General features: G+C 33.4%; 20 protein-coding genes across 20 annotated transcripts; 12 read left to right on the plus strand and 8 right to left on the minus strand.

Moving 5' to 3' along the window:
• Positions 1–19192: 19192 nt before the first annotated feature.
• Positions 19193–23229, minus strand: HO173_013220 (uncharacterized protein; the record flags this gene model as incomplete). The annotated part of the gene is made up of 3 exons (XM_037315044.1): positions 19193–20253; positions 20315–22989; positions 23039–23229. 3 exons carry the CDS (start codon positions 23227–23229, stop codon positions 19193–19195), a joined length of 3927 nt encoding a protein of 1308 aa, XP_037158047.1.
• A 1060-nt stretch (positions 23230–24289) lies between these two features.
• HO173_013221 (uncharacterized protein) lies at positions 24290–24538 on the plus strand (the record flags this gene model as incomplete). Its single annotated transcript, XM_037315045.1, has 2 exons — positions 24290–24329; positions 24387–24538. 2 exons carry the CDS (start codon positions 24290–24292, stop codon positions 24536–24538), a joined length of 192 nt encoding a protein of 63 aa, XP_037158048.1.
• Positions 24539–24660: 122 nt separating this feature from the next.
• Positions 24661–25923, plus strand: HO173_013222 (uncharacterized protein; the record flags this gene model as incomplete). The annotated part of the gene is made up of 1 exon (XM_037315046.1): positions 24661–25923. One exon carries the CDS (start codon positions 24661–24663, stop codon positions 25921–25923), a length of 1263 nt encoding a protein of 420 aa, XP_037158049.1.
• Positions 25924–26084: 161 nt separating this feature from the next.
• Positions 26085–27979, minus strand: HO173_013223 (uncharacterized protein; the record flags this gene model as incomplete). The annotated part of the gene is made up of 3 exons (XM_037315047.1): positions 26085–27056; positions 27114–27641; positions 27695–27979. 3 exons carry the CDS (start codon positions 27977–27979, stop codon positions 26085–26087), a joined length of 1785 nt encoding a protein of 594 aa, XP_037158050.1.
• A 484-nt stretch (positions 27980–28463) lies between these two features.
• Positions 28464–28691, plus strand: HO173_013224 (uncharacterized protein; the record flags this gene model as incomplete). The annotated part of the gene is made up of 1 exon (XM_037315048.1): positions 28464–28691. The coding sequence occupies one exon, from the start codon at positions 28464–28466 to the stop codon at positions 28689–28691; it is 228 nt and encodes a 75-aa protein (XP_037158051.1).
• A 1695-nt stretch (positions 28692–30386) lies between these two features.
• On the plus strand, positions 30387–34137 carry HO173_013225 (uncharacterized protein; the record flags this gene model as incomplete). Its single annotated transcript, XM_037315049.1, has 4 exons — positions 30387–31008; positions 31074–33904; positions 33954–34054; positions 34104–34137. The coding sequence occupies 4 exons, from the start codon at positions 30387–30389 to the stop codon at positions 34135–34137; spliced, it is 3588 nt and encodes a 1195-aa protein (XP_037158052.1).
• Positions 34138–34735: 598 nt separating this feature from the next.
• HO173_013226 (uncharacterized protein) lies at positions 34736–35208 on the plus strand (the record flags this gene model as incomplete). Its single annotated transcript, XM_037315050.1, has 2 exons — positions 34736–35038; positions 35143–35208. 2 exons carry the CDS (start codon positions 34736–34738, stop codon positions 35206–35208), a joined length of 369 nt encoding a protein of 122 aa, XP_037158053.1.
• Positions 35209–35721: 513 nt separating this feature from the next.
• On the minus strand, positions 35722–40715 carry HO173_013227 (uncharacterized protein; the record flags this gene model as incomplete). The annotated part of the gene is made up of 3 exons (XM_037315051.1): positions 35722–35854; positions 35925–36805; positions 36858–40715. The coding sequence occupies 3 exons, from the start codon at positions 40713–40715 to the stop codon at positions 35722–35724; spliced, it is 4872 nt and encodes a 1623-aa protein (XP_037158054.1).
• A 1764-nt stretch (positions 40716–42479) lies between these two features.
• On the plus strand, positions 42480–43552 carry HO173_013228 (uncharacterized protein; the record flags this gene model as incomplete). Its single annotated transcript, XM_037315052.1, has 4 exons — positions 42480–42662; positions 42718–42841; positions 42905–43365; positions 43424–43552. The coding sequence occupies 4 exons, from the start codon at positions 42480–42482 to the stop codon at positions 43550–43552; spliced, it is 897 nt and encodes a 298-aa protein (XP_037158055.1).
• Positions 43553–43768: 216 nt separating this feature from the next.
• HO173_013229 (uncharacterized protein) lies at positions 43769–44441 on the minus strand (the record flags this gene model as incomplete). The annotated part of the gene is made up of 2 exons (XM_037315053.1): positions 43769–44379; positions 44435–44441. 2 exons carry the CDS (start codon positions 44439–44441, stop codon positions 43769–43771), a joined length of 618 nt encoding a protein of 205 aa, XP_037158056.1.
• A 1836-nt stretch (positions 44442–46277) lies between these two features.
• On the plus strand, positions 46278–47493 carry HO173_013230 (uncharacterized protein; the record flags this gene model as incomplete). The annotated part of the gene is made up of 4 exons (XM_037315054.1): positions 46278–46624; positions 46781–46964; positions 47057–47214; positions 47268–47493. The coding sequence occupies 4 exons, from the start codon at positions 46278–46280 to the stop codon at positions 47491–47493; spliced, it is 915 nt and encodes a 304-aa protein (XP_037158057.1).
• Positions 47494–47931: 438 nt separating this feature from the next.
• HO173_013231 (uncharacterized protein) lies at positions 47932–50279 on the minus strand (the record flags this gene model as incomplete). Its single annotated transcript, XM_037315055.1, has 3 exons — positions 47932–48284; positions 48339–49904; positions 49961–50279. 3 exons carry the CDS (start codon positions 50277–50279, stop codon positions 47932–47934), a joined length of 2238 nt encoding a protein of 745 aa, XP_037158058.1.
• A 1029-nt stretch (positions 50280–51308) lies between these two features.
• HO173_013232 (uncharacterized protein) lies at positions 51309–53735 on the minus strand (the record flags this gene model as incomplete). The annotated part of the gene is made up of 1 exon (XM_037315056.1): positions 51309–53735. The coding sequence occupies one exon, from the start codon at positions 53733–53735 to the stop codon at positions 51309–51311; it is 2427 nt and encodes an 808-aa protein (XP_037158059.1).
• Positions 53736–54074: 339 nt separating this feature from the next.
• On the plus strand, positions 54075–55588 carry HO173_013233 (uncharacterized protein; the record flags this gene model as incomplete). The annotated part of the gene is made up of 2 exons (XM_037315057.1): positions 54075–55199; positions 55259–55588. The coding sequence occupies 2 exons, from the start codon at positions 54075–54077 to the stop codon at positions 55586–55588; spliced, it is 1455 nt and encodes a 484-aa protein (XP_037158060.1).
• A 386-nt stretch (positions 55589–55974) lies between these two features.
• Positions 55975–56715, minus strand: HO173_013234 (uncharacterized protein; the record flags this gene model as incomplete). Its single annotated transcript, XM_037315058.1, has 1 exon — positions 55975–56715. One exon carries the CDS (start codon positions 56713–56715, stop codon positions 55975–55977), a length of 741 nt encoding a protein of 246 aa, XP_037158061.1.
• Positions 56716–71097: 14382 nt separating this feature from the next.
• Positions 71098–72419, plus strand: HO173_013235 (uncharacterized protein; the record flags this gene model as incomplete). Its single annotated transcript, XM_037315059.1, has 7 exons — positions 71098–71361; positions 71432–71482; positions 71529–71555; positions 71616–71989; positions 72053–72101; positions 72157–72318; positions 72369–72419. 7 exons carry the CDS (start codon positions 71098–71100, stop codon positions 72417–72419), a joined length of 978 nt encoding a protein of 325 aa, XP_037158062.1.
• Positions 72420–72615: 196 nt separating this feature from the next.
• On the minus strand, positions 72616–75259 carry HO173_013236 (uncharacterized protein; the record flags this gene model as incomplete). Its single annotated transcript, XM_037315060.1, has 6 exons — positions 72616–72702; positions 72750–73112; positions 73168–73632; positions 73696–73840; positions 73896–75096; positions 75229–75259. 6 exons carry the CDS (start codon positions 75257–75259, stop codon positions 72616–72618), a joined length of 2292 nt encoding a protein of 763 aa, XP_037158063.1.
• Positions 75260–75322: 63 nt separating this feature from the next.
• On the plus strand, positions 75323–76621 carry HO173_013237 (uncharacterized protein; the record flags this gene model as incomplete). The annotated part of the gene is made up of 6 exons (XM_037315061.1): positions 75323–75344; positions 75401–75701; positions 75753–76114; positions 76163–76295; positions 76349–76541; positions 76592–76621. The coding sequence occupies 6 exons, from the start codon at positions 75323–75325 to the stop codon at positions 76619–76621; spliced, it is 1041 nt and encodes a 346-aa protein (XP_037158064.1).
• A 994-nt stretch (positions 76622–77615) lies between these two features.
• Positions 77616–79404, plus strand: HO173_013238 (uncharacterized protein; the record flags this gene model as incomplete). Its single annotated transcript, XM_037315062.1, has 3 exons — positions 77616–77738; positions 77822–79264; positions 79315–79404. The coding sequence occupies 3 exons, from the start codon at positions 77616–77618 to the stop codon at positions 79402–79404; spliced, it is 1656 nt and encodes a 551-aa protein (XP_037158065.1).
• Positions 79405–101530: 22126 nt separating this feature from the next.
• Positions 101531–103524, plus strand: HO173_013239 (uncharacterized protein; the record flags this gene model as incomplete). The annotated part of the gene is made up of 3 exons (XM_037315063.1): positions 101531–101702; positions 101775–102063; positions 102123–103524. The coding sequence occupies 3 exons, from the start codon at positions 101531–101533 to the stop codon at positions 103522–103524; spliced, it is 1863 nt and encodes a 620-aa protein (XP_037158066.1).
• Positions 103525–104118: the final 594 nt, after the last annotated feature.

The following is a 104118-nucleotide window of genomic DNA, read 5'->3' on the forward strand; positions in this document are numbered from 1 at the left end:
TTTAAATAATCTTAATTCGAATCTATTATTATATTATTTAATATTATATATTTTTAATAATAAAAGATTAGAGCTAGCTTAATCCCTACGTAATTAAATATCTTTATATATTTATATAAAATTAAATAATTAATTCTAGAGCTTTATAATAAGCTCGAGTTAATTATATTTTATTAAAGAATTTTATAATATATTTAAGAATTTAGTATTAAAGATATTAATTAAATCTAGTTTATAAATTATTTTAATAATTACTATATATAATATAATAATTTAAAATAAATATAAGAAGTTAAGAAATAGAGAATAAATAGTAATAGAAAGTTAAAGTTAATAATTATCGACTATATTATTAAAGAAGATAATATATCTTTTAATAAATTAAAGATCTCTATAATAAATTATTTAAAATTTTGAAATTTATATTATATATTAAATATATCTAAACTACGTAAAGATAATACTTATTAATAAATAAGATAGTCTCTCGATAAGAGTATATCGTATTATAAGCGATATAAACTAATTAAATTATTTTAATATATCGATTATCTTATTTATCTTATTATTCGTTATATCTTTTTTATATAATAATATATATTATATAAAGATAAATCGATTATTTATATATTAAAGATAAATAAACTATTCCTTTATAAGATTAAGAGTTATTTTCTCGATTCTATTAATATTAATAAGAGTATTATAAAAGAAAATCTTAAGATTATTAAAAACATTTATATAGAGTAAATTAAAATTCTATAAGAAGATCTCTATTAAAGTATTAATCTACGTCTTATATATAGTAATTAGTTTATATTCGCTCGATTATAAAGTATTAAATAACGTTATATTAAATAAGAGGTTTTTAATTTTAATTAAATAATCTAATTAATATCTATATCGTCTTTATTCTATATTAAAATAGTTTATTTAATAATTATTTATAAAGTCTATTAAAAGAGTACTTTATTACTTAATCTCGAAAAGATAAATAAGATTAATTTAAAAATAGTTAATCGAGATAATCGTTTTTAGAAATCTAAGTAAACGAATTATAAATCTAATAATTTATTATATCTACGATATACTTAGAACTTTTAAAGTTAAAAGAATATTAGATTAATAGAAAAGAATAACTTCTAGATATTAGATAAGTTTCTTATTTACTTATTTTAGATTTGAATAATTATAATATTTTAGATATATATCTTATCTTTTAATAGCGAGTAGAGTTATACTATAATAAAGTATTAGCTTATTACTTATATAGTCGAAGAGATAAATAAGATTATAATCTTTATTCGAAAGAATTTATTTATTAGAAAATTAGCTAATAAAAAGAATACTACTTATTAAAATTATATAAAGTTCTTATAGAGTATAAAGCTATATTTTATTCTAAAGTATAATATTAAATAAGATAATATTAGCTTAATTTCTTATACTTTAAATTAAATATATTTCTTCTTCTATAGATCGAGGTTCTATTATTACGCGAAATTAAATTTTTTATATTAAAGGATCGATATAGATGTAATATTAATATAGGTGATATTTAATGAGATATATTAAGAATACGCTTATAATACTACTCCCTCCCTTCGTTAAATTATATTCTATAATTAATAAGTAAAAAGATAGAAAAATAGATATATATATACGCTTAACGTCTAAAAAATAATAAAAGTAGTAAAGAAATAATCGTATTCGAGAGTTCTAGTATTATATCTTTCTTCGTAAGAGATATTAAGAACGATAGTAGCTTTCTATATTTACGCTATAGCGATATCGCTAGCTAAGATATAGGCGTATATAGAGAGTCTAGTCGAGAGGAAATCGATATAGTATAGCGAAAATTATATTTATAGACGTAGATATAAATAATAATAATTTTCGAATTCGTATTTAAGCGAATAAGATATCGATAGAATAATACGACGTAATTAATTAAGGGCTCTCGAATCGAATCGAGCTATAGATATTAAAAACTCTAATTTAATATTAAATAACTTTAATATAGTCTTCTCTATAATATATTATTTAGCTAATATTAATTATATTTTATAATAGCGATAACGTAATTTATATATATACTAATATAGCTTTAAAAGATCTTTAGAGTTATATTAATAAGAGGGGCTTACGCGAAAGATTATATATAAGATAATTTCTAATTAATATAGATCTAAGAAATCGATTCTCGATTTTAAAAAAAATAAGACTATTATAAAGATATCGAACGATTTTAATTTAATTAAAAACGAGGTATTCGAGATAGTTTCCTAGAACGCTATCTCTATTAAAAGTTAAGTTTCTTTATAGATAAGACTCTTCGAAATATCGCTTATAAAAGTCGTCTATTAGATTCTAGCAATTTTCGAATTTATCGCCGTTCGTATTATATTAGATAAGATTATTATCGAGATCTTTTTATTTAACTTTATACTTAAAATAACTATAGATTAATTTAAAGTTAAGTATTTCTTTAATAATTTATTTAATTTAATTATTAATAGTAATATACTTTAACGAAGAGTTTATCTACTCTAATAAGAGGTTATTTATTATAAGACTTAAGAGATTAAGATAAAAGACGTCGTAAATTCTTATAATTAACGAAAGTTTTAGATAATATAAGATTTTTATAAGATCTATAATCTCAAATAAATTAAGTCTCTTATAATTTAATTTACGAAAAGAGCGATTAAAGATAATATTCTTACTATTTAGAAAGATCTTATCGTCTATTTAAAAAGTAATCTTTTATTAATACTTATTAACTTATATAATTATAGTCTTCTAAACGCGATTTATATTACTTTAAATATACTTAAGAACTTATTTTATATAATTTATAATATTCTTTATCTAAGTAATATTAAGACGCTTATATATAATCTCGTAGTCGATAATATTTAAGCTAAAAGTTATTCGAGAATAAAATCTCTTATTTATAAGAAAAGATAAGATATTAATAGTCAATAAGATAGTATTATTATCGACGAACTCGATAATAGATAGCTATCTTATCTAGTCGTTCTATATATAATTATAATATATTTAAAGATAACGCTTTATATTCTAATTCGCTTATTTAATCTATTTATCGATTTTAGAATAAAAGGCTATTAATAGCTTAACTATAATATCTAATCTCTTATAAAAAGACTTTTATATAATAGCTATAAATTAAGAGCCTCGATTTAATATTATTAAGATCGATAGATTATATAAATAAAATACTTTCTTAAGTAGTAAGTTAACTATCTTCTTAGCGATAATATCTTTATTAATATTAAAATAGACTATATAGTAATATTTCTTAATAAATTAATTAATCGCTATTTAAATAGCGTTATAGTTATTAAATATAAATAAGTCTATAACGAAGTCGATTAATATATCTTATTATCGTTTCTATAAAATTAATAAAGACTATAATAAATTATATTCTTAATTATAAAGCGCTTTAGCTCTTTAATAGATATAGTAATTCTTAATATAGATAGCTATAATAGTTCTTATATCTCGTTAATAATATTTTCTTTTAAGTAGTTTATAAATATATACTATCTCGAAATAGTCGTAGAATAATTAATCGTATATCTCTCGAATAATATCGATATATATATTATCGAATACTTATAAACGATTCTTATAATAAAGTATCTCGTCTTATACGAAGTATTTACTAAGAGTAATCTCTTAAAACTTATTCTTATTTTCGACGATAGTCTTACGAATTTTTATATAATATTTATCTTTCTTATTAGCCTCTACTACTTTATAATAAATAGAGTTATTAATTATATATATATCGATATATTCGCTATTTAATTTTAATCGATTAGAGATAAGAATTATTTAATACTATTAACGTAATTATTTATTTTCGAAATTAATTAATTTATATTTAGCTATTTATATAAATATATTTATCTTAATATTCTAAGATCTAGATCGATAAATAATCTTTATATTAAATTCTAATAATATATTTAAATATCGAGTCTAGCGTCAACTAAGATCTCTTTCTTTAATAAAATATATTAGTTCTTTATAATCGATAAAGATCTTAATAGAAATATTTATATATTTTAATTTAGAACGCTAGTATTCTAGATAGCGAATAATTACTAGTAATTTCTTATTATAGATCTAATAATTATACTCGATAGAAATTAGATTTTTACTATAGAAGACTATCGAGTAAAGTACTTTCTTATTATTATATTAGAAAAGAATATCTTTATTAATATAGTCGAAAGAGTTAGTCTCTAGAACGATCTTCTTTATTCTATCGAAATAATATAGAACTAAAGCTTTAATAACGACGACTTTTAGAAAGTAAAAAATCTTTTAATATACTAAGAATTAATTAAATATAGTCTTTTTTATAATAAGTTTTATTATAAATTTAACTATTTTAGAGAAGTCTCTAATAAATCGTTAGTAAAAATTATAAAATTCGATAAAGATCTATATCTCTTTAAGGTTAATAGATATAGTTTACTTAATAATAGTCTAAATTTTAATAGAGTTTATTTATAACTCGTCTATAGATATTAATAAATCTAGAAACTTAATTTTCTAGACGTAGAATTCGTATTTAAGAATATTTATCTAAAGATCGATATTTCTTAATTTCTAAAGAATTTATCTAACGTATTAAATATATTTCTTTTTTATCTTATTATAAATAAGTATATTATCGAGATAGATCTAATAGAAGTTATTTAGATACTCGAATAGAATATTATTTATATATTATTAATATATAATTAAATCGTTAATTAGTTTAAAGAGAAGAATTTAATACTTATATACTTTAAGAGAGATAATAAAAGTAGTAAAATTCTCGCTATCGAGATATATATATAGTTTATTAAACGCGGCTATAATATCTAATCGAGTAAGATATTTATATCTCTAAATTCTTATTAAAATCTTATCTATTAATAAAATTAGATATCGATTTCTTTTAATAATAGCGTTTAGCTTTCGATAGTCTATATAAAAACGTAATTCTTTATTCGACTTTTTCGCGAATAGAATAGATAAGGCGAATAGTATATAGCTTAATATTATAAATCCCTTCTTTAAATATTTATTTAGATACTTCTTTATCTATTTTAATTTATATTCTAATATTAAATAGATTCTACTTTTCGAAAGTTTCGTTTTATTAAAGCTATCGTTAAATTCGAGTTTATAATTATAAGAATAATATAGAAGAAGTATATTCATCTTAGTTCTATCGAAAATATTAAGATAGTCATAATACTTCGTAGATAGCTTATATTTTATCTTCTTAGAATTAATCTTATTAATACTATTAATCTAAATAGAATAATTAAAATTATAATATCTTTTATATTTCTTTTCTAAGTTATAGAAATAGAGTTTATTAATTAATATATAAGAATCGCGAGATATTTAGATAATAAGAGATATATATAATATTAACGAGTTATTATAGATCTTATTTATTATTAATATAAATAGTTTATTATCTTTTTTACGAGCTAGTTAATAGTAGATCGCTATATTAATCTTAGCGATATTAATAAACTTAGACTTCTTATTATTCTTATTCTTATTTAATAAAAAGATATTTAAATTAATCTTATTATCGTAAGTAAATAAGAGATAACTTTATTATTTTAATATAATAGATAAGAGAATAAGTAATATAAATAGTTAAAGCTTCGAAGTTAATAGAAAGAAGAGTTCGTTTATTATTAATATCTAATTATTATTATAATTATATCGATCGAGTAGAAAGAGTATCTTATTTTATAATATATTAAGAATTACTTTATATTTATTTATTTAAGATTTTTTAATTATTATATTATATTTTAATAATATAATTAATATTAAATATATTTCTTCTTAATAGTCTTTTACTATTATCGTTTAGAGTAAATAGTATATAATTAATTATTTTATAATCTAGCTATTATAATTTCTTAGTAATTTAAATTATAATAGTAAAAGTAATTTTAGATATAAGACTTTATATATCGCTAAAATTAAGAACTCGTTTATAACTATATAAGTATCGATATATTTATTATCTATAAGAGAGTTCTAAAATAAATATTTTCTCTCTTATAAAGATAGTGTAACTTATATATAAAAAGAACGACGTGTTAAGGCGTTATTAAAGATATCTATTAGATATACTTTATAAGTATCTCTTATTATAACTTTAAAAGAGACTATTTATTTCTCGAATTTGAAGAAGAATCGTCGCTACCCGTAATATCGACGTTATCAATTTCGAATTCTTTATTTATTTCTATCGCGTAAAGTTATACTTTCTTAAAGGCCTTTTTATTAATCTCGATTTAGATAGTTATTATATAGTTCTTTTAATAGTAATCTTTCTTATTATAGTTATAGTATATTAATTTTCTTAACTTTAAATTAATTATAATATTTAAAAACGTAGTAATTATACTTAAATTAAACTCGATAATAAATATAAGATATATATTAATCGCGGATATTATCGTCGATATTTATATTATAGTTAACTTAATAATAATCTTTATAAACTTAAAATTCTTATAATTAATACGTTATAAGTTATTTAGCTTTTAAAGATATTCTTTTATAGTCTTTAAGATAGTAAAATCTTTTATAATCTATTATATCTTCTTTAATTTCTTTCTTAATTTCTTAGAAAGATAATTCTTTAATATAAGAGTTTTATTATAATTAAGAATAATATCTAATTAAATAAAGTCTAAATAGAAGTTAATAAAGATTTAAGTCTCTTATTATAGAGTATATATATTATATAATATATTATTACGTCGATTTAAGTTCTTATAAATATTAATTAACTTATTTATAATCTTAATAAAAGATTAATATAAATTAATAAAGTTTCGAAGTCTTCTATATATTATATATTATATAGTCTTATTATCGAGTTATAAGACTATATAGATTATCTTAAAGTTCTTAATAAGATAATAATCGCTATTAATCTTAAATTTCTATTTTATTTTAAAGAATTAGTCGTTTTAGATAAGATCGCTATTATCGATAAATAGAGATAAATCTAAAATCTTAATTAATTTCTCTTTTAAATATCTAGATATACATTTCTCCTTAATTAAGAATAGTTATAAGTCTTTTATTAACTATATATTAAGATTATTAACTTTTCGCTATAGAAAAGTTATATTCTTCTAAAAGTCTTAAACTAGTTAATTTATCTTCTCGATTATTCTATAAATCTAATATAAATTATTTATAATTAGATTCTTTTTTATTATAACGATATAATATCGAGTAATAATCTTTCGAAAATTATCTTACTTCTAATAAATTTTATTTAATATAATTATAAATTCGTTAAATTAATACTTAATTTAATATTATAATTATAGACTATTAGCGATATTTTAAAACGTATTTATATTAAGTTTATCTCGTTAGACTATATTATCTAATAGAACTAATATTTATTAAAACTTAATTTACTCTAGTAGAGTCTTAATTTAATTTATTTTTTCGATATTAAACTTTATTATAAAAAAGAAGAAAGAAAGATTTAAAATAAAGTAAAGAGGAGTTTAAATACTTCGAAAGAATAGATATTAGAAATATTAGATATACTAGAGAGTAGTAAAGCCTCTCTAAAGACGTATCGAAATTATTCGATATTAAGAATAAAAATTTTTACTATAAAGCTTAAGATAAGATTATTTCTTTATAGGGGGTTTAATATACTTATTTCTTAATTATTTAAGACGTTAAGAAGACTATAAGTACTTTAAATAGTAGTCTTTCAAGTATACTTACTTCGCTTAGAGGATTTCTTATCTTATAGAGAAGTTATATATAAGAAAGTTTCGAAGAATAGTATCTTTAATTAACTATAACTCGGTCGTTTCTTATCTAATTAAGATCTTATTAAAATCTTAGATATTATAATATATAAAGTTATAAGTAATACTATTAGTATATATTTTAAATATAAAAATATAAGATAATATTAGCTATTTCTTTCGATTCGCTAGCTATACGAATAGTCTAATATCTTCTTTATCCCTCGACTACTATTTATCGAGACCGTTTCGCTATTTCTTTTAAGCTCTTTAAAATCGATTTACCTATCTAATAAGCTTATTTAGAGATATAATAACTTAACTTAATTTCTTATTAAAGCCTCTATTAGCGCGTTTCTTTAAATTTAATATAAATAAAATAATAATAATAAATAAAATAAGTAAATTAATCTTAGTTATAACTCTAATAATTATTATATATAATATATTTAATATTTTAACGCTTTAAAATCGATTTATAAGTATCTTAGCTATTTTCGCTAAACCTTTTAATTATAATTTAATTATTCTTTAAAACTTCTCTATTACTATTATTTTTATAATTTTTTTTATTTCTTAATCTTTTTTAATAATTATATCTTTAATTTTATCTTAAATATTAATTTATATAACTTCTTTACTTACTCGAAGTTCTTAATTATACCTTTAGCATTTTCGAGATACTTTATTAATTCTTATAAAGCTTTATAAGATAAAGAATCTTTTTAATTAATAAGATATTTAATCTTATTCTTATAAACTCTTTTATCTAATATCTTATTAATCTCTTACTCTTCTTCTTTATTAATTAAAATTATTTATAACTTTAAATTATTATTACGCGAATATTACGACTTTAATAGCGATATATAAAATATAAAATAGATTCTTCTATATCTAGTAGTAGAGATTTAATTTATAAATCTATATATTTATTTTCTCTAATACTTTAAAAGATCTAAACTATTTATAATTAAGTTTCTTCTTTAATTATAAAATATATATATTTAAGCTTTATAATAATACTTTATTTTCTTTTTTAAAGATTATAACTTTATAATTACTATTATAATACTTTATTTACTACTTTAACGCTCGCTTCTATAATTCTTTTAAATATAATCTTATCTCTTATAATTATTCTACTTACTCTATAATAATATTACGATATAATAAGATCTTCTTTAAAGTTATTACTTATTTAGATCTAGCGTAACTTAATATAATATATATCTACTCTATAGATATATAGAATAATTAATATTTTTATATTATATTATAAATTATAATATAGTTATATTATCTTCTAATAAATAAGTAATATTTTTTTCTTAAATTTCTAACCTTAAAATATATTTTTAAATCTACTATATATCTTATTAATAGATCTTATAAAATCTTATTAATACTTATATATATGTTATAAAAATAAATTATTTATATTAATATTATATATTTCGTAAATCTTACTTCGCTAATTAGCATTTTAAAAGATAAATAAATTATATTATTAGAATTTTAATAATTAACTATATAATATAAATTTAAGATTTTCTAATTTAGTCAAAATTATTCTTTTATATATATTAATATATATTTAAGCTTTTTAATAATACTTTATTTTTTTTAAAGATTATAATTCTTATAATTATATTATATCTATAATATATAACTATTAATTATCGCCTTTTATAATTCTTTTAGATATAATCTTATCTCTTATAATTATTCTACTCGCTCTATAATAAATAATACTTTTTCTCTTAAGATTTTACTCTTAAAAGTATTTTCTAAATCTACTATATATTCTATTAATAGATCTTATAGAGTCTTATTAATACTAAATTCGTAATAATATACGCTATTATTATATATAAATATAACTTATTAATAAAATTTTAAATTAATTATTTTATTTATAATTATAATATACTTATAAATAATATTTTAATATCTAATTTTATCTCTTAATCTAATTATTAATTTAAGAATAAAATATAATATTTAACTTACGCTTCATATTTAGATATTAATATAATATTATCTAAAACTTACTTATAAATAAAAAATCTTAATTTAAAATTAAGTTATATATTATATTATATAATAATATAAATTCTTATTATAAGATATTAATAAGATTATTAATCTTTAAATTCTTAATAATTATTATATATATTATATATTTAATTAACTTATTTATTAAGATTAAGATAATATTATAAATCTTATTAATATACGAATTTCTAATAAATAATAGATTTATAATAAAATCTAATATTATAATATAAAATAAATTTATATTATCTAAGAGAATCAACGTTAGCTCGCTATATAATTTATAATAATAAATTTATATTCTTTAATAATCGAGATAAATACGAATATACTCTATTATATCGCTTATTATATCTATTTAATAATATTTAAATCTAATACTCTCTTTAATACGTTTACGAGTAAAATATTTAATATTAAAGTTATTATAATTTATATAAAGAATCTCTTTCTTTATAGTAGAATCGTTAGAAATATAGATTACGAGGCTATAACGTAATAGTTTATTCTTATTAACTCTTTATTTTAAAAGCTTATTCTATTTAATAGCGTATTTTTAATACTACTTCTTATTTATAATAAAAGTATTTTTATATTATAATTTAAATAGCTATATTATTATTAATTCTTATAATTTTAAATAAAATCTCTTTAACTCTAAAATTTAATAAATTAGAAATTAAGATAATATTATAATATTTAAAATATATATTTATTTATTAAATACTCTCTTATTTAAATTAATAACTTAGATATCTATAATAATAATATTATTTAATTACTTTATTAACGCTATAAGTTTAATTATAATAAATATATTATTATATTTTTATAGATTAAATTAATATTTCTAATTATAAAGCTTATTTTATAAGATAGAGAGAAAATTATTATTATTATTCTCGCTATTATTTAATTTAATAATATTAAATCTTCTTAATAATATATTTATAGAATTAAGTTTTTTTTTATAATATTTAATTATAAAGTTAAATATAGCTAATTTCTTAATCTAGCGAATCTACTTTATATTAAACTCTTTTATTATTATAAAATAATATAAATTATTATAATCTAAGATTATATAAATAAAGTACTTACTATTTTATAAGTAATATCTTTAATTTTTAAAGTCTAATATAATCGTATAAAGCTTTTTATTATATATATTCTAATAAGACTTAACGTCTTTAAATTTATAGCTAAAAAAAGTAATAGAATATTATTATTTATTCTCGCTTAATTAATTAAATATATTATCTATATCTATATTAAAAGTATTAATCTTTATAATAAATAATACTTTTTAATTATAATATTTTAATATAAATACGATAATAAATACTCGCTTAAGTATCTTAAAAGTCTTATATACTTTTTTATTAAATATAAAGAGTAATTTAATCTTATCTTTCTTTATTTCTTAAATTAAATTTATTAAAAACGCAGTTATCTATAAAAAGCCTTATATAAATTACTAATAAAAATCTACGAACTCTAGAAAGATTAAGATATTTTTAATAGATTCTAATTCTAATTATTTAGTAATAGTCTTAATACGCGATAACTTTATTTAAATATTACGCTAATTTATTAAGAATCTTAAAAAGATAATCTTATTATAATTAAAAGTATATTTTGATAATTTTATATAGAGTCGATACTTTAATAATACGCGTAATATTTTATATATATACTTTTAATATAACTCTTTTATTTCGAAATAGATTAATATATTATTTAAATATATTATATAGAAGATATTAATATATAACTTAAATACTTTATTTATATAAGCTTAAAAGATTATAAAAATATTTATAAGATTAAAAGATATTACTTAATATTTAAATTAGTTATAGCGAGTTCGAAAGATAATTTTTTACTTATCTCTCTTTTATACTTATATTTTATAATATATATTATAAATATTAATCTTAATAAAGTACTTTATATATATAAATCTTTTTAAAATCTTTAAGAATAGCGGTAATAGATAATTATTCTTAATAATTATCTTATTAAGTTCTCGATAATTAATATATAATTATAGCGAGTTATTTAATTTCTTAATAAATAGTACTAGCGAGTTAATTTAATCTAATTAAAAGTTAAATCTATTTTCTCTTAAAGTATAATATTTAAATAATCTCTTAATCGCTAAAAATTTATTATATAATATATTATAAATTAAATTATTTCTAAATAGCTTTTCTAGATAATAAATTAATAGTAATACTTAATTTTATATTATTCTATATATTAAGATCTATTAAATAACTCTTTAAATAAAAGACTTCTAATAAATTCTTAAATTATTTAAATATATTAAAGTTATCTATTATAGATATTCTATATAGAAAGTTTTATTAATATACGCTATTATATTATTATTCTTAGTAAAATATTATTAATATAATAAATATTAATAAATAATATATATAGTAATATTTATAGGTAATATACTTAATATAATTAATATATATATATAATATATATTTATTAGATTATTATATTATATAATTTTACTAAATATATATTATAATATTATTATATATATTATTATATAGTCTTTAATAATATTATATTAATATTCTTTATAATATTCTTTAATGAGATACGAAATATTTATCGATTATAATTTCTATATTTTAATATATTAGTAATAATAGATTTAATTATAAGTAATAATCTTCGCTTATTACAATAATAATTTAATATAAACTAATATTAAAAAGTATATATTATATAAGATCTTAGAAATGAGTTAAATTTTATTTTTAAATTAAAATATATTATTATTCGGTTATTATTCTTTATAATAGTCTCTATATTCGCTTATTAATCGTATTAATTTCTCTTATATTAATTAAATAAATTAATAAAAAAAATTATAAAAGTATAAGTTTATATATACTATTATTACTAATTTAATTATCTTTTATTATACTTCTTTAGTTAATTTCTTTTATATTTATTTATTATAAATTCTTTATTAATATATTATTATAATTAATAATAAAAATATTAATAGAATTAATAAAATATAAAAGAATATTTAAACGTATTATATATATATTAAAAAAATTATTATTTAAAATCTCGAATACTATCTAATATAATTATTATACTTTTAAAGTTTATTCTTAAATAATATTTAAGATCTAAAATATATTAAGAGAATTTATAATAAAATAATAAAAGATTATATAAAGAAGAAAGACGCGTTTTAAGAGATATATTATTAGATTAATAGATATTATACTAGCTTAAGAGATATAATAAAAAAAAATTAAGTTTTAAAAATCTTTTAATATATTTATAAGTAGTAGTAGATAGTTATTAAACTCTTTAAGCTTAATATAGTTTATAAATAATAATAAATTTCTTAAGAAATAATTTAAAAGTATTAATATAAGACTTTAAGAGATAAGTAAAATAAATATCGAAAATTTAAATATATTAAGTAATATTTAAATAAGAAATATCTATTATAATATATATTTATATTAATAAAATTAATAAAATTATAGAAGAAGATAGTTATAATAATATATAAAATATATTATTATCTTTTTAAATATATCTAATATAATTACTATAACTATTATATTTAAATATTTATTTAATTTTTTAATAATAAATTATTATATAAAATTTATTTTAAAGTTAAAAATATTATATATAGAATTAAAGCTTATATTAAATAAAGATATATATTATAATATATATTATAAATTAATTTCTTTAAATTAATTTATTACGAATAATTACATAGATATTTTATATATACTTCTACTATTTAGATTTAGAAATTTAAAAATTATATATATTATATAATTATATACTTTAATTTAAGTTAATATTTATATCTTAAATTTTTAATAAAAGAATCTTATAAGATTTATAATCTTAACTTAGTCGATTTAATTAAATAAAATCTAAATTTATAATTAAACTATATATATAAATTTAAGATTTATAAAGCTTAACTCAATCTTTTTTTTTTATATATATTAATTCTAAAATTTTTAAAATCTTTAAAAGTAGTAATAACGATTAATTATTCTTAATAGTTATTTTTTTAGATTTTCGATAGTTAATATATAATTATAGCGAGCTATATAAGTTTTTTAATAAATAGTATTAATCGAAGTTAATTTATCTAAATTAAATATTAAATTCATTTTCTTTTAAATATAATATTTAAATAATCTCTAATATCTATAAACTTATTATATAATATATTATAAATCGAATTATTTATAGATAGCTTATTAGATAATAAATCGATAAAGTACTTAATTTAATTATATCTATTAAAACTATTAAATAGCTCTTCTAAAAAACTTTTAATAAATCTTTAAATTATTTAAATATATTAGAGTTATCTAGCTATATAATATTATATTATATAATTTTATTATAATTATCTTTATTATTTTTAAATAAAATCTAATATAAAAATATAATAAACGCTTATTTTAAATTATATATAATTATTATATTAGCTAATAATATAAATTACTTCTATATCTATTATTACGATATTTACTTACTTTTTATTACTTATAGAAAAATCGCGATAAATTTAAAACTACTTACGCTAATAAATATTTAAATTAATATTATAGATTTAAAAAAAATTAAGAATAAGATTATATTCTTATATATTTATAGTATACGCCTTTAAGATTTACTCTTACTTTTTTTCTTAACTATTCGCGAGATTAAAGATTAGATTATATTTTTTATATAAAAATATTTAATAATTATTAATAGTATATATTATTATTAACGCGTATTTAGATTTAAAAATCTATATCTTTTTAATAAAAGATTATAATATAAAGATTTTCTCGCTATCGATATCTATTAAGATAATTATTTTATACTTTTTATTTAATATAATAATTTTATCTCTTAATAATAGAGAGCGAGATTATCGCTTAATTAATAGCGTATTTAATACTATAGCGATAAATATTAAACTTTATTTTTTCTCTTATTTAATTTATAATTATATACTTTATTATTTATAATATAATTTAAATATTTAAAAGAATTCTTATAATATCTTAGCTACTTATAATTATAATATTATATTTTAATAAGAAACGTCTTAGACTTAATATAAGAGTTATTATCTTTAAATTTAATTCGTTTAAACTTTTAATCTTATAATATTAATAAAAATAAACTCTTCTTTTAATCTTATTAACTTTTTATATATTATTTCTTAGACTTAGTATACTATTAATTATTACTTCTTTAATTACTTATCTTATTATTAAAGCGAGTCTTATCTAAAATAAAGAGCTCTTTTATTTTTTATAGTCTTTACTTTATATTTTAATATTATTATAATAATATAATATAGATAATAAATTAAATAGCCTCCTTTATAGCTTTTAAAGAAATTTTCTCTATTACTCTATCTTATAAATCTTTTATATATTTTAGATCGATTATATAGCGATCTTACTATAACTAGAGTATAATAAAATAGTTATTAAAGCTAACTATTAATTATATATCTCTTATTATTATTTTAATTAACTAGTATTCTATATTATAAAACTTTTATTATAAACTTAATTTAAATACTATCTCTTATATTTCTTCTAGATAAATTCTTTAATTAGTATATATAAAAGAATAAGGTAGGGCTGAGCTTGAAAACCTTGAATTTATATGTGTAGCCAATCATCAATTCGACAGGTCTACGCTTTTTGGTTAGACACCACGGGTAAATAAATTAGCGTCCGCAACCATCAAAATCTCGCCTTCCCGCGCCTCCCTTATCAAAAAAATAGGTGTACATTATTAACACATAGAATAACTTTTTTGTTTTCTATTAAAATTTTGAGATTTTTTTTTTAAATTTTGAAGCGCTGTTTGTGCTTTCCGAATTTTTAAGAATTTTGAAATTTAGTCTTATAATTATTAAAGCGCAAGGAATTCAAATATCGCTCACCAAAGTTCGCTCACCAAAGATCGCGGACAGCCGGACAGCCCTGATCAAAAAACAGGTACACATTATTTGATTTTAGAATAACTTTTTTGTTTTCTATTAAAATTTTGAGATTTTTTTTCTAAAATTATAGAACGAAATGTGGGCTTTTAGATAAAAAAAGAATTACTAAATTTAGTCTTATGGATGTTTAAAGGTAACGAATTTTTAAAGTGTTGTCGCTTATAAAGTTCGCTCATCAATATTTACTCGACAGCCCTGATTAAAAAAAAATTAATGAATTTAATTCATAGCCTTTACTCGTATCGTATAATATTATATTTCTAATATTTCTCTAGATTTATTTCTTAGTATTTACTAAGAGAATAGAAGATTAGCGAGTCTTTTCTTTATTTATATAAAAATCGATATAAAATATTAAGGCGATAAAATTATCGTAATTTTATAGAAATATAATTATTAAATTATAGTTATTAAGATACTACGTATTAGATATCTTAATAATACTTATCTTCTTATAGCTCGAATTATAATAATAATTATCGCTATACTTATAACGATATTCTTATATATTCTATATTTTAATTAGCTTAAATTTTTTGATAATTAATTACTTCTTAATATTAAGTTTTAGAAGTTAATAGCGTTAAACTTAAATTAAATCTATAAGATAAGAGTTTTTATTTATAAATAAAGAGTTATTAGATATAACGCTTTAATAATTATTATTTTTATTAATAATATTATTAGAATTTCTATTAATATTAGAATTAATATTATAATTACTTAATTATATAATAGATATATTTTAATAAAAATTATTTATTAAATTAAAAATATCGCTAATAGATTATAATAAAACGTTTTTATTTTATAAATTAATAGAATTAACTCGCGAGTTATATATTATAATTAAATTAAATAACTTTATATAAATAAAGTTATTAAAACTATAAGATAATAAGATCTCTTTTAATAAAATTATATAGTAGCTATATAATTATAAGATCTAAATATATAATTAATAGAATAAATAGATTAATTACTAGATAAACTAATAATTAAAAAAAAAAGAAGAAAAAAGAGAACTCGTAAATATTTAAGACTTTATTAAGTATATTAAATACTCGCTTTAGCTACGTAGTTTATAGTCTAATAAGCGATATAAGCGAGTCTATTAATTCGCTTCGAGTACTTTTACTCTTATAATTAAATAAGTTATCGAGAATAAAATAAATTAATATTTATATTTATTAAAAAGTAGATATACGTTATTAATATATAAAATAACTTTTTTAATTTCTATTAAAATTTTAATTTTTTTCTTAAATTATAGAACGAAATATAAGCTTTTAAATAAAAAAAGAATTTTTAGATTTAGTCTTATAATTAATTATTAAAGCGTAAGAAATTTAAATATCGCTTATTAAAGTTCGCTCGATAGTCGAATAGCCTTAATTAAAAAATAGATATATATTATTTAATTTTAGAATAACTTTTTTATTTTCTATTAAAAATTTTTAACTTTTTTTTTAAATTATAAAACGAAATATAAGCTTTTGAAGAGAAAAAAATTCTTAAATTTAGTCTTATAATTATTAAAGCGTAAGAAATTTAAATATCGCTTATTAAAGTTCGCTTATTAAAGATCGCTTACTCTAATTAAAAAAAAAATTATAAATTTAATTTATAAATCTTTACTCGTAAAATTATAAATAGATAGAATTAATTTAGATATAAATTAATCTTATATAATTATATAGTGAAATTATTCGTTATAGTTGAAATTACTTATGAAATATCTCGTTTAGATGCGAAACGCGAAATTCGTTATTTATTTTAATCGATTCTAGTACGATAACCTAGATTAATAGAGAGATTAATTACCTATTAGAAAGGAGGCTTATAAGTTCTAAGCGAGAGAATCTTAAATTACTTAGTTTACGTACGCTTAACGTACGCTTAACGAAGTCTTAGTAAATAAGCTCAAGCAAGCGATCCCCCCGAGTTTTCTTTACTTTCTTTAGAATTAGTTTTACTATTAAATCTATATACGAATATATATATCTTTCTAATTTCATATTATTATATAACTCTAAGACTTCGATCTAATATCGAGTTTAATAATATCGAAATTTCATTTTTCATTTTTTCATTTTTCAATTTTTTAAATTTTAATTTTCGCTTCTTTCTTATAATTATATTAATTTCTAAAGAGTATAAATTATAATACGTATTCTATAATATAATTTAGAAATAAATAATATAAACTATTTTATTATTAATAAAGAAATATTTAGTTAAAGATTTTTATTAGTATATATAAAAGAATAAGATAGAATTAAGCTTAAAAATCTTAAATTTATATATATAGTTAATTATAAATTCGAGATTATTACGTCTTTTAACTAGACTATCTAAGTTAGCTCGCTAGCCCTTTCGAGCTCTCTTTATTCGAGTATACTTTTAATATACTTTTAGTTCTATAACTAACGAGCTTACGAAGATATCTTCTATTTTATATTTATATCTTCTTTTTATTATAATTCGATAGTCTTATTATTCTAATTTTATCTTACTTATACTGTATCGCATTTACTAGTTCTCCTCTTATTAAAAATTTAGATATATATTATTTAAATTTAAGATAACTTTTTTATTTTCTACTAAAATTTTAGATTTTTTTTTAAATTATAAGACGTAGTTTACGCGTCTTAAAAATTTAAGAATTTAAAAATTTAATCTTTTAACTATTATAAGACAAGGACCTTAATTATCGCTTATTAAAGTTCGCTTATTAAAGATCGCTTATTAAATTTACTCGATAGTCTTAATTAAAAAAAATAGTTATAAATTTAATTTATAGACCTTTACTCGTAATATTTATAAAAAGTTAGCGAAAATATTAACTCTAACTCTACTCTTAAAAATACTTTTAAGTATATCGTCTAGATAATTCTTTACTCGTAGTATCCAGAAGTGAGTAACCTCGCTTAATAGCGCCGGGAGAGTTGACCAATCAAACTACTTAGTTCACCGCGAAAATCGTCCGGCTTACAGCTTGGCTTGGCACGTGGTCCCCTGACCCGTATTCTCCGACATCGTACATTACTTGCTTATATAGGACTAAAAGTACACCTAAAGGTACTGACTGCTATTGATCAAGACTGCCTCCAGAAAACAATAATGGGTATTGCACAATGTCACTCACTCGCTAATCACGCTCAGAACGTAGCAATACAATCCACTCCCTTCTGCATCCTGCCTAATGCGTCACAAAACCATATCAGTCTTCTGCCGAGCCATCATCTCAGAGCTCGATCAAGTCCACCTCTGAGAAGTCAGGCGGACTCTTTCTGTATACGACCCTCGCACTGCTGTCCAAGCCCGTAAACTTGTTGCTAATCCAGATGTACTTCGACAACTTCTGCGTCCGATAAATTTCATCATCACTCACTCCTAGATCGTCTCTAGGGATCCAAATCACAGGCCTTCTGGCTCTTAACGCCTCATGCTGGAAGGCTCGCTGCACGAGCTTGTCTCGCTCGTCCGGCGTCAGATCCTCGATTTCATCATTGATCCCCGCGAACAGAGCTTCTCCGATCGCGTTCGTTCCACTGCGTTGAGCCTCAAGATCTGGTGATTTACGCGCAGGATGGTGCTGGCGATGATATTGCCGGGGCGAGGCAACCTGTCCGTTCTGTCCGGGAGAATAGGGCGTCTGCTTCCGGGAACGGTCCGCCCAGGACGATGCCTTGAGAGGAATGAGATTTCCCACCGCTTCCGGTACTAGCAGCCCCAGAGTTCTTGGATCCAGTCTACCACGCTCGTTGGGGGCTTCGATGTTCTGCATTTCAATACTCTCACACGCCCTATTATCGTCTGCAGAAAGACGTTCGCGATCATTGAGGACATCGTTGATGTCGTCACCCTCTTGCTCGTTCTCATCCAGCTTCCAACGCTTTTCTTGTGCTCGTGCGAATTCCTCGTCGCGCATCACAGCCTCGTCTTCCAGAGTGATGGGCAAGTACCTCAGCAATGGTCCAAATGCACCGTTGAGGAGCCATTGATAGAGAATGGTAAGAATAAGAACAACAATCATGATGATACCTTGGACCTTGCAGGGTGTGCCAATTGCTTTGCCATCGGGTGCTGCATCCCTAACGAGGAAGAATAGGCCGATTAGACAAAGCTCCATTAGATACAACCCTGTGAAGAGCTGATTGATGGCCGTGGGATAGAGCAAGCCACCTGTGTCGAAGCGGAACTTTGTCACATAGAGCGTGTTGTACCTATAGACTAGCCAAAATAAAGCGAAGGTGATGATGTTGAAAACCATGATCAGTGGAGATATAATGGAGTACACCAAACCTGAAAAATATCAGCTGATTCAATGATTGCGAGTATGATAGCGTTCTCCTTATTGACTCACCAATGCATGCCAAATTGGTGTAAACTGGGAAGAAAGTTCCCCACTGCATGTTGGGCAGATTTGTTTGTCTGTGCCATTTCTGCCTGGCGGTATTGTCGAGTAGCGGCGCGAGGAGAAACCACTCAATCAAGCCCACGATTTGGACGAGATCTCCGGCGCTAACCGATAATGCTTGCAACAGCAAGTATGAGAAGAAGTAATTCGAAGCTTTGGGCAGGTTCTGCGCCAAGAGTTCTGGTACGCTTTGAGGGTGTCGTGTGATTTCTGATATAATCGAGGTGATCCCAGACGATATTGAAATCACGAGGAATACCTGCACGAATAGAAACGCAAAGTAAAATTTCTGCACGCTCAACTCTACTGCCATGCCAGTATAATCGCCCTGAACCTTAGCAAGAAATCGTAGAATGATCGGGAGTAGAACCAAGAGGAGTGCCAGGATGACCTGAGGTAAGACACCTTGGATGATGGAAAATACCTCTCTCGGCGCAGGGGCAAGCCAATGCAACCATTTCACTGTGCCCGTGAGCGCCTTGATTTGCGACAAGATAGCAGTGAATGAGACCGGGAAGGCCCACCCGATTACCAGTCCGACAATTGTGACAAGGACAACGGCGGGGCGAACATAGGACTCCCACCATCTCATTGACATGTTGTCCCAAATGACATCGTCTGGCGAAATTTCCACAACTCTTGGAGCCATTTGGCTTGGTGTATGATGGCTGACAGCTTGACAGGCCATGTGTGCAGCTACTTGATGGTTAAATTGTACGAATGCAGAGTTCATAAGTGGGAACTTCTCGGGGTTTTTTTGATCTTGTTCGATCTCGGCATTGAGTCGAGCGACCTCCTTACGGCAGTAATCGATCGTGTCAACTTTTTGTCCTAATAGAGGCAAGGAGATCATCCATTGCGAACCAAAGATGGGAAGTCTCATAGATTCACGATCTTTCTCCTTCAGATATCGCTTCCACACAGGTTCACCTTCATTGGTATTATAGCCTTCCTGGTAGGCGATGGGATAGTCGACGGCTTTTTTCTCACTCGCTTTGTCATTTGGCGACTCCTTACGGGACTTCTTTGAGTGGTCTTTCGCCCCTTTTAAGCCTGGGTTCGATCCTGGACCATTGACAGTGGGTTGGGCATTGCACCCCGGGGTCATTGGACTTGGGCGGCTCAACGGGAATTCGTCTTCCTCCCGACCGTGAGGAGTAGGACTTGGAATACCGTACGGTACATTCTTCTTGCGATTCCAGAGATAGAACTTTGACTGGTACTGTTCTTCGGCCTCTCCAAGTCGCTCAGGATTGCGCAATATATCTGTATAGCCCGAGTCCCGCTTGGTCCTGTGATCAATTGGTGCGCCTTCGATGCCCAGGCCTTCACCATAACGACTCGACCTCGACCGTGAATATGCGGGCCCATCTCGTGATACGCTCTCCCTAATTGTACTATCATTTGATGGCTCGCTAGAGCTCTGCTGGTGGTCTCTTCCTAGGCTGGCGTCACGGTTCTTGTATGGATAGTCAGAATCTGGTGAGATCGACCGTGACCGAGTACCGTCTAAGCCGGAGCTGGCTTTTTCCACATGAGATTTGCTCCGTGGAGCTGCTGGCTCAGGAGTCGCCGGAATGGATCCTCCTATTGTGTTTAACCGCTCATCAATACCCTTGCCAACTGTCTTAAAGCCTCCGAAAACAGTCTTCCCCAGGTTGCCAATACCATGCCCAACAGCTTCCATTCCTTGACTCAGAGCAGGGATTGGCACTAGAGGTTTCTTTCGGTCTCGAGATTGCTCCCTTGACGGCTCATTGGAAGACTCCGCCAGCGCTTCGTCTATCGTATGCCGGACTTGATGTGGATCTCCAGAACTGATGCCGTCTGTTTGAGCCAGGTCTACGCTTTGCACTTCTGACGCCTTTAGGTGTTCTGATGCGGCTACCTTAGATTCCTTTCCGCCCGCGTTCTTCGCTTCCGTTTCAAGCTTGTCAAGATGTGACTTCTTCGCATTCTTTATAAGTGACGTCTCTGCGGATTCTAAGGAACCAGCAAGCTTGTTGCGACGCTTGACCTTGTTATGGAGCTCGTCGAAATCACGGTTGATCCAGATGTTGCGGATCCCACCAGGGAAAACATCGTAAAGTCCTTCAAGGGCTTCGAACGTGCACCATTTAGGTGGTATTGCTGTAACTAGAACAGTTGTTGCAGAAGCTCGCAGTCGATGTTGGGGTGAAGTCAGATAGGCTTGGCGTAGACGGATGTAACCCCTAATCTCATCGAAGAACACAAAGCATGTGTAGATAACTACGCCAACAGCCAAGACAAGATGAGCCCAGTATCTATTGTTCTTGTCGGGCGGTACATCGCCCCAGCCGAACCGGTCGAGTCCTGTGACGTTTGTATAAGTGCTTGATTTGAAGTTCCCTGTAGCAAAGTGTGGGCCCCTTCCGTGGACAAAGTTCAAGGGAAGAAGTATGGGGAGGATGACAAGTGCCATCGGGATAAAGATTTTCAGTAGTGTTCGTAAGTATCGTAGGAAAAAATAGGCATCCAGCCCACATTTCTGTATGAAGTCCGAATTTGACGTCTTGAAAACGGGTAGAATCCATTGCCAAAGACCTTTGGGAGGTGGTGCAGTTCGTTCACGTTCAGGGAGAAGAAATGTACGTGGTCTGCTAATTAGGGGTTAGCAGTTTCTTCAAAAATATATGTGCGCAGGCTTACTAGATTCTGCTAAACCTGCCATGAAGCAGTAGAAAAAGGCTGAACTCTATCCCAAAGACAGCGAGACCAGAAATCAAGGAGGCAAGGAATGAGTCGAGTGAAATGCCTGCTGACTGACTCGCTGTGCCACCTTGATCCAAAGCCTGGCTGAACGACGTAGGCCCCGCGATTGCTGAAGTGGAGGAAGACATGCCAGTAGCAGTTATTCCTAGGCTGGAACGGTATGTTCACGTGGACTTGCCCTGTGAGTGAGTGCGTGAGTAGCAGAGCAATCTCTAGCGACTACCTGAGTCGCCCACGCATTGATCTCATGGTAGAAAGGAGAGGAAGTGAGTGACGGCGATGGCATGAATGATGGCAAACGTAGAGGGAACTCTAAGACGCCCGCATGACATGTCGGAGGCGACAGCATGTAGCGCTCAGTGGCATGTTGTGTATCATGGGAAATCTGGTCAGAGCGCCCCTTTGTTACCACTTGGTGACTGGCAGGGATCACTTCTTGATTAACAGCGAGCCACGAGACTGGGAAGACGCGAGTTTGAACGCTAAGCTTTTCTATAGATTCACTGTCAAATTCCTAGCGGCGGTTAATCTCTCGTCCAATGAACGAAGCTTTTGAATTGGTATTCTTCGCTCACGACAGATCTTACTTTGCTCAAATCTCAGGCCATGGAGCAGATTTTTTGTGCAAGTTGTGCAAGAACACTACACGAGATCTTTGTGCTAGCAATTCTGGAAGCTGCTTATTCGTAGAGACGGTTCCTACAGCCAAGCCCTGATAAAGTGGGGCTGCGTGGGGCAGATTTTGGCGCCTATAATTGTATGGAGGTGCAATTGACTGCTTCTGCTTCTGCTTCTGTTTCTGCTTCATGCTCAAAACCGCCAGCATCCAAGGGTCCATTCTATTCACCACGTCTCTGACTGCCGAGGAAGATCAATTGAGCGCGGATTGTATGTGGCCAAGCGGCCTCCTGCGGCAATCCTCCCACCATCTTCGGATTGGTAAACCCCTGCAACTCATGAATCAGCCCTTACTACACACTTCTCGCTCCCAGCTCCTCGCATTCATGACTTCGTGTCGCGCAACAAATGCTGATCTGCTGTCATGTAGTGTGAAGCTCCTCCCGGAGTATAGATACTCAATTTTGGAACTACGTTGGGAGTCCTGCATTGCAATTGCCAGAATCGCCGAACTCATCAGTTTACGAGTACTCAATCAAAACTTCAAGGGTTCCTGAACCGCAAGACAAGATGGTTGGGTTAGGACCTAGGCGCCAGCCATCCCGAAAGGGTCCGTTGTCTCTCTGGGTGAAGCGTGAAGCTGGAGACTGATGGGGCATGCGTGTAGGGTCGATGGCAGATGTCCCTGATGATCTTCTCGAACAGATCAAGTACTTGGAGAACGTATTCACGGTGGATCAGGCTAAGTTGAAAGAGGTGACCAACCACTTCGTCAAGGAGCTGGAGAAAGGAAAGTCACCTGTCCTATTGCGCCGGTGAGGACATCTCTAACACCGACCAGGCCTCAGCGTCGAAGGTGGCAGCATTGTCAGTAGAGCGAAGCATCGAAGGTCACCCTCGAAATACTGACTTTACCACAGCCGATGAATCCGACCTGGGTCATGGGATTTCCTGATGGCCATGAGACTGGAACGTTCCTCGCCCTCGACATGGGCGGAACCAATTTGCGTGTCTGCGAGATCATCTTACTTGAAGAAAAGGGTGAGTTCGACATAATCCAGTCAAAATATCGGATGCCGGAAGAATTGAAAACGGGAGAATCCGAAGAGCTGTGGGAATACATTGCGGATTGTATCCAACAGTTCATTGAGTATCACCATGAAGTTGAAGATCTGGAAAAGCTGGACAAAATCCCTCTTGGTTTCACCTTCTCATTTCCAGCCACCCAGAATTACATAGACAATGGCATCCTCCAGCGCTGGACAAAAGGGTTTGATATCTCTGGCGTCGAGGGAAAGGATGTCGCCCCCCTCTTTGAAGCCGCCCTTGCCAAACGAAAACTCCCCATCAGACTCAGCGCCTTAATCAATGACACCACTGGTACCCTGATTGCCTCAGCGTATACCGACGACACCATGAGAATTGGCTGCATCTTCGGCACCGGATGCAATGCTGCCTATATGGAAAATTGCGGCTCCGTACCCAAAATAGCCAGCTACAACCTGCCCCCGGATATGCCTATCGCGATCAATTGCGAATATGGTGCATTCGACAACGAGCACATAGTCCTCCCTCGCACACCTTACGACGTCGTTGTCGACAACGACTCGCCTCGCCCCGGCCAGCAAGCTTTCGAGAAGATGATAGCAGGCCTGTATCTTGGCGAATTATTCCGTCTTGTGCTCGTAGATCTGCACGACAACAAGAGCTGCAAAGTCTTTCAAGGGCAGAACATCAGCAAGCTGCGGAAAGCATACACGCTTGATTCTTCCTTCCTCTCCATGATCGAAGAAGACCCTTTCGAGAATTTGTCAGAAACTGGTGATCTGTTTCATAGAGAATTGGGCATCAAAACAAACAAACCCGAACTGGAACTCTGTCGCCGCCTTGCCGAACTAATTGGCACTCGCGCTGCCCGCCTCTCAGCCTGCGGTGTTGCAGCTATCTGCAAAAAGAAGAATATGGAGACTTGTCATGTTGGCGCCGATGGCAGTGTGTTCAACAAATATCCTCACTTCAAAGCTAGAGGAGCGGTAGCACTGAGAGAGATATTAGACTGGAAGGTGGGTGAGAAGGATCCCATCAGTATTTTGGCTGCAGAGGACGGGAGCGGTGTGGGGGCGGCGTTGATTGCCGCCTTGACGATCAAGCGGGTGAAGGCTGGCAACCTTGCAGGCATTAGAAATGTCGAGGGGATGGTGTAGATACTCAACGACATAGAACATAGAACGGAAACAGGCCTGGTCTTTCGAACTGGGGCAATCTCAGCTACTAATGTAGGAAAAATCAATGCTCTGCTCCTCTCAGAGCAATGATGGGACAACCCATAATCTGACTTTCAATGCAATCAGAGGCTTCTTGCTAGCTAACTGCGTATCTCCCACAGCCTTATCTTGCCTTGTTCATTTGCCACGGCCAGCATATCTGCAGTAGGCGACCAAGCAACAGCGGTGATCCTCCCAAGCGGTGTCGAGCTTGTAGGCCAATTTCGATACACAGTACAGCTTGGCAGGTGAATCAATCTCAGTGCATCTCTCTTCCACCTGCTAGCCATGCACAAAACTTGTCCATCTTGCGAGAATTCTAAATGTGAAGTTGGCGTTGTCAGTTGGTCGAATGCCCTCACTGGATTTGGCCGCGCAGGCACGCTTTCTGCACTCCATTTTCGTCGATCGTAGATATTGACGATACCACTGGAACTGCCGACTGCCACCCATCTGTCATTTCCCAGCGCCTTAGACCCCCCTCCATGTCCCCCCAATGCCACGACCGTAGTTCCTATAGCACCTTCGTCTATCCACCTTGCAACAGCTCGTCTTTCTCGTCCGTCCCACTCGACGACTTCGCCTCCTTTACCAACGACCACCAAGCCTTCTCCGTCGCCCCACCAATCAAAATCTGCAACACCTCCTTTGCCTTCAACCCTCACCTCTGCAACCCATTGGCAGCTACTTGCATCGAGAACGTTTATCGTGCCACCACGTTTTCGGCCAGAGCCCACAAAACCTATCCAACGGCCACACGGGCTCAGCTTGAAGCGCTCCATACTGCGCTGTACCTCGCCATGCCCAATCACTCGAGATACCTTCTCTACCTTTCCAGTGTCCAGATCCCAGGTATGAAAATAACGGCGACGGCCAGAGAAAAATATTTTGTTGCCAGCTGGGGGGTGGAAAAGTGAAGTTGTGAGAGGAGTGGAGCTTAGGTGTAGAGTTGTAAGCACCGGATTTGGATTTGGAAGGTGCGGAGAGACATGGTGGAGGAAGAGCATAGAAGAGGGTCCGGAAGAGAGGAGAAGAGAGTGGACGGGGTGAAAGTCGAGATTTGTTATGGCGGACTAGGGGGGAGAGAGATTAGCAATGCCAGAAGAGAGAAGAAGAGGAAAAAGACTTACAGGTTGGACAGTGCCGACATCCCTGGTACGATGGATGTCGATGACTTCTGGACGGAGCTTCTTGCGAATATTAGAGCTTGTAGGTATAAGTTGAATGAGACCATCGGTGTCCTGTAGAAGCTTGGCAAGTGGATGGGTGGATAGGTCGTCAGATCCGACGGACATGTCATCCGCGGAAGCATTGGCTTCGGAGCTTTCTGAAGCAATTGACAATTTATTTCGTTTTCTTGATGCTACTTGTTCTGCGACAGTGGGATTTGCCCAGTCCGGGACTGGGTATAGTCGCTCGAATTGACGGCGTAGTCGTTTACTGTACTCCTTCCCATTGACCAGGTCCTCAAATTCAGTAGTCCTGAGTTTCCGCAGTCTAGGGTTGGAGGCCAGGGAGACGACAATACGTTCGTCGTCGCTATCAACCCATGCCGCGGCGTTGCCGCCGTCTGACGACGTCGTGTCTTGGTCTGAATTCGATTGGGGTAAAAGGTCTGGGACATGCATAACGGACGGAGTGGAGTCGAGGAAAAACAGCTGGAAGGACGTTGAGCGAAAGCAAGTCCGATGGGCAGTTGAACTTTACAAACATCGGTATCATCAAGGCCTTCCAGATTTCCTTCTCCCAAGCCATCTTGAGCTTGTTGACGGTCACCGTCCACCAGGTCTCGAAGATCAGTACTAGCATCTCTGTGTGATTTCAGTCCTTCATGAAAGCCTGCCTTGTCACCAAATACCATCTTCTCAAGCTTCATTTCGACCTCATCCTTCTCCATAGGTTCATCACTGTCGAGTCCTTCGAAGTCATCGATCATCTCGTCGAGCACTGGGGTAATTGGCCGCTGGACTGGCTTATGGGAATTCGAGAGAGGCATTGTAGAATGTCTAAGGGATTCAGGAATGTAAACGTATTAGTTTCCACTTGCTTTAACTCGAATGAAAATCAAAATCTTAGCAGCGATGGTGGGGGTCCGGCTTGTAAGGATTTCGTTTATAGGAATGCCAAGAATTCCAGAGGATTGGAGTTGCCTGGCTCCGCTCGGATCTGGTCAACGTGATGGCTACTATTGCTCTATTCAACTACTGTATTGAACAGACTACTCCAAAAAGTTATTTGGTCCTGCAGTCGAGGGAATGCAGTGAATCGTGAATCTCAAGTCTCGATATTTCAAGTGCTATGTACCGGTTTACGAGACCAGAAGTGCTTTTGAGACTAGGAGTCCGAATCTGACATTGGACTGTCAATTTGAGATTGCTGGCTTCCAGCGCCTGACAGGAGCCTACGGCATTGTAGGTTCGCTTGAAACCTTCGAGTACGAGCCAAAGACTTGCTACCGTTGTAGCTTTTCGAATCTGAAAATGATCTCATGTGGAGCAGTAGTCTACCGTCAGAATCACCAGCAGAACGCAGTGTGCACTGCGCCTACTCCTCGAGGTGCGAAATTATACCCCAGAGATCAGGACTGTACCGTCTCCGTGATCATCGTCTCCACGCCGGACGGTGGTCAAATTCCAGCGCCAACTACCTGTGGCAAGCTGCGGGAGACCGGGAATAAAGTGGCCAAAGCGAATGCTGTTGCTGATTAGCATCTGCAAGCTGGTCTATGCGCCTTGTTTCAGCCTCTTTACAGCAGCCAGCCCGGGTTCTGGATGTCTAGATCGTCGCGCGTTGCGGGATTTTGCATTGGAGTGGAGATGCCTTATCATTGGCATCCATGTGCGGTTGGCCATGGCTTCGCAGTTTAATGATAAACGGGATTACTCGTCCCAAACTGATCACACATACGCTTGCTCCCAGTCAAATAGACATTATTGCCGATAAGACAGAGGGACAGATGCCTTTTATCCAGATGTCACTGCGTAATCGAAAAGTGCTCGTTATCTCAACTCGAAGCCGACCTGGGCTGTAGGTTCATAATCAGAGCAAATAACAAACGAACAACAACCCATCCATCTTCTTTCACGTCTTTTGCCGAGAACGCTAGAGCGACCATTCCACAAAGAGAATGGTTCGAATTGATCAGGGCAGCGCTTCCATTCGCCACCTGCTGGTCGCTAACAAATAGCTACCTATCATTGGGGTTCCTGTAAAAGGGTGGTGAAAATGATAGCATTGAATATTTTTCAAACATACTTCAAATGCGTGTATGTCAAACACGTTTCAATTACGATTAGTACCTTTCGCCACGTGTGTCGGCTGGGTATGAGCATCGACCATACGCAGAAAGGGTGCTCAGTCGCTACAGTTTCCGTCCTTGGATGCGTGCTGACCAACTCGCGATGCGCATGTTGGCAATGAACGATGTAGATGTCAGGAATTATTGGACAAGTGCCTATCGAATCAGACAAGCTCGGGAGTTGGCAAAGCTGATAGGATGCGGAGTAAGATCCGGGTAAGCTGGTGATCCAAAGACCTAAAAGGAATAATTTCCTACCCCAAGCTCCCATCTGAGCGTGCAGAACGCACCATCTATTAGCCGCCTGCGCTTCGCTAAGTTCCGGGGTAGCGGCGTTCCACTTGTATACCTGTTAGGCCCGGCGATTGCTAGACCTTATCAACGCATTGCGGAGATTTATTGAGATCGCTCCAGGCCAAGCGACGGGCGTCACGCCAACCCTGGTTGCCATCCAGTTCAGGGGTGCTATGTTGTTCCATCGGAAAGCCTTTCACCGGACACCCGTCTTCCAAAGTATGAGACTGATGAGGTCAATGCATGAGAAGCTAACGTCGGCTACCATGATACGCGCAGTACCTCAGCTTAGCTTCCCAACCCCATGATTCGGATGGACTTGGGATAGCGGGTAAGTAACAGGCACAAACAGTCCATGGCAGATCAAAGGCTGCTCTTCTAGGCATGACAGAGATTTTCAGACGCAATACTGCAACAGGGTCGGTTCGGCGGACAGTAGCATTCTTAGAGCGCAGAGCCAGGGAGAATGCAATCAGAGTTGAAGGCAAAACTATTGGAGGCATATTCTTGCGACTGATAGCATAAGTATAAATTTGTCCCGACTTCCAGCCACAAAGTCGCACACGGAAGCCCTTTGATTGCTCAAGAACCTATTAAGGACGGCAAAAGTTTATTGTGTATATCTGTCCTGCTGTGTATCAGCCGTGGTCTCTCTATTTGGTGCTTACTTCTTTCTGTTTGATACTTCTTCTACTTGAAGCCGGCGTTGGTGTTGGTGTTGGTGGTGAACGCGAGGAAAGGGTTGGTCTTCTTGCCCTTATCTTTTTAGCGGCAACGGTTTCCTTATCAGATCGGGCTAAGGCACGTAAAAATGCCTTGTCCAGCGGATAGGAGTGGGGAGGATGTCGTTCAAATTCAAGTCCAAAGATTTCAGTTGGTCGACAACAATGATGCCAATCACGTCAATTGCGCCTCCACCACCACCAACAGAAATTTCTTGACCGCCTCCAAGCTCACACCCCACCACCTACCAATTCGAAGCCTTGATCTCAACGCTGCAGCGAACCCATTGACCTCCAACGGCGCTTTCTGGTCTCCTCTCAAAGCGATCCCTCTCGCGTCCTATTACAAGCTTCATCGCGTGCCCTCGCTATCAACCATGACCGAGTCCGACTTAGACGATATGGACACCGTTCAATTGCCTCAGAGCGAATCGACTGCAGAGCCGACGGAGCAAATATCTGAGAATGGAGTTCAAAACGCAGTCAAATTGCCTCGCAGAGAATCTACATCAGAGCCTCCAGAGAGACTGCCAGAGAACGGGGTGCACAACAGGATTCTGGAGCAAGTTGTTCGCACTCCGGGCCGTCAGCCTTCTCCGCAACCCACACATCTCAGCATTCCAGGTCCAAGTCAGCACAAGGTGCTGCATGAGGAAGGTTCCGGCTACGTCGCTCCCAAGTTCGAGGGCAAGGAGTTGCAGATGGATCAGGGTATGCCATTCCCGAGCATAAATTTTGAGGAGTTAATGGACAGTGCTGACATGCCATTACTACAGTAATGGATCAGATTGAAGAGAAAGGCTTCATACCGCCAGAATTCGTCGAATCTGAGACCAATTGGTTCTACAACGAATTGGGTATCGATGACATGTACTTTCAAACAGAGACTGTCCCAGCTATCGTAAACCACATACTCTCACTCTACGCAGGGAAGGTAGCAGCATTTGCTCGAGACGATGGTCGCTTGGAGATTCGGCTTGACAAAGAGGCTGCCGATCACGCCGTATACATAGACACCAGCATGCCCGGTGTCAGCGTAGTAGATGGCCCAAGGTACGAGCAGCGAATCGACGAAAAGTACGTCAACGGCTCTACAAGCGACAACAGCTACCGAGTAGAGACCTTCCGCTCCGGGAGTCATCTTCCTGGAGAGAAAGATCAACAGCTGCGTTGCTATTTCGTATACAAATGCAACTTCGCCAACCCTAGCCCTGGCTCGGAAGAGACCAGATTGGATATCATAGGGGAAAAGCGTTTCCTGCAGAAGGCTACACAGAACACCAAGGACATTTATCAAGAAGTCATGAACAACGCTGTGGGGCGAACTGGACCTGTCATTGAGATGTTCGAGATGGAAGCCAGTAGAGAGAAAAGACTTGTCATAGCATATCGACAAGGTTCTGCGATGGGCATGTTTAGTGCTCTCTCTGACCTATACCATTACTATGGCTGCACGAGCTCGAGAAAGTACGTGGAGCAATTCTCGAACGGGATTACGATCATGTCCATCTACCTACGACCCCTTCCACAAACGGCCTCCAACTCGAAGCATCCGCCAATCGAAGCCTCGATCCACCAGATAATGAAGGAAGTCTCTCTGCTGTACTGCATACCCCAGAACAAATTCCAAGGACACTTCGCAAGCGGCCGACTGAGCTTACAGGAGACTATTTACGCACACTGTGTATGGGTGTTTGTCGGCCATTTCTTGAACCGTCTGGGATCGGAATATGCTTCGCTTGCCTCTTTGCTAGATCCAAACAATAGCGTCCATGCGGAAATGCTGTCCAAGATCAAACGTCGTCTTAGGACAGAGACATTTACCTCGGACTACATCCTTGAGATAATCAACAAATACCCCGATCTGGTACGATCACTGTATTTGGCCTTTGCTAACACCCACTATGTTCAGACGAGAGGCGAGCAAGACGACTTCATTCCTACGCTCAGCTACCTGCGCCTCAAGGTTGACGTTGTCCTTGACGATACTCAGCTCAAGTCACTGATCTCAAAGACCGCCATGAATGAGCATGATCAGATGGTTATGACCGCCTTCAGAGTCTTCAACGCTGGCGTTCTCAAGACCAACTTCTATACTCCAACAAAAGTTGCGTTGAGTTTCCGGCTCAATCCCAATTTTCTCCCTGAAGTTGAATATCCTCAGCCATTGTATGGCATGTTTCTCGTCATCAGCTCGGAGTTCCGAGGCTTTCACCTTCGCTTTCGCGACATCGCCCGCGGCGGCATTCGCATTGTTAAGTCCAGAAATCGTGAAGCATATTCTATCAACGCCAGATCCCTTTTCGACGAGAACTACAATCTCGCAAACACTCAGCAACGCAAGAACAAAGACATTCCCGAAGGAGGGTCCAAGGGTGTCATTCTACTAGATGTGCACCACCAAGATAAGGTCAAAGTGGCTTTCGAGAAGTACATTGATAGCATCATGGATCTTCTACTACCTCCAACAAGCCCGGGAATCAAAGACCCAATCGTCGATCTCCATGGCCAGCAAGAAATCTTATTCATGGGCCCAGACGAAAATACCGCAGATCTGGTCAATTGGGCAACAGAACACGCCAGGGCAAGAGGAGCGCCGTGGTGGAAATCATTCTTCACCGGAAAGTCTCCTAAGCTGGGAGGAATTCCTCACGACGTTTATGGAATGACAACATTGTCGGTGCGAGAGTATGTTCAGGGCATATACCGGAAACTTAGTCTACAACCCAACGCAGTTCGGAAATTACAGACTGGTGGACCGGACGGCGACCTTGGGTCCAACGAGATCTTACTTGGCAACGAGAAATACACAGCAATTGTCGATGGTGCAGGCGTGCTTGTCGATCCAACTGGCCTGGACAATGTGGAGCTCGTCCGGCTGGCAAGGAAGCGTGCCATGATATCCGAGTTCGATGTCACAAAGCTTTCTGCTGACGGATACCGAGTCTTGGTAGACGAGACGAGCATCACACTACCGTCCGGAGAGACTGTTAACAATGGCATGATCTTCCGCAATACGTTTCATTTGCGCGGTGAAAAGCAATTCGACGTCTTCGTGCCTTGCGGTGGCAGGCCAGAGTCCATCGACTTGAGTACCGTCAACAAACTCATTGTCGATGGCAAAAGCACCATTCCGTACATCGTTGAAGGTGCCAACCTATTCATCACGCAGGACGCCAAGCTGCGGCTCGAGAAGGCTGGTTGCATATTGTACAAGGATGCCTCGGCGAACAAAGGGGGGGTCACATCTTCATCCCTTGAGGTCCTTGCATCATTGTCCTTCGATGAGCAGGGTTTCGTGGAGAACATGTGCATACGTGATGATGGTACGGCGCCACCATTCTATGACGCCTACGTCAAAGAGGTACAGGAAACGATCAAGCGTAATGCGGCACTAGAATTCGAAGCTATTTGGCGAGAACATCAGCAGACTGCCATCGCACGAAGCACTCTGAGCGATACTTTGAGTGTCGCCATTACTAAGCTTGACGAAGAGTTGCAGAAGCAAGACCTCTGGAAAAACATCGAGCTCCGAGACGCAGTACTCGAGGACGCGCTACCAAAATTGCTCCTCGAGAAGATTGGGTTGAGTACCATCATCGAACGTGTAAGTCCATTACCCGGGAGTCGATGAGGCTCTGTGCTGATCATTCTAGGTTCCCGACAACTATCTTCGCGCGATATTTGGCAGTTATTTGGCCAGTCGATTTGTGTACGAGCATGGCAGTAGCCCCAGTCAATTCGCGTTTTTTGACTTGTGAGTAAACGTGTCCCCAGCGATAGCATGGCCGTTAACATGTGCGCAGTATGTCCAAGAGAATGGCAAGGTTGAAGCAATAGCGCGAGCTTGCATCAAAAGAGAATGGCGGCTCATGGGATGCGAGTATACTTGTAGGCTACAGTACAATAAACACGTGGTGTGATTGGGGAGGCTTGCTGCTTGCGACAGCATTAGTCTAGTACGAAGATGAAGGCATGCAATTACTATTATAGATACCTTACCAATTAAAGAGTGGATTCGACAGCGGCATTGTCATTGGAATGTACGAGTAGCCGCGCAATACGCATACCCCCGACTGTTTTTGTTTTGATATTATTGATCAACCATGCGCCTCGAGCCCCTTGTACTCGTCTCTTGAAACCTGCACCTTCCAACATCAACAAACATTTCCCCCTCACCATACAATCTTCCCAACGCTTCTCAGTCGCACAACTCCGACATACCACCAAGATAGTGTTCCGAAATTCTTTGGACTCTTCATCTGTCGGCTTTCCCCCAACCTCTGTTTCTGTGAAAGTAAGTCCCGTGATACCTACCGAATGTAAACAAGTCCGGCAACGCGCCTCCGACCCCACCAATACCATCCACTACAAACCCTTTACTAACTCACCTCTCAGACTCCGCATCTTCTTCACCTGTCCGCCCCAACATCCGGCAATGGCAAAGACAAAGGAAGTTCGCGAAGGTAACCGCCCGGGACTTCGGAAAAACAGAACACCCCGCGTGCTTTTCGCCATCGAGGACGTAGCGCCTAAGCCTAAGTCAACCTCCAAGAAATCCAGTGTCCCCAAGACGAAAGCGAACACATCCAAGCCACGCGCCAAGGCTGCGACCGCGGGACGCGTTGAGAAGAAGAAAGCTCCGGCGACCAAGAGTAAAAGAACCCCCACTGTGACCGATAAGGTGAAAGGAGTTGTCGAGAAGGCTGTGGGCACGATTGAAGGCAAGCCGGCGAAGAAGGTATGCTGTTTCCATTCATCCTTGCCGTCCAAGAGCTGGAAGGCTATGCTTATGTCAACTTCTTTGGCGCGGTTGACCACAAATAGGCTAACGGTTACATCCAGGCTGCCGGCACGAAGAAGACCAAGGGCACTGATGGAAAGGGATCTGTCCGCGCGAAGAAAGCTTAGACGCACGTTCGCGACTTACGGGTCATCGTTTCATCGTGCGGAAATGGTAGAAACAACCTTGGCTCTATCTGCGCATTTCGTCCTCCCTTGCGCTGCATGCACGCCTCTATGTGTCTTTCTGCAAGGGAAGCTAGGCGCAGGATGTGATGACGGTCTTGGTCAATGGCGGGTGTGCTACAATACGTCGCTTGTTTACATTTCTGGCGAGGGCAGGGACGAGTCAGGAGTGGCGGCGTGTCCTTTCACGTTGGAAATGTACGATACCCTTTGGTTATGTTCACAGGAGTATTTGATGGCTTCTCCTTTTCCTTTGCTCATGTATTCATGATTTGAGGTCATCTTCGGTCTTGTTTCTTTCTGTGGAGACCTTGTTTGTTAAGGTAGCGCAGGGACTATTCCTCGTTTCATTGCTTCATCGGTGTGTTCATTAGGTAACAAGACTATAATGTTTCAAAACGTGGTAGAGGCAATCCCAATACTCTAGTCATAAGTATGATAATGTTAACTTCAATATCAGGCCTTCCGATCAGGCTGTGGAGTATCACCACCTACTAACTCCACGTGACCAAAACATATAGTCGGACCCAGGACGCCTTTCAAACCGCCATAAGCACTTGGAGTATCATCATGCTCATCCCCAAATTCCCTGAAACCGCGGATCAATCACACACGCCAGAATACCACATTACGGCCTTCCCCTTCTCCGGAGCCCATACTCTTCGGCCTGGAGCTCCTTGATTAATCTCATACTCTCTTCGTCGGCCATATTTTCCGAACCTATCCTTGCTTTAGGCTTCTGATCTGAAAATGGATCTGCCATTACTGGCGACGCCGCCTTATCACGTGCATTTTCGCCGTACGAGCTACTGCTAGCTCTTCTCATTGATCCCGACTCTGGGGTATATCGCTGCGTCTGCTTGGGTTGACTCGAGGAATGTCTCGATGAAACTGTCGAGGATTTCCATCCGACATGTGCGTTGATTGGACTGATACCAGCATCATCGTGTGACGAGGCTGGGGGGGAGACTAACGACGAAGCGGGTGGTTCGAAATTTTCTCTAGACTCTAACGTCGCCGCGCTGACCTCAATTTCAGGTGCAGGACAAGAATCGCTGATCTGCCATTGGTCTGCAACTTTGTCCGAGATTTCTTTCATATATCTGTGAGGCGATCCCGCGCTCAGGCCAACAGACTGTTCGAGGGAAACTGGGACCGTCGTCTGCTCTTCATGCTGAATGCTGTTCGCACTATCCTCAAAAAGTGCTGGATCAAGCGGAAATGGCTCCCCAGACGACGCTTGTGGGACAACGTCTGGCAAGCTCGGAATTCTAGGTTCCTGAACCACTGGACTTGTGGGTCGTGCTATCATGTTCGCGATGGGCGCTGGTCGCCTCATTTGCTCCTCGAATGCTAGTACAGTCGGCACTCGTTGTTGCTGTTTGACATTACGTTTACGGACAGCCCCTTGCACATGCTTCTTGGGGGTAGAAGCTTCATTGATTTGAGTGTTCAACTTCCGCGCATGAGGCCTTGGGATCGCAGACTCGCGCACCTTGACGGGATCTTCATTGCCATGTTCATCGTGTATACAACGACGCTATATATGCGTAAGTGACACGCGAATAAAAGATGGTGGATACGGTACTGACCTTGCTTTTACGGCATTCATTGCATGCTTTATGTCTTGGTCGAGCTAGTAAAGCGTTGCCTGAAAAGGAGTCAAGACCTTTATCAATTGTCGCGGACATCGATTCCTCAACCTTAGAGAATATTGAGATGGCTCCCTCGGCCGAGAGATTCGATCGAGAGGCCAGATCATCAGCCTGATACGAGTATCCGTCGTTGAAATGCGCTGTTGAAGTTGTTTCGGGAACGAGGTCTAAAATTGCATCATTAGATTCTGGGGTTCTGCTGTTGGAAGTAGGCGAAAGTGTTGAGTCTTGCCGGTCATCTGGACCTGGCCTGAGCGACGAGGTGGGGTACTGCAACGATGTGCCCAGATCTGTTGAGACACTTCCCAAAACATCGATTTGAGTAGAAGGCATTGACAATGAAACCTGGTCCTTATGCTTGCAGGCTCGCCTTCTTTTACGGCAAGACTCACAAGCAGTCTTTCTATGGGACGTTCCATTCGTACCTCCTGACGACGTCCTAGGTTTCTTCGGATTGTTGTGGCGTATTGGATCGTTTTGGCCATGCGCGATCGATAGTGCTGCACCTCCTGGCGAGTCTAGTAGCACTTCTGAGGCTGCTTGTTGAGACTGCATGCGTGCTGATTGTCGTCTGGGTGCTTGAAGTGCAGCCTCCCGGTCGAGCTTTTTCATCGCAGCTGCACTCAATCTGTCAGGCGCAAGCGTCTCTGGTTCAGCATCAGGATAGGCCCAATGTGGAATTGGCTCATTGCCACGCTTCCAAGCACACCACGCAGCAAACCTTTTCAGAACGTCGAGTGGCTCGCCGTGGCCTCTAGGAATTGACTTCTTCACTGCATTGCGTGTCTCTGCAGATATGCCATCCGTGATACTACCGATATCGATCAACGCCGTCCTTAGCAGGTAACGCGTCAGGTCGGGCAATCCATCAAGTTCCGATTGAGAGTAGTATCTTTTATGATAGTTTTCTCCACCCGGCCGAGAGTTCTCACCCCACGAGTCAAACTCATTATGAGCTGGCTGCTGGCGGACGAAAGTGTCACCAGCGTGAAGCAACTCCTTGACTTTCCTAGGTAAGGGGTCGTCCTCGAGGTAACGTAGAGCAGTGTACCAATGAAGCTTCTGGAAGTGAGGGTATCTAAACTTCCTAGCAACTCCGGTAGCCTTCTCAACCTGAGCAACTCGTAGCTGCATTCCAAAGTTCAGACGCGTGAGGAAATTGCCTCCGATGACCAAGCTATCTTCAGGAGTCCATACAGCATGAATCCATCCTGCTGGAATCAACATCGTGTCCCCTTCTGAAAGGTCGACACGATAGCACTCCTTGGTTTGATCGCCTAGAAAAGTCCAATTCTGCGCAGGTGACATACACCATTCCTCGTATTTCTTCAAATGTTTCTCTTTAGGTGGGATGAAGATGAACGTTTTCTTGCCCTTCAGTATGTGATAGAAGACCGATGAGCCACCAAAATCGATGTGAAAATCCGTAAAGCAATCCGCAACGGACATCAAACAGTAAAATTGTACCCTGGGATATTCCCCCTTGGCCAGCAACTCCTCTGGCCAGACTGAGTCTTGCAGATCGAGGTCCCGCACAATCTGTGGTCGTCTGATTAGGCGTCCCAGCTTGCTTTGAGAGACTTCTAAACTGATGACGTTCCGTACAACCTTGTTGTTCGGGTTTTCATAATAGTCTACCCATCGTCTCATATTCCATTTCTTATTCTCGCCATTCTGGGACTTGACATCGATTACCTCTACCTTCTCATCTTGGCCGTAGAGCTCTGCAACTTGTCTAACTGTCAGTCCTTGGGGGATGACCATGTCGAGAGCATCTTGTCCCTGGTCTAATACGGCTTCAGGCTCTGTATGGCGAGAGAACCAGTCTTCGGCAACGTCATTGTTGTCTAAGGGATTGGGCGAAGACGCATCGTTGGGCTGCCTTGTCGCTGCAGCATTTGAGTTTTCACTTGTCTTTGGGCGAGGATTGAAGCAAGCTGGTACTACGATAGGTTCCCTCATGCCTGTGCCTTTCTCAAAGTACTCGGCCGTCACCAGGTCCGGACGCATTCTGGCAAAATTATCGGGTAAAAAGTTGATGGTGCCATCCTTAATTGGCTTAATGTAATGGTGTTCTGGCCGCTCATCAGAAGTCTTGATGACTCCTTGGTGCAGACCAGCATAGTCAATGGCACTGTGGGCACGAGACGATTTTCGGACATATGTTGTAGATCCGTACAGAGGCTTGCATTTTCGACATCTGTATTTGTCCACACTCCGCACTTCTCGGTCATTCTTGAAGCCCGCACAAGCAAAATGAAACCAAGATTTGCAACCATCACAGCTGATCCAGGACGTGGCATTATTATCGTTCTCAATGGCTGGGGAGTTGCGGCCAAAGTTGCAGGACGCACAAACAGCAGCTATGGTAACTGCTAGGCAAGGTTGACCTTTCGAAATGCTGACGTCGCTGGCGCTGATTGAAGATGCGTTGACTTCTTGCGCGGATTGTTTCGTGTTTTCTGCTTCTGCAGCCAAGGTTCCGTCCATGGTTCTCACTTGGTTTCCCAAAGCACCATGCATTGTACGTGACTCGTGATCCACCACTTCCTCTTGAGGCTCCTCTGGAGCGCCAAGAACTTCCGAATCTTTGAGTATTGCGCTGTTGACACCTTTCTGCCCTTCTGATGCTTGGACAGCATGTTCCAGTGCCTGTAAAACATCTTCCATTGGTTGCGTCGCGTCTACTTGCACCGGATCAGTTGGCATGTACCGCTTGTCAGATGAGACATCGTCGTGTGACTCATCGTTGAGACCGGCGCCAGAGCCGGTGATATGTTCCTTGACCTCTACATCGTTCTGCGGTTCAGAGTTCATGGCGGCGCCCGAGCTTCCGGTATGTTCTTCAACCTCGGACCTTTCGAATGTCTCTGTCCTCTTATTGCCGGCACCTTTCTCAGAGGCCTCTGGCGGCATGTCCAGGTTACTCTGCTGTGCAATTGCCGCAGGTGACAAGTGCTTCGTTTCGATCTCGGGCTGATCAACGGTCGTGTGGGAATTCTCGTTGGCGGGATCGTTAGACATCCGGTGGTCCAGATCTGTCTCTTGCCAAGGGTCTGCTTCGGATGCGGGTCGCTTTTCATCGATCGCTCGTTCTCCATGCGAAGGCGTCTGCACTTCTACCTTTTTAACATTATCTGCAAAGTTCCAAGCCTTGCCTTCTGTGAAGCATCTCACAGCATCCTCAGGACTTTGTACGGTAGGCCCAGGTGAAACGTTCGATGATGGTCGAAAGGCATTGAGTGATAGCTCTATATTGGCTTGAGGAGATTCTTGGGGAGAACATACGAGCTTGGCTGCTTCATGGGCGAAGTTGAGCAGAAGCTCCGCCTCAAGTCTCCTGCTTTCTGGTGATTGCTCGTAGCTCGTGGCAGGTCTGTTGTTTGCCCCCGCCGTTGTCCGTGACCAGTCCGGCAGCGGTAACTTTTCCGATTTCGCGCGCTTAGAGGGGCGATCTGTATCGTGATACCCATCATCGATGGATTGCGGCCCAGTGGAAGTGCTTGGCCGGTGATGCCTACTTGATTTGGTAGCCAGCGCTATCGAGGCAAAAGCGTCCATTGGACCCCCGGGCAGATGATCTTGCTCGCGCACATCGATATCGCTATAATCGTATAGAAAATATGATCTCTTGAGGCCCCCGTTGCGATGCCCTGTGGTGTCTGAACGGCGTACTTCGTCCGCCGTGATCCCAGTGAGGATTGGGGAGATGGGCTCGAAAGCGTGGCTAGGAGGCGATGGAGTGCGGTATCGAATAGGAGCAAAATCCGCGCTCCTCTTGAACGAGGAAGGCATGGCAAAGTTGATGGTAGATGATTGAAGTACGCGCTGTTGGGCGGCCTCGAAATTGGAGACAGCCCTGAGGTTGCAGCTCAGAGCAATGCAGCTGGGCTTCGCTTATCGAAGGGAAACATTGGTTTTTCATTCGCATGAAGCCAATATCAAGCTGCTCTGTGAAGTGAACGTGTTGTGAAGAAGTTGGTGGAGTTGCGGAGTAGATGGGGGGGTTAGACTCGGTACGAGTAGTGAGTCGTCCCATTGAAGGCTCACTAGCGTGTTGTAGGTTTTAGCCCTCGTAGTCCGCTCATCAACAACTTCATCCTCTTCCTATCATCTAATGTATACAGGCTTCTATCCTACTTATTATACTGTGGGCCCCCAAATTTCGTCCGGTGCTTCACAACAAATTCGCAACAAAGGGTCCACTTGCCTCGCCCTGAGGTTCGCTTGCCTGGTGCTCTTGCACATCTCCATAGAAATGACCATGCGGAAATCAACTCTTTCCTTGGCTCTCTCTCCATCTACTGGGTACTGATTCAGAATGAAAAGTCAATGAAGATGTGACAGGCCGTGCATGTTGTAAAAGAAGGATTGGATAAAAGCTGGTGCTTGTCTACAATGCCCATGGTTTTCAAGCAGGTTGAACAGAACGTGCCCTTTCTTCCCTACATCATGGCCCATCCTGAGTGGGATCATTATTGGCTGTCTCGATCCCATCGGTTCCTCGGTTTCGCCTTCCGGGTTTCCGCTCCTTAGAACATCGAAAACTCGTAGGCATAGTCAGCTCGACGAATGGCTGTCTGGTATCAGAACCATATCTGGTCTTTCAAATGTCAAGGGTGTTCACCCGTGGAACCAATGATGTATCTTCATAGGGACACGCAGACAAGCATGCTGGGTCATGATTTCATGGATTTGCGGCTCTGGGCGCTCATGAGGCTGCTCCTACAAGCAGAGTTACCTCTTCGTTTTGACAACGTATGAACGGGCATGCGTTCTGCATTGCTGAGTCTATACAAATAAAACTTCGGGGATGAACTGCTTCTTTAGCATGTGTCCACCGTGTCAAGGGTTTGTTCCTTCATCTCCTTCATCAAGCTATAAGTCTAAGATGACATGACGCAGGTTGGGAGATACCATTTCATGAGTTTGTCACCATATGTTTTGAGCGATTGTGTCAGTATGAGGAGACTGCCCCCCACACCAAGCTGTCTTCCTAAGTGGACCATTCACAAATGAGCCCAGATTCTAGAAGACGAGGCCCTACATGCTTGTTGCTTCAGCGACCCTAATGAGATACAGTTGTAGTGAAGTACAGATATGAAACGGTTTGCAAGAGAGATACCAGTCACCATTGCATCTAGCCCTGACATACGTGATTGAGCTCAAACTGTCGACACGAAGACTCTGGGATCTCAGTAAAGTCTTCAAGGTCCATTGATAAGTTTGGCCAATGAGGCGGAGGTTCGGAATTTTACATGAAGAGGCGAGTAGATTAGAAGGCCGTGGTAGAGATTCTGGGACATGAAAGTACAAGCTTTCAAGGTATTAAAAAGGGTCTCAAGGCTGGGAGACAAATGGTCCGCGAGTACTTTGCGAATTTGAGGTCGCCTCAGTGCTGCAATCGGTTTAGGCCGGGAAATTGGTGTACCCCTGAGGTGGTACATGCAGGACATTCGCGCATTCGCATGATTTGCGCCGGTAGTATTGGTCAAAATTTCCAGAAACTTACCTCTATCATTTGTTACTGTCTTTCGCGCCCTCGAAACGTAACACGTTATGGTTCCGATCGCGTGCCATGGAGATGGCGATTGTGTATCATGCTATGTCAATGAGATTCTTGATTGCTACTACGAGCTGTCTCGGTCTCCTGATCTAAAACCCTCACCGAGTATCAACTGTCTATTTGAAAGGCTTGTTGGATTATGTAGTAGGATACCCGATGAGGCTACCACAGCACAGGTCTGTCACACTGGGTACACCGCCAACAACAGTACCTTACATGAATCAAAAACAGATTCTGTCAGACCCCAAAGTCGTTGACATAGCTCCTCATTTGCGAAAGCTTTGCTCGGATGGCGAATATCAACTCGAAGCTCATTGGGCGCGAAAGGTGTGTTGCTGCAAAACACACGAAGAAGGTGGGTATCTTGCCTTTCACGTCTTTTCCTTCCGTGCAACGCTAGCTGACCTGAAGGTTGTAGCGAATGAGATGTTGCTCACATTTCCCTATCATGGAAACTACGTCGACCTCGTCCGTATGGAAATGAACGCCATTGCATCCGTGAAGCCGGATTTCGCCACGCGAACTTTTGCTTTCCTTGGCTCAGGTCCACTTCCTTTGACCTCTCTTTGCATCAGTCATCATCTTCAAAGCGAGTGCGTATCCTGCCATAACGTCGATCAAGATGCGACGGCCATTACGACGGCCGTTACATTGTGCCGCGCCTTGGGTCACTCTCCGGAAACTATGTGCTTCCAGTGTGCAAGCGCCGGTAGTCCAGATATCGACTTGGGATGCTTTGATATTGTCTATTTGGCCGCTCTAGTGGGCGGTTGCAGCACGCATAAACACGAGATTATGGCCGACGTCGTCAAGCGGATGAAGCCAGGAGCACTGGTTGTGATGCGCAGCGCGCACTCGTTGAGACGCCTGTTATACCCGGTCTGACGACCTCGCACGCCTCCGATTACCAGGCAAAATCTACTGACACTACTCATAGGTAATCGAAGTCACGGAGGATATGGCATCAATCGGGCTAAGACCCTTATTGGTCGTACATCCTTACAATCATATTGTCAACTCGTGTGTCATAGCTGTCGTCGAGTCCCCATGTGGCTGCGGTCCGTGAGATCTGCCACTTTTTGAAGCAGATGTTGCAGATTCGTTATGCAGAGATGGCACAGGTGACGAAGGCTCATTTGCTTGACACTCATGCCGTCTGATACGCGGTTCCAAGAGATGATGGCGGGCGAATACTTCTGGATTGGTAGGGCGCTTTAGGAGAGATTGTGCCTAACATTGAAGAAGCAATCCACTGTGCAAGCCACTCGTGTCACAGATAGGTTCATATCGCTCTTGCAGCCACGACCTCCCAGTCCCTCAGCTCTTTCCAGGTCTCGACCAGTGCAATGCGGCCCCCAGTCCATCCACTGTAGTCGCCTTTCCCGTCCTCGAGCAACACGTTTTGTTTCTCTATTCGTATTCCCGCCTCCGCGACCACCTGCAGGATCTCCTGACGTTTCTGGGCGGTGACTTCGATATCGGCGTACATCAAGCTGACATGCGGTGCCCAGGTCTCCTTCACCCAGCTTGTCGCCGCAGTCATACCCCCATTCTCCACGGCAGTAGAACGCACGTGTGCCGCGAAAGTCTCTAGGGGTCCCTTGCTCACACTTAATATAAGTTTCTTGAAGTATTGAGCCCCCACATCGAGTGACTCAAGGCAAACGTCGACATTGACTTTCTTCGGCAGCGGTAGATCGTCGAGCCATCTTTGGGCTCGCTTGTTGCCGCTAATGTCCGGAGGAAGCGTTATCTCGGAGGTCAGTGTCATATGTGGCTCGAACACAACATTGTGGAGTTCGGGAAAAAGGGAGGGGATCTTCGTAGTTACGAGGTCAGAGAGTATGAGTTGGATTGGTGAGTCGCTGGGTGGCAGGAGCCATAAAGAGCACCCTAAGGAGTGTATATCAGTGGGCTAACTCGCTTCGACGGTTGCTGAAGTACATACCTGGCATAGTTGCATCCGCAGCGTCTCGCGATGTACTATACGACTATTATTCGTTTTGGGTCATATGTAATAAACCGTTCTGGACGTGCTTTCAATGGTCTCTGCAGGCTAGGACAGGAAATAGAGTGAAGCAAAAGTCGTGAATTGAGGAAACCATGGGATGAACATCAGACGACCTCAGCCTTGGAAATTCTAAAGTAAATTCGCCGGTCGAACAGAGGGACGAGGATATCCTCGACGTTCTCCTCCGAGGGACTTCGGGTCTCTAAGGATTCCACCCAGCAAATTTTCCTCCTTTTCACGACTATTGCTACGTCTTTATGCGTGCGTTGCTCAAAGTAACAATGAAACGCGTTAGCGCGCGGCTGTTCCCCGGATCATCGGCCACGATCCTTCGGCTTATGTTTATGAGAGCAGAAGGTACTACTCCTAGGAGAGCCAGTACTAGACTTGTTCCGGCACCGAGGGTTTCACAAGGACATGGCGAGGCTAGGCGGTTGGAAAGAGTAGCAACCTCTTCGTCTTACTGATCAACTTGATGTTACCACCTTTCTTGGAACCTCTGCTGACTATACAAAATGGAAAGGGGAGTATTACGCGCGTGTTGTTGCTTCTGGTGCCTCTTTGAATACGATACATTGAGTTTGAGGTTCTGTCTTTTACGCTGCTCACGTCTCTCTTACAAACCTCCGTCTTACACCAGAACTCTACTTAGCAGCTCGTATCTGAGCATTCCAGATCAATGCTTCTAGAGAAGTAATCTCCAGGGCGTGAAGAAAGAACTGATATAAGATTCCACTGCTTTTGCACTCATACATGCTAGCCCAGCTCTTGCGTCGGTGTTCCAAGTCATGGCTTTGGTTCTGAGTGTACTCCCGAAAGCTACGTTTGTACTTCTTGGTGTAGCTAGTGGACTACAGCGCATTTCGGAGATCATACCAGAGTCTAGATGAGCATGGAGAGTTAATACCAATTCGATTTCCGTCCGGCGTTGATTGATAGCTCCACTCGTACGTTCACCAAAGACTCATCCGACCTTCCAGGCCGCATTCAAGCTGCACAGCAGCCCCGGGACCTTGTGGTCTCATGATGTTTTCCAACAAGTCAGCAGTAACGGTCGCACAAACTATGCACGTAGGAGCTGTGCCTACACCCTTGTTACGGGCACGGAGGCCAGAGCAGATGACCCAAGAATGCTGGCAAGCTGTCACTTCCTTTTCAATGACCGATGGCAATCATGACATGTGACATGGTTTGAAATTCCGTTCACCAGTAGAGAAGAATGTCGCTTTCCATCCTGAAATTAGGCGAATACTTGAATGAAATGCATCAATACTTACGGATGAAGCCATGAGCAGTTGAGGCGGACTCAATGGGAACTCGGCATCTCGGATCTCTCGGTTGTGGCTTTTGGGCTAGGCTTCCCGCAAAGGAAAGTCCCAATGTAGCCTGCGCTAACACTCATCCTGGAAGCGTTCTCGCGTTTATCCTGGTCCAATAAGCGTTTCAGGAAGATGGAAGGAGCTATTGCTACTTTGCTACTTTACGCCTAGGCTATTATTATGTTATTAAAGTAAGTAAGTACATATATGTATTGGCAGCTCGTCTTCCATTCAAGATTGTTACTCTGTTTGGCTTTGCTTTGGCTTTGCTATCTCATCATACTTCTCTTTCCTCCTTTCCTCCTCTCCTCCTTTCTCCATCCCATCTCAGCTGTGCGTCTCTTAAATCTCCCTCCTCCTCCTCTGTCTCGACCTCCAAACTTCTAGTCACCCTTTCCTCTCCTTTTGTACTATCATATCGTCAAATTCGCGTGGATCCTGGCCTCTAGAACGCAGAAACCATGGGACTCCGGCATTTCCTGACTGCACTGACAGTCCTACCTTCTATCGTGTACTGCCAAAGCCCGCTTACATCCTCGAAAAGAGGCCTTGTTTACGTACCAAGTGAGAAATATCCCCAAGACGATGCCAATTGGGACTCCCCAACTTCCGACCTCACTTGGTATTACAACTATGGTTCCAAGCCTTCTCCCGCCTTCGCAAATTTTCCCAAACTTCAATTCGTCCCTATGCTTTGGGGAACGGGCAATTCGTCCACTTTCCTCAGCGACGTACAGTCCCAGATCAAGGCTGGAGCCAACATCACATATGTTCTCGGATTCAACGAACCTGATGGGGATTCCAGCACGTACGTATATCCAGAACGATTTCTTCCTCTTTGGGGCCAAACTTCCATCGCAAGACATGTCTCGGGAGCCAAAGGCTTCTTTCAACCCTAGAGACTAGTCTCAAGAGTTGAATCTCTTGCTTAAAGAAGGGATGCTGACTCCGAAAACTTATCTAGCGGGGGCAGTGATATTCCAGCAGAGACGGCAGCCCAGATTTGGATGCAGCAGATTGAACCCTTGGCCAAGCAGGGTGTCAAAATTGGAGCCCCCGCATGTACAGGGGCTGAAACTGGCCGTCAATGGACTCAGGAGTTCTTCACAGCTTGCAGTAATTGCACAATAGATTTCATTCCAGTGCATGTAAGTAACTTTCCTAGCCCTTTGTTCCTAACGCATACCCTGATTTGCAATTTTGATCTTGAACATTCAATTGCTGACTGTAGGACTTGCAGTGGTATGGCGATTTCCAAGGCTTGGCAAGCCATATTGGTGAATATGTCGGCACTTTCAACAAAACCATATGGGTGACCGAGTTTGCGGATGCCCATGTTAATCTCCAGGAATCGCAGACGTTCTACAATCAAAGTTCCAGTTACTTGGACCGCACCGAGTAAATGTTTCCTACATCACCAATTCTAGTCAGACCACTAATCACCCCTGCAGAAATGTCACCCACTACTCATATTTCGGCGCTTTCCGTTCAGACGTGTCCAACGTTGGTGCGAATTCAGCCATGCTCACGCAGGATGGGAAGCTCACAGACATTGGGAGCTGGTATCTCGGTGGAGGCGAGACGGGCAGCGTGCCCAAAAGCGCTGCGTATCGGAAGACTGCGTTCATTCGTTCTAGCCTCCTCGTGGGCTTGACCACCATGTGGTGCGTACTGTGAGAGAGATGACTACCTTTGAGCCAAATAGAATCGATACTTAGAGTCCTTGTTGGTCAAATAGAAGGATCATGGGAAACGGAGTCGTGGCAGAAAAAGCGTGGGTGGGCTCGAGCCCTTCATTGTCTCGCATGGGCTCCAAGCCGCACAGAATCAGCCAACGTGGACATGAATTGAATGTTCGGAAGTGGAACAATCATTGATGGTGCATGAAGACATCAACGATTGCACACCGGATTATAGTTCTTGAATCTTCATTCGTAATGTGCACGCATAAACCATCCAATAAGGACAGTATGGATGACAGACGTCAAGGAATCAACTATATCTCGTAGGCAATATGTGCAAATCATCTTGACGCCCCTGGCCATGGTCTTACACGCAAAACCGCTGAAACCCAAAAATCCCCATCTAATGCTTCAACCTTGACCTCCATCATGACTAATATGCTTGCCCACGATAACCCATGTGTGGTACGGTCGGTTGCCGCCTTGCAGATGGCGAAGTGGCGCCGTCACTTTCTCGGCTGACTCTCCGGTCATGCCCGTATCCCATATCTGCAGCAGAGCTGACTAAGAATTCCGAGCTCTCATCGGCACCTCGAGGTCGCCGAGGTGGCGGCGTCTCGTCTCGATAGGGTTGGACCGTGTCGTAGCTTCCCCGGCTAGAATAAGTACTCAATGGGTAGCTTTTCGCCTGTGGATCCTTGACGTCTTTGTAATCCGTTGGGTCGATGAGAAGGGAATTGCGAGCGTCAAGGGGAGTCAGATCGTCGAGATCGCGATTGATCCGCTCTGAATAATGGTCATTGACATAACATAAAGAATTTTGAGGTCTAGCAAACTTACCAGCCTGTTTCCTCTGCTTTCGGTGAGGATTCTCCCTAATGCACACAATTATCGCGTTCACCGCAATCAAAATAGCCAGGACCGCAGTCAGGACGGACTGTACAGCGATCAAAACCACGCCGGTGATTGTCTTGGTGGATTGCGCGATTCCAAGCTGTTCCACGAATACCATAATGCAAACGACGGAGAGCATTCGTACGACCTGGATTACAACGTTGATCCAATTTCCGGCGGTAGTCGCGAAAGGTCTAGTGAATAGTACCAGAGCGAGCATGACAGACTCGATGATCAACTGCCCAGCTGTTTGCACCAATCCGTGGCCATTGCCGGCGGCAATAACGCATCCTTTAGCGAACATGTACAAGATTGCAGGCATGAAGAGCCACCAATAGCCTCGCTTGTAGTTGTCGTAGAACAAGCTGTACTTCCGCCACGTTTCCTTGTCTTCGAAAAGGATCGCAGTGTCGCCCTCCATTTTCTTAAATTTTTGAGCGATCTGCCAGATTCGAATGGTGAAGAAAGCGAGGACCGCAGTGAACAATGCGAGTGTGACACCCGCAAGAACTTTGGCAGCCCAGGAGTCACCGTTAGTGAACTGATAGATGCAATAAAGGGTCCAGACACCGTAAAGAAGGAGGATCAAGTTGGTGATCGTCCTAGCCAATAGGCCCCAATACCGCTTGCGGAAGTTGGTGAGTTTTTTAGGAAATGAGCCAAATAAGGCCCATGTCTCAAGAATGACCTTCAGGAGAAGAATACCGACGGCGATAGCGGCGATGACAATGGCAAATATCAGAAGGACAGTCATGAACGTATTGGCCTGAGGGATGGTGAGCTGCTCAACATAGCCCTGGATACCATGCACGATGTGAGTGACTTTCGAATTGCCAGAGCTTGTGCCATTACCAGCAGCAGCGGCAGCAGTGCCTGACTGAGTGCCATTGATGGTGGTCGATGTATCTCTTGAAAATAGTTGAGGTTCAAAGAGAAAATCGTTTGCGCGTCTCGACACGATTCCTGAGTCTGACGTCGGTCCAGTAGTGTAAACCAAACTGGCATTTTTCAAGTACTGGACATTGTCATCTGTTAGGTTGCCGCCGGTCGCCCGCCTGAAATTGTCAATTGATGTCTGCATCGAGTTCCATGGGATAAGACCCCCAGAAAAGGCAAAGTTTTTGGAGAAGCTTCGATAGATTGGTGGATATTGGGCGCTCAACATTCCGTTCATGGCTATTGATTGAAACCAGCCAACGACGTCTCCAAAATTAGGGCTTGGGGCGTGGCCACCGGCTGTACCTGCACTGCCGATGGCTGAGATGCCGGTGAGTACAAGTGCGGCCCCCGCAACCCCTACCGCGATATAAGAGACTGCAGGAGATTCCACGGTCTTGCCATTGGTCACGTCTGACTCTATGCATGCTAGATCTTGTCCGCCATCAAGCGCCGTCAATTCCAATTTGGCTCCTCCTTCGAGATCAGGGACATTGAAGGCTATCGAGGGTATCTCACTCGCGTAAGACGGAGGAACGTCTTGCACACCCTGAGCTGCGAATGATCCCGCTGGGACTAGAACAGGATATCAGCAAAGGAGAAGTCATGATATGCCTGTCTCAGAAGCTCACCAGGACACAGTTGATCAACTTTGTTGCCTTCGTCACATGGATTGAAGGTTTTTTGGTACACCTGCTTGCCATAGGCAGTGACGTACAAGGCAGCAGTGACATTCTCGACTTTTGAACTGGTACCTGCTACGTCGAAAGTTATCTGCTGAGTGGTGCGGTCATATTGAATATTGAGGACTGTGACTGTAATGTCGGAATCGGCCATGCACGTCGTGAAGCCTGTCGTTGTTAGGACATCGTTGGCTGATACAATCATTGTCAGAGCCGCAAGAAGTGCTATTGCAACCAGCCATTGCGAGGAAAGTTGGGGCGACTTCATCCTCAAAAGGAATTGCGAGAAATATGGCCCAAAAATTTTGTTATATGCAGCGCGAGATGCTCAATAGAAGGCCGTAAGGTTATATATGCGGGAGGATATTAAAGGGTGTTGTATATGGCAAGGGTGACCGGGGAAGTTTGGAGGCGAACTGTTGCTATCACCACTGCAGGGTATGGACTCGCTCGATCCAGATGAGAGTACACACAAAGCACGAAATAACACGGAGGCTTTGGATCAACCAGAGCGTCCCGTTAAATGCAGTTACCAGCAGAAGAAAGGGCGTCGGCGTAGATATTCAGGGGCGAACAAAGAACGAAGTATAGGCTGAAAGAACAATGATAGACAAGACCGAGGACATTCAGAAAGAGTGTGAGGAAAGAGTGTGGAATACGGAAGGACAAGCGCAATCTAGAGTAATGAGTGATGGATGGGAAGAGGAGAATGGAGGAGTCGTAAGCAGAAGAAGACTCGAAACTTCAGCCTGTCTCCTGTCCAACTACTCCTGGGCACTGACGGGTCGGCAAATGCTGACTGGCAGCCAATCAACTTGTACCACCGGCGGGACCTCGGGGAGATGCGACTTTTGTAGTGGATGAAAAAAAAATAAGGGTGAATATTAAATATACGATCATCAACCTAGATTCTATCAGGCTGTGTGTCTACGAGTAGCATATTTAGCAAGTGGTGCCTCGGTCATATCTAACCTATGGCACTCAACAGCTTCCACCGTCTGTAGGACCACCTTTAGCCAATGAGCTTCTTATCAGCTGGCGCATGCAGTCGAAAGATTAGGAGATTATTCCAGTGTGCAGAGAGGTACAAGTCCTTGGCTTGATGACTGCCTTTTTACACTGACATGGGTCCTTTTCCCGGGGTTTGGCATGGCCATGGCCTTCGAGTCCTTCGGACTTTGGTACTCATTTATGAACCCAAAAGGCGACTGCGGCGAATGTACCGAGCAGCAATCGTTTTTGGAATTAGGCATCACTCGCCTTAACGCAGGGAGTCATTTATCGTATTATTCCCATCTCAAAATCTCATCTCTCTCGTCCTGCCTCTTCTCGTTCTCGCATCATATTCCATCCACTGAGCGACTCCCTTTCTGCCATTGAGGGTAAGTGGACCAGGGTTCATGACATGGCAGCCTTCGTATGTGACTGCGAATGGCGGCGCTTCTGGGTCCATTAGCACCAAAGCCGTAGGTAATGGGTACAATTGTAATGCCCCTGCATAATCCCACAGCACAGGACGATCCGAGGGTGGAAATGGTGACAAGTATCCCTGGTCTAGTATGGTTTTCACAATCTTACGTGCTGTTTGTAGGTCCGATGAGACTATTGATTTTGCGAATTCTCTAGTTTTAGAGATCGGGATGTGAGATTCTGCTGTCTCAACCGCAATGTCGACTTCTGTACCCTCGCTCGACTCCTGCCCTTCCTCCATTGTTGTTGCGTCTCCATTCCCCATTTGATCTGGCACAATGTTCGACTCAGGTTGTGTCTTCGCCTGAAGGGGCCGAAATCTCACTGCATTGCGACGAAGTCTGCCAGACATGTCATCACGGAAAAAGACGATTTCTTGCGCGGGTCCAAACAAAGTCAAACGTGTTGGATTTGTAGACCAAACGGCCTCTCCATCCGTCTTCTTGCCTGTCGCTTTTTCTGCCTCACTCCGTGCTGTGGCAAATGCGCGTTTGATCCTGGTAGTGAAAATATCCGGCACACTGTTCCTAGGGAGTGCTGTGGCAGCCCCAGCGGAGAAAGCAGAAGCCCAGGGGTCGTTGTCTCCAGGCACGAATACAAAGGTGGTGTTTTGAAGCATGGTCGGATAGTCTGAAACGGCCGCGGCGAGGGAATCGAAATACTCCTTATATTCGATACTCCCACCACTAGTACCTCCTGTCATAACCGCATTTTGAACGAAGTTGCCCATGAGCACCACGACCATCGGAGTCTGATCGGCTTGCTCCGCGGCGTATGAACCGAGAACTCGTTTCAGCGCCTGCAGTGTTTTCGCACTGTCGAGCACAACCTCGCCGCAGATCACCATTCTTGCCCTGCCCTCCGCTAGATCTTCTGATGAAGCTCTTTTCAGTACGTGTGTTTCCAATCTTCGCATCGCTGAGCCAGCAGCTCTCTCGCTTCCAACACCGAGGAAGTCAACCCAGCCGAAGCCTCCTCCTGCATTCGTATGGCCGTCTTTACCGGCACCGCTGACGCCAACTGTGACCTCACGGCGTTCGCAGGGTGGCCCCCCAACAGAGAAGGCAATGAACTTTCCACCAACAGTACCACCCACTCCACGATTGCCGTCTAGCCCAGGTCCAGTGCTTGAACCTTCTTCCTCATACACTCCGTCCACCAACACTATCATTCCGGGAGTAAACCAAGCGCCATCCTCTGGGACTGGCCTGGCATGTTGGATGTCAACGGCGATACTCCCTGTAAGATCATTTATAGTCAACACGCCGGTAGGAGATATCGTTAACAGTCCGAGCAGGAGGTGACTGCTACCGCTGCGGCCCAGAAGATTGGCAATGGGTGTAATTTTATACGCTTGCTGGGTCGTCGCTATGGTTGACGAAAACCGTTGCAGGGAGCTTGTGCGCGCAGACGCCACTGACGACGATTGAAAAGACTCATTGCGCAGCAACCGCTGATAAATGAGATTGTAACGATGGCGGAAAAGATGGGTCTTGTGTGAGGGATCTGGCAATAACGAAGGCGCAGTCGAGGCTGCTTCGAAGTGCTTTTGGTTGACATTATATGTCAGTCTTGGCTGTTCGAATGCTCCAACGATCTTCAGCCACCGTCTAGGATCTTCGGAGCTGGTGGTACCTCCATCGTCGTCAACGCCCAGAGCAGACATCCCAAGGCGTGCTGCGCTGTCCTCCCTACTCCATGCCCAAGGCCTTGAATTTGAGTCTGTAGTATCTCCGTCAGTTTTTTCGAACGCAAAGCTTCCTTGACGGCTGGGTCCCCCCTGTTGGGAAGGCTTTCCCCCGCTCATAGAGCGCTCCATGTTTCGCAGGATGCTCTTCAACTCGTCTCCCTCGCCTGGTACAATTACACCACCACCATTCTTTTTCCAGCTTTTGGCAGCCTCGTCCAAGACTTTTTCTGCCAGACCTTCCTCCCGCCATCCTGAACCGCAATGCTTGCCTATGAAGGTGGCAAACGCTTGTAGCGCTGACGATGTGAGTGTGAGACTGTGCTTCTTTGTGAATGTGCGGAAAGCCAAAGGTCTTAGAGTAGCTGGTGGTAAAAGTATGGACAATATTGATGGCTTCGATGGCTCTGGAGGTTTGGAGCTTCGGATAGGATGAACGGGCGTGCTGAAGGCTGGCGATGATGAGGGAATGAGACTTGGGTATGCAGCTTTTTGAGTGGCGCGGAATAGAGGTGCTGTGCGAGTCCTTGAAACATGGGTTCCTCTATCCATAGCTTCTGTATTCATCGTTTGTGTGCTGCCCTCTCATGAAAGAAATCGCTGCAATGCGGGGGGCAATGGAGCCCGACGCGTCTCACACCGGACGCGCCCCCCAAAGTGATCGCGGAACAATCCCGCGAGCGAACCTCTCATTCAGTTCACTTTCGGGCCTGATTGACAACAAGATCAAGCAACTAACGCGCCTTGAAGTTAACACTACATTTTAATTCTTCACTCTTTTCCACAACGATAAGTACTTTTAGGCCTCTACCTCTACGTCAGCTCCAGCCAAGCCCGACTTTCACTGTAATTACGTTTTCCACATCTTACCCGGCTTCAGATCGTGCAACTCTTCACCACGGCACCATGGCAGACAACTCAGAAGTCCACTCAGATCTTGCAAGTGTCGATACTGGTGTCGATATGAATGGCGACGGCAAAAGTCAGCTCCGAAATATCACAGCGCAGGCGACCCTTAAGTATTCAGTCAAAGATTACAATGCTGCTGCAGAGCTCTATTCCCAAGCAACCGAGCTACAAGCTGAGATCAACAGCGAACTATCGTCAGAAAACGCCGACCTACTTTATGCGTACGGGCGATGCCTCTATCATGTCGCGGTAAAAAACAGCGACGTGTTGGGCTCCAAGGTTGGCGGTGAGAGACGCGAAGAGGGCCACAAGACGCCGGGCAGCAAGAAGCAGAAAAGGCAAGAAGCGATCGACGAAGCCGATGGGCAGCAAAAGAGGATCGCCGAAGAGGTCGTGACAAAGGTTGTTGAAAAAAAAGATGCCTCGATTCAGCCAGGCGAAGAAGCAGAGAGAAGCAAACCATACTTCCAGTTCACAGGCGACGAAAACTTTGATATAGCGGATGAGGAGGAGGAAGAAGTTGCAGAAGCAGACGCAGATGACGCCGAAGACGCTGACGAGGAAGATGACTTCGTCAATGCCTATGAGGTACTCGATCTAGCGCGCGTGCTGTTGTTAAAAAAGCTCGAGGAAATTGAGAACAGCAGTGGCAAAGGAAATGAGAAAGGCGAGTTGCAACGAGTCCAGCAGCTCAAGGAACGTCTCGCAGATACCTACGACCTCCAAGCTGAGATATCACTTGAAGGAGAAAGATTCCCCAATGCGGTCGTGGACCTCAAATCTGCGCTGGAACTGAAAAAGGGACTCTTCCCACAAGAATCAAGCCTTGTAGCAGAGGCCCATTTCAAGCTATCTTTGGCTCTAGAATTTTCGTCTGTAACGCAGCAGAAAAACGAAAACGGAGAAGTGGAATCAAACACTGACGCACATGTTGATGAATCAATGAGAGAGGAAGCAGCTCAAGAGATGGAGGAAGCCATTGCCAGTTGTCGGCTGAGGATCGAGAAAGAGGAAGCGATGCTTTTTGATCCACCCGAAGCTGGTGAAGATTTTGGAAATCCTAAAGTCACGAAGGGAGACATCTCTGACGTGAAAGAAATGATCGAGGAGATGGAACAGCGGGTGAGTGACACGGTTAGATTCGATTGTAAAAGATTCCATGCTCACATCGTCTATTTTAGCTCGTCGAACTTCGCCAACCCCCCGTATCTATCAACGATCCAACCGGTATGGGAACGATTGATGGCTCAAATCCCCTCAGCGGCATTCTAGGATCCATCCTCGGCGAGTCTCCAGCAGCTCAGAAGGCGAGGTTAGAGGAGGCGTCGAAAGGTGCAAAAGACTTGACTAACCTTATCAAGCGGAAGAAGCCAGCGGAAAGCGAAGCGTCCAAGGCTTCTGAATCTCGTAGCATTCAGAGCAATGGTAAGAGGAAGGTTGATTTCAGAGACGAACTCGAAGAGGTGAGCATTGGAAAGAAAGCGAAGATCTCCGGCGACGCCGAGGATTGAGGGTCCAAGTCTTTGAACTTCACGAGAGGTTTTCCCCCGTCCAAGGCGGATAGGAGGATAGGCCGTCCGCGATGATCTTGCCTTCACTTGCGAGATACCATTGTCGTGGCTGTACATAGCATAGTCTTCATGGGGTGAGAGTTAAGTGGGGAGACAAGTTACCCACATACCAATGTACAGCATCATTATAGCATTCTTACAAGTCATTTGTTAAAAAGGTATTGAAACTTAGAGGGGTATTGTAATATCGAATCGTCAGCGCCAACTCCTATAGCCCAAATCAAGACTAGCCAGCCGGTCCATCGTCCACTCCAAACTCCATACTCCACTGATGGATCTGAATTTCGTAAAGGTCGTCAATCAATCGTTATCTTCCATCTTGAAGGTCAGCGCTGCCTTGAGTCCATCTCGGTTGAGCCCCCAGCCATTAGCTTTCTGAACGACTTCCCCTGCCTTCTCTTCACTGCCAACGACGGACTCCACACGCCCGCAAAAAGATCCTCGCACTCGTCCTCATCTTGACTGTCAAAGTCGACTGCATCCTGGGAGCTAGCATCAATCCCCTCGTGTCGCAAGCTCGTGGGAGGCAGCTCCAGCTCATCGTTCTCCCAATTCGAGGAGGAGCATATCATCTTCGTCTCGAGGATGTATTTCCCGACTTTGTACCTCTGCGACTCTTCCTCCGCTCCATCGTACTTCCAACCTAGCATAGAGTTGCAAAAAGCGCACCGCACATCGCTGACCGTGTGCACTCCTGTAACGAGCTGCCGTGATGAAGGGGCGTCGGTCTTTGTGTTTTGCAAGCACAGATCAATCGCAGCTTTGGAGACCTGGCTGGATCCTGACAGCGCCAGGGAGGGAGAAACTAGATAGGCTCTTCCGTGACGGCCGGTGAACCCTTTGCTGATGATTTGGGAGGTCAGGCAGACGTCAGTTGAGCATTTGGCGCAGCGAATGTGAGAGGTATGGCCATTCAGATAGTTGCCGACAAACCCGCTGGCAAGATCTGTCGATTGAGTTGAGTCCGTAGAGCTAGTCGAGTCTGTGCTCTCTTTGCGCCGGCGGAAAGGGATAGAGGGAAGGAGATAGATTGGGAAAAGTGACATTGGAGAGGAACGAGTAAACATCTTGAATTTGAGGCTTCCAGAAACGGCTCGTGAGGTATGAGCTTGCGTCTTTTGAAGGTGATGAGGAGAGATTAGGTCAGGCGCAAAATGAATACTAGCGGTCAAAAAACCTCATGTGTCATCCGCGTGATCAACTTGACAGCCATAGTGATAAAGTTACAGACTGCTCAAGAGATAGAAGGAGCAATGCGAGAAGTGGATGTAGAGTTGGGGTTACATCATAGCCATCGATTATCACATGGGACTAGTGGAGCTCTTATTTGGACGCCAGTTTTAGCAACATAAACAATACCCCTATATTCTTGAAACTACAGAGGTCTGCACCGAAAGTCCTACATATACGCTAAAACTCTTGGCATTCTTGATAAATATTCTTAAAATCTTAAATATTAATACTTTACATACGGAGGTGACACCAAAAGTCCTGCACATGCCTAAATCTCTTGGCATACTTGGCAAATATTCTGAATATTTTGAATATTCTTAATATCACTGCTTTTTACTTAACAGCGACGTCAATACTATACATACGAGGTATATATATACGGAGTGCATATATAAAGCATCATCACTAGAAAAATAAAGCTATCCAAGAAAAAGGTCAGATTTATCAAAATGCCAAGCATGCCAAGAGATTTAGCGTATGTGTAGGACTTTTAATATCACCCTCCGTAGTGTGTGTGTGTGTGTAGTTCCTACATCGGAGGGCCGTGCCTCTATTCGTACCCCTTCCCATTGAAAGGCGTAGCCCAGAGTGCAACCGTTTTTACCCACTCGGCCTTACGACCATATCCGACATCCGTACCCCATTTAAGGTATGGCAGATATATGTCAGATAATCGTAATCCCGTAGAATTACGGCTATATATATTATATTAGAAATTCTAAAGCCTTTATTATAACTTTGCACGATTAACTTTTAAATGATAAGCTTTAGACAGTATATTACACTCTATAATATACTTTAAAGCTTTTTCCTTATTTCTTCGGGCCGAGCTCTAGCCTCTCTATTCTATATACTCTTAAATACTTAATACTCTATTATATATCGTTACGTAAGAGAGAGAATAATAATATTTATTAAATCGAAGTTAAGAATACTCGAATTAAGCTCTTCTTCGATTCTTATAAAGATATAAGATCTAATTAAGTTTATTCGTATATCGATAACTAGCTAAGAGATATATAACTATTACTTATTACTTACTAACTTCGCTATTAAGAGAATATTCTCTAAATATATTAGATTTAACTCTCTTATCTAATCTCTTTTCTATAGAAAATCTTTATATAATTCTTATAAATAAGCTCGATTTATCTATAATCGAAGTCGAATATTTATAATATTTAGAAAAAAGTTATTAATTAGCGAGAGAGAGAGATATTATTTAATTAAGAGAGATAGAGCTCGTCGTTATATTAATAATATTAAATTCTTTAAGAAAAACGCGTTAACCCTCGATCTAACGCGTTTTATTATTCGATTTTCGCTTATACGTAATTAATCGTTATCGTAATTAAAGAATTTAATTATATACTTATATATAAATATACGCTCTCTTAAGATCTCTTAACTTCTCTAACGTATCGAATTATAAGTTTACGTCTATTATAGCTAATAAGTTAGGATTTAATTAACGCGTAGTAGCTACTAAATAGATATAGAGTAGACTCTCGAAGATATAGAAATCTTTATTAGAGAGTTTATAGTCGATATTACGTATAGATAAATCTCGTTATTAGGTCTACTCTTCGTAATAGCGATATTAATACTTATTATATATAATATATAATAGCGATATTATTATATATATATAAGATATATAATTATAATATTATTATATATATTACGAGTAAAGACCTATAAATTAAATTCATATCATTTTTTTTTAATCGAGGCTATCGAGTAAATTTTGATAAGCGTCTTTAATAAGCGATCTTTAATAAGCGATCTTTGATAAGCGATATCTGAATTCCTCGCTTTTAAATATCTATAAGACTAAATTTAGAAATTCTTTTTTTATCTAAAAGTCTATATTACGTTCTATAATTTAAATAAAAAAACAATTTAATTTTAATAGAAAATAAAAAAGTTATTCTAAAATTAAATAATATACATCTATTTTTTAATTAGAGCTGTCGAGCGAACTTTGATAAGCGAACTTTAATAAGCGATATTTAAATTCCTTACGCTTTAATAATTATAAGATCGAATTTCGATATTGTTTTTTTATTAAAAAGCGCAAGTTTCGAGCTATAATTTAGAAAAAAAAATTAAAATTATAATAGAAAATAATAAAGTTATTAAAAGGTTAAAAGTAGAAGAAGAGATTTTTAATAATTACGAACGCTAATTTATTTACCCGCGATATTTAATTAAAAAGCGTAGATCTAACGAATTAATAATTAACTATATATATAAATTTAAGATTTTCTAATTTAGCTCTATCTTATTCTTTTATATATATTAATATTATATATATATTAATATATATAATAGAATAAGATAAAGTTAAACTTAAAAATCTTAAATTTATATATATAGTTAATTATAAATTTAAGTTCGCTATACTCTTTAATTAGATTAATTAAATTATTATAAATAAATAAATTAATATTCGTAATTATTAAAATCTCTCTCTTTTATATCTCTTTTATTAAAAATAAATATATATTATTAATATATAAAATAACTTTTTTATTTTCTATTAAATTTTAAAGATTTTTTTTTAAATTATAGAACGAAATATAGGCTTTTAGATAAAAAAAGAATTTCTAAATTTAATCTTATATTTATTAAAGCGTAAGAAATTTAAATATCGCTTATTAAAGTTTACTCGATTATAAGAGTAAAAATACTCGAAGCGAATTAATAGACTTATTTACGTCGCTTATTAGATTATAAGCTATATAACTAAAGCGAGTATTTAATATATTTAATAAAGTCTTAAATACTTATAAATTTTCTTTTTTTTTTTTTTTTAGTTATTAGTTTATTTAATAATTAATCTATTTATTCTATTAACTATATATCTAGATCTTATAATTATATAACTATTATATAGTTTTATTAAAAGAGATCTTACTATTTTATAATTTTAATAATTTTATTTATATAAAGCTATTTAGTTTAGCTATAATAAATAACTCGCGAGTTAATTTTATTAATTTATAAAGTAGAAATATCTTATTATAATTTACTAGCGATGTTTTTAATCTAGTAAGCGACTTTTATTAAAATATATCTATTATATAATTAAGCGATTATAATACTAATTCTAATATCGATAGAAATTTTAATAATACTATCGACGGAAATAATAATCGCCGAAGCGTTATATCTAATAATTCTTTATTTATAAATAAAGATTCTCGTCTTATAGATTTAACTTAAATTTAATACTATTAATTTTTAAAGCTTAATATTAAGAAGTAATTAGTTATTAAAAAAATTAAGCTAATTAAAATATAGAATATATAAAAATATTATCGCGAGTATAGCGATAATTATTATTATAATTCGAGTTATAAGAAGATAAGTATTATTAAAATATTTAATATATAATATCTTAATAACTATAGCTCGATAGTTATATTTCTTTAAAATTACGATAATTTTATTATCTCGATATCTTATATCGATTTTCATATAAATAAAGAAAAGACTTATTAGACTTCTATTCTCTTAATAAATATTAAAAAGTAAATTTAGAGAAATATTAGAAATACGATATTATATAATATTAGAAAATTTATTTAAAAGAAATATAAGAGATAATATTTAAATTAAGTTTATAATTTAGTCGTTAAATTTTATAATATAGATCGCTAGTTAATTAAAGTAATTATAAGAGATATATAGTCGATAGCTAGCTTTAATAATTATTTTATTATATTTTAATTATAGCGAGATCGCTATATAATCGATTTAAAATATATAAAAGATTTATAAGATAGAGTAATAGAGAAAATTCCTTTAAAAGCTATAAAGGAGGTTATTTAATCTATTATTTATATTATATTACTATAATAATATTAGAATATTAAATAAAGATTATAAAAAAAAGAGAGCTTTTTATTTTAAATAAGACTCGCTTTAATAATAAGATAAGTAATTAAAAAGTTAAAGCAAGCTCGAAATTAATCAAATATCACTAAAATAATCAAATTTCGAGCTTGCTTTAACAGCCCCTCGATAGAAGCTCTCGAAGAGCCCTTAAAGAGCCTCCGAAGGGTCCGAGGGGTTTTAGAGAATCTCTCTAAGAATCAAAAATAGTTAAAAACCAGTACTTGACAAGCTTTTCACTACTGAGAAGAACACGCCCTAGTATATATTAACTATAGCTCGATAATTATATTTTTTTAAGATTATAATAATTTTATCGCTTTAATACTTTATATCGATTTTTCTAAAATAAAGAAAAGACTTATTAGGCTTTTCTTCTTTTAATAAATATTAAGAAGTAGATTTAGAAAAATATTAAGAATACGCTATTACACGATATTAAGAGTTTTATCTAAATAAAATATTAAGAATAATATTTAAATTAAGTTTATAATCTAATTATTAACTCTTATAATATAAATTACTAGTTAATTAAAGTAATAATAAGAGATATATAATTAATAATTAGTTTTAATAATTATCTTATTATATAATTAATTTAAAATTTAAAATATATAAAAGCTCTATAAAAAAAAGTAATAGAGAAAATTTCTCTAAAAGCTATAAAGAAGGCTATTTAATCTATTATCTATATTATATTATTATAATAAGATTAAAAAATAGAGTAAAAATTATAAAAAATAAAAGAGCTTTTTACTTTAAATAAAAATCGCTTTAATAATAGCGACGTTCGCCTCGGTTATATCGAAATTTTATCTATCTCTTTATTCGTTAAACGAGTAGCCTCTTGAAATAGCTTCTATAATAAAATAAATAATTAAAGAAATAGTAGTTAATAGTATACGAAGTTTAAGAAATAATATATAAAGAATTAATAAGATTAAAAGAAGAGTTTATTCTTCTTAGCGCTATAAGATTAAAAGTCTATATAAATTAAATTTAAAGATAATAACTCTTATATTAAATTTAAGATATTCTTTATTAAAATATAATATTATAATTATAAATAATTAGAATATTATAAGAATTCTTTTAAATATCTAAATTATATTATAGATAATAAAATATATAATTATAAATTAAATAAAAAAAAAATAGAGTTTAATACTTATTATATATCGTATTAGATATACTATTAATTAAATAATAATCTCGCTCTCTATTATTAAAAAGTAAGATTACTACGCTAAATAAAAAGTATAAGATAATTATTCTAGTAAATATCGATAATAAGAAAATCTTCGTATTATAATCTTTTATTAAAAAAATATAAATTTCTAGATTTAAATACGCGTTAATAATAGTATATATTATTAAGAATTATTAAATACTCTTATATAAGAAGTATAATCTAGTTTTTAATTTTATAGATAATTAAGAAAGAAAGTAAGAGTAAATCTTAAAGAAATATATTATTAATATATATAATATAATAAGATAGAGCTAAGCTTTAAAATCTTAAATTTATATATATAGCTAATTATAAGTTTAGAATTACTATACTTTTTAGTTAGATCGACTAAATTATCGCGGGTAATTAAATTAGCGTTTATAATTATTAAATATTCGTAACTATTAAAAAAATAGATATATATTATTAATATATAGAATAACTTTTTAATTTTCTATTAAATTTTTAAGATTTTACTTTTAAATTATAAGGCGTAGGTTACGCTTTTAAATATATTAAAAAATTTGAAATTTGATCTTATAATTGTTAAAAAGCAAGGCACTCAAATATCGCTTATCAAAGATCGCTTACTAAAGATCGATTATTAAAGATCGCTTATTAAATTTACTAAATAGTCTTAATTAAAAAAAAATATATAAATTTAATTTATATATCTTTACTAGTAAATATATAAAAATATATTTTTATTTTTAATCTTTAATTTTTCTTAAATCTATAATATTATTTTAAATATTTATTAATATAAGTAGTTTTAAATCTATTACGATTTTTCTATAAGCGATAAAATATAAATAAATATTATAATAATAAATATAAAATAATTTATATTATTACTTAATATAGTAGTTATATATAATTTATAAATAAATATTTATTAGATTTTTATATTAGATTTTATTTAAAAGTAATAAGAATAATTATAATAAAATTATATAATATAATACTATATAGTAAAATAACTCTAGTATATTTAAATAATTTAAAAATCTATTAAAAGTCTTTTTAGAAGAGTTATTTAATAGTCTTAATATATATAATTAAATTAAGTACTTAATTAATTTATTATTTAGAAAGCTATTTAGAAGTAGTCTAATTTATAATATATCGTATAATAAAGTTATAATAATTAAAAGATATTTAGATATTATATTTAAGAGAAAGTAAATTTTAATTTTAATTAATTAAATTAGCTCGTTAATACTATTTATTAAAAAACTAGATAACTTACTATAAAGAGAATACTATCTATATAGAATTATTATAAATATAAAGTTTTATAGTAAGATAGAAAGATTAAAAGATCTTAGTACGCTAAGTTTAATTAGATTATAATATAAATAGTTTATAAAATTATTAGAATTATAATATTATTCTTCTCTTTAATTTAAAGCTTCGACGATAACTATTATATAGTAGATATCAATCTTATAAAAAGTATATCTAGGTATATATAAAGTAATATTCTTAAATATATTAACTTAGTATTTTATAATAAGTTTAAGATCTTTTTATAAATTAATATAGCTATTATAAATTAATAGCGCTAATAAAAAAGATTATTTTAAAGATCTTTTAAATAATAAATAAAGGTTAATAACCTCGAGATAATAATAATAAAAGTCTACTATTAGATTTAAATATTCTATTATATTTATAAATAGTTATTAGAATAAATTTTTCTTAATCTTAAAGCCTTTATATTTAATTTTATATATTAGATATTCTCTCTTACTAGTTAAGAAATTATTTTTTTATTTATTTAATTTAAATTAAACTATTTCTTTAATATTATAGATTTTATCTTCTTTATTAATATTAATAAATAATAATAAAGACTTAATCTATTTTAATAATAAATTATTATTATTAAGATATAATAGCTATAAATAAAAGATAAAGTAAATATTATTTATAAAAATTAAAAGTTTTAACTTATAAGCGAAATTATTTAAAGCTTTAATAATTTTAAATAATTTAAAATTTTTATAATTTAGTAATTTATTAAGATATATAATTTTAATATTTCTTTTATTAAATATAATTATATCTTTAACTTTAAATTCTAATATTAAGAGTTAATAATAATTAGCTTATTTCTTCTATAAAGCTTATAATTATTTAAATTAATTTCTAAGATAATTTTTTATAATATTTATTTTTTTAATAAATTTATTAGCTAATTTAATATCTCTTCTTACTCTTTAACTAATAAATTAATTTTAAAAAATAAAGAATTCTATTTTTAAATAAGAAATATATTCTTTAATAAAAAGAAATAATAATACGCTTAATAAGATATTCTTATCGAAATTAATTTTAAACTCTATTATTAATAATAAATTTATTTAATTATCTTAATTATAATTAATATAAATTTTAAGATATTACTTTAAGACGGCGTTAACGTTCTTTATTTATTTATTAATTTTAAAATAAAATATAATAAAGAGTTTAAATTTAATCTTAATTCTTTTATATAATCTTCTTTAGAAATATATTATAAATTAAATATTACGATTTAAGATAATAATAAATAGATATTCTTTCTCTCGCTATATAAATTCGATAAAGATTTAAATTACTATCTTTACTTTTAAGAAGTTTAAAAAAATAAATTTCTTCTTCTTATTAAGTTTATTTATAATTATTATAATATATTAATAGAGATATTTATATTTAAGATAAATAGATAATAATATAATAAAGTTAATAGAAATATTTTAATAATATTATTTAGAAATAAAAAGAAGTTTAAGTAAATCTTACTTACTTTCTTTATAAGTTTTAATTTTTTTATAAATATAATAGCTCTTAATATAATAAGTAATAAAATTTATTATTTTAATTAATAGTAAATTTATTTACTCTATTATAGATTAATTATTAATATATTTCTTTAAATAAAAGAATTATAAATATTATTTAATAATTTTAATTTATAATTTAAGGAAAATTTAATTATATATAATCTAATTATTAAATATATATCGCTTAATAAAAAATATATAATTATTAATTAAATATAATAATAAGTTTAATTTTTTATCTTAAGATTATTCTAATTATTTTAATAAAATAACTTAATATATAATTTATAAATTTTAATAATAAATTAAATAATAAATTATTATTATAATTATAAATAATTTACTATTATTTAAAAATTAAAATATTTAAATAAATTAAAAAATTCTTTTATATAATTTTTTTAGAAATTATTATAAAAAATATAATATATCAAGTAATAATAATAATATTTTTAAATTTTTTATTTTTAATTATATAAATTCGATAAAGATTTACTAATCTTTAACTTTTTATTTTATTAAAAAAATAAAATAAATCAAATTTTAAGTCTATTTATAATTATTATAATATATTAATAAAAATATTTATATTTAATATAAATAGATAATAATATAATAAAGTTAATAAAAATATTTTATTAATATTATTTAAAAATAATAGAAATATTTATTTAATTAAATCTTATTTTATAATCTTCTTTTATAAATTTTAAATCTTTATTTTTTATAAATATAATAGCTCTTAATATAATAGATAATAAAATTTATTATTCTTAATTAATAATAATATTTATTTATTTTATTATAAATTAATAATCTATTAATATAATCTTTAAATAAAGAGTTATAAATATCTCTAATAATTTTAATTTATAATTCAAAAATATTTAATATATATACATTTACTTATTAATATATAATAACTCGTTATAAAAATAATAATTATTTAATTTTAATTTAAGATTATTCTTAATTATTTTAAATAATAACTTTCTCTATTTAGATATCTTTAATTAAATAATTTTTTAAATAATATTATTATAATTATAAGTATTTTTTATTTAATATAATAATTTAGAAGTATTAATAATAAAGACTTCTCTTAATTCTTCTAAGAATTTCTCTTAAAAAGTCTTTATTAAAGCTCTTAATAGTAATTCTTTATTAAACTTCTTATTATTAATATTATTTTATTTATTAAATTTATATAATATTATAATTAAAGAGATAATACTTTTTTTTATATTATTTAAAAGTATAATAATAAGATATATAATATTCTTAATATCTTTGTTAAGATTATTATTTTTAAAAATTATATAATATTAATAATAAATATAATCATTATTCTTATTTTTAAATAAATCTTTTACTTATTAAATAAGACTATTAGATTTAATACTTTATTTTCTTAAGCGATAAATAATATAAAAATTAAATTTAAAAAGAAACTTTATTTATCTTATTTAGCGAAAGTTAAATTATTTAAAAAATAAAAAATATTATAAATTTTTATAATTTAAAATAATTTTAATAGAGTTTTTAATAGAGATATTAATTAATTTAGAATATTATTTTTTAAAGACTTATATTATAACTATAAGTTTCTTATTATAAATATTATAATTATACTCTATAGAAGATATCTTTTTAAAAAGAAATATTATAAATTTAAATACTTCGTTTTTATCTTTTTATAATAAAATAATAATAATTATAAAATTAAACGCGTTTATTTCTAATTAAATCTTTTTATTTAAATTAAAATAAGTAAGTATAGAGATAATAGTAAAAGCTTTTTTAAATATTTTAAAAGTAAATTATTTAGAATATTTTTAAGTCTATAAATAGATAAAGTCTTTCTTCTATTAAGTATAAATAAAATTTATTAGAAATATAACGATTTTAGAATATCTTATAATAAACTTTTAATAGAAATTAGCGAATTTTAGAAATATTTATATATCTTTAATATATCTAAATTTCTTTTATTAAGTAATAATCTTAATTTTCTTTATATTTATTTCTACTTCTTTCGTTATAATAATTAATTTTAGATATTTAACTCTAATAATATAAAAGTTATATTTATTAATATTAAGATAAAGGCTAGCTTATTAAAGTTTTTTTAATATCTTTTCTATATATTAAATATATTTATTTTTAATATTATTATAGATAAGAATATCGTCTAGATAAATAATATAGAATATATTTAAATATTCGCGTAAGATATTATTAATAAATATTTAAAAAGTAATAAAGGTATTATATAATTTAAAAGATATTATTATATATTCGAATAGACTATATTAAATAAGAAATATAATTTTTTTTTTATAATTCTTTTTTACTCTAATTTCGTTAAAAGCGATTATGATATCAAATTTATTATATATTCTTATCGCGTATAATTTAATAAGAGTCTCTTTAATTAATAGAAAAGTATTTTAATTAGAAATAATAAGTACGTTAAGAGCTTTATAATTTATATATAATCTAAATTCTCTATCGAGTTTCTTTATAATTAGAATAAATATTATATAAAGAGAAGTACTTAATCTAATATAGTCTTTTTCTAATATCTTATTAATATATTTCTTTATAATTAATATCTAATCTCTAAAGAGTTTATAAGCCCTTTTTAATAATAAAATAACTTCTTTTTTAAGATATATTTTATAATTAATAAAGCGATAAGAGAAAAGCTTATTAATTTTAATAAGATTTTAAATATCTAGTTATTTATAATATATTATAAAAATTTATTTTTATAACTATTTTATAATTAAAGATTTCTTTTTTAATTTATAAAAGAATTTCTTATAATCTTTTATTATAATAGCGACGATATTAATAATAAACTTTACTTTCTTATTAATAAAATTAAAAAATTATTTAAAATTTTAAAATTATATAATAATAATTTAATTTTTTAATTTTTTAATTATCTTAATAAAGATATAAATAAAGATCTTTATTATATTCTTTTTCTTAAATATAATCTTTACTATATAATTTAAATTCTTTTTTAAAAATTTATTATTATTTTAAATAGTAATAGATTTATTATATAATAAATAGTTAAATATATAATAATCTAAATTAAATATAATAATTCTAAATTTAAAGAATATATAAGAGTTATATTATTCTAGTTATAGTATTTCTAGAATAATATTAAATCGTTTTAATAAGATAATTAAGTATTAAAGTTCTTCTATATAATCTTTTAAAATAAGTTTTATTAAGATTATATATATAATATTAAAAATAAAAATAGATTTATTATTAATTAATTATAATCTATAAAATTATATTAATACTACTTTAGATAGCTTATTTATTTTAATAAAAGATATATTTATAAAGCTTAATATTAAAGCTTTAATATTTAAGAGATAATTAATCTTAATCTATTCTATTAATATAATAATTTTTTTATAAAAGTTTAATTAATATTTATTTTATAAAGAGACTTTAATAATAATAATATACGCGAATAGAGAGATAAAAGCGAGTATTCTTTCTATTTCTAACTCTTTAATTTTTATATATAAGACTTTTAGATTTCTAGCGACGACTTAATTAGAGATATTTAATTTTTTAATTTTTATAATAATTTAATAAGAATATTCTCTATAATATCGACGACTTTTAGAATTATATTAACTTATTCTTTTATTAATAAATTTATATTTTTATATAAGATACTATTATCGCTAAAATAATATTCAATTTTTAAATATTTAAAATATCTATCTTCTTTTTAAATTCTATTTATTAATAATTTAAAATACTTATATTTTTATATATAGAAATTTTTAATAATAATATTATTATTTCTTTTAGTAAAGAAAGTATTACGCTAATTATTTAAAAAGATAAAATTCTTATTAATTTTATTAATTTCTTTCTTACTTTTTAAATCTAATATATTATTAATAACTTAAAAATTTATATTTAATACTTATAGAAAAATAACTAATTCTTAAAAAGTATTAAAAGATTATTTTAAAATTTAATATCTTAGATATATAGAGATTAATTATTTTAGATTAAATATCTTATAAATATTAATAAATCTTAAGAGAGTAATAATTATAGAGAATTATATATAGAAATTCTTAAACGATTTCTTCTTATCTATTACTCTTATATTAAATTTAAAATTAAATATCTTAATATTCGATTTAATAATCTTATTATATATTTTAAATATATTATATATGAAGAGATTATTAAGTATATCTTATTAAATAACTAAGATACTTTATTAAATAGCTATATTTTTTATCTATAGCGTATAAAGTTACTTCGCTATTTTAAATATATTCTTCTATATACTTTTAAATTATATTCTTTTTTCTTTCTAATTTATTAACTTTCTCTTATAATTAGTTATTTCTTATACTTTTAGAAAGAGCGATATATATATATATACTTTTATCTTATTTAAAAATACGTTTACGATTTATATAATAAAGTTAGAATTTTTTATATTTATTATAGTTTATAATAGAGCTAAAGTCTTCTTAATTACTATCTATAATATTTTTTTTATATATTATTTTTCTTTAATTATACGCTATATAAACTCCTTCTCTCTTTATATAGTAACTTTATTTATTTATTTACTAACTTTATTAATAGCTATATCTATATACTATTTCTTAATCTTCTTCTATCTCTTAACGGAAATCGATATCTTAATTATAAAGCTAATATATCTCTTTTTAGCTATAATCTAAGATATATTATCATTCGACTACTTTAAATATTCGATATTACTTTATAAAGTACGAGTAAAGGCCTATAAATTAAATTTATAATTTTTTTTTTAATTAGAGCTATCGAGTAAATAGGTAAGCGATCTTTAATAAGCGAACTTTGGTAAGCGACTTTGATAAGCGATATTTGAATTCCTTGCGCTTTAATAATTATAAGACAAATTTAAATTTTTTAAAATTCGGAAAGCGCAAATAGCGCTTTAAAATTTAAATTAAAAATTCCAAAATTTTAATAGAAAATAAAAAAGTTATTACTATTATAAATAACGTATATCTATAATTTAATAAGAGAGGCGCGGAAGGGCGAGATTTTAATAATTACGAATATTAATTTATTTATCCGCGATAACTTAGTTAATCTAATTAAAGAGCGTAGTAACTCTAAATTTATAATTAACTATATATATAAATTCAAGGTTTTTAAGCTTAGCTCTATCTTATTCTTTTATATATACTAATTTACGAATAGAAGAGAGAAGAGAGGAATAGAATTTCGAAAAGACTGAAATTTATTAGAATTATATCTAGAGAATATATAGATTAAACGTAATTTCTAATAGCTATTCTATTTAGAAATAATTTATTAAATTTAATAATATCTAAAGAGGCTTAATTCGAAGTTCGCTTATAAGTTTATTCTTCTAGAAAGTATTATTTAATTATATACTATTTCTATATTATTATATACGCTTATTTATATTCGCTATTAATTATTATCTATTAATAATATTAATATATTATTATCTTATCTTTAGCTACTTAGCTTATAGCGAAGTACTCTCTATAAAGCTTATTTAGCTTTATAATTAGTTATCTTTCTCTAATATTAAGATCTATTTATATAATACTTTATTAGAGTTATAGCTTAAATAGTAGCTAGAATTATCGCTTATACTTTAGATTTAAAATTAATATCTACTCTCTTACTAAGATAATATTATTATATTATTTTAAGATATAATATTATCTTTATAATCTAACTTTAAATTATAGATAATAAAATATTAATATTAATATTAATAGATATTATAGAAGTAAGTATATTTAGAGTAATAATAAGAGTAATAGAAGTATTAATAATAGCTAAAGTCTATATAGTAGTAGTAATAGATATCTCAGCTATAATAATATAAAATAATAGAAATTTAATAGTTTTTTATAAAGAAGATAATTTTTACGACGATTTTAACTTAGTCTTAGAAATAGAATTATAGAATAAAACCGTATATATATTCTACTTGTTTTGGAAATATCCATAGCGTATTTTCAAGCCTTATTTTCATTAGCTAAGTGGTGGCGTTATTTAGTGGAAATAAGTAGGGGTTATTTTCAAAATATGTGGTTGCAGAAGGGGCCCTAAGGTTGACACAAGAAGTTCTGCACTCGCGCTAGTAGCAGACCTAACCCTTGGCGGGTGCAGGACCCCATTCTCCGTACTCTTAGCAGTCATGGCCATTTGTTGAGTTCATGTTTCGTAGAAGGCCAAAAAGTGGCTCCAAATACAGAGATCTATTCCAACCTACATTGACTTGTACCTGCGTCCAAACAAATTGTCAGGCTCGCTGGGCGCTGGGAGGACGTTTGCTGGTCCAACAGGATGGCTTGCCTATCCAACAATACTCTTCCTCAGCCTCCTCCAAACGATGGCAGACACGACAAGTCAAAGACAAATTTGCCGTCAATGCAAAAGTACAAGGTCTGAAAAGCCGCGCTGCATTCAAGCTCTTAGAGGTCAGCTCTAGCCCGCCGTCCATTTCATGACCTTCTTGGGCGAGTCCTGTCTGCTGAACATACTGATCAGATCAATGAGAGATACAAGATATTCCGTGGAGGTCAGACAGTTGTGGATTTGGTACACATGCTCTCTGAAATCCAACACCGAGCGCTGACAAGTATAGGGGTACGCTCCTGGATCCTGGTCGCAAGTTGGTCATCACTACGTCTTTACTTTCAGCGCAGCATTTAATGTGTCTTATCCGCTTTAGGTTGCAGTAGACCGTACTTTTCCCAACGGAAGAGTGCTGGGTATTGACATTATCCCCGCTCAACCACCCAAAGGTGTCTCGACCATTCAAGGAAATTTCCTCTCACCAGCTATACAGGAGGAAGTAAAGAGGTTTCTGCGCGAATCTGATCGAGGACGGATCAAACAGGAGCCATCCTTTATCGCAGAGGAGGGAGAAGACCAGATGACGGAGGAAGATCTTGAACAGAGCTCGAGGAGCTACCTCGAGCTTGAGAAGAGAGCCGACGTGGAAACCTCGAGCCATGCTGTTTCAGCCGCGCAAAAAACAAGGGGAGGCAGGTCTGGGACTGGCAAGGTGGACAGCGGAATGGTGGATGTTGTGCTCAGCGATATGTCCGAACCCTGGGAGCAGACAGAAGGCTTTTGGAAGAGGAGTCTGAGTGACCCGTATTATAGGATGATGAATACGAGCGGCGTGAGCTTCAGAGATCATGCCGGTAGTATGGTAAAAGCAACACCGACCTTGTACGCTCTAGAAAGCTAATTGGAGGGCATCATAGGATCTATGTGACGCTGCACTACGCTTTACTTTCGACACGTTGCGAACTGGCGGACATTTCGTCTGCAAATTCTATCAAGGCTCAGAGGACAAGGCTCTAGAGCTCCGATTGAAGACCCTTTTTTCGAGGGTCCATAGAGAGAAGCCAGAATCTTCACGCAGCGTGAGAGATCAAAACCTTGTTAATAACGGTGAGGCTGACGTATTGAACAGGAATCAAAGGAAGCTTACTTTGTCGCACTGAGAAGAAGAGCTGGCTCGTAGCATCACTAGAGGAACGGAGGTTCGAATATAAGTGGTATATACTACCGCAATAGTGATACACGTCTCAGCGCTGAAACCCCAACAACGTGGATCCAAGACATTATTCAAACTCCACTAAATGCCAGCTTCAACGTCAATGCAGGTCAACCAATCACAACACCTTGAGGCCGGAAAATGCAGACTGTGCAACCATTCTTCAGATTATCTCGCCTTCACCTTCCTCGTTCTCTCCTTCGTCGCTCCATTCCATCTCGGCCAGTGCTTTCTCTGCTGATCGCTGGACCTGCGGTGCGTCAGTCTTGTGATGTTGGGTACTGACAATGTTCTCACCTCTGCTAATCCGCTGAGATCCTCGACGAAGCCTTTTTCATTGAGTGCTTTCCTTACAAATTGCCAACCCTCAGATTTGAAAGCCCGAGTGATGTTGTCCGAGCAAGCGCTGCAGCAGTCGTAGCTTTTGCCCTTTATCATGATGTTCTGGAAATTTGATAGATAGCCACGAATCTGATGAGGCACGAGACCTAGAGGATGATCTCCACGGTCCTCCGTTGTATCGGATGACGCTGGAGCGGAGGCTCCTAATGGATGTTGTATTAAGGACACAAGGATCTCGACGAGCATTGCAGAAGCTATCGCTGCAATCCCGGGACGGGTGACTGTGCACTGCTGGTCAAGAGTTCGATCTGTCACCGACTGCGAGAGAAGGTGATCAGCCTCTTGGAATTTATTAGCTCGATGGTCGACCTACATCTGCCGGAGCTACAACATCATTACAGAAGTAACAACCCAACTCTTGCCCCGGGCTGGAGCTGCTCATGCCATGCCGCATGACAACGAAGGAGTCGAAACCCAACGCCGCGTTCATGACTATTTTATTTGCTGCTTTGCCCATAACCGTCGGCAGCCATCGACTTTCACGGGTGTCCATGAGCAAAAAGATGGCGTCATGTTCTTCGATGAGCTGCTGTAAGGTCTCAAACTCTGACTTGACAACCGCTTCGTCCATGATAGGGTGGCCCGCCATAGGAACTGACATCACGTAGCCGCTCGAATCGACCCCGGGGTATATCTCCTTCAGCGCTTGTGATGCTCGGACTGCCTTTTTTGCTCCGCCACCAAGACAATCCTCGAAATCAAAGAGCGGTTGGCGAACAGGGTTGGAGAATGACACGGAACCATTATCAACGAAAGTGATCTTTCGAACGCCCCAACCCTAGGATCGGAACAGCCGCTCAGTAACAATAAAGCCAGTAGCTAGCGAAAACCATATACGCACCATAAGATTGCGCGCAACATAGCTGCCCAATGTCCCTGCCCCTAGAAGTAAACATTTCGTGTCTTTGATTTTGTCCAGGTCCAACCCCGGTGCAATGCGCCATTTGATAAGCTTTAAGTTCAGATCAACAGCTTGATCGGCCAATCTAGAAATAGCAGTCAGATGTTGCTCTCTGGTTCGAACTCCAACTTCGAGAATACCTTTGAGGGTCCATGTATTCCCCTAGATTTGCAATCCGACTCATCACTTTACCTGCGCTGTTACGCTCCCAGCCTGTTACTTTTGGCATCTTGTCTGAAAGTGAAGAGTTCTGAGCGGATGAGGTAGATGCATCACTGGCTTCCAGCACCAATGGAAGTATGATACTTTTTGCTTCGTCCCGGCGCGCTTGGACGTCTCTATAGCATATGATCTGGACCCTGTCCGTCTTCCATCGTCTGCGTATTAGAATCAGTAGATTTCGTAGCATCCAGCCCGGATACGTTGGGTACGTAGAGGGATCCGTGAAACCGACAAATCGATCCTCTTCGGGTATGTCTTCAAAGAACTCGCGCTCATAATCTATCAGCGACCCGACAGCCCAAGTGAATCCCAGTTTGTCCCCGGGTGTCCCAGGGGTTGTTGGCCTATAACCAGTCTCATCGTCCAGGCCACTACCATCTTCAGTTGCTTCGTCTTTACGAGTGTACCCGACGAACGAGCTTGGCCGTCGTTTCTTGGCAAGAAAGAAGCCGTGCTGCCGCGCATCAACTCTATATCGCCATGTCTGTACGGAGTCCACTAGTGCTGCCGTCTCTTCACCTGTCATGTGAATAATCGCATCGCCTTCTCCATGACTACCTTCAGCCAATCCCAGACGCGATCCCACGTTGGGTACTAGTCTCCAAGGGGAGTCTGAGTGGAGAGCTGGAAAAGCGAAGAGGTAGGTGAACTTGTATTTCTTGAGGTCTGCAAAGCAGATCGCAGTGAAGGAGGCGAGTAGCGAAGGGCATGAGTATATCGTGCCATCATTAATCGCATCCCAGATGGTGCAAGCTGCCTGCGATAATACCGCTCCCTTGTCTAAACTTCTATAATCTTCTATTGTGTTGAAATTTTTGATCATGCCTTCAGCTCGACAAAAGCCCGCCGGGACAGCATCACTCGTTAGCGCGTTGCCATGAATCTGCAGGCGACATGAAGCCTCTGGCGAATCGCTCGATCTAATCTCATATAGTCCAAGAAGCCTTCTAGCCGAGTCGTCGAGCTTATCATGATTGATCTTATGAGAGGCGAGAGACGTGTAGAAGGGCAGTTCGATGTCTGAGGTGAAGGTCGCGAACTTCAACATTGCGTGTTGCGTAAGAGTCACACTGATGTCGTTCACGTCAAGAGCGGGGCCGATGTGTACAAGTACTTCGTCTGTACAGTCAGTAAACAATGCTGCCGACTGAGGCAGGTGCCCCAGGTCCTAGATCCCAGGTCCGGGTCGGGTGACGCACACTACATATACAGGTAGGGCTCCCTCGGGTCGGGCCTCAACGCCGATCACACGCGTGTACCTGGCTTCGACACTTTCGAGCATGTCGATCGCTTTATGAATCTCTGTCGTTTTAATCGTAGCATTGCAATTTAGTGAAATATCACAATGCTTGTTGGTTTATGTGGAGGTAAGTCATCACTTTACACGTATTCCCTTGCGTGAGAGGCTCATAACATGCTATAGGGATCTGCGCGGGGAAGAACTCAGTTGCCGAATATCTGACAGAAAATGTTGGGTTTGTAAGGCTGCATCTGGCTCTACAACCATCTCCACTACTGGAAGTCGAGCAACACGATGCCAAAGAGAACTCTTTTGCCTGTGTGCAATCTCTATTGGATTTCGTTACAAAACAATGGCAGCAACGCTGGGTAATGACGGATGTGTGGGATGAAAACATATTAGAGAACCTCTTAAGGCGGCCATCTTTCATTCTCGTTAGTGTGGATGCCCCCGTGAGCATGCGGTGGAAACGTCTCAAGAATCGGTGAATTTGGCAAAGACCAATAGCCCCAGACCTAGGAGACTGACAATCAAGATGTGAACAGCAAAACATGGCCTCGCCAACCCTGGAAGAATTCGTATTTCGCAATGATGACCATTTGTACAATTCGAAGATCGGTCTGGCTTGCCTCATTGATCGCGCAGAAGTTCGCCTAGTAAACCAGACGCAGTCCATTGATACTTTACATGAGACCTTACGGGATCTAGACTTAGCGAATGAGCAACGCCTACGACCAAATTGGGATCAGTACTTCATGCAACTAGCGTCCCTTGCTGCGCAAAGGAGTAATTGCATGAAACGGCGAGTAGGATGTGTCCTTGTCCGCGAAAAAAGAGTGATTAGTACAGGCTACAATGGTACGCCTAGAAATCTGAAAAATTGTAACGAAGGCGGCTGTTAGTGTCCCCGAGAAAGCGTGGAAGATGTATCGCTGAACTTGCCAGGTGCACGATGCAATGCTGGACATAAAGCTGGTGTCAGTCTCTCAACGTGCAGGTGCATTCACGCGGAAGAGAATGCGCTACTTGAAGCAGGTCGAGAACGGATCAGAGAAGGCTCTATTCTCTATTGCAATACGTAGGTCCCGCGGCAAGCCTCTTGATCTGTGTGAGCTAACGCTTTGCGTGTAGCTGTCCTTGCTTGACTTGCAGCATCAAAATCACTCAGGTTGGGATATCCGAAGTTGTCTACTCACAAGGTTATGGCATGGACAATGAAGTTAGCACATCCCTTCGCACATCAGGTAACCACAGTCCTAATCAAAATGAGCAGACAGCGGCTGTATTTGTCGAGGGCGGTGTCAAGCTACGCCAATTTTCTCCAGTAAAGCTTGTTCTCGCATTAATCCTTTTGACCTGCTAACTGGATTGCAGCCTCGCAAAGGGTTAGTCCATCTCGCATAGACGTGGCAGAAAATGTGCTGGATGGGCGTGGACTGCGCTGAATTCTGGTCTGGTCTCCGCCTTCGTGACGTCGAGGGTAAGCTACAACAAACGGAGCAAAGAGGAATTCCATCTCACTTTTCTTAGCATCCGTCATATGGCAGATAATTCGACTTATCGTAATAGCTCTGCCACCCCCAGAAAGCGACGCCAAAAGCAATGCAGACCTGGCTCCAATATGTGGTTTCACCACATACACCCTCATGAGCGCGTCTGCCCAAGATCGGGGTTCGGATGTTGCGTCTCCGGGTTGATCTACGCTCTTGATAAGAGGACTATACTCTTACGGCTTTCAGTGCCTGTATCTGCCCAGACTGACTTCTCGAAAACTTAGCCAATCCACGCGTTGAGGTTGCAGACCAGAGTCTCTGTTTTGGGCTACAAACTTCATAACCCATTGACGAGGCGTAATGGAGTAAGCTCCTGTGGTAAATAGGGAAATATAAGCGCTCCGTTTAGCGGTAGCTGGACTTTCTGCGTTTCCAGGAGAGCCTTTCCATAGATGACTTCGTCTTTGTGGAGCTTGGGCGTATGAGTATTCCGTGGCATGAACTTCAAATCTGAGTACCTAGACGAATTTGCCGCGCTTCCCGGAAGACTGCCGCCAAACTTACTATCCCAGGTATCCCTTTCCTTGTGGCCGGGACGTACACGCTAGTAGGGGTCAAATGTAGGGGTATGGATTGGTCAGATCGACGTTGCCGCGCTCATGAGTAAGCAAAGTCTTAAGCCGCAGTGAACCGCGATCATTGGACAAATGATAATCCCTACATTTGACCCCTGCTAGCGTGTACGTCCCGGCCACAAGGAAAGGGATAAAGTATCCACCTTAGTGTACTTGAAGATGTCGATATTTTCTAAGAAAGTGCAAAGATAACTCATAAGATCTGTTCTTAATTTCGTTGCGATTAGTCTATACGTTCTTGAATAGGTCATCAAGTGAGCATGATAAATTATGTCTACCGTACATCTCCTAGATTACGTTGCTGGCAATGTGCGCTCTCTAGCGAATGCGATCGAAAAACTGGGTTTTCAGATAGAATGGATCAAAGAACCTAAAGATATTGAAAAGGCCGAGGTTCGTGGACAGCATTCAAACCGATAACGGGAAGAACGCTGAGATAAGGATCAGCAGTGAAGTTGCTGATAACATGAAAATAGTCACTAATATTACCGGGTGTGGGTCATTTTGGACATTGTCTCACTCAATTTTCCCGCAGTGGCTATCTCGAACCCATTCGTAAGCACATCGAGTCGGGAAAAAATTTCATGGGAATATGTGTCGGTCTTCAAGCATTGTTCGATGGATCTGCGGAGAACCCGAACGTTCCAGGTCTTGGCATCGTCCCAGGAAGCCTGACCAAGTTTGATAATGTGGACAAAAGTGTCCCGCACATTGGTTGGAACTCGGCCAGAGTGTCTGAGAACGGTGCCTCGCAGCATGAAAGCTTTTATGGGCTACGAGATAGCAGCAAGTACTACTACGTCCACTCGTACGCAGTTCCGTACCGGCTAGGACTACTTGAGCACAATGGTTGGACCGTTGCAATTGCAAAGTACGGCGAGGAGCAGTTTGTAGGCGCCATCGGCCGAGGTAATGTCTTCGCAACCCAGTTTCATCCGGAAAAGAGTGGGGTTGCTGGCTTGAGGGTCCTCAAAGCCTTCCTTGAAGGCAAAAGGTGGGAGTCTTTAGGAGGAGTATCACAGAACGACACCAGTCAAGGCCTCACCCGCAGAGTCATTGCGTGCCTTGATGTACGCACGAATGACCAAGGTGACCTGGTGGTTACGAAGGGAGATCAGTATGACGTCCGGGAAAAAGGCAGTGCTGTGAGCGGAGGGCAAGTCCGAAATCTGGGTAAACCGGTAGACATGGCCCGAAGATACTACGAGCAAGGCTCTGACGAGATAACCTTTCTCAATATCACGTCTTTCCGCAATTGTCCCTTAGCAGACTTGCCTATGCTCGAAATATTGCGGCGAACGTCAGAGAACGTCTTCGTACCATTGACGATAGGCGGAGGGATCAGGGACACAGTTGATATCGACGGTACGAAAGTATCAGCTCTCGAAGTCGCCACGCTGTACTTCAAGTCTGGTGCTGACAAGGTCAGCATTGGATCCGATGCTGTTGTGGCTGCTGAGGAGTACTTTGAGAACGGGAAACGCCTATCTAGGACAACGGCAATTGAGACAATCTCTGCTGCATATGGAAACCAAGCGGTTGTGGTCAGCGTCGATCCCAAGCGGGTCTACACGAAGTCGCCTAATGAGACGGGTCACCACGCAATCAAAACGCAATATCCTGGCCCTTCAGGTGAGGAATATTGCTGGTACCAGTGCACCATCAAAGGTGGGCGCGAAGGACGAGATATTGACGTCCATCAATTGGTCATAGCAGTTGAGGCTATGGGCGCCGGCGAAATTCTACTCAATTGTATAGACAAGGACGGCAGCAGCAGCGGGTTCGATCTGGAGTTGATTAACGATGTGAAAAGCTCGGTCAAGATTCCGGTCATATCATCGAGTGGTGCCGGCAGTCCCGCACATTTTGAACAAGTCTTTGAGCTAACATCGACAGATGCTGCTTTGGGAGCTGGCATGGTATGTCTTTACACTAATCTGTCATCGCTACTTGCTAAAGCCCTCAATAGTTCCACCGTGCCGAGTATACAGTGAAGGAAGTCAAAGATTACTTGGCGGAGAAGGGCTTCTTGGTGAGACGATTTGAAGACCGAATGTGAACGGTCATTAAATATCCAAGCACGGGAAACAAATATATCGGATTTTTTCAGACAACTAGATAGACTCAAGAAAGCTACAAGTAACATACAGTCTCGCCACCAATTCAGGTTGAGCAACAATGTAAGCCGGAAATCCCGCATTGCAAAGCCTTCATTCTCGAACATCGATCCATCAACACATTAAAAAGCTATAACTAAGACAGCTCAAGCTGTACTCGTGTTGAAAACACCAAAGATTCAAGCACTAACTGGTGCTAGAGGTGTTTAATTGCCCAGTCCCTCAGACGTGCCAAGGATCGCTAAGCCCTTTCAGCTTAGTGGCCCTCACCAAGCCCCTTTAGATCACCTTAGCGGAGGGCTATGAATTACGATAATCGTATCTATACTAAATTAGTGAAAATTATCGCCTTTTGGCGGTTACTTAGTAATGTACCGTGATACTAAAAAATTTTAAGTACGTTATATATTTTTAATAGTGCTTTTCGTAGAACGATAGTAGATTAATTTCTCTAAAAAAGCGTATTAATTTTTAATACGATAAATCTAGAAATCTAATATATTACGATAGTAATTATAAATTAATAGAATAACGATATTTATATAAATATCTTAGTAATAATAGATTTACGTAAATTATCTTATATAATTAAATAAATCAAATTTTAACTTAAGTAAATTTAGTCGAGTAATAAAAATTTATAATATAAGATAGTATCGTAGTTCGAATCAACGTAAGTATTTCTTATTGAAATTAATTTATTTTAAAAATATCTTACTCTTCTTAACTACTATTATAGGATTCTTAATTTTTTTATTCTTTTCGAAATAGTTTTTAATTTTATAATGGTTTCTAGATTTTAGAATAGTATCGTAACGGTATCGTAACGATTTTAATATATAAAACGTATTAAAAATATTATAGTTATTTTAACTCGATACGATTTTTTATTAATACGTACTAAGATATATAACCGTTAATTATTTAATTCGTTTTTTATTCTTTATCGTTTAAAGGCGGAGATAGTCTACTAATACGTCTTAATAAAATAATCGTATATTTATCGTATATATATAGTAAAAGAAGATCGCTATTACTCGCTAAGATAGTATTCTAACTTCGCACTTAAAAAACTCACGCTTTTTAAAAATCTAATTTTAAAAATAATTAATTTAGAAAATTTTCTTATAAGAGTAATTTATCTAAGTAATAAAAGTAGATAATAAAGATTAATTATAACTATAATAGAGCTTATAAATTAATATATTATTAAATTTTATTAAATCTAAATTTTACGCTAGTTAAAATATTATAGATAACGAGTAAAGATCTATAAATTAAATTCATAACCATTTTTTTTTATTAGAGCTGTCGAGTAAATTTTAATAAGCGATATCTAAATTCCTTGCCTTTAAATATCTATAAGACTAAATTTAGTAATTCTTTTTTTATCTGAAAGCCCATATTACGTTCTATAATTTAAAAAAAAAAACCTAAAATTTTAATAGAAAATAAAAAAGTTATTCTAAAATCAAATAATGTACACCTGTTTTTTAATCAGGGCTGTCGAGCGAACTTTAATAAGCGATATTTGAATTCCTTGCGCTTTAATAATTATAAGACTAAATTTAAAAATTTCTTTTTTATCTAAAAGCTTATATTTCGTTTTATAATTAAAAAAAAATCTTAAAATTTTAATAGAAAATAAAAAAGTTATTCTATATGTTAATAATATATATCTATTTTTTAATAAGAAAGGCGCGGGAGAGCGAGATTTTGATAATTGCGGACGCTAATTTATTTATCCGCGATAAGTTAGCCGATCTAATTAAAAAGCGTAGAGAATTTAAATTTATAATTAACTATATATATAAATTTAAGATTTTTAAGCTTAGCTCTATCTTATTCTATTATATATACTAATAAATCGAGATTCGACTATATTTTAAAGATATATTAAGAATTTTAATCGTAACTTTTTAAAAACGTATTAAAATCTCTATCGTCTAAAGGCGAAGATAACGTACTAATACGATTTTTTAAGAAACCGTTCTAGAACTATAAATCCACCGTTAAACAAAGTCATAGCAATCCGCTAAGGTATTCGCTAAGGTAAATAGATTGTATTATTCGTATATATTTAAAAGTATTTAATATCTAATAATATTCGATTTAAAATTCGATAAGTTCGATATAATATTAAAATATCTATCTTTTATTAAAATTCTATAATAACTCGATATAATTATAAAGAATAATATTAAACTTTTATTACTAGTAATATTAATATATCTAAGAATCTAATTTAATCTTTTTTAGATCTTATTAATCTATTAATTTATAAAAAAACCGTCGCTATCTCTTCTTCTACTATATCTTCTTTTATTATCTCTTCTTCTACTATATTTTCTTTTATTATTTCTTCTTCTATTATATCTTCTTTAACTATCTTCTTATCTCTTTCGCCTTTTTTATCTCTTCTATCTCTTTTATCTCTTTTACTTCGCTATTATTACTATAATAAAGTCTTTAATAAAGTCTATAATAAAGCTTATATTTAAACTTATCTATTAGCGAAGCTAGTAACTAGTTATAAATAAGTAAACTATTCTTTATAATATTCTATTATATTATAGAGTCTCGATATAATATAACGTTTTATTTAAATAGATATATAGTAAAATTAAAAATAATACTTATATTTTAATATTACGTCGAACTTATCGAATTTTAAATCGAATATTATTAGATATTAAATACTTTCGAATATATACGAATAACTCTAAAGCCTCTTCGATAATTATATATTTTTAAAATATGCTAATATATATTATCTTATCTCTTAATAAATAAAATGTAAGTTTAAAATAGTACTAGTAGATAGTTGAAAATATATAAAATATAAGTATAATTATAAGAATAAAAGTACTCGAAGCGAATTAATAGACTCGCTTATATCGCTTATTAGACTATAAGCTACGTAGTTAAAGCGAGTATCTAATATACTTAATAAAGTCTTAAATACTTATAAATTCTCTCTTTTTTTTTTTTTTAGTTATTAGTTAATTTAGTAATTAATCTATTTATTCTATTAATTATATATCTAAATCTTATAATTATATAATTACTACGTAGTTTTATTAAAAGAGATCTTATTATTTTATAATTCTAATAACTTTATTTATATAAAGCTATCTAATTTAGCTATAATAAGTAACTCGCGAGTTAATTCTATTAATTTACGAAGTAGAAATATTTTATTATAATCTATTAACGACGTTTTTAATCTAATAGATAACTCTTATTAAAATATATCTACTATATAATTAAGTAATTATAATATTAATTCTAATATTAATAGAAATTCTAATAATACTATTAGCGGAAATAATAATCGCTAAAGCGTTATATCTAATAACCCTTTATTTATAAGTAAAGATTTTTATCTTATAAGCTTAATTTAAGTTTAACGCTATTAATTTCTAAAGTTTAATATTAAGAAGTAACTAGTTATTAAAAAACTTAAGCTAATTAAAATATAAAATATATAAAAATATTATTATAAGTATAATAATAATTATTATTATAATTTAAGTTATAAGAAGATAAGTATTATTAAGATACTTAATACGTAATATCTTAATAACTATAACTCGATAGTTATATTTCTTTAAGACTATAATAATTTTATCGCTTTAATATTTTATATCGATTTTTATATAAACGAAGAAAAGACTCGCTAATCTTCTACTCTCTTAGTAAATATTAAAAAATAGATTTAAAGAAATATTAGAAATACGCTATTACGCGATATTAAGAAATTTATCTAAACGAAATATTAAGAATAATATTTAAATTAAGTTTATAATTTAGTTATTAAGTTTTATAATATAAATTATTAATTAATTAAAGTAATAATAAGAAATATATAATTAATAACTAGCTTTAATAATTATCTTATTATACTTTAATCGTAATAAGATTATTATATAATCGATCTAGAATATATAAAAGATCTACGAGATAGAGTAATAAAGAAAATTTCTTTAAAAGCTATAAAGAAGGCTATTTAATCTATTATTTATATTATATTATTATTATAATATTAGAATATAAAATAAAAATTATAAAAAATAAAAGAGCTCTCTACTCTAAATAAGACTTACTTTAATAATAAGATAAATAATTAGAGAAGTAGTAATTAATAGTATATAAAGTTTAAAAGATAATATATAAAGAATTAATAAGATTAAAAGAAAAGTTTATTCTCTTTAATATTATAAGAATAAAAGTTTACGCGAATTAAACTCGAAGATAGCGACTCTTATATTAAATCTAAGATATCTCTTATTAAAATATAATATTATAATTATAAATAGCTAAAATATTATAAGAATTCTTTTAAATATTTAAATTATATTATAAATAATAAAATATATAATTATAAATTAAGTAAGAGAAAAGATAAAGTCTAATACTTATTATTATAGTATTAAATATATTACTAATTAAGCGATAATCTCGCTCTCTATTATTAAGAGATAAAATTATTATATCGAGTAGAAAGTATAAGATAATTACTTTCGTAAATATTAATAATAAGAAAATCTTTATATTATAATCTTTTATTAAAAAAATATAAATTTCTAAATTTAAATATACGTTAATAATAATATATATTATTAATAATTATTAAATACTCTTATATAGAAAGTATAATTTAATCTTTGTAATGACTTAGTAAATAGTTATAAATAGATAGAAAGATAAGTTTAATACTTATTATTATGTATTAAATATTTTATTAGTGTATTGTCTATTATTAGAGATAAATTATTATATCGAGTAGAAAGTATAAGATAATTACTCTAGTAAATATTAATAATAAAATTTTATAATATTTTATTAAAAAAATATAAATTTCTAAATTTAAATATACGTTAATAATAATATTTATTATTAATAATTATTAAATACTCTTATATAGGTTATTTATCTTTAATCTTATAAATAGTTAAGGAAAAAGATAAAAGTAAATCTTAAAGGCGTACAGAGGTCTGCATCGAAAGTCCTGTACTCGCTAAGACTCTTGCGCTTAGACTTCGGATAACGCCTTATCTAAAGGGCTACCTGGATAATACGTCTAAAGTTCTTCGGAATCGCACCTAGCCCTAGCCAGGTTTCGGGGCTTAATACCTCTATCAAGCCAAAAGAAGTACCTAAAGTCTCATCCATACGCTATGAAAATATATTTCTAGGCTTCCCTCTATAGGGCCGCTTTTCGAAAGTAGAGTTAGGGCTGCACTAGCGCGGGTATAGAACTTTCGATACAGACCTCTATATATTATAAATATATAAGAATATAATCTTATTCTTAGTTTCTCTTAAATCTATAATATTAATTTAAATATTTATTAATAGAAGTAATTCTAGATCTATCGTAATTTTTTTATAAGTAATAAGATATAAGTAGATATCGTAATAGTAAATATAAAATAGTTTATATTATTAACTAATATAGTAATTATATATAATCTAGAATAAGTATTTATTACTTTTTTATATTAGATTTTATTTAAAAGTAATAAGAATAATTATAATAAAGTTATATAATATAATATTATATAGCTAAATAACTTTAATATATCTAAATAACTTAAAAATCTATTAAAAGTCTTTTTAGAAGAGTTATCTAATAATCTTAATACGTATAATTAAATTAAGTATTTTATTAATCTACTATTTAGAAAATTATTTAAAAATAATTTAATTTATAATATATTATATAATAAACTCGTAGCGATTAGAGATTATTTAGATATTATATTTAAGAGAAAGTAAATTTAACTCTTAATTAGTTAAATTAACTCGCTAATATTATTTATTAAGAAATTAAATAGCTCGCTATAATTATATATTAATTATTAAAAGTTTAATAAGATAATTATTAAGAATAATTACTTATTATCGCTACTTTTAAAAATATTAAAAAGATTTATATATATAAAATACTTTATTAAAATTAATATTTATAATATATATTATTAAATATAAGTATAAAAGAGAGATAAGTAGAAAATTATTTTTCGAACTTATTATAACTAGTTCGAGTATTAAGTAATATCTTTTAATCTTATAAATATTCTTATAATCTTCTAAATCTATATAAATAAAGTATTTAAATTATATATTAATATCTTTTATATAATATACTTAGATAATATATTAATCTATTCGAAAATAGAAGAATTATATTAAGAGTATATATATAAAGTACTACGCGTATTATTAAAGTATCGACTTTATATAAAGTTATTAAAATATACTTTTAATTATAATAAGATTATTTTTTTAAGATTCTTAATAAACTAGCGTAATATTTAAATAGAGTTATTATATATTAAGGCTATTACTAAGTAGCTAGAATTAAAATCTATTAAAAATATTCTAATCTTTTTAAAATTTATAGATTTTTATTAATAATTTATATAAGACTTTTTATAAATAGCTATATTTTTAATATATTTAATTTAAAAAGCGAAGAAAGATAAAATTAAATTATTCTTTATATTTAATAAAAAAGTATATAAGACTTTTAAGATACTTAAGCGAGTATTTATTATCGCACCTATACTAAAATATTATAATTAAGAAATATTACTTATTATAAAGATTAATACTTTTAATATAGATATAAATAATATATTTAATTAACTAAGCGAAGATAAATAATAATATCTTATTATATTTTTTAGCTATAAATTTAAAAACGTTAAGTCTTATTAAGATATATATAATAAAAAGCTTTATATAATTATATTAAACTTTAAAAATTAAAAATATTATTTATAAAATAATAAATATTTTATTTATATAATCTTAGATTATAATAATTTATATTATTTTATAATAATAAAAGAGTTTAATATAAAGTAAATTCGCTAGATTAAGAAATTAGCTATATTTAACTTTATAATTAAATATTATAAAAAGAAATTTAACTTTATAAATATATTATTAAGAAGATTTAATATTATTAAATTAAATAATAGCGAGAATAATAATAATAATTTCTTTTCTATCTTACGAAATAAGCTTTATAATTAAAAATATTAATTTAATCTATAAAAATATAATAGTATATTTATTATAATTAAACTTATAGCGTTAACGAAGTAATTAAATATTATTATTATTATAGATATCTAAGTTATTAATTTAAATAAGAGAGTATTTAATAGATAAATATATATTTTAGATATTATAATATTATTCTAACTTCTAATTTATTAGATTTTAAAATTAAAGAGATTTTATTTAAAGCTATAAGAATTAATAATAATATAATTTCTTAAATTATAATATAAGAATATTTTTATTATAAATAAGAAGTAATATTAAAGATATACTATTAAATAGAATAAGCTTTTAAAATAGAAAGTTAATAAGAATAGATTATTACGTTATAATCTCGTAATCTATATTTCTAATAATTCTATTATAAAAAAAGAGATTCTTTATATAAATTATAATAACTCTAATATTAAATACTTTATTTATAAGCGTATTAAGAAGAATATTAGATTTAAGTATTATTAAATAAATATAATAAATAATATAATAAAGTATATTCGTATTTATTTTAATTATTAAAAAATATAAGTTTATTATTATAAGTTATATAGTAAGTTAATATCGATCTTACTAGATAATATAAATTTATTTTATATTATAATAATAAATTTTATTATAGACTTATTATCTACGAGAAATCTATATATTAATAAAACTTATAATACTATCTTAATCTTAATAAATAAGCTAATTAAGTATATAACGTATATAATAATTATAAAAAATCTAAAAACTAATAATCTTATTAATATCTTATAATAAAAATTTATATTATTACGTAATATAATACGTAACTTAATTTTAGATTAAGACTTTCTATTTATAAATAAGTTCTAGATAACGCTATATTAATATCTAAATACGAAATATAAACTTAATATTTTATTCTATTTTTAAATTAATAATTAAATTAAAAGATAAAATTAAGTTTTTAAATATTATTTATAATTATATTATAATTATAAATAAGATAATTAATTTAAGATATTATTAATAGCGATATTTATATATAATAATAATATATATATAAATATTAATAAGATTTTATAAGAGCTATTAATAGAATATATAGTAAATCTAAAAAATACTTTTAAGAGTAGAATCTTAAAAAGAAAAGTATCGCTTATTATAGAGCGAGTAAATTAATTATAAAAGATAAGATTATATTTAAAAGAATTATAAAAGTAAGTATTAAAGTAGTAAGTAAAGTATTATAATAAAAATTATAAGACTATAATCTTTAAAAAAGAAAATAAAGTATTATTATAAAGTTTAAATATATATATCTTATAATTAAAGAAAAAACTTAATTATAAATAATTTAGATTTTTTAAAGTATTAGAGAAAATAGATATATAGACTTATAAGCTAAATCTCTCTATTAGATATAAAAAATTTATCTTATATTTTATATATTATTATTAAAGTTATAATACTTATATAATAATAATTTAAAGTTATAAATAATCTTAATTAATAAAGAAAAAGAATAGAAAATTAATAAGATATTAGATAAAAGAGTTTATAAGAGTAAGACTAAGTATCTTATTAACTAGAAAGACTTCTTATCTTATAAAACTTTATAAAAACTAATAAAGTATTTTAAAAATATTAAAGATAGAATTAAAACTTTTAGTAAATAAAGAAATTATATAAACTAGTATCTAAAATAAAGTTAAAGATATAATTATTAAGAAGAATTAAAAAATAAAATAAATTAAGAAATTAATAGTAATAGAGAGTTTAAATAGATAAATAAAATTATAATTAAAAGATTAGCGAATATAATTAAAAAGCTTATAGATTAATTTTAAAGCGTTAAAACGTTATATATAATAAGAAAAATAGTTATTAGAATTATATATATAATTACTACTATCTAATATTAATTTATCTATTCTTTTTATATTAAGAAATAATTATTTATTTAGAAAATCTATTAGATAATAAAAAGACTTAATATAAGAAGTAGCGAAAGAAGTAATTGAAGAGAGAGCGAAGATAGTAATATTATATCGAAGTTTCTTAATATAATAAATTATTATATATATTAACTATATACTTTAATATATATTAATTAAAATTTATATTATTCTATATTTAAAGAATAAAATAAATATTCTTATTAGAGTAAGTTATAGCGAAGATAATAGCTTAATAATAAAGAGATATCGAGTCTACTCTATATATATAACTTTTATAAAAGTATTATTTATATTTATACTAATATAAGCTAATAAAAAACGCGATATAAATTATATAAAAATTATATATAAGTATATATATATAATAGAAGTAAAAGAGAATTAATATATATTAGCGTAATCTCTAAATTATTTAATATTTCTTTTATTTATAAATAAAGATAGAAATAATAGTAGAAGAAGCTATTAAGTCTTTTTAGCTAAATATATATTTAGAATAAATATAAATATCTATTAGTTATAGTAGATATAATAAGAATTATAATAACTATAAAAACTTAATAACTTATAAAATTATAAGAGCGAAGATTACTTATTACTATTAATATATTAATATATTTCTTATATTATCTAAAAAGTATTATAAAGTATTTTTTAAGATATTTATTATATATAAAGTTAATTTAAATAACTTTAATCTTACTTAACTATTACTTTAATTAATATATATATTATATTATTATAATAATATATAGCTCGCTATTATAATATTATAATAAAAATAAATAAAAATAAGATAATAGATATAGAGAAAGATTAAGTACTTATTAATATTAATATTAATATTATTATTTAAAAAAATAAAAAGTTAGATTAAAAGTAAGACTTTTATACTTATTAGCGCGACTTTTATAATTATAATAATAGAATTATTATAATTATTAAAGTAATAATAATTATAATAGCGTATAATAATAGTAATAATAGTATATTATAATAGAATAGTAATACGTCTATATTCTATTAATTAAGATAAGTAAAGACCTATAAATTAAATTTATAAAGTTGAATTTTTCTAAGTTAAATCGAATTTTAGCTTTAGCTCTAAGTTAAATTAAACTCTAATTACTTACTATACGTTTTTAATCTATATATAAATATATATATATAAAGAGAGACGCGCTAAGATCTAATTAGAAAGGTATATTAAGTATAAAGAATTAATTTATAATAATTATCTATAAAAAATAGAGAAAGACTACGTTCTTATAGTAAGAAGTATCGAAATATCGAAAAGAAATGGAGACAACGTGCTAATTAGTGGTGTGAATCTCACAATATCTCCTGCCGCAGTGAAATTTTCGAATAATGAAATAGCTGTAGACATCGGATGGTTTTAATTCGTTCAAATATGCATTGGAGAGCATATGACGTGGGATCTTGGAGAGCTGAGCCGTGTTCTTGGTGCTGGGGGCCTTATTGCCGCTTGGTTTCTCCGCAGTGTTCTCCATAGTATTCTCCGCAGTATTCTCCGTATTTGCCTATTGTAGTTCCTTCTCTTACTCCTCAATATAGTGGGGATAACAGGCTAAGTTGCAGTGGTGTTCTCCGCTTGCTGAGTGATAATTTGATATGGAACCGTGGAGAGCATATGATGTGGGATCTTGGAGAGCTGAGCCGTGTTCTTGGTGCTGGGGGCCTTGTTGCCGCTTGGTTTTCTCCGCAGTGTTCTCCGCATTTGCCTGTTATAGTTCCTCCTCTTACTCCTTAATGTAGTGGGGATAACAGGCTAAGTTGCAGTGGTGTTCTCCGCTTGCTGAGTGATAATTTGATGTGGAACCGTGGAGAGCATATGATGTGGGATCTTGGAGAGCTGAGCCGTGTTCTTGGTGCTGGGAGCCTTGTTGCCGCTTGGTTTCTCCGCAGTGTTCTCCGCATTTGCCGGTTGTAGTTCCTCCTCTTGCTCCTTCTCTTATAGGGAGAGTATCAGACTGAGTGGCTAGCTGAGTGGCTGACTGAGTGGATGACTGATATGATGTGGGATCTTGGAGAGCTGAGCCGTGTTTTTGACGATGGTGGCCTTGTTGCCGCTTGGTTTCTCCGCAGTGTTCTCCGCATTTGCCGGTTGTAGTTCCTCCTCTTGCTCCTTCTCTTATAGGGAGAGTATCAGACTGAGTGGCTAGCTGAGTGGCTGACTGAGTGGATGACTGATATGATGTGGGATCTTGGAGAGCTGAGCCGTGTTTTTGACGATGGTGGCCTTGTTGCCGCTTGGTTTCTCCGCAGTGTTCTCCGCATTTGCCGGTTGTAGTTCCTCCTCTTGCTCCTTCTCTTATAGGGAGAGTATCAGACTGAGTGGCTAGCTGAGTGGCTGACTGAGTGGATGACTGATATGATGTGGGATCTTGGAGAGCTGAGCCGTGTTTTTGACGATGGTGGCCTTGTTGCCGCTTGGTTTCTCCGCAGTGTTCTCCGCATTTGCCTGCTCTTGCTCCTTCTCTTGTAGGGAGAGTATCAGACTGAGTGGCTAGCTGAGTGGCTGACTGAGTGGATGACTGATATGACGTGGGATCTTGGAGAGCTGAGCTGTGTTTTTGACGATGGTGGCCTTATTGCCGCTTGGTTTCTCCGCAGTGTTCTTCGCATTTACCTATTATAGTTCCTCCTCTTACTTTTTCTCTTATAGAGTATTAGACTGAGTGGCTAGCTAAGTAGCTGACTAAGTGAATAACTAATATAACGTGGGATCTTGAAGAGCTAAGCCGTGTTCTTGACGATAATAACCTTATTACCGCTTAGTTTCTCTATAGTATTCTCCGCATTTGCCTATTATAGTTCCTCCTCTTACTTCTTCTCTTATAGAGAGAGTATTAGACTGAGTAACTAGCTGAGTAACTAACTAAGTAAATATCTTAGCGAGTAGTAGCGACCTTCTTTTACTATATATATACGATAAATATACGATTATTTTATTAAGACGTATTAGTAAATTACCTCCGCCTTTAAACGATAAAGAATAAAAAACGAATTAAATAATTAACGGTTATATATCTTAGTACGTATTAATAAAAAATCGTATCGAGTTAAAATAACTATAATATTTTAAATACGTTTTATAGATTAAAACCGTTATAACACCGTTGCGATACCGTTACGATATCATTATGAAATCGAGAAATCGTTATAAAATTAAAAACTATTTCGAAAAGAATAAAAAAATTAGGACTGCAATATTAGTTAAGGTCTATTAAGAATAGAATATTTATAAAATTAATTAATTTTAAATAAAAGATATATTCGTTAATAATTCGAACTATAAGATAATCTTACTTTATAAATTTTTATTACTCGACTAAATTTACTTAAGCTAGAGATGAGTTTATTTAACTATATTAAGTAGTTTATATAAATCTATTATTACTAAGATATTTATATAAATATCGTTATTCTATTAATTTATAATTACTATCGTAATAAATTAGATCCTCCGATTTAACGTATTAAAATTTAATACGCTTATTAAGAGAAATTAATTTACATCTGTAAATCTGAAAAGTTTCTGCAAAATTTGAAATTGCTAATCGCGCGTTTGTTATAGAAATTATAAAATTCGTCGAATTAGTAAATCTAATTAGAATTCGCTTAAATTCTATCGATTTAGTAAATCTGATTAGAATTCGCTTAAATTTCGTCGGTTTAATAACTATCTTAATTTTTTCTATTAGTTCTATTAGTTTAATAGCAATACGTATAAAAAAAGAAAAGTTTTAATAATCGATATTACGACGATAAGATTTTACGATAATAAGTATTAACGTTAATTTAAATTTAGCTATAAAATTAAATAATTTAATAAAATTAGTCGCGTAGATAATACTCTAATATAGCGTATAATAATACGTATATTAATAATAATATATATTAATATTATATATATATAGAATAATACTTAGAGTATATTAGAGTATATTACGTAAAAATTTTAAAGTTACTAAAATTTTTTAAAGTTATTAAACTAGTAGAACTAGTAGAAAGAATTAGAATAGTTACTAAATCGGCGAAAAGAGTTAAATATAGATAAAGTCTATTAAATAAACTAAATCGTACTTATAATACGAACTCGGCGGAAATCGTACGAAAAGAAACTTTTTAGATTTGCAGATATATTATTATTTTAAAAAAAGCACTATCAAAAATATATAACGTATTTAATTTCTTTCGAAATTATAATTGCATTATAAAGCTATCGTTAAAAGACGATAAATCTTATTAATTTAATTAAGATATAGTTAATGTAATTTATAATTCTTCGCTAAGATAATTAAGTAACTAGTTAACGATTTAACTAAGTAGATTATTAAGCTAATAGAATAAATAGTATTAATTAAGCGGCTAATCGAGTATCGCTAACTTAGAAGAAGTATATAGAGAAGAACGATAGCTATAAATCCGTTTAGACTCTTTTTAAAAGTCTTTTAACGCGTTTATAAGTAGTAATAAATAGCTATTAAGTCTATTAAGCTCGCTTATAACCTCGATTACTAGTAGTAATAAATTTATCGAGAGATAATTTAGAGGCGTTAGTAAGAAATTTAAAAGACGGGTAAAAGAAATATATATCTTAGATATTTAGTAATATTTAATAGATTAATAGAATTATAGAAGAAATATAATTAAAATAGAGTAATAAAGAATAAATAGAGGAGAAAGACGCGTTTTAAAAGATAATATCGCTAAGTAAAAAGATATTATCGCTAACTTAAAAGATATCTATAGAGGAGAACATATTCGTTTAAACTCTTTTTAAGAGTTTTTTAACGCGTTTATAAGTAGTAGTAGATAGCTATTAAGCTCGCTTACGGCCTCGATTATTAATAATAATAAATTTATCGAGAAATAGTCTAAGAGTATTAATAGAGACTCTAAGAGATAGATAATAGAGATATATATATCTAAAATATTAAATAATCTTTAAGCGAGAGATATCGAAGATAATTATATTTATATTAATAAAATTAATAGAATTAATAGAATAATAAAAGAAGAATAATTATATAAATAGATAAAAGAATTATTATTCGATCTCGAACGCGTTTAATATAACTATTATAACTATTATATTTAAATATTTATTTAATCTATTAATAGTAGATTAAACTTTATTATTTTTATAGCGTTAGAAAGCGTATATTAAGCTCTATAATTTATTAAATTATAAAGAAATAATATTTATAGAGAGCTAGTTATTTTAGAGTATAAAACTTCTATATATAAATTTTTAATAAGAGAGCTTAAGAGAGCTAGCGGGCTAATTTAGTTAGTCTAATTAAAAGACGTAATAATCTCGAATTTATAATTAACTATATATATAAATTTAAGATTTTCTAATTTAGCTCTATCTTATTCTATTATATATATATAATAGAATAAGATAGAGCTAAATTAGAAAATCTTGAATTTATATATATAGCTAATTATCAATTCGTTAGGTCTACGCTTTTTGATTAGACACCGCGGGTAAATAAATTAGCGTCCGCAACCATCAAAATCTCGCCCTCCCGCGCCTCCCTCATCAAAAAAATAGGTGTACATTATTGACATATAGAATAACTTTTTTGTTTTCTATTAAAATTTTGAGATTTTTTTTTTCAATTTTGAAGCGCTGTTTATGCTTTCCGAATTTTTAAGAATTTTGAAATTTAGTCTTATAATTATTAAAGCGCAAGGAATTCAAATATCGCTCACCAAAGTTCGCGGACAGCCGGACAGCCCTGATCAAAAAACAGGTACACATTATTTGATTTTAAAATAACTTTTTTGTTTTCTATTAAAATTTTAAAATTTTGTTTTAAAATTATAGAACGAAATGTGGGCTTTTAGATAAAAAAAGAATTACTAAATTTAGTCTTATGAATGTTTAAAGGTAACGAATTTAAATGTCGCCTATCAAAAGTTCGCTCACCAAATTTACTCGACAGCCCTGATTAAAAAAAATGATTATGAATTTAATTTATAGGCCTTTACTCGTAATATATATAAGACTAATAAGTCTATAGTATTTAATTAGTATATATAAGTAAAGGCCTATAAATTAAATTTATAAAGTTAAATTTTTCTAAGTTAAATCGAATTTTAGCTCTAGCTCTAAGTTAAATCGAACTCTAATCGCTTACTATACGTTTTTAATCTACTTTTAATATTATAAAATTAATTTAATCTATATAGTATATAGATATATATATATAAAGAGAGACGCGTTAAGATTTAATTAGAAAGATATATTAAGTATAAAGAATTAATTCGTAATAATTATCTATAAAAAATAGAGAAAGACTATATTCTTATAATAAGAAGTATCGAAATATCGAAAAGAAATAGAGATAACGTATTAATTAGTGGTGTAAATTCTATAATATCTTCTATCGTAGTAAAATCTTTCGAATAATAAAATAGCTATAGATATCGAACGATTTTAATTCGTCTAAATATATATCGTTCGATATTTCTTCTATAGAGATTTAATTAACTAAAATAAAGATAATATATTAATTAGTAGTATAAATTCTATAATATCTTCTATCGTAGTAAAATCTTTCGAATAATAAAATAGCTATAAATATCGAATAGTTTTAATTCGTCTAAATATATATCGTTTAATATTTCTTCTATAAAGATCTAATTAACTATAATTATCGTAGTAGATTCTTCTCTTATAACGTTATTATAGTAATATATTATATTAATATAATAGAAATAATAGATTAAGTTATAGTAATATTCTTTACTTATTAAGTAATAATTTAATATAGAACGTAGAGAGTATATAACGTGGAATCTTAAAGAGCTAAGTCGTATTCTTAACGATAATAATCTTATTACCACTTGATTTCTCCGTAGTATTCTTCGTAATATTCTTTATAGTATTCTCCGTATTTATTTATTATAGTTACTTCTCTTACTTCTTCTCTTAATTAGTAAATTAGTAGAATTATAAAAGAAATATAATTATATAAATAGAATTAATATAGTAAGAATAATAGATTAAGTTATAGTAATATTCTTCGCTTACTAAGTAATAATTTAATATAAAATTATAAAGAGTATATAACGTGGGATCTTAAAGAGCTAAGTCGTATTCTTAACGATAATAATCTTATTACCGCTTAGTTTCTCCGTAGTATTCTTCGCATTTATCTATTATAGTATCTTCTCTTACTTCTCCTCTTAATTAATAGATTAATAGAATTATAGAAGAAATATAATTATATAAATAGATGAAAGAATTATTTTATAGAGAGTATATAACGTAAGATCTTAGAGAGCTAAGTTGTATTCTTCGCAGTATTCTCCGTAGTATTCTCCGCATTTATCTATTATAGTTTCTTCTCTTACTTCTTTTCTTATAGAGTATTAAATTAAATAGCTAGCTAAGTAGCTAACTAAGTAAATAACTAAGTAATTAATTAACGATCTAATTAAGTAAATTATTAAGCTAATAAAATAGATAGTATTAATTAAGCGACTAAGAAATATAATTAAAATAAGATAATAAAGAACGAATTAAGAAGAAAGACGCGTTTTAAAAGATAATATCGTTAAATTAAAAGATATTATCGCTAGCTTAAGAGGAGTATATAGAGAAGAACGATAGCTATAAATTCGTTCGAGCTCTTTTTAAAGACTTTCTAACGCGTTTATAAGTAGTAGTAGATAGCTATTAAACTCGCTTATAACCTCGATTATTAATAATAGCGAATTCGTTAAGAGATAATCTAGAAGCGTTAATAGAGGCTCTAAGAGGCGAGTAAAAGAAATATATATATCTAAAGCGTTTAGTAACGTTTCCGCGAGAGGTATCGAGAACGATTATATTTATATTAATAAAATTAATAGATTAATAGAGTAGTAAAAGAATAATAATTATATAAATAGATAAAAGAATTATTATTCGATTCTAAATTCTCGAACACGTTTAATATAATTATAATATTTAAATATTAGTTTAATTTATTAATAGTAGACTAAACTTTATTATTTTTATAGTATTAGAAAGCGTAAAGCGAGCTTTATAATTTAAGAAATTATAAAATAACTATATCTATCGTAAACATCTATAAATCTGAAAGTTTCTTTTGTATAATTTGTTCGTATTTAAGTCGATTTAGTTTATTTAATAGACTTTATCTATATTTAACTTTTTCGTTAGTTTAATAACTATTCTAACTCTTTTCGCAGTTCTATTAATTTAGTAACTTTAAAAATTTTTAGTAACTTTAAAATTTTGCGTAATATACTTTAATATATTCTAAGTACTATTCTATATATATATAATATTAATATATATTATTATTAATATATGTATTATTATACGTATATTAGGTATTATCTAGGACTAATTTTATTAAATCGTTTAATTCTATAGTTAAATTTAAGTTAGCGTTAATATTTATTACTATAAAATCTTATTATCGTAATATTTTTCTTTTTTTTTATATATATTACTTAAACTAATAGAACTAATAGAAAAAATTAAAATAGTTATTAAATCGGCGAATTTAGTAAATTCTAATTAGATTTACTAAATCGATAATTTGCGAATTCTAATTAGATTTACTAATTCGACGATTTTATAATTTCGATAAACGCGCTATTTCAATTTACTTTTTTTGTAAGCTAAGTACTTTAAAATATAAGACTTCTATATATAAATTTTTAATAAGAAAATATAAAAGAGTTATTAAATTAATTTAGTTAATTTAATTAAAGAGCGTAGTAACTATAAAAGAATAAGATAGAGCTAAGCTATAAAATCTTAAATTTATATATATAATTAATTATTAATTTAGAATTATTACGCTTTTTAATTAGACCGACTAAATTAGCTTAATAGTCTTTTTAAACTTTCTTATTAAAAATTTATATATAGAAGTTTTATACTCTAAAATAACTAGCTCTTTATAAATATTATTACTTTATAATTTCGTAAATTATAAAGCTCAGTTTACGCTTTCTAATAATATAAAAATTTCGAAGTTTAATCTACTATTAATAAATTAAATAAATATTTAAATATTATAATTATATTAAACGCGTTTAGATAATAATTCTTTTATTTATTTATATAATTATTATTCTTTTATTACTCTATTAATTTTATTAATTTTATTAATATAAATATAATCGTTTTCGATATTCCTCGCGAAAATATTACTAAATATTTTAGATATATATACTTCTTTTATTTACCTCTTAGAGTCTCTATTAACGCGAATTTATTATTATTAATAATTAAGACCGTAAGCGAGCTTAATAGCTATTTATTATTATTTATAAACGCGTTAGAAAGCTTTTAAAAAGAGTCTAAATAAATTTATAGCTATTATTCTCTCTTATATACTACTTAATTAATTATTTAATTAATATTATCTACTCTATTAACTTAATAATTTACTTAATTAAATTATTAATTATTTATTTAATTATTTATTTAATTAGTTATTTAGCTAATTACTTAATTTAATATTTTATAAAAAAAGAAATAAAAGAAGAAATTATAATAGATAAATATAAAGAATATTATAAAGAAATTAAGTAATAATAAAATTATTATTATTAAGAATATAGTTTAGCTCTTTAAGATTTTATATTATATTAATTATTTACTTAATTAATTACTTAGCTAATTACTTAATCTAATACTTTATAAAAAAAAAAAAAAGAGAAGAAATTATAATAGATAAATATAAAGAATACTACGAAGAAATTAAGCGATAATAAAATTCTTAATACTAAAAATACGACTTAGCTCTTTAAGATTCTATATTATATACTCTTTATAATTCTATATTAAATTATTATTTAATAAGCGAAGAATATTATTATAACTTAATTTATTATCTCTATTATATTAAAAAGTAAGAGAAGAAATTATAATAAATAAATATAAAGAATATTATAGAGAATATTATAGAGAATATTATAGAGAAATTAAGTAATAATAAGATTTCTAATATTAAAAATACGCTTAGCTCTTTAAAATTCTATATTATATATTTTCTATAATTTTATATTAAATTATTATTTAGTAAGCGAAGAATATTATTATAATTTAATCTATTATCTCTATTATATTAAGAAGTAAGAGAAGAAATTATAATAGATAAATATAAAGAATACTATAAAGAATATTATAAAGAATATTATAAAGAAATTAAGCGATAATAAAATTATTATTATTAAGAATATAACTTAGCTCTTTAAGATTCTATATTATATACTCTTTATAATTCTATATTAAATTATTACTTAATAAACGAAGAATATCGCTATAATTTAATTTATTATCTTTATTATATTAATATAATATATTATTATAATAACGTTATAAGAGAAGAATCTACTATAATAATTATAGTTAATTAAATCTCTATAAAAGAAATATTATAAATAATATATATTTAAATAAATTAAAATGTTCGATATCTTACTCTAATTGTTAAGGAATCATTATTTTATAGAGAATATGTTTTTTAGAAGATGTTGATTATCTATGTGTCTGGCCATTGTGTGCGGTGGCTGTGGCCTTGGTTCCTGGATCTTTTAATCTTCCTTAGAGATCTGCATTGTGCTTTTAAAAGGAAGGAATGCACCTGCTATTAGTGGTGTAAGAAATCTCCTGCTGGAATAAAAATTTTGAATGTGAAGTGACTGTGAACAAAATGAGTAATAGATGTTATAGTGACCTGAGATTGCTGAGAAACAAGCTGGCGATAATAAAATTATTATTATTAAGAATATAACTTAGCTCTCTTAAAATTTCGCATTATATACTCTTTATAATTTTTTATTAAATTATTACTTAGTAAACGAAGAATATTATTATAATTTAATTTATTATTTTTATTATATTAATATAATATATTATTATAATAATATTATAAGAGAAGAATTTATTATAATAATTATAGCTAATTAAATCTCTAAAAAAAATTAAAATAATATATATTTAAATAAATTAAAATCGTTCGATATCTTACTCTAATAGCTATTTTATTATTTAAAAGATTTTACTACGATAGAAGATAATATAGAATTTATACTACTAATTAATATATTATCTTTATTTCTTTTTAATATTTTAAAACTTATTATTATAAAGATATAGTCTTTCTCTATTTTTTATAAATAATTATTATAGATTAATTCTTTATACTTAATATATCTTTCTAATTAGACCTTAATACGCCTCTTTTTATATATTTATATTTATATATAGATTAAAAACGTATAATAAGCGATTAGAGTTCGATTTAACTTAGAGCTAAAACTAAAATTTAATTTAACTTAGAAAAATTCAACTTTATAAATTTAATTCATATGTTTTTACTTGTTATAAAATATAATAATAATAAGATTTAGAGATTATATCTTCTAAGAGGAAATATAATTATAAGAGTAAAAGTACTTAAAGCGAATTAATAAGCTCGCTTATATTACTTATTAGATTATAAGCTATATAATTAAAATAAATATTTAATATACTTAATAAAGTCTTAAATACTTATAATTTTTTTTTTTTTTTTAGTTATTAGTTTATTTAATAACTAATCTATTTATTCTATTAACTATATATCTAGATCTTATAATTATATAGCTACTACGTAGTTTTATTAAAAGAGACTTTACTATCTTATAACGATTTCGTTCGATAATTCTATAATCTCGCTAAGTAAGAATCGAATATAGAATAGTCGAAAAAATCTTTCTCGTTAGATAACTATCTTTCTATCTATTAATATATAGAAAGATATATAAAAAGTACTTTATATAACTATATAATAGTTATTTAGAACTTCTTTAATAGATATAGTTAAATAAAATAGATATTCTTTATATTTACTTATTATAATAAGAAGAATAATATTAAATAGTAATAAGAATAATACTTATAGCTATCTCTTTAAATAGAGAGTTATTTATAATGAAAATATAGCTATTATAGTTATAAATGTTTATTATTTCTATATACTTAGCGTATATTAGACCTTAAATTATAAGTTAATTTATAATTTATATTATTTTTAATATGTAATATAGTCTAATAAGTAAAAATATAATTATCGAATATAACCGTGTATATATAGTACGCTAAGTTGAAAATATGTTGGCATAATTTGAAAATATGTGGTTACCGAAGGGGCCCTTAGCTGAGGGACTGAGGCAAAAATTGAAAGGCGGCAAGGCCATGCTGAGTCATGCAAACTTGCCACTTGACATAGCGCCAAGCCACCCACGCCTCTTCCATTCTCTTTCTTTCTCTTTCTTCCAACTCATTTCTTCCTTCCTTTCATCCATCAATCCACAACCAATCTTCACCAACAGCAGCGTACATCACGCTGATTTGACACCCATCCCAGACACATCTTGACCTTCGCCTCTTTCTCCACTGTCCAGTCCAGATCGACTCTACGTTGGCGTCATTCTGCTCACCCGCTCACCCGCTCCCTGCTCGATATCGACTCGCGACTGAGTCATCTAGCACATACTATCATACTCATATCAATCCAAACACAAGAAGGTCAAGGCCTGTTAATATCCTGGTCTTGGTTGAGGACATTGGAGGAGGGAAATACTGCTGGCATTGGATTCGTGCCTGGGGTTTTTGATGCTGTTAGGGACTGCTGTCCACTGTTTAACATTCAAATTCTTTCTTTTTCGGAGTTTCTGCTGTGTATACGAGTCAGAGGTTTCTGTAATCAGGCATACTGCGAACTCTGTGCTTGTGCTCATCCAGCGCTCAAAATCCAAGAAAACGATTTGTGCTCGCAAGAACAGACTGCTTTAGGATATTGCAAGACACAATTAATCTCTTGTTCAGAATACTAATCTTGAATCTTGCCGTTCGACGTCCTAAGATCGTTCTTGAGTGGGTCTACGACCTCACCAACTGCTGTTGAGCCTCCACGACCTAGACCCTTGCAGACGACACCCGGTTTCGCTTTCCTCGGACGCTATTATCGCTCAACAAGCCTCCCTATCTGAACTATCTGTGATTTAGATCCTAAGCATCATGTCCTCTTCCGTGTTCTTCCGCTTCAAATCTCAAAGGGAGCCATCTAGGGTAGCCTTTGATGGGACTGGCATCTCGGTCTTCGAATTGAAACGAGAGATCATAACCATGAATCGACTTGGTGATGGTACAGACTTTGAATTGATCATAACTTCTGAAGACACCAACGAAGGTAAGTTTGCCAACGGCGCAGACTATGCTCCCCGTGGAATTTGTCATGTCCGAGATTCTAAAATGGCTGCAGAGTACGATGACGATACCTCAATAATACCCCGATCGACTACCGTCATCGCGAAGAGACTTCCTGCTGTGAAAGCAGGACGAGGAGGGGCTGCACGATATGTATCTGGCAAGATACCTCAAAATGCGAAGAATTTTCATCGAATGGAAGCCCCCGCAACTAAATCCTCGTCTTTCAACGCATCCAATGGGGCAACAGCGATGAACGGAGCCCAGAACGAAGAGGAAAGGATCGCGGCAATGTTCAAAATGGGCGCAGATCAGTGGGCGCAGCAACAACAAGAAATGGCCAGGTAAGTTTCGAGTTTCCACGGAATGAAGGAGTTTGACTACTAAAATGAATCAATGAAAGTGCTACACCAGTGCACCGCGCTGGCCCCAATAAAGGCAAACCGGCGAACCTGCCAGATCATCCTCCTCCTCCTGGATATATTTGCTACCGATGTGGCGAAAAGGGCCATTGGATTATGGTGTGTCCCACGAACGACGACCCTGCATACGACGGTCGACCTCGTGTAAAGCGCACAACGGGAATCCCTCGCTCATTCCTAAAAACGATTCAGAAGCCGACGTCGCTCGTCAACGACGGTACCATGGATGACACAAAACAACCGGCGGGAATCATGGTCAATGCTGAGGGAGAATGGGTCATCGCAGAACCTGACAAAGCAGCATGGGCGCAGTTTCAGGCGAAGGCTAAGGTTGCTGCCGTGGCCCAGGAAGCTGCTGCGCGTGGTAGTAAAGAGCTTCATGACAGAGGATTAGAATGCTCGATCGACAAGCATCTGTTTGTAGATCCCACAAAGACACCATGCTGTCAATCAACATTTTGCCGTGATTGCATCACTAATATATTACTCGAAAACGACTTGCGCTGCCCCGAGTGTTCTACTGAGAACGTTCCGATTGACGATCTAGTGCCTGATGAGCAAATGATGACCAAGGTTCGAAGCTATGAGGAAGAAAAAGCTGCCGATCAGGTTCGAAAAGAGAGCTCGAAGAGCCCGGTCAAAGGTGGGCCACAGAAAGGTGTTGACTCGCCACCTAACAACGACTCAGTCAAGACAACGCCGCCGCAGAAATCTCAGGCCGTTAGTGCCACTTCACGGAAACGGCCTGCCGAGTCAGAGCTTGCCAACGAGCGTAAGGCACCTGCTCCCGCTGTTGGAGTTCCAGAGCATAAATCTGTCAACGGTACCAAGTCAGAATTCCACCAGCAGAAGACAGGCGTAGCATCCAACATGCCTGCTAATCAACAACCTTCGCTCTCGAATGGGAATTTCACAATGCCGCAAGCGATGAATTCCATGGCCTTTCCCAACATGAATGGCTTCATGGGCGTGCCGATGAGCATGGCGCCTGTAATGAACATGAATGGTGCGATGCCGAACCCTATGCTGATGGCAAATGGATCATTCACGGGGAACGACTGGAATAACGTGTGGGGAGGCGGCTTTCCACAGCAAATCATGAACATGGCGGGGGGTGGCTTCCAGAACAGTATGATGCCAAATGGTGGCTACAATCAATATAATGCGCCGGGCAATAGCTTCATGAACATGAATGGCATTGGAATGAATGGCCAGAGCATGAATGGCCAAGGAATGGGTTCATTTGCTAATCAACAGCGGACGACTTTCAGCGCTCCGACGACCAACGAGGAAGACAGCGCGTACTTTCGCAAGCCGGTTAATCCACACCGCCATCAAGCCAGACGGAATGTGCAAAGGCCGACAGACTACCGCGAGATCTAGACCGAGCAGGGATCAATGAACGTATCTGCCCGGACTTGGAAGGTCGGACATATATCAACATCAGTACGCATGGAATATGGGAGTCACGGAAAAGGGTTATTGGCATGGTCAAAGGATTGAGCATGGCGTCTCTGGATCGATACCCCTAACTTTCAAGCGTTTTCTGCGTTTGGCGTCGGGGAAGAAACATCAACGCGTTGACGAGACATTTTGCGATTGCATGACGTTTGACTGGTTGGGAGGAGAGCTCCCGCACCAGTCTATGTATATGCTACAAAAGAATTATCGATGTACCCTATCAGTTCGTGTGCAAGTATTCGTGTTTGTATCATTGACCTTATGACCTGTTAAGCTTTACGTTTGAGGAAGCCCTTATCTGAATATTGAAGGCTACTCGAGAGGGGATGTATTATTCGAACACCCCCATTCTATCCATCGACACACCCCATAGATGTGTGCGCGAAAGTGGTTGTACGCTTTCAAGCCTACAACTAGTATAAGGTATTATTTAGTAATAAACTACTAGTAATAGCCTCTTAATCTAGTCGTAATAATTAATAAAACTTATCTCGCTTCTAGCGATTATAATATAAT

The sequence above is a fragment of the Letharia columbiana genome (genome assembly GCF_014066305.1).
Source record: "Letharia columbiana isolate WasteWater2 chromosome Unknown xpSc0000093_s0, whole genome shotgun sequence".
NCBI classification, from domain to species: domain Eukaryota; kingdom Fungi; phylum Ascomycota; class Lecanoromycetes; order Lecanorales; family Parmeliaceae; genus Letharia; species Letharia columbiana.